The sequence below is a fragment of the Rhinoderma darwinii genome, unplaced genomic scaffold (assembly GCF_050947455.1).
Source record: "Rhinoderma darwinii isolate aRhiDar2 unplaced genomic scaffold, aRhiDar2.hap1 Scaffold_518, whole genome shotgun sequence".
NCBI lineage: Eukaryota > Metazoa > Chordata > Amphibia > Anura > Rhinodermatidae > Rhinoderma > Rhinoderma darwinii.
In genome coordinates, this window is record NW_027464066.1 from 130,922 (window position 1) to 258,802 (window position 127,881).

The following is a 127,881-nucleotide window of genomic DNA, read 5'->3' on the forward strand; positions in this document are numbered from 1 at the left end:
AGCTTCCTTGGAGTGACCTCTTAACAATCCCTGGAGGGGTTCTGCAATCTGGGCAAAGTGTGGGATGAACCGTCTATAATACCCTGCAAATCCCAAGAAACTTCTCACCTCCTTGACTGTGGTAGGGGCTGGCCAGCTCTTTACTGCTGCTACTTTGCCTGGGTCAGGAACCACTCCTTCTGCACTCACGACATGGCCTAAGTAATGGACTTCCGGCTTCAGGAGATGACACTTGGAGGGTTTCACTTTCAGGCCATATTTGATGAGGGTTTTGAGGACTTCTGCCAGGTGCTGTAGGTGTTCCTCATAAGTCTTTGAGTAGATGATTACGTCGTCCAGGTACAAGAGGACGGTCTCGAAGTTTTGGTGACCCAGGCAGCGTTCCATCAGCCTCTGGAAGGTTCCCGGGGCATTGCATAGCCCAAAGGGCATACAATTAAACTCGAACAACCCCATGGGAGTAGTGAAAGCAGTCTTTTCCCTATCTTCGGGAGCCATAGGTACCTGCCAATACCCGCTGGTCAAATCCAGAGTTGAGAAGTAGGCAGCAGACCCCAAAGCAGTCAGGGATTCTTCAATGCGTGGCAGGGGATACGCATCCTTGTGAGTGATATTATTGATTTTGCGGTAGTCCACGCAGAATCTAATGTTGCCATCCTTCTTTTTCACCAGGACTAGGGGTGCAGCCCATGGACTGTAGCTCTCCCGAATCACATCTGCGTCCTTCATCTCCCGAATCATTTTCTTCACTGGCTGGTACATGGCTGGTGGAAGGGGACGGTACCTTTCTTTGATGGGTGGATGGACGCCGGTAGGGATGGTGTGCTCAATGATAGTAGCCTTCCCAAAATCCATAGGATGTTTACTGAAGGCTTGTTGATTGTCTTTGGCCACCATCAGGGCTCCTTCGATCTCCTCTTCGGTAGTATTAGCATCGCCAACATGGATCTCGGTCCACCAGGGTTTTGTTGTCATCTCAGGGGTAACTTGATTCTGGGTAGCTTGCTGGAACACTGTAGTCTCAGGGCTCCAGACATCTTGGAAGAAGACCTGTGAGAGCTTAGCAACTGGACGGTATTTACTCAGTACCACAGCCGTATCACCAATGTTCAGGAGGCGAATAGGTACCCTCCCATTAGAAACAGTCACTAGACTTCTGGCTGCTAGCACGGTCGGATGATCTTCCAGAAGAAGAGGTTCCACAAGGGCCTGGTAATCTTGACCTTGCAAACCTGGACGAGCTCGACACCACAGAATGGTTTCCGTCTCTGGTTCCAGAGTCACTGGTTGTGAGTCCATGATGCGGGCACGGCAGATCTCACCCTTTTCATTCGTGAACCTCTGTTGGGCATTCAAGAGACGGATAGCATGCTGAATTGCATTTTGATTGGAGACAGGGACTGTAGAAAGTGCTCGGTGTAGGGCATCTAGCATCTCTTCATAGCAATTCCTAAGAACATTCATGCCCAGCACCACTGGTGGAAAGTCATCATCCCAGACGTTCACTACAATTACGCCTTGCTGGGGCAGTTCAGTTTCTCCCATCTGGATCGTGGGTTCCCAGTAGCCCCGATGGGGTATCGATTGTCCATTACTGGCTACAATGTTAAGCCACGTGTCTGGGGGTTGTATCAGCTGGTCGAGGTCCCAGTACTTCTCAAACCAACTTCTCTGCAGAGTGGTGACTTGAGAGCCAGTGTCCAGTAAGGCCGACAGTGGGATCCCATTTAGGTGGATCGTAATCACTGGACACTGCCCAATGTACCGGGGAATCCATTCTGGTGTTGTGGGACCTATTGGTCTTCCTCCCGAGGGGCGGTCCTCTGCCTCGGGGGATTGTCGTTTAACTGACGACATTCTCTTTCAATATGGCCAGCTCTTTGACACCTACGACAAATGGGTCTTCCGGTGGTATCAAATCTGTCAGAAGAGCGTCTACCCCAATTCCGGTAACTTTCCCCTTCTGATCGGTTACTGAACCTGTTACTGGAGTAGCGGCGGCTTTCTTTCTGGCGTTGCTCCATATCTTCCATTTTCTGGCACATTTTACTGAGGCTCTTGGTGAGGACAGCAATTTGGTCCCTCAGTTCACCAACTGGATCTTGAGCTTGCATGTGAGCACACTGAGCTAGTGCAACTTGACTTCCCGCTGCTGTAGGATGATCTACTTGCGACTCCGTAGGAGTCTCTATGGAATAGGGGAAAACTTTGGCTTGAACCCCTGCCGCTTCAGTCCCCAGGATTCTAATTGCGAGCTCTTTAAAGTCCAAGAAGATACAGCTTGGGTTCTGGGAGGCCAACATTCTGAGCTGACTTTTAAGAGCTTCAGATGCAGCTCCTTCAACAAACTGCTCCCTTAAGGCCTTGTCAGCCTCTGCAGCCTCTAAGGGTTCTACTTGCATAATTGCCCGCTGGGCCTCCTGCAGGGATAAAGCAAAGTCTCTCAATGACTCACCGGGCTGCTGCTTCTTTCCAAAGAATCTCATCTTGAGCTCTGCCACAGTCCTTACTTCAAATGTGGCACGCAATCGGTCCAGTATCTGTTCCACTGTTTTTTTCTCTGTTCTGGGCCAGGATTTCACTTCTCTTAATGCTGCGCCCTCTAGTTGTCCTATCAATATCTCAACCCTCTGGTCTGTTGAGACAGGATACAAACGGAACATGGACAGCATCTTCTCTTTGAATTCCCTCAGGGAATGAACTTCGCCTTTGTAGCGAGGAAGCCATGGTGCTCCAAAGTAATAGGGCATAGTGAGTGGCATCACTTGCGCTGTTGGAGGTGACCCACTGGGGCTTGGAGGGCCGTTATCTCCGTCGTCAGACATTTTCTGCAATAAGTCCTACAGTAACCCCTAGCAACGGGTGTTCAATTTCAGGCTATGCACTAAGCCTCTTTTCCGGATATCTTTTCCGGTGTCTCTACACTGTTAACTGCCACTTTTTACTTTAAATCTCATTTACTGGCCTATTCAGGCACTCACCAGCTTTCTCTTAGCTGCTCCGCTGTTTTCGCGGGTTCTCTTGCCCAGCTCCTTGCCACTTCCAATATGGCGGCGACTTGGCGGGAAACTTTTATTCCGGCTGTATCGAAATGTCTGTAACTCTGCTCCGGCTGCGATAATCTGGCTCCGGCTGTGGCGCATCAGCGCTGACTTAGTTCATAAGGCACAGAGGCCATAGATATCCTGTTCGTGACGCCAAAATGATATGTGGTGGCCCGTGGGTGGCGGGGAATGCAGGAACCCAAAATGGTGGATACTGGGCTCTCTGTCTTGTGTCACGGTGGTATTTTGCCTTGCAGGCCTTCCCACCTCCCAGGGACACACACACACAGTGATGAGGGGGTTGCACAAGAGGATGATGATGACTGTTGTTTCCCCCGGGGCACTCCCTTGGTGGCTGACTCCTGTCTGGTGTTATTTGGGGTGCCCTTGGTGTAGAGTGCAAATAGAAGACAGGAGACGGTGGTGGCAGTTAATCAGGAGAGCTTGCAGCACACTTTTACTTTTCAAGATGGAGATTGTACAATACAAATATGTCATCCAAATTCAGCTCAATCAGTGTAGCCCAATACTAAATGCAGGAGTGCTATTATCTCTCTACTCACAGTCTCTCTTTCTGGACTCTTCTGGCTCCTTGAGCTGTTATTCCAATAAATCTCTTTAGGCCTGTCTTTCTCTGTAATCCGCAAATGGCTGAACTCAGGAGCACCTTCCCTGTGCCTCCTGCTGCATCCCCTCCTAGCTCACCACACTCACCACTCCCTAATTAACTCCTCCCAGCTTCTGTTACATTATAGAAAAACACTCCGCATAGGCTGAAACACAATGTCATAACATTTCTGAACCTGTAGATGGCAGCATAACACAACACATGAAGACAAACATAGTTTTCATAGTAGTGCTCCTGTGGGACACTACATACACCCCCTCTTTAAATAAAGCCGTCCTCGGCATCCGACTCTCCAGGCGGCAGGTTAACCTAAAACAAAGGTTAATCACAATTGCAATAATAAACTAAGAGTCCATACAGTCTCTGAGGAATATGAGGATATAATGCTGAACAGGGAAAATGTCCAAGAGTCCTTGTCATATGAACTGGGGAAAATGAAGGGCTTGTTACCCAATTGGGATGTAAACAATACAATGTCTCTGGTGAAGGATAATCCAAAAATGAAGTCTCAGATTCAACAGTTCAATCTTGATATCGAGCTGGCATCTTACCTCGGGTAGCTCTATCAGATCTCCTCAGGGGCTCCTCTATAACAATTTCAGGGTCCCTGGATTCCTCTGGACCAGGCCGGAACTCGGATGACGAGGTCACTTGGTCTTCGCCGGGATCAAGAACAGTTCTTGGAACAAAAATAGACAGCCAAGGTTGGAACAGCCAATCAAGAGGGGACATACTAGTTGTTGGCGGTAGCGGTTCAGCTGCAGGAGATTTCTCAGTTGTCTGTGGTTCTGCTGGTACCTCTTCCTTTAGGCAGAGCTTGAGACGATTACGGTGGACGACTTGGGAATCTCGGCCTTCGCGCACAATCTCATAGACATCAGTCCCAGGGTGCGGGATGGACTTAATTGTGTATGGTTCTTTCTGCCACTTGCTGTCCAACTTACTTGAACGATGGTTGTTTTTCAGCCACACACGGTCTCCAATTTGGAAGGGTTCTGCTTCGGCCTTTTGATCAAAACCTGCTTGTTGCCTTTGACGAGCATCTTCCATCCGTCTTTCCACAATCTCGTTGGCTTCAGCCAGGCGACGCTGGTGATCACTCACCCACTCTGTGTTTGGCAGGGGGTTGATAGTATCTGGAACTTCGACATCCATGGCCAAGTCCGAAGGCAATTTGCCCTGACGGCCAAACAGGAGATAGTAAGGAGTGTACCCTGTGGAACAGTGCACAGTGTTGTTATACAGGTACACCAATTCTGGCAGGAGAGTCGGCCAATCAGCCCTCTTCTGGGACGGAACAGTTCTTAACATCCCAATAAGAGTCTGGTTCATCTTTTCACATAAGCCATTACCTTGTGGATGATAAGCGGTAGTTCTCAGCTTCTGACAGCCATAGAGGGAACACAACTCGTGGAACAGTTGAGACTCAAATGCGGAACCACGATCAGTCAGGATCTTGTCCGGACAGCCATAGGGGAGTACGAAATTCTTCCAAAAGATGGCAGCGGTGGTCTTGGCAGTCAGGTCTTTCACTGGCATAGCTACCACGAACTTCGTATAGTGGTCAATTATAGTTATAGCATAAGTATACCCAGTGCGGCTTGGTTCAAACTTGACATGGTCAATGGCTACCAGTTCCAGCGGTCTATGACTGATGATGGGGTGAAGTGGGGCTCTCTGGTCATGACGCTCTCCTCGGCTCTGAGCACAGGTGGGACATTCTCGGCACCACTTCTCTATGTCGTCTCTCATGCCAATCCAGTAAAATCGTCGGCGTATGGTATCTTCCGTTTTATGAACCCCAAAGTGTCCCGATCTGTCATGGTAGGCTTCCAAGATGGATTTGGAATCTCGCCGGGGTACCACAATTTGATGTAGACGCTCACCCGTTACGGGATCCAGGGCAGTCCTCTGTAGTAGACCTCTGGACACGAAAAGTCGATTCCTCAGTCTCCATAGACAAATTAATTCCTGATCAGCTTGACCTCTACGTATTCGGTCCGGAGTCCTCTTCTGAAGAAGGGAAGTCTGCAATTCCTGTAGGTTTCTACTCTCCCGTTGGAATCTAGCCCACTGTCTGGAATCTTGGGAGCAGTCAGGAACATTTGGTTGCGGATGTTCGTTTCGCTTCCTCTGAGCGATTACCGAATTCTGGGTTGCAAACTGAGCATAGAATGTAGGCATCTCTACCTCTTCACATTCATCATTACATCGGACCAGTTCTTCACCCACAGGCAAACGGGATAAGGCATCGGCATTCACGTTGGACGCACCAGTCCGGTACTTGATCACAAACTGATAATTCGCCAGTCTGGATGCCCATCGCTGTTCAAGAGCTCCCAGTCGCGCTGTATCCAAGTGGGCCAGCGGATTATTATCCGTGAAGACGATGAAGGGTGTTGCAGCCAGGTAATCTTTAAATTTTTCGGTCACTGCCCACACAAGGGCCAGGAATTCCAGCTTAAAGGAACTATAATTCTGGTCGTTCCGTTCAGCGCCTCGAAGACCTCTGCTGGCATAAGCGATGACTCTCTCTTTCTGGTCCTGTACCTGCGACAGGACGGCCCCCAATCCCTTCTGGCTGGCATCAGTATACAGCCTATAGGGTTGGTTGTAGTCAGGATATCCCAGGATAGGTGGTTCGGTTAACAGCTGCTTCAGCTTCTGGAAAGCGGCTTCATGGGCTTCAGCCCACTCAATCGGGATCCTTCTCTTCATAGCTTCCTTGGAGTGACCTCTTAACAATCCCTGGAGGGGTTCTGCAATCTGGGCAAAGTGTGGGATGAACCGTCTATAATACCCTGCAAATCCCAAGAAACTTCTCACCTCCTTGACTGTGGTAGGGGCTGGCCAGCTCTTTACTGCTGCTACTTTGCCTGGGTCAGGAACCACTCCTTCTGCACTCACGACATGGCCTAAGTAATGGACTTCCGGCTTCAGGAGATGACACTTGGAGGGTTTCACTTTCAGGCCATATTTGATGAGGGTTTTGAGGACTTCTGCCAGGTGCTGTAGGTGTTCCTCATAAGTCTTTGAGTAGATGATTACGTCGTCCAGGTACAAGAGGACGGTCTCGAAGTTTTGGTGACCCAGGCAGCGTTCCATCAGCCTCTGGAAGGTTCCCGGGGCATTGCATAGCCCAAAGGGCATACAATTAAACTCGAACAACCCCATGGGAGTAGTGAAAGCAGTCTTTTCCCTATCTTCGGGAGCCATAGGTACCTGCCAATACCCGCTGGTCAAATCCAGAGTTGAGAACTAGGCAGCAGACCCCAAAGCAGTCAGGGATTCTTCAATGCGTGGCAGGGGATACGCATCCTTGTGAGTGATATTATTGATTTTGCGGTAGTCCACGCAGAATCTAATGTTGCCATCCTTCTTTTTCACCAGGACTAGGGGTGCAGCCCATGGACTGCAGCTCTCCCGAATCACATCTGCGTCCTTCATCTCCCGAATCATTTTCTTCACTGGCTGGTACATGGCTGGTGGAAGGGGACGGTACCTTTCTTTGATGGGTGGATGGACGCCGGTAGGGATGGTGTGCTCAATGATAGTAGCCTTCCCAAAATCCATAGGATGTTTACTGAAGGCTTGTTGATTGTCTTTGGCCACCATCAGGGCTCCTTCGATCTCCTCTTCGGTAGTATTAGCATCGCCAACATGGATCTCGGTCCACCAGGGTTTTGTTGTCATCTCAGGGGTAACTTGATTCTGGGTAGCTTGCTGGAACACTGTAGTCTCAGGGCTCCAGACATCTTGGAAGAAGACCTGTGAGAGCTTAGCAACTGGACGGTATTTACTCAGTACCACAGCCGTATCACCAATGTTCAGGAGGCGAATAGGTACCCTCCCATTAGAAACAGTCACTAGACTTCTGGCTGCTAGCACGGTCGGATGATCTTCCAGAAGAAGAGGTTCCACAAGGGCCTGGTAATCTTGACCTTGCAAACCTGGACGAGCTCGACACCACAGAATGGTTTCCGTCTCTGGTTCCAGAGTCACTGGTTGTGAGTCCATGATGCGGGCACGGCAGATCTCACCCTTTTCATTCGTGAACCTCTGTTGGGCATTCAAGAGACGGATAGCATGCTGAATTGCATTTTGATTGGAGACAGGGACTGTAGAAAGTGCTCGGTGTAGGGCATCTAGCATCTCTTCATAGCAATTCCTAAGAACATTCATGCCCAGCACCACTGGTGGAAAGTCATCATCCCAGACGTTCACTACAATTACGCCTTGCTGGGGCAGTTCAGTTTCTCCCATCTGGATCGTGGGTTCCCAGTAGCCCCGATGGGGTATCGATTGTCCATTACTGGCTACAATGTTAAGCCACGTGTCTGGGGGTTGTATCAGCTGGTCGAGGTCCCAGTACTTCTCAAACCAACTTCTCTGCAGAGTGGTGACTTGAGAGCCAGTGTCCAGTAAGGCCGACAGTGGGATCCCATTTAGGTGGATCGTAATCACTGGACACTGCCCAATGTACCGGGGAATCCATTCTGGTGTTGTGGGACCTATTGGTCTTCCTCCCGAGGGGCGGTCCTCTGCCTCGGGGGATTGTCGTTTAACTGACGACATTCTCTTTCAATATGGCCAGCTCTTTGACACCTACGACAAATGGGTCTTCCGGTGGTATCAAATCTGTCAGAAGAGCGTCTACCCCAATTCCGGTAACTTTCCCCTTCTGATCGGTTACTGAACCTGTTACTGGAGTAGCGGCGGCTTTCTTTCTGGCGTTGCTCCATATCTTCCATTTTCTGGCACATTTTACTGAGGCTCTTGGTGAGGACAGCAATTTGGTCCCTCAGTTCACCAACTGGATCTTGAGCTTGCATGTGAGCACACTGAGCTAGTGCAACTTGACTTCCCGCTGCTGTAGGATGATCTACTTGCGACTCCGTAGGAGTCTCTATGGAATAGGGGAAAACTTTGGCTTGAACCGCTGCCGCTTCAGTCCCCAGGATTCTAATTGCGAGCTCTTTAAAGTCCAAGAAGATACAGCTTGGGTTCTGGGAGGCCAACATTCTGAGCTGACTTTTAAGAGCTTCAGATGCAGCTCCTTCAACAAACTGCTCCCTTAAGGCCTTGTCAGCCTCTGCAGCCTCTAAGGGTTCTACTTGCATAATTGCCCGCTGGGCCTCCTGCAGGGATAAAGCAAAGTCTCTCAATGACTCACCGGGCTGCTGCTTCTTTCCAAAGAATCTCATCTTGAGCTCTGCCACAGTCCTTACTTCAAATGTGGCACGCAATCGGTCCAGTATCTGTTCCACTGTTTTTTTCTCTGTTCTGGGCCAGGATTTCACTTCTCTTAATGCTGCGCCCTCTAGTTGTCCTATCAATATCTCAACCCTCTGGTCTGTTGAGACAGGATACAAACGGAACATGGACAGCATCTTCTCTTTGAATTCCCTCAGGGAATGAACTTCGCCTTTGTAGCGAGGAAGCCATGGTGCTCCAAAGTAATAGGGCATAGTGAGTGGCATCACTTGCGCTGTTGGAGGTGACCCACTGGGGCTTGGAGGGCCGTTATCTCCGTCGTCAGACATTTTCTGCAATAAGTCCTACAGTAACCCCTAGCAACGGGTGTTCAATTTCAGGCTATGCACTAAGCCTCTTTTCCGGATATCTTTTCCGGTGTCTCTACACTGTTAACTGCCACTTTTTACTTTAAATCTCATTTACTGGCCTATTCAGGCACTCACCAGCTTTCTCTTAGCTGCTCCGCTGTTTTCGCGGGTTCTCTTGCCCAGCTCCTTGCCACTTCCAATATGGCGGCGACTTGGCGGGAAACTTTTATTCCGGCTGTATCGAAATGTCTGTAACTCTGCTCCGGCTGCGATAATCTGGCTCCGGCTGTGGCGCATCAGCGCTGACTTAGTTCATAAGGCACAGAGGCCATAGATATCCTGTTCGTGACGCCAAAATGATATGTGGTGGCCCGTGGGTGGCGGGGAATGCAGGAACCCAAAATGGTGGATACTGGGCTCTCTGTCTTGTGTCACGGTGGTATTTTGCCTTGCAGGCCTTCCCACCTCCCAGGGACACACACACACAGTGATGAGGGGGTTGCACAAGAGGATGATGATGACTGTTGTTTCCCCCGGGGCACTCCCTTGGTGGCTGACTCCTGTCTGGTGTTATTTGGGGTGCCCTTGGTGTAGAGTGCAAATAGAAGACAGGAGACGGTGGTGGCAGTTAATCAGGAGAGCTTGCAGCACACTTTTACTTTTCAAGATGGAGATTGTACAATACAAATATGTCATCCAAATTCAGCTCAATCAGTGTAGCCCAATACTAAATGCAGGAGTGCTATTATCTCTCTACTCACAGTCTCTCTTTCTGGACTCTTCTGGCTCCTTGAGCTGTTATTCCAATAAATCTCTTTAGGCCTGTCTTTCTCTGTAATCCGCAAATGGCTGAACTCAGGAGCACCTTCCCTGTGCCTCCTGCTGCATCCCCTCCTAGCTCACCACACTCACCACTCCCTAATTAACTCCTCCCAGCTTCTGTTACATTATAGAAAAACACTCCGCATAGGCTGAAACACAATGTCATAACATTTCTGAACCTGTAGATGGCAGCATAACACAACACATGAAGACAAACATAGTTTTCATAGTAGTGCTCCTGTGGGACACTACATTTATATAAGACGGTGCGGCTCAGTCAGTCACTCAGTGTTGCCTGAGAGGGCAACACTGCAACAGCCGGCCCCCAGGCTGTCTTGTTTTTTGCACAGCTAGTTGCCTCCAGGAGGCCACAAGAGGGAGACAAGGGACTGCAAAATGGAAAATAGGCATCCACCAACTTTACAGACAACTTGTTCTCCTTGCTCCTACAACCTCCATCCTTGCACAGTTTGTTATTCTTCCAGGTAACATAGTAACAAATCCAAATTGCTGCTCTCTTTGTAGGCAAGCAAGGGTTTGTTGCAACTGCAATTCTTACTTCTTCTTGAAATGTAGGGACCACAGTACATTCCATCACATCCATCTAGTGTACACAGGTAGGTCCATTGTGACGGGCGGGCGGGCGGGCGGTCGGGCTGGCTGCTTTAATGGCTGTTTGCTGTTCCCCTACTCCACTCCACTATTTGACTATGGTGCTGCATCAATCAGTGGCTGGCTCAGGTGCAGCTCTTTAACCTACCTAGGAGGGAGGGCGGAGAGAAGACAAGGAAGGTGAATGAGCTGTTCCAATGTGAAATGCCGGAAACACAGAAACACAGACGACACAAAACAAGAGGTGGCAATGTATTAATTAATTGCATTTAATAAATTAGCTCATTATCACACATGACTGTACAAATGCATTGTCCAACAGGTGTTGAAATAATGGGATTAAAAGGGGAGATCCCATCCGAAAGACAAAAACAATGGCAAACACAAAAAGCACTTTTGGAATCTGATTTTAGTAAACACATAAGGAAAGGGTGCACCGGTCCTGGAAATACTGCAATACCAGGTCAATGCGTGGAGTGGACAGAGCAAGCTCTATTTCCATCTCCCTGTTCTAAAAATCCATTTAATATATGGTCCCCAGATAGGGGACGTATCAGATATTAAACTGATAAGAACAGATACTACACTTGATCTTAGCCAAAAGGCCGAGAAGCGATAACCCGAACGTGCCGCGCGTTTTGCTTCTTTTGCTTGCACCACAATGCAGTGCTGAAAGAGGAGGAATCGACATAAAAACGCCTTCCTGGCAACGCCCAAATGCCCTCCTGCCGTGCAAACATTGGCAGCAGCAGCAGCAGCAGTAAGTGCATGCCCACTGCCACCCCTTCTCCTTTCACACCTTGTATCAGCTTTAATCCAGTCCAGTGCTGCCTGCTGAGCAGCACTGACCAACACTGCCTGGGCCCAGGCTTTTATCTCTGAGGCCCCATTATGATGTCAGAAAGCTGGCTCTGGCTCCTGAGGTCTCCACTATGACACGTGCAAAGTTCCGTCTGAACTTTATATAAGACGGTGCGGCTCAGTCAGTCACTCAGTGTTGCCTGAGAGGGCAACACTGCAACAGCCGGCCCCCAGGCTGTCTTTTTTTTGCACAGCTAGTTGCCTCCAGGAGGCCACAAGAGGGAGACAAGGGACTGCAAAATGGAAAATAGGCATCCACGAACTTTACAGACAACTTGTTCTCCTTGCTCCTACAACCTCCATCCTTGCACAGTTTGTTATTCTTCCAGGTAACATAGTAACAAATCCAAATTGCTGCTCTCTTTGTAGGCAAGCAAGGGTTTGTTGCAACTGCAATTCTTACTTCTTCTTGAAATGTAGGGACCACAGTACATTCCATCACATCCATCTAGTGTACACAGGTAGGTCCATTGTGACGGGCGGGCGGGCGGGCTGGCTGGCTGCTTTAATGGCTGTTTGCTGTTCCCCTACTCCACTCCACTATTTGACTATGGTGCTGCATCAATCAGTGGCTGGCTCAGGTGCAGCTCTTTAACCTACCTAGGAGGGAGGGCGGAGAGAAGACAAGGAAGGTGAATGAGCTGTTCCAATGTGAAATGCCGGAAATACAGAAACACAGACGACACAAAACAAGAGGTGGCAATGTATTAATTAATTGCATTTAATAAATTAGCTCATTATCACACATGACTGTACAAATGCATTGTCCAACAGGTGTTGAAATAATGGGATTAAAAGGGGAGATCCCATCCGAAAGACAAAAACAATGGCAAACACAAAAAGCACTTTTGGAATCTGATTTTAGTAAACACATAAGGAAAGGGTGCACCGGTCCTGGAAATACTGCAATACCAGGTCAATGCGTGGAGTGGACAGAGCAAGCTCTATTTCCATCTCCCTGTTCTAAAAATCCATTTAATATATGGTCCCCAGATAGGGGACGTATCAGATATTAAACTGATAAGAACAGATACTACACTTGATCTTAGCCAAAAGGCCGAGAAGCGATAACCCGAACGTGCCGCGCGTTTTGCTTCTTTTGCTTGCACCACAATGCAGTGCTGAAAGAGGAGGAATCGACATAAAAACGCCTTCCTGGCAACGCCCAAATGCCCTCCTGCCGTGCAAACACTGGCAGCAGCAGCAGCAGCAGCAGCAGCAGTAAGTGCATGCCCACTGCCACCCCTTCTCCTTTCACACCTTGTATCAGCTTTAATCCAGTCCAGTGCTGCCTGCTGAGCAGCACTGACCAACACTGCCTGGGCCCAGGCTTTTATCTCTGAGGCCCCATTATGATGTCAGAAAGCTGGCTCTGGCTCCTGAGGTCTCCACTATGACACGTGCAAAGTTCCGTCTGAACTTTATATAAGACGGTGCGGCTCAGTCAGTTACTCAGTGTTGCCTGAGAGGGCAACACTGCAACAGCCGGCCCCCAGGCTGTCTTTTTTTTGCACAGCTAGTTGCCTCCAGGAGGCCACAAGAGGGAGACAAGGGACTGCAAAATGGAAAATAGGCATCCACCAACTTTACAGACAACTTGTTCTCCTTGCTCCTACAACCTCCATCCTTGCACAGTTTGTTATTCTTCCAGGTAACATAGTAACAAATCCAAATTGCTGCTCTCTTTGTAGGCAAGCAAGGGTTTGTTGCAACTGCAATTCTTACTTCTTCTTGAAATGTAGGGACCACAGTACATTCCATCACATCCATCTAGTGTACACAGGTAGGTCCATTGTGACGGGCGGGCGGGCGGGCGGCCTGGCTGGCTGCTTTAATGGCTGTTTGCTGTTCCCCTACTCCACTCCACTATTTGACTATGGTGCTGCATCAATCAGTGGCTGGCTCAGGTGCAGCTCTTTAACCTACCTAGGAGGGAGGGCGGAGAGAAGACAAGGAAGGTGAATGAGCTGTTCCAATGTGAAATGCCGGAAACACAGAAACACAGACGACACAAAACAAGAGGTGGCAATGTATAAATTAATTGCATTTAATAAATTAGCTCATTATCACACATGACTGTACAAATGCATTGTCCAACAGGTGTTGAAATAATGGGATTAAAAGGGGAGATCCCATCCGAAAGACAAAAACAATGGCAAACACAAAAAGCACTTTTGGAATCTGATTTTAGTAAACACATAAGGAAAGGGTGCACCGGTCCTGGAAATACTGCAATACCAGGTCAATGCGTGGAGTGGACAGAGCAAGCTCTATTTCCATCTCCCTGTTCTAAAAATCCATTTAATATATGGTCCCCAGATAGGGGACGTATCAGATATTAAACTGATAAGAACAGATACTACACTTGATCTTAGCCAAAAGGCCGAGAAGCGATAACCCGAACGTGCCGCGCGTTTTGCTTCTTTTGCTTGCACCACAATGCAGTGCTGAAAGAGGAGGAATCGACATAAAAACGCCTTCCTGGCAACGCCCAAATGCCCTCCTGCCGTGCAAACACTGGCAGCAGCAGCAGTAAGTGCATGCCCACTGTCACCCCTTCTCCTTTCACACCTTGTATCAGCTTTAATCCAGTCCAGTGCTGCCTGCTGAGCAGCACTGACCAACACTGCCTGGGCCCAGGCTTTTATCTCTGAGGCCCCATTATGATGTCAGAAAGCTGGCTCTGGCTCCTGAGGTCTCCACTATGACACGTGCAAAGTTCCGTCTGAACTTTATATAAGACGGTGCGGCTCAGTCAGTCACTCAGTGTTGCCTGAGAGGGCAACACTGCAACAGCCGGCCCCCAGGCTGTCTTTTTTTTGCACAGCTAGTTGCCTCCAGGAGGCCACAAGAGGGAGACAAGGGACTGCAAAATGGAAAATAGGCATCCACCAACTTTACAGACAACTTGTTCTCCTTGCTCCTACAACCTCCATCCTTGCACAGTTTGTTATTCTTCCAGGTAACATAGTAACAAATCCAAATTGCTGCTCTCTTTGTAGGCAAGCAAGGGTTTGTTGCAACTGCAATTCTTACTTCTTCTTGAAATGTAGGGACCACAGTACATTCCATCACATCCATCTAGTGTACACAGGTAGGTCCATTGTGACGGGCGGGCGGGCGGGCTGGCTGCTTTAATGGCTGTTTGCTGTTCCCCTACTCCACTCCACTATTTGACTATGGTGCTGCATCAATCAGTGGCTGGCTCAGGTGCAGCTCTTTAACCTACCTAGGAGGGAGGGCGGAGAGAAGACAAGGAAGGTGAATGAGCTGTTCCAATGTGAAATGCCGGAAACACAGAAACATAGACGACACAAAACAAGAGGTGGCAATGTATTAATTAATTGCATTTAATAAATTAGCTCATTATCACACATGACTGTACAAATGCATTGTCCAACAGGTGTTGAAATAATGGGATTAAAAGGGGAGATCCCATCCGAAAGACAAAAACAATGGCAAACACAAAAAGCACCTTTGGAATCTGATTTTAGTAAACACATAAGGAAAGGGTGCACCGGTCCTGGAAATACTGCAATACCAGGTCAATGCGTGGAGTGGACAGAGCAAGCTCTATTTCCATCTCCCTGTTCTAAAAATCCATTTAATATATGGTCCCCAGATAGGGGACGTATCAGATATTAAACTGATAAGAACAGATACTACACTTGATCTTAGCCAAAAGGCCGAGAAGCGATAACCCGAACGTGCCGCGCGTTTTGCTTCTTTTGCTTGCACCACAATGCAGTGCTGAAAGAGGAGGAATCGACATAAAAACGCCTTCCTGGCAACGCCCAAATGCCCTCCTGCCGTGCAAACACTGGCAGCAGCAGCAGCAGCAGCAGTAAGTGCATGCCCACTGCCACCCCTTCTCCTTTCACACCTTGTATCAGCTTTAATCCAGTCCAGTGCTGCCTGCTGAGCAGCACTGACCAACACTGCCTGGGCCCAGGCTTTTATCTCTGAGGCCCCATTATGATGTCAGAAAGCTGGCTCTGGCTCCAGAGGTCTCCACTATGACACGTGCAAAGTTCCGTCTGAACTTTATATAAGACGGTGCGGCTCAGTCAGTCACTCAGTGTTGCCTGAGAGGGCAACACTGCAACAGCCGGCCCCCAGGCTGTCTTTTTTTTGCACAGCTAGTTGCCTCCAGGAGGCCACAAGAGGGAGACAAGGGACTGCAAAATGGAAAATAGGCATCCACCAACTTTACAGACAACTTGTTCTCCTTGCTCCTACAACCTCCATTCTTGCACAGTTTGTTATTCTTCCAGGTAACATAGTAACAAATCCAAATTGCTGCTCTCTTTGTAGGCAAGCAAGGGTTTGTTGCAACTGCAATTCTTACTTCTTCTTGAAATGTAGGGACCACAGTACATTCCATCACATCCATCTAGTGTACACAGGTAGGTCCATTGTGACGGGCGGGCGGGCGGGCGGGCGGGCTGGCTGGCTGCTTTAATGGCTGTTTGCTGTTCCCCTACTCCACTCCACTATTTGACTATGGTGCTGCATCAATCAGTGGCTGGCTCAGGTGCAGCTCTTTAACCTACCTAGGAGGGAGGGCGGAGAGAAGACAAGGAAGGTGAATGAGCTGTTCCAATGTGAAATGCCGGAAACACAGAAACACAGACGACACAAAACAAGAGGTGGCAATGTATTAATTAATTGCATTTAATAAATTAGCTCATTATCACACATGACTGTACAAATGCATTGTCCAACAGGTGTTGAAATAATGGGATTAAAAGGGGAGATCCCATCCGAAAGACAAAAACAATGGCAAACACAAAAAGCACTTTTGGAATCTGATTTTAGTAAACACATAAGGAAAGGGTGCACCGGTCCTGGAAATACTGCAATACCAGGTCAATGCGTGGAGTGGACAGAGCAAGCTCTATTTCCATCTCCCTGTTCTAAAAATCCATTTAATATATGGTCCCCAGATAGGGGACGTATCAGATATTAAACTGATAAGAACAGATACTACACTTGATCTTAGCCAAAAGGCCGAGAAGCGATAACCCGAACGTGCCGCGCGTTTTGCTTCTTTTGCTTGCACCACAATGCAGTGCTGAAAGAGGAGGAATCGACATAAAAACGCCTTCCTGGCAACGCCCAAATGCCCTCCTGCCGTGCAAACACTGGCAGCAGCAGCAGCAGCAGTAAGTGCATGCCCACTGCCACCCCTTCTCCTTTCACACCTTGTATCAGCTTTAATCCAGTCCAGTGCTGCCTGCTGAGCAGCACTGACCAACACTGCCTGGGCCCAGGCTTTTATCTCTGAGGCCCCATTATGATGTCAGAAAGCTGGCTCTGGCTCCTGAGGTCTCCACTATGACACGTGCAAAGTTCCGTCTGAACTTTATATAAGACGGTGCGGCTCAGTCAGTCACTCAGTGTTGCCTGAGAGGGCAACACTGCAACAGCCGGCCCCCAGGCTGTCTTTTTTTTGCACAGCTAGTTGCCTCCAGGAGGCCACAAGAGGGAGACAAGGGACTGCAAAATGGAAAATAGGCATCCACCAACTTCACAGACAACTTGTTCTCCTTGCTCCTACAACCTCCATCCTTGCACAGTTTGTTATTCTTCCAGGTAACATAGTAACAAATCCAAATTGCTGCTCTCTTTGTAGGCAAGCAAGGGTTTGTTGCAACTGCAATTCTTACTTCTTCTTGAAATGTAGGGACCACAGTACATTCCATCACATCCATCTAGTGTACACAGGTAGGTCCATTGTGACGGGCGGGCGGGCGGGCGGGCTGGCTGCTTTAATGGCTGTTTGCTGTTCCCCTACTCCACTCCACTATTTGACTATGGTGCTGCATCAATCAGTGGCTGGCTCAGGTGCAGCTCTTTAACCTACCTAGGAGGGAGGGCGGAGAGAAGACAAGGAAGGTGAATGAGCTGTTCCAATGTGAAATGCCGGAAACACAGAAACACAGACGACACAAAACAAGAGGTGGCAATGTATTAATTAATTGCATTTAATAAATTAGCTCATTATCACACATGACTGTACAAATGCATTGTCCAACAGGTGTTGAAATAATGGGATTAAAAGGGGAGATCCCATCCGAAAGACAAAAACAATGGCAAACACAAAAAGCACTTTTGGAATCTGATTTTAGTAAACACATAAGGAAAGGGTGCACCGGTCCTGGAAATACTGCAATACCAGGTCAATGCGTGGAGTGGACAGAGCAAGCTCTATTTCCATCTCCCTGTTCTAAAAATCCATTTAATATATGGTCCCCAGATAGGGGACGTATCAGATATTAAACTGATAAGAACAGATACTACACTTGATCTTAGCCAAAAGGCCGAGAAGCGATAACCCGAACGTGCCGCGCGTTTTGCTTCTTTTGCTTGCACCACAATGCAGTACTGAAAGAAGAGGAATCGACATAAAAACGCCTTCCTGGCAACGCCCAAATGCCCTCCTGCCGTGCAAACACTGGCAGCAGCAGCAGCAGCAGCACCAGCGGCAGTAAGTGCATGCCCACTGCCACCCCTTCTCCTTTCACACCTTGTATCAGCTTTAATCCAGTCCAGTGCTGCCTGCTGAGCAGCACTGACCAACACTGCCTGGGCCCAGGCTTTTATCTCTGAGGCCCCATTATGATGTCAGAAAGCTGGCTCTGGCTCCTGAGGTCTCCACTATGACACGTGCAAAGTTCCGTCTGAACTTTATATAAGACGGTGCGGCTCAGTCAGTCACTCAGTGTTGCCTGAGAGGGCAACACTGCAACAGCCGGCCCCCAGGCTGTCTTTTTTTTGCACAGCTAGTTGCCTCCAGGAGGCCACAAGAGGGAGACAAGGGACTGCAAAATGGAAAATAGGCATCCACCAACTTTACAGACAACTTGTTCTCCTTGCTCCTACAACCTCCATCCTTGCACAGTTTGTTATTCTTCCAGGTAACATAGTAACAAATCCAAATTGCTGCTCTCTTTGTAGGCAAGCAAGGGTTTGTTGCAACTGCAATTCTTACTTCTTCTTGAAATGTAGGGACCACAGTACATTCCATCACATCCATCTAGTGTACACAGGTAGGTCCATTGTGACGGGCGGGCGGGCGGGCGGGCTGGCTGCTTTAATGGCTGTTTGCTGTTCCCCTACTCCACTCCACTATTTGACTATGGTGCTGCATCAATCAGTGGCTGGCTCAGGTGCAGCTCTTTAACCTACCTAGGAGGGAGGGCGGAGAGAAGACAAGGAAGGTGAATGAGCTGTTCCAATGTGAAATGCCGGAAACACAGAAACACAGACGACACAAAACAAGAGGTGGCAATGTATTAATTAATTGCATTTAATAAATTAGCGCATTATCACACATGACTGTACAAATGCATTGTCCAACAGGTGTTGAAATAATGGGATTAAAAGGGGAGATCCCATCCGAAAGACAAAAACAATGGCAAACACAAAAAGCACTTTTGGAATCTGATTTTAGTAAACACATAAGGAAAGGGTGCACCGGTCCTGGAAATACTGCAATACCAGGTCAATGCGTGGAGTGGACAGAGCAAGCTCTATTTCCATCTCCCTGTTCTAAAAATCCATTTAATATATGGTCCCCAGATAGGGGACGTATCAGATATTAAACTGATAAGAACAGATACTACACTTGATCTTAGCCAAAAGGCCGAGAAGCGATAACCCGAACGTGCCGCGCGTTTTGCTTCTTTTGCTTGCACCACAATGCAGTGCTGAAAGAGGAGGAATCGACATAAAAACGCCTTCCTGGCAACGCCCAAATGCCCTCCTGCCGTGCAAACACTGGCAGCAGCAGCAGCAGTAAGTGCATGCCCACTGCCACCCCTTCTCCTTTCACACCTTGTATCAGCTTTAATCCAGTCCAGTGCTGCCTGCTGAGCAGCACTGACCAACACTGCCTGGGCCCAGGCTTTTATCTCTGAGGCCCCATTATGATGTCAGAAAGCTGGCTCTGGCTCCTGAGGTCTCCACTATGACACGTGCAAAGTTCCGTCTGAACTTTATATAAGACGGTGCGGCTCAGTCAGTCACTCAGTGTTGCCTGAGAGGGCAACACTGCAACAGCCGGCCCCCAGGCTGTCTTTTTTTTGCACAGCTAGTTGCCTCCAGGAGGCCACAAGAGGGAGACAAGGGACTGCAAAATGGAAAATAGGCATCCACCAACTTTACAGACAACTTGTTCTCCTTGCTCCTACAACCTCCATCCTTGCACAGTTTGTTATTCTTCCAGGTAACATAGTAACAAATCCAAATTGCTGCTCTCTTTGTAGGCAAGCAAGGGTTTGTTGCAACTGCAATTCTTACTTCTTCTTGAAATGTAGGGACCTCAGTACATTCCATCACATCCATCTAGTGTACACAGGTAGGTCCATTGTGACGGGCGGGCGGGCGGGCGGGCGGGCTGGCTGGCTGCTTTAATGGCTGTTTGCTGTTCCCCTACTCCACTCCACTATTTGACTATGGTGCTGCATCAATCAGTGGCTGGCTCAGGTGCAGCTCTTTAACCTACCTAGGAGGGAGGGCGGAGAGAAGACAAGGAAGGTGAATGAGCTGTTCCAATGTGAAATGCCGGAAACACAGACACACAGACGACACAAAACAAGAGGTGGCAATGTATTAATTAATTGCATTTAATAAATTAGCTCATTATCACACATGACTGTACAAATGCATTGTCCAACAGGTGTTGAAATAATGGGATTAAAAGGGGAGATCCCATCCGAAAGACAAAAACAATGGCAAACACAAAAAGCACTTTTGGAATCTGATTTTAGTAAACACATAAGGAAAGGGTGCACCGGTCCTGGAAATACTGCAATACCAGGTCAATGCGTGGAGTGGACAGAGCAAGCTCTATTTCCATCTCCCTGTTCTAAAAATCCATTTAATATATGGTCCCCAGATAGGGGACGTATCAGATATTAAACTGATAAGAACAGATACTACACTTGATCTTAGCCAAAAGGCCGAGAAGCGATAACCCGAACGTGCCGCGCGTTTTGCTTCTTTTGCTTGCACCACAATGCAGTGCTGAAAGAGGAGGAATCGACATAAAAACGACTTCCTGGCAACGCCCAAATGCCCTCCTGCCGTGCAAACACTGGCAGCAGCAGCAGCAGTAGCAGCAGCAGTAAGTGCATGCCCACTGCCACCCCTTCTCCTTTCACACCTTGTATCAGCTTTAATCCAGTCCAGTGCTGCCTGCTGAGCAGCACTGACCAACACTGCCTGGGCCCAGGCTTTTATCTCTGAGGCCCCATTATGATGTCAGAAAGCTGGCTCTGGCTCCTGAGGTCTCCACTATGACACGTGCAAAGTTCCGTCTGAACTTTATATAAGACGGTGCGGCTCAGTCAGTCACTCAGTGTTGCCTGAGAGGGCAACACTGCAACAGCCGGCCCCCAGGCTGTCTTTTTTTTTGCACAGCTAGTTGCCTCCAGGAGGTCACAAGAGGGAGACAAGGGACTGCAAAATGGAAAATAGGCATCCACCAACTTTACAGACAACTTGTTCTCCTTGCTCCTACAACCTCCATCCTTGCACAGTTTGTTATTCTTCCAGGTAACATAGTAACAAATCCAAATTGCTGCTCTCTTTGTAGGCAAGCAAGGGTTTGTTGCAACTGCAATTCTTACTTCTTGAAATGTAGGGACCACAGTACATTCCATCACATCCATCTAGTGTACACAGGTAGGTCCATTGTGACGGGCGGGCGGGCGGGCTGGCTGCTTTAATGGCTGTTTGCTGTTCCCCTACTCCACTCCACTATTTGACTATGGTGCTGCATCAATCAGTGGCTGGCTCAGGTGCAGCTCTTTAACCTACCTAGGAGGGAGGGCGGAGAGAAGACAAGGAAGGTGAATGAGCTGTTCCAATGTGAAATGCCGGAAACACAGAAACACAGACGACACAAAACAAGAGGTGGCAATGTATTAATTAATTGCATTTAATAAATTAGCTCATTATCACACATGACTGTACAAATGCATTGTCCAACAGGTGTTGAAATAATGGGATTAAAAGGGGAGATCCCATCCGAAAGACAAAAACAATGGCAAACACAAAAAGCACTTTTGGAATCTGATTTTAGTAAACACATAAGGAAAGGGTGCACCGGTCCTGGAAATACTGCAATACCAGGTCAATGCGTGGAGTGGACAGAGCAAGCTCTATTTCCATCTCCCTGTTCTAAAAATCCATTTAATATATGGTCCCCAGATAGGGGACGTATCAGATATTAAACTGATAAGAACAGATACTACACTTGATCTTAGACAAAAGGCCGAGAAGCGATAACCCGAACGTGCCGTGCGTTTTGCTTCTTTTGCTTGCACCACAATGCAGTGCTGAAAGAGGAGGAATCGACATAAAAACGCCTTCCTGGCAATGCCCAAATGCCCTCCTGCCGTGCAAACACTGGCAGCAGCAGCAGCAGCAGTAAGTGCATGCCCACTGCCACCCCTTCTCCTTTCACACCTTGTATCAGCTTTAATCCAGTCCAGTGCTGCCTGCTGAGCAGCACTGACCAACACTGCCTGGGCCCAGGCTTTTATCTCTGAGGCCCCATTATGATGTCAGAAAGCTGGCTCTGGCTCCTGAGGTCTCCACTATGACACGTGCAAAGTTCCGTCTGAACTTTATATAAGACGGTGCGGCTCAGTCAGTCACTCAGTGTTGCCTGAGAGGGCAACACTGCAACAGCCGGCCCCCAGGCTGTCTTTTTTTTGCACAGCTAGTTGCCTCCAGGAGGCCACAAGAGGGAGACAAGGGACTGCAAAATGGAAAATAGGCATCCACCAACTTTACAGACAACTTGTTCTCCTTGCTCCTACAACCTCCATCCTTGCACAGTTTGTTATTCTTCCAGGTAACATAGTAACAAATCCAAATTGCTGCTCTCTTTGTAGGCAAGCAAGGGTTTGTTGCAACTGCAATTCTTACTTCTTCTTGAAATGTAGGGACCACAGTACATTCCATCACATCCATCTAGTGTACACAGGTAGGTCCATTGTGACGGGCGGGCGGGCGGGCGGTCGGGCTGGCTGCTTTAATGGCTGTTTGCTGTTCCCCTACTCCACTCCACTATTTGACTATGGTGCTGCATCAATCAGTGGCTGGCTCAGGTGCAGCTCTTTAACCTACCTAGGAGGGAGGGCGGAGAGAAGACAAGGAAGGTGAATGAGCTGTTCCAATGTGAAATGCCGGAAACACAGAAACACAGACGACACAAAACAAGAGGTGGCAATGTATTAATTAATTGCATTTAATAAATTAGCTCATTATCACACATGACTGTACAAATGCATTGTCCAACAGGTGTTGAAATAATGGGATTAAAAGGGTAGATCCCATCCGAAAGACAAAAACAATGGCAAACACAAAAAGCACTTTTGGAATCTGATTTTAGTAAACACATAAGGAAAGGGTGCACCGGTCCTGGAAATACTGCAATACCAGGTCAATGCGTGGAGTGGAAAGAGCAAGCTCTATTTCCATCTCCCTGTTCTAAAAATCCATTTAATATATGGTCCCCAGATAGGGGACGTATCAGATATTAAACTGATAAGAGCAGATACTACACTTGATCTTAGCCAAAAGGCCGAGAAGCGATAACCCGAACGTGCCGCGCGTTTTGCTTCTTTTGCTTGCACCACAATGCAGTGCTGAAAGAGGAGGAATCGACATAAAAACGCCTTCCTGGCAACGCCCAAATGCCCTCCTGCCGTGCAAACACTGGCAGCAGCAGCAGCAGTAAGTGCATGCCCACTGCCACCCCTTCTCCTTTCACACCTTGTATCAGCTTTAATCCAGTCCAGTGCTGCCTGCTGAGCAGCACTGACCAACACTGCCTGGGCCCAGGCTTTTATCTCTGAGGCCCCATTATGATGTCAGAAAGCTGGCTCTGGCTCCTGAGGTCTCCACTATGACACGTGCAAAGTTCCGTCTGAACTTTATATAAGACGGTGCGGCTCAGTCAGTCACTCAGTGTTGCCTGAGAGGGCAACACTGCAACAGCCGGCCCCCAGGCTGTCTTTTTTTTGCACAGCTAGTTGCCTCCAGGAGGCCACAAGAGGGAGACGAGGGACTGCAAAATGGAAAATAGGCATCCACCAACTTTACAGACAACTTGTTCTCCTTGCTCCTACAACCTCCATCCTTGCACAGTTTGTTATTCTTCCAGGTAACATAGTAACAAATCCAAATTGCTGCTCTCTTTGTAGGCAAGCAAGGGTTTGTTGCAACTGCAATTCTTACTTCTTCTTGAAATGTAGGGACCACAGTACATTCCATCACATCCATCTAGTGTACACAGGTAGGTCCATTGTGACGGGCGGGCGGGCGGGCGGGCTGGCTGCTCTAATGGCTGTTTGCTGTTCCCCTACTCCACTCCACTATTTGACTATGGTGCTGCATCAATCAGTGGCTGGCTCAGGTGCAGCTCTTTAACCTACCTAGGAGGGAGGGCGGAGAGAAGACAAGGAAGGTGAATGAGCTGTTCCAATGTGAAATGCCGGAAACACAGAAACACAGACGACACAAAACAAGAGGTGGCAATGTATTAATTAATTGCATTTAATAAATTAGCTCATTATCACACATGACTGTACAAATGCATTGTCCAACAGGTGTTGAAATAATGGGATTAAAAGGGGAGATCCCATCCGAAAGACAAAAACAATGGCAAACACAAAAAGCACTTTTGGAATCTGATTTTAGTAAACACATAAGGAAAGGGTGCACCGGTCCTGGAAATACTGCAATACCAGGTCAATGCGTGGAGTGGACAGAGCAAGCTCTATTTCCATCTCCCTGTTCTAAAAATCCATTTAATATATGGTCCCCAGATAGGGGACGTATCAGATATTAAACTGATAAGAACAGATACTACACTTGATCTTAGCCAAAAGGCCGAGAAGCGATAACCCGAACGTGCCGCGCGTTTTGCTTCTTTTGCTTGCACCACAATGCAGTGCTGAAAGAGGAGGAATCGACATAAAAACGCCTTCCTGGCAACGCCCAAATGCCCTCCTGCCGTGCAAACACTGGCAGCAGCAGCAGCAGCAGCAGTAAGTGCATGCCCACTGCCACCCCTTCTCCTTTCACACCTTGTATCAGCTTTAATCCAGTCCAGTGCTGCCTGCTGAGCAGCACTGACCAACACTGCCTGGGCCCAGGCTTTTATCTCTGAGGCCCCATTATGATGTCAGAAAGCTGGCTCTGGCTCCTGAGGTCTCCACTATGACACGTGCAAAGTTCCGTCTGAACTTTATATAAGACGGTGCGGCTCAGTCAGTCACTCAGTGTTGCCTGAGAGGGCAACACTGCAACAGCCGGCCCCCAGGCTGTCTTTTTTTTGCACAGCTAGTTGCCTCCAGGAGGCCACAAGAGGGAGACAAGGGACTGCAAAATGGAAAATAGGCATCCACCAACTTTACAGACAACTTGTTCTCCTTGCTCCTACAACCTCCATCCTTGCACAGTTTGTTATTCTTCCAGGTAACATAGTAACAAATCCAAATTGCTGCTCTCTTTGTAGGCAAGCAAGGGTTTGTTGCAACTGCAGTTCTTACTTCTTCTTGAAATGTAGGGACCACAGTACATTCCATCACATCCATCTAGTGTACACAGGTAGGTCCATTGTGACGGGCGGGCGGGCGGGCGGGCGGGCGGGCTGGCTGCTTTAATGGCTGTTTGCTGTTCCCCTACTCCACTCCACTATTTGACTATGGTGCTGCATCAATCAGTGGCTGGCTCAGGTGCAGCTCTTTAACCTACCTAGGAGGGAGGGCGGAGAGAAGACAAGGAAGGTGAATGAGCTGTTCCAATGTGAAATGCCGGAAACACAGAAACACAGACGACACAAAACAAGAGGTGGCAATGTATTAATTAATTGCATTTAATAAATTAGCTCATTATCACACATGACTGTACAAATGCATTGTCCAACAGGTGTTGAAATAATGGGATTAAAAGGGGAGATCCCATCCGAAAGACAAAAACAATGGCAAACACAAAAAGCACTTTTGGAATCTGATTTTAGTAAACACATAAGGAAAGGGTGCACCGGTCCTGGAAATACTGCAATACCAGGTCAATGCGTGGAGTGGACAGAGCAAGCTCTATTTCCATCTCCCTGTTCTAAAAATCCATTTAATATATGGTCCCCAGATAGGGGACGTATCAGATATTAAACTGATAAGAACAGATACTACACTTGATCTTAGCCAAAAGGCCGAGAAGCGATAACCCGAACGTGCCGCGCGTTTTGCTTCTTTTGCTTGCACCACAATGCAGTGCTGAAAGAGGAGGAATCGACATAAAGAAGAGGCTGGACGCAGCCTGCAGGGCTTAAGGGGAAGCCTCCATGACCTCACTGGTAGGGAAAGGGTTAATAGGTAAGGGAGAGTTGGAGGGAGAGTTAGGAGGAGGTGGAGGAGGGACAAGGAGGAGTCAGGGGGCCGTTGCTGAGCTTCCCGCTGTTTGCGGCATTGAGCCGGAAGCAGCGGGAGGAGTAACACAGGGAGAGACAAGCTCCCCGTTGCCCGCGCTTATAACAATGTCGGAGGCCGTATTATTAGAGCGGCTGCGTGCCGCTGATGTGCACCACGGTCCCGGATGGCTTGAGGAGACCGTGGCTGCATTAACTAGGATCCCGGACGCCGTTTCGCCACGCCAGGCCCGGCGTTCGGGGTCTGTTGCAGGGGACAGGCTCCCCTCCCCCGGCCCCCTTACTAGCATTACTATGGCGGCGGGGGGGGAGTCGGCAACAACCGCTCCTGCTCGGAGCAGGCTGAGAGCGTTGCCGGGGGTGACGGCGACTCAGGCCGGGTCGACCCGTCCCTCCCGGCGGTCCCGACCTCCAGAGCGCCTCAGTCCTGAGGCAGTCCCGCGGACACGGCGTCGCAGAGGGAGCCCGATCTCGGACGCTGCAGGCCAGGCAGCTGGGAGGACCGCCCCTTCCCAGGCCCTGCGTCCTGGCAGGAATCCCAAGCCGCGACGGGGTCCGGCGGTAAGCAGGGAGTCGCAGGCCGGGCTCCCTGTCACCCCTCCCCCATCGGATGGAAGATTCGGAGGACAAGGTACGGCCGCCCCGCCTGGTGATGTTCCGGCCAGGGGGCAGGCTTCTTCAGGATCAGCGAGACGGACGTCTAGATCTGCAGCGACGTCGAGGCAACAGGTCCGGTCGGAAGTCTGGGTCCCGGCGGTCGGGCGGCAGGTTGCCGGCCCATCGGTCAGCGCGTCCTCATCCCCGTTCCGAAGATGTCGTTTGGATGGACAGTCGTCGGCGAGAGAAGAGCTGGAGGAAGGTGAACTGGACGTGTATCGTCGAGGTCAGGATGGTCCGGCTGACGGGAACACAGCGCCTGTGCAGCCCGGTGAGTGTATAACTCCATCATTGTCATATCCAGCGATTTTTATGTCGGGTATCGGCGGGGGGGCTGCTAGCGTCGCATCGGTGGCCGGTAGTGGCGCGGGCGGGCGCGATGGCGCGGGTTTGGCAGACTTAGTGGGTTGCTTGAGAGAGCTGGTCGGGCGCCTAGATAGGGCGGTGGCGCCGGTAGTCACGGAAGTGTCCCCGGCGGTAGTTTGGGAGGGTCCCAGGGAAGGGGGATTGTTACAAGCGCGGCCCGTAACGGCGGTTAGAGAGGCGGTCGCGGTGTCGGTACAGACCGAGGCGCAAAAAGATGGCGATCGGGTGCGTATTGATGATCGCGCTCGTGGGGAGGTGTATGTGTGTTTCGAAGGTCCGTTGGGGGCGCATTTAAAGCAGGAGGTGCGTGAGCGGATCTGGAAGGACGAATATGTAGAGATTTTTTCTCTCTTGCCGCTCGCTAAATTTAATTTGGATAAGAGCAAGCGGGACGAGAGTAAAAAGGACGAGGAGGAACGGCGGCGGTATAGGCTTATCCCGCAGACGTTCGTTAATTGGTCGCAGGCGTTCGCCATATTAGCCAGTGTGATAGGGGAAAAGGCGCCGGAAAATTGTTCGGCGTTGTTTTGTTATTTTGATGCTATTGGGGAGGCTCATAGGGCGTATGGGGGCCAGGCGTGGCTGCGATACGACGAGCAATTCCGTCAGCGAAAAGCGGTTCGGCCGGCGATTCGGTGGGACCAGAAGGATATTGCTCTCTGGTTACGGGTTACGGCTCCGGTTAGGCAGTCCTTCCCCGGGAGCGCCGGCCAAGGAGGCCAGTCTAGTCAGGTTGGACAAGGCGGCGGGGGAAAGGCAGGGTTTTGCTGGCAATTTAATGAAGGCCAGTGCAAGTTCGGGGCCACGTGCAAGTTCAAGCACGTGTGTTCGGAGTGTAATGGTGCATCACACGGGGCGGCGAAATGTATGCGGAAAAGGAGGTCAGGGAACCAGTCCTCCGCGGCTGGTCAAGGGGGTGTCACCGGTGAGGGTGGAAAAGATGGCCCCTTATCTAAATGAGTATCCGGACAGGGCGGCGGCTAAGTTGCTTTACGAGGGTTTTCGTGTTGGTTTCGTTATTCCCCGCCTCCTTATGAGGTTCCGGTTACGCGGAGGAATTTAAAATCGGCTTACTCGCATGCCAAGGTCGTGTCGGACAAATTGTTAAAAGAAGTTTCGTTGGGTCGCATGTCAGGGCCTTTTGTTGAGTCGCCAGTAAAAGATTTAGTTGTGTCCCCGTTGGGTATTGTTCCTAAGCGTGAGCCCGAAAAATTTCGTTTAATTCAACACTTATCGTATCCCAAGGGTTCGTCGGTAAACGACGGGATAGATCACGAGTTGTGCTCCGTAGCCTATACCTCATTCGATGAGGCGGTGGGGTTAGTGCGGGCTGCGGGCCCGGGCGCGCTGCTAGCAAAAACCGAAATCGAGGCGGCGTTCAGGTTGTTGCCAGTTCATCCTGAAAGCCAACGGCTGTTGGGGCTGTCTTTGGAATGGGGCCTTTTATGTGGATCGGTGCCTTCCGATGGGGCGTTCCCTTTCTTGTGCGTACTTCGAGGCGTTTAGTAGCTTCGTGGAGTGGGTAGCGAGGGGAGTATCCGGGGTCGACTCGTTGATCCATTACTTAGATGATTTCTTGTGCGTTGGCCCGGGGGGTTCGCCGGTTTGCGGTAATTTGCTTTATGCACTACAGAAGGTTGCGAGGGATTTTGGGATCCCTTTGGCGCCAGAAAAAACGGAGGGCCCAGTAGCGACGATTTGTTTTTTGGGAATTGAAATAGATTCGGTGGCAATGGAGTGTCGTCTCCCTGCGGATAAGCTGGGTGCTTTGAGGCTGGAGGTACGGCGGGCTTGTAGACTGAAGAAAATGACGCTGCGGGAGCTTCAGTCGCTGCTGGGGAAGTTGAATTTCGCCTGCCGGATTATGCCAATGGGGAGGGTGTTTGGTAGACGGTTGGCAGCGGCAACGGCGGGAGTGCGAGTGATTTGAATAATTTTACGGATGCGGCTGGGGCGGGCGGTTTTGGAGCTTACGGGGGAGGTCCGTGGTGCGCAGGTCAATTGCCGGCTAGTTGGGTGTCCAGCGGACTCACGCGGAATCTGGCCCTGCTCGAGCTGTTCCCCATCGTGGTGGCGGCAACCATTTGGGGGGACAGGGTCAGGGATAAGAAGGTTCGTTTTTTTTTTTTTTTTTTTTTTTTTTTTTTTTTTTTTTTTTTTTACCGCGACAACATGGGGGTGGTGCTGGCCATTAATAACATCACGGCGTCCTCTCCTCCTGTAGTTCAATTGTTGCGACATTTAGTGTTGGTATGTTTGTCGTTGAACGCGTGGGTGGTGGCGGTGCATGTGCCGGGGGTACGGAATTGCATCGCTGATGCTCTTTCTCGCTCGCAGTGGGACCGGTTTCGGCAATTGGCACTGGGAGCGGAACGTCTCGGTTTGGCTTGTCCGGAACATCTTTGGGATCTGGTCTCGGTCCCGTAGAACAACTGATACAAAGGTCTTTGGCGCGCACGACGTGGAGTGCTTATTCTGCTTGTTGGAGGCAGTGGGAGGAGTGGGTAAGAGAGTTGGGTGACGTCAATACGGATAGAGACAGGTTGGTGGCACTTTTGTACTGGTTAGGGGACGCCTGGGAGGCGGGGTTTTCAGTGGCAAAGGTGAACCGGTTCATATCTGCGGTGGCGTTTGGTTTCAAGTTACGAGGCTTTCAAGATGTATCTAAGGAATTTTTGGTGCTACAGGCTTTGAAGGGGTTGGGCCGAGGTAGAGGGGAGGCGGATAGTAGAAGGCCTGTGTCGTTTGCTTTGCTTAGCCAAGTAGGGAAGGGTAAGCTGATAGTTTTGTTCGCCCTCCCGGGGTCGGTTATGTGCCCAGTAGAGTGCATGCGGGGTTTTTTAAGCCGCAAGCGGGGTCTCCAGATTTGCCTTTGTTACGCCATGTGGACGGGTCGTTTTGTCCAGGTTTCAGTTTGGAGATGTATTTAAGGAATGTCTGACGGCGGTTGGTGTCGCGGCGGGCTCATATTCATCTCATTCCTTCAGGATTGGCGCAGCAACTGCAGCGGGGCGCTGGGGGTTGGATGATGAAGGGGTGCGGCGCATTGGTCGTTGGGAGTCCAACTGAGTTAAGTCCTATGTCCGCTCCATTTGTTATGAGGTTGTGGTTAACGCTTAAAAAATGTTTTGTATGGCAGTGTCTAATTGTTTTCCATTTCAGATTCGCCTCCGTGTTTGGTGTGGTTGCTGGGTCATTCGTACGTGCACTGGGTCATTCGTACGTGCCCGGACGGTCGCCAGTTGCGCATTCCGCGACAGGATGCGGTTGTGCATTGGCTGGGATTTAGAGGTATGTCATGGAGCAGGGGGTTGGCAGAATTCCAGACATAGGCCCGGCTTGATAGGGTTCCGGAGGTCTTAGTGTTGCACGTGGGTGGGGATGACTTGGGAGTCTGCCCCTTGCGTGAGTTGGTGCGGGATATCAAACACGATATGTTGGGTTTGTGGGTTTCTTATCCCAAGTTGGTGATAGTGTGGTCGGACATAGTCCCGAGGAAACATTGGCGGTTGGCTAGGTCAGTGAAAGAGTCAATAAGGCTCGCATTAAAAGTTAATCGGGCGGTGTCCCGTTTCGTAGCAAAAATCGGGGGCATTTGTGTGCGGCACAGGGATTTGGAGTCAGGAGTGGGGAACTTCTGGAGGGGTGATGGGGTTCATCTGACCGAGGTTGGCATTGATCTTTGGAGCTTGGCGATAGCAGAAGGAATAGAAAGGGCGGTGGTGGTGTGGCGGAACTCACAGGCTTAAGGTGGTCAAGGCCTGTTTCGCTGTGGCGGGGGGAGTCCTTGAGGCCAGTCAGTACAAAATGGTGGGGGGGTCGCATCGGGGGTATGCGTCCCCCAAAAAAGGTACATGGTTGAAGACTTCATCGGGTGTTATCCCTTTGAAGTGGTCTTCTGGTAGAAGGTATATCACTTGAAGGCTTCATCGGGTGTTATCCCTTTGAAGTGGACTTCTAGTGGTCGGTATATCACTTGAGGGCTTCATCGGGTGTTATCCCCTTGAAGTGGACTTCTAGTGGTCGGTATATCACTTGAGGGCTTCATCGGGTGTTATCCCCTTGAAGTGGACTTCTAGTGGTTGGAGCCATCTGCAGAGGTGAACGGTGCTTCCGAGCTGGTTTACGGCTGGAGGTAATTGGTGGTTTGCAGATGGCTAATTCGGTGTGTTCTTAAAAAGGAACATCTGAAGGGGCTTCAAGGACTTCCTCTGCTCGGGTTAATGTTAACGTTAAATTGTTATGTACGATTCTGACCCATGTTGGGTCAAGTGAATTATTAGGAGGAATTCTCTGGTGGATTCCTAAATAGTTATCCGAATGTTTCGGATTTAAATTGTTTTGATAAAACTGTGAAATTAATAAACGGCTGCTGTGGCCATTTCACATCCAACCTCGGTGTCACGTGTCTTTCCTAAAGGTGGGGGTGGAGGGATAAGATGGGTAAGGGAAGGTTCATTAACACACGACTCTACTTAGGAAGGTCAAGAAGAGGCTGGACGCAGCCTGCAGGGCTTAAGGGGAAGCCTCCATGACCTCACTGGTAGGGAAAGGGTTAATAGGTAAGGGAGAGTTGGAGGGAGAGTTAGGAGGAGGTGGAGGAGGGACAAGGAGGAGTCAGGGGGCCGTTGCTGAGCTTCCCGCTGTTTGCGGCATTGAGCCGGAAGCAGCGGGAGGAGTAACACAGGGAGAGACAAGCTCCCACCCTCCCGCCCTTTGTTTGTTACCCCTGTGGGGCTTTATGTACGTCCGTTTATGAGTGTTGTCTTTGTTTTGTGTGCTTATTTAACATGTTTTTCCTTTTTTCCCGGAGTAGGTTCTGTTGTCATGGCAGCTGGCGGGGGGAGTCCTTGAGGCCAGTCAGTACAAAATGGTGGGGGGGTCGCATCGGGGGTATGCGTCCCCCAAAAAAGGTACATGGTTGAAGACTTCATCGGGTGTTATCCCTTTGAAGTGGTCTTCTGGTAGAAGGTATATCACTTGAAGGCTTCATCGGGTGTTATCCCTTTGAAGTGGACTTCTAGTGGTCGGTATATCACTTGAGGGCTTCATCGGGTGTTATCCCCTTGAAGTGGACTTCTAGTGGTCGGTATATCACTTGAGGGCTTCATCGGGTGTTATCCCCTTGAAGTGGACTTCTAGTGGTTGGAGCCATCTGCAGAGGTGAACGGTGCTTCCGAGCTGGTTTACGGCTGGAGGTAATTGGTGGTTTGCAGATGGCTAATTCGGTGTGTTCTTAAAAAGGAACATCTGAAGGGGCTTCAAGGACTTCCTCTGCTCGGGTTAATGTTAACGTTAAATTGTTATGTACGATTCTGACCCATGTTGGGTCAAGTGAATTATTAGGAGGAATTCTCTGGTGGATTCCTAAATAGTTATCCGAATGTTTCGGATTTAAATTGTTTTGATAAAACTGTGAAATTAATAAACGGCTGCTGTGGCCATTTCACATCCAACCTCGGTGTCACGTGTCTTTCCTAAAGGTGGGGGTGGAGGGATAAGATGGGTAAGGGAAGGTTCATTAACACACGACTCTACTTAGGAAGGTCAAAACGCCTTCCTGGCAACGCCCAAATGCCCTCCTGCCGTGCAAACACTGGCAGCAGCAGCAGCAGCAGCAGTAAGTGCATGCCCACTGCCACCCCTTCTCCTTTCACACCTTGTATCAGCTTTAATCCAGTCCAGTGCTGCCTGCTGAGCAGCACTGACCAACACTGCCTGGGCCCAGGCTTTTATCTCTGAGGCCCCATTATGATGTCAGAAAGCTGGCTCTGGCTCCTGAGGTCTCCACTATGACACGTGCAAAGTTCCGTCTGAACTTTATATAAGACGGTGCGGCTCAGTCAGTCACTCAGTGTTGCCTGAGAGGGCAACACTGCAACAGCCGGCCCCCAGGCTGTCTTTTTTTTGCACAGCTAGTTGCCTCCAGGAGGCCACAAGAGGGAGACAAGGGACTGCAAAATGGAAAATAGGCATCCACCAACTTTACAGACAACTTGTTCTCCTTGCTCCTACAACCTCCATCCTTGCACAGTTTGTTATTCTTCCAGGTAACATAGTAACAAATCCAAATTGCTGCTCTCTTTGTAGGCAAGCAAGGGTTTGTTGCAACTGCAGTTCTTACTTCTTCTTGAAATGTAGGGACCACAGTACATTCCATCACATCCATCTAGTGTACACAGGTAGGTCCATTGTGACGGGCGGGCGGGCGGGCGGGCGGGCTGGCTGCTTTAATGGCTGTTTGCTGTTCCCCTACTCCACTCCACTATTTGACTATGGTGCTGCATCAATCAGTGGCTGGCTCAGGTGCAGCTCTTTAACCTACCTAGGAGGGAGGGCGGAGAGAAGACAAGGAAGGTGAATGAGCTGTTCCAATGTGAAATGCCGGAAACACAGAAACACAGACGACACAAAACAAGAGGTGGCAATGTATTAATTAATTGCATTTAATAAATTAGCTCATTATCACACATGACTGTACAAATGCATTGTCCAACAGGTGTTGAAATAATGGGATTAAAAGGGGAGATCCCATCCGAAAGACAAAAACAATGGCAAACACAAAAAGCACTTTTGGAATCTGATTTTAGTAAACACATAAGGAAAGGGTGCACCGGTCCTGGAAATACTGCAATACCAGGTTAATGCGTGGAGTGGACAGAGCAAGCTCTATTTCCATCTCCCTGTTCTAAAAATCCATTTAATATATGGTCCCCAGATAGGGGACGTATCAGATATTAAACTGATAAGAACAGATACTACACTTGATCTTAGCCAAAAGGCCGAGAAGCGATAACCCGAACGTGCCGCGCGTTTTGCTTCTTTTGCTTGCACCACAATGCAGTGCTGAAAGAGGAGGAATCGACATAAAAACGCCTTCCTGGCAACGCCCAAATGCCCTCCTGCCGTGCAAACACTGGCAGCAGCAGCAGCAGCAGCAGCAGTAAGTGCATGCCCACTGCCACCCCTTCTCCTTTCACACCTTGTATCAGCTTTAATCCAGTCCAGTGCTGCCTGCTGAGCAGCACTGACCAACACTGCCTGGGCCCAGGCTTTTATCTCTGAGGCCCCATTATGATGTCAGAAAGCTGGCTCTGGCTCCTGAGGTCTCCACTATGACACGTGCAAAGTTCCGTCTGAACTTTATATAAGACGGTGCGGCTCAGTCAGTCACTCAGTGTTGCCTGAGAGGGCAACACTGCAACAGCCGGCCCCCAGGCTGTCTTTTTTTTTGCACAGCTAGTTGCCTCCAGGAGGCCACAAGAGGGAGACAAGGGACTGCAAAATGGAAAATAGGCATCCACCAACTTTACAGACAACTTGTTCTCCTTGCTCCTACAACCTCCATCCTTGCACAGTTTGTTATTCTTCCAGGTAACATAGTAACAAATCCAAATTGCTGCTCTCTTTGTAGGCAAGCAAGGGTTTGTTGCAACTGCAATTCTTACTTCTTCTTGAAATGTAGGGACCACAGTACATTCCATCACATCCATCTAGTGTACACAGGTAGGTCCATTGTGACGGGCGGGCTGGCTGCTTTAATGGCTGTTTGCTGTTCCCCTACTCCACTCCACTATTTGACTATGGTGCTGCATCAATCAGTGGCTGGCTCAGGTGCAGCTCTTTAACCTACCTAGGAGGGAGGGCGGAGAGAAGACAAGGAAGGTGAATGAGCTGTTCCAATGTGAAATGCCGGAAACACAGAAACACAGACGACACAAAACAAGAGGTGGCAATGTATTAATTAATTGCATTTAATAAATTAGCTCATTATCACACATGACTGTACAAATGCATTGTCCAACAGGTGTTGAAATAATGGGATTAAAAGGGGAGATCCCATCCGAAAGACAAAAACAATGGCAAACACAAAAAGCACTTTTGGAATCTGATTTTAGTAAACACATAAGGAAAGGGTGCACCGGTCCTGGAAATACTGCAATACCAGGTCAATGCGTGGAGTGGACAGAGCAAGCTCTATTTCCATCTCCCTGTTCTAAAAATCCATTTAATATATGGTCCCCAGATAGGGGACGTATCAGATATTAAACTGATAAGAACAGATTTTTGAGTTGACTACCCCAACAAAGGAGGTAACCGTTTATTTAAAATTTTGAACAGATTTACAAAAAATCAATACGTTTTTTACAAAAGAAAATTACATAAATTTACAATCATGGTTTAAATACAAATAAATACAAATTGTCATATAAAACAATTTATAAAAGGGCACTTGGTGGCATCATATTATGGAACTCCATTCACTTAAAAACCATTTTCTACATAAAACAGGAGAGAGTTTTTTATCTAAAAGAAAATATTTGTACATTTCATTAAGACAAATGGCTAAAACATCTTCCACAGCTAAAACTTCATGCTTAAATAATAAAATGTTTCTGGCCGCCCACAGAGCTGCTTTTACGCAGTTGGTGATCTTCCATGCCATCATTTTTCGAGTCTGTGTTGGGCATTCCAGGCATCCATATAAAACGCCATCACTTGTGTATCTCCGAAGTCCTGTAATCTTCTGTACCAAGGGGAGGATTCTTGTCCATATCAATCGCGCGTAAAAACATTCCCAGAATAGGTGGTAGACTGTCTCGTCATCTCTACATCCTCCCCTTGGACACGCAGCCGAGTTGGTCAGTCCCCTTCGATGCTGGAATGCCCGGCATGGAAGACACTCGTGGGCACAGCTCCAGGCCAGATCTTTCTGTGGGTTAAAAAGATATTTAGCGCTCACCATCTTCCATATTTCTTTGCATTTTTGTTCATTAAAATTACTGATGGGAGCTACTAAAACATTTTCTTTTATCTTTTTTAAAATTCCTTTACTATTTTTTACTTCGTTAATATTTTTGTCTTTTAAGTTAAAAAGGTTTACAATTTTTTCTAAAATCTTATACTGGCCAGAAAGGTTAAAAGCATACGGGGAGCTTAAAACCGTGGAGAACCAACCGTTCCTCCTCATAAAATAACCTGTGTTAAAACGTATAAAATATGACCAGTAATGTTCCTTAAAAACTGCATTAAGACATAAAGTAAAAAATTTTATTAAAAGGAATGCTTTTATATCGGGGAAATCTTTCCCCCCCATTGGTTTGGGTAATATTACCTTCTCTCTCCTGAGCTTTTCCATCCTGGAGTTCCATAAAAATGTGAAACATGCTTTAATAATTTTTTTCAATAAAATCTCAGGGGGAGGGAAAACCATACTTAGATACAATAAAATAGGTAAAATCACCATTTTTGTAATTAAAACCTTTCCCTCCATTGTTAACTGTCTCATGTTCCACATGCAAATTTTCTGATTGACTTTTTGTGCCACCAAGTCCCAACTGGTAAAACCATTATTTGACTCATTGAAGGAGACTCCTAAAATTTGTACAGACTCTGACACAGGGACTGGAATGTCCATTAAAACCATTTTGCCGATATTTAAGATGTTACTTTTATTAAAATTTACTAAAAAACCGGAGGAGCAACAGAATTGGTAAATCTGTTTAAAAGATTTCTGTAATGACAGGGTGTCCCTGCAAAGGACCGCGACATCGTCCATGTACCCCACCACTTTAGCCTCTAGTCCCCCCCCGCCCGGCAGGGGGACTCCTCTTATCTGCTTATCCTTTCTTAACCTGCAGAGTAGAGGCTCGATCGCACAAATAAAAAGTAGTGGGGACAAGGGACACCCCTGCTTCACTCCGGAATTTAAAAGGACATCCTGTGTCTTAAAACCCTTTACTAAAATTTTGCTAGTACAATTTTCATAAAAGGCCTTCAGAGACTGTAAAAAACCTTCCGGTATACCCATCTTTTCTAAAACCTTAAAAAGATAAAAATGTGACACTCTATCGAAGGCTTTCTCGAAGTCTATAGATAAAATTGCCATTTTACCTCCTCTCTCTTTCGTGTCACTGATCACATCTTTTAAAAGGTTTAAATTATCCCATATACTCCTCCCGGGTATCCCACAGACCTGATTGGAGTGTATGATCTGGCCTATCACTGCTTTTAATCTGTTCGCACATATCTTTGCCATTATTTTATAGTCACAGTTTAGTAAAGTGATAGGCCTCCAATTTCTAATGTCTGTTTTGTCCCCCTTTTTGTAAAGCAGGGACACCTCGCCTTTCTTCCAGGACCCCGGGAGGGCTTTTGTTCTAAAAACTTGGGTAAAAAGAGGGTGGAGATCCTCTTTTAAAATACCATAAAATATAACATAGAATTCTATAGGTATACCGTCAGGGCCAGGGACTTTACCTGTTTTAAAACTCTTTGTAGTTTCTAAAATCTCCTGTTCCGTAATATCCTGTAATAAAAACACTTGGGAAGCAGGATTTAAAACAGCATCCACCTCCTTCAATGAGTCGTTCATAAAATCAACATCAACATGTTTTGTATTAAAAAGATCCGCATAAAAACCATGCACCTTTTTTAAAATGTTTTGGGTATTTGTTTCCCCATCTATCTCATTTAACAGGGTATGCTTATCATTTATTTTCTTGAAGAAGTACCTGGAGCAGGTCTCATTTTCTTCAAGATGTTTCACCTTAGAGCGAAAGATTATCTCCTTTCCCCTCTGCTCCAGGCACTGGGAGATTTCTTTTTTAATTTCGGTGATCTCTTTCTCCACCTGCATACCCTGTTCTCTGAACTTATATTGGGTCTGCAGACGGGTATTTAAATTAGCATAAAATTCAGATTTTTCTTTTGCTTTCTTCATCCCAGCTTTAATAAAAAAATCTTTTATCTTTATTTTCATTTTTTCCCACCAGGAAACAATTAGCATATTGGGATGTCTTACCCGTCTGCAGCCCTTATAAAAGGTGATAAAATCGGATAAAATTTGCGGATCCTCTAAAAGGGATACGTTTAATTTCCAGGCTTTCTTCGGAGTTCTCCTTTGATCGTTCAAATTAACTTTAAAATATAAAAGTTTATGGTCAGAAAACACGTTAGAATTAAGATCACATTTAAAAGGCAGTATTTGATAAGAGCAAAAAATAAAATCAATCCTGGAGCTGCAGTTTACATTGCTCCAGGTGACGCCGTCCTCTTCCGGTAGATCCCTATTGCATTTTTTAAAAACATCAGTAAGTTTAAAATCCACTGTAATATCTTTTAAAATAGACGGGGTTTTATCATAGTTTCGACTTACTGAATTAGAGAACCGGCGTTCCCCCTTTAAAATACAATTAAAATCACCAGCTAAAATAAGTGGTTCTGAATCATTGATAAAAAGGGGTAAAATTCCTAGCATTTTTGCTCTTTCTTTTTTGTCTGTAGAACCATAAAAGTTTAAAAACTGCCATCTAACACCGTTTATAAAAGCTTTGACCATTAAAATTCTGCCTGGTAAAATTTCATAAAAACTTTCAATTAAAACGTTCCCTTTGAATAAAATGGCGACACCTGCGGCTTTTGATTCATTGGACCCGGACCACACTGAAGGTCCGAGTCTCCAGTCTTCCTCATATTTTTTATAATTCATGCGGTGAGGTATGCAGCATTCCTGTAGGAAAAACACTGAGGCGGTAAAAACAGAAAGGTAGTTGAAAAGGGCAGCTCTTCTTGTCTGTGAGTGCACGCTTCTTACATTAAGGGAAAGACCACATAACTCAGCCATAAGGAAAAGGGAGAGAGACAGTCTATCTTTATCTTACCCGAGGAGGCCTCAGCAGTCCTCCGCGTCGCCAGACACCCCACTCGAGCTCTCATCATCATATTTCCTCGAGTCAAATGTACGCATCGATGAGGTTTGAGAGGAAGACCCGTCACTCAGCTGACCCCCCATACCTAAGGCGCTTCTTGAAAATGGGTCCCAGACGGACTCAACGGGTAAGATTCGGCTATCTTTGGCAGCGTCCTCCCCTTCTATAGGGGCAGGAATCGCGCTTCTGGACGTCTCAGGGACCACGCTTACCTCGGAGGCAGCTGTCCCTATATCCCCCAACTGTCTGGAAGGGGGGGGACCTTCAACTGTCGCTTCCGGGGGCACGTCAACTGGTTTCCCTGCCTTCAACCTGGCAGGTACTCCCATCGGCACCCCCGCTGCCACCTCCGAGTACGCCCTACGTCTCTTAGTGAGCGCTACCGCTCCGCCCGGGACCTCTGCCTCAGGTACAGGCTGACCCAGCATCTCTTGCAGGCCAGTAGGATCAGCTTCATCCGAACTACCCTGTGCCCCAGTCTCCTGGGGGGGCTCTTTCGTCCGCTGATCACTGGCTCTGCGTTTTTGTCGCCTCTGCTCTTTAGGGTCACCTGTTTGGGGGGGTCTGCTGGAGGTATCCATATCATCTTGCTCGCCTCCTTGGGGTTCCTCTCCTTGTACAGGGGTGATCTGGCCTGCGGGCCGCTCGGGACGCCTTGGCCGGTCCTCGGGTTGTTCCAACTCTTTAGATCTGTGGGGACAAGTAGCATACAGGTGACCAACTCGGCTGCAAAAACGGCACCTTTTCCCCAGAGGGCAAGTTTTGGTCTCGTGCTCAGAGCTGCCGCAGTTCCTACAGGTGCTGTCACAAGACTCCTTGGTGTGACCGTACTTTTGGCACTTCCTACAGAATGGAGGCATCCCTGAAAAATAAAAGTCTCCGGCCATATCACCTATTTTAAAACGTGCTGGCGGCAACATTATCCCTCCTGTAAAATTGGCATCTTTATAACACGTTACATTGAATCTCCACTTTGAGGTCCATACACCAACCTCGTTCATTACTTTGCCAATACATTTCACAGTTTTAAAATAAGGGAATAAAAAGGACATCACTTCTTTTAAGTCGGCAAAAGGGCAGTACATCTTTATAACTATCATTTTAGTGATGTCCATAACGTGCTCATAAAAATCAACACCGTCCAGTCTCGGGTCATTTTTTACCGTATAAGCCGCCAGCAGATCTCGGAATACTCCATTCTGTATGAAAGTAACGTCGTATGTCCTCCTTCTTGGGTAATCCTGCACCGCCAAAATTTCTCGCTTCTGGATGTTGAAGATACCAACAAGTACGGTCTCCACCACGAATTTTAAGCCGCAGGTCGTCGCCTTCTCCTCCGATAGCACTACACGAATTGTGTTTTTAATCCGGGCATAAGCCGGTATCTCACATGGATCCTCGTCCATGGTGAGTAAGGTTTTTTTTGAATCGTTACGCTACTCCTTAGTAGGCGCAACTTTGGGCGCAACTCCCCTTTTCAGCCGAAGCCTACACGGGGGTATGTGGATCGCAACCCGTTGCTCAGGACTAAGCCTCTCTCCCAAATAGCAGCACGGGGGTGAAGTCCAGGCGAACCTGGACGATCCCCCGAGGCCGAGAGAGAGGGTACCTGAGCACCTCCTAACCAAGACCAGGCAGCACTGACTACAAGTAATCAGCACTACACTTGATCTCAGCCAGAAGGCCGAGAAGCGATAACCCGAACGTGCCGCACGTTGACCGAGCCTGCCCAATACTGCTGTTCACCCCTTGCAGCGATTCAGCCTACTCCTAGGCAATTCCATGGGGCCCTGCAGGCACACACACACTCACAGCTACGCGGGAGGTGAATAAAGGCCGGAGAGGAAGCAAGACAGGATTTGCTTCTTTTGCTTGCACCACAATGCAGTGCTGAAAGAGGAGGAATCGACATAAAAACGCCTTCCTGGCAACGCCCAAATGCCCTCCTGCCGTGCAAACACTGGCAGCAGCAGCAGCAGTAAGTGCATGCCCACTGCCACCCCTTCTCCTTTCACACCTTGTATCAGCTTTAATCCAGTCCAGTGCTGCCTGCTGAGCAGCACTGATCAACACTGCCTGGGCCCAGGCTTTTATCTCTGAGGCCCCATTATGATGTCAGAAAGCTGGCTCTGGCTCCTGAGGTCTCCACTATGACACGTGCAAAGTTCCGTCTGAACTTTATATAAGACGGTGCGGCTCAGTCAGTCACTCAGTGTTGCCTGAGAGGGCAACACTGCAACAGCCGGCCCCCAGGCTGTCTTTTTTTTGCACAGCTAGTTGCCTCCAGGAGGCCACAAGAGGGAGACAAGGGACTGCAAAATGGAATATAGGCATCCACCAACTTTACAGACAACTTGTTCTCCTTGCTCCTACAACCTCCATCCTTGCACAGTTTGTTATTCTTCCAGGTAACATAGTAACAAATCCAAATTGCTGCTCTCTTTGTAGGCAAGCAAGGGTTTGTCTTACTTCTTCTTGAAATGTAGGGACCACAGTACATTCCATCACATCCATCTAGTGTACACAGGTAGGTCCATTGTGACGGGCGGGCGGGCGGGCTGGCTGCTTTAATGGCTGTTTGCTGTTCCCCTACTCCACTCCACTATTTGACTATGGTGCTGCATCAATCAGTGGCTGGCTCAGGTGCAGCTCTTTAACCTACCTAGGAGGGAGGGCGGAGAGAAGACAAGGAAGGTGAATGAGCTGTTCCAATGTGAAATGCCGGAAACACAGAAACACAGACGACACAAAACAAGAGGTGGCAATGTATTAATTAATTGCATTTAATAAATTAGCTCATTATCACACATGACTGTACAAATGCATTGTCCAACAGGTGTTGAAATAATGGGATTAAAAGGGGAGATCCCATCCGAAAGACAAAAACAATGGCAAACACAAAAAGCACTTTTGGAATCTGATTTTAGTAAACACATAAGGAAAGGGTGCACCGGTCCTGGAAATACTGCAATACCAGGTCAATGCGTGGAGTGGACAGAGCAAGCTCTATTTCCATCTCCCTGTTCTAAAAATCCATTTAATATATGGTCCCCAGATAGGGGACGTATCAGATATTAAACTGATAAGAACAGATACTACACTTGATCTTAGCCAAAAGGCCGAGAAGCGATAACCCGAACGTGACGCGCGTTTTGCTTCTTTTGCTTGCACCACAATGCAGTGCTGAAAGAGGAGGAATCGACATAAAAACGCCTTCCTGGCAACGCCCAAATGCCCTCCTGTCGTGCAAACACTGGCAGCAGCAGCAGCAGCAGTAAGTGCATGCCCACTGCCACCCCTTCTCCTTTCACACCTTGTATCAGCTTTAATCCAGTCCAGTGCTGCCTGCTGAGCAGCACTGACCAACACTGCCTGGGCCCAGGCTTTTATCTCTGAGGCCCCATTATGATGTCAGAAAGCTGGCTCTGGCTCCTGAGGTCTCCACTATGACACGTGCAAAGTTCCGTCTGAACTTTATATAAGACGGTGCGGCTCAGTCAGTCACTCAGTGTTGCCTGAGAGGGCAACACTGCAACAGCCGGCCCCCAGGCTGTCTTTTTTTTGCACAGCTAGTTGCCTCCAGGAGGCCACAAGAGGGAGACAAGGGACTGCAAAATGGAAAATAGGCATCCACCAACTTTACAGACAACTTGTTCTCCTTGCTCCTACAACCTCCATCCTTGCACAGTTTGTTATTCTTCCAGGTAACATTGTAACAAATCCAAATTGCTGCTCTCTTTGTAGGCAAGCAAGGGTTTGTTGCAACTGCAATTCTTACTTCTTCTTGAAATGTAGGACTGCAAGGACCCATTATCCACTTTACCTGCCCAGGACCTTAACCATCCTTCTTTGAATTAACACACCAACACCTTCTTTATGCAAATGTGGAAGTGGCCACAGCTTTATTATTATTTACAACCATCGGCATGAAGACATATATATATATTTATTTATTTCCTCTCCTCCTGAAATGCCGATGCTCCCTGTCTCCATCAGGCATGTAGGGTGCTACCTCCGTCTTCATCTGCCGTACTTTCCGCCAGCTGTGACATCTACGAAAAAACCAGAAAAACGCCAGAACAAGAATATAACCGTAGAAAAATTTATTAAAAACAAAACCAAAACCACCAGGAGAGGGAGGGCGGGTGTTTCTTCCACTGCAGCTTGAAGGTAAGAGGGCTTCCTGCTCCAAACCTCTGCCTTATATCTTCTTAACCACGCCCCTCTTACCCCTTGTTGACCAATCCTGATCCTGGGCATTATTTTAAACCGTTCCATACTTTCTTAACCCCTTGCAGTCCCTGACACTCTCCCTAGGCGCTTCAGTGTCTACAAGACTGCAAGGACCCATTATCCACTTTACCTGCCCAGGACCTTAACCATCCTTCTTTGAATTAACACACCAACACCTTCTTTATGCAAATGTGGAAGTGGCCACAGCTTTATTATTATTTACAACCATCGGCATGAAGACATATATATATTTATTTATTTCCTCTCCTCCTGAAATGCCGATGCTCCCTGTCTCCATCAGGCATGTAGGGTGCTACCTCCGTCTTCATCTGCCGTACTTTCCGCCAAGAAGGGGGAACTGAGACACCTACTCAGTCCCCCGACCACCCCCACCAAGCAACGCCAGCCCTCTCTCGGCACCATCCAAGAGATCCAATAAAAAGATATCGAGCCCGATATCATTCAGATGCACTCCATCCGGTGCCAGCAGATCTGCATTATCCCCCTCCAGGGATTGGTGTCGCAACCCGATCCCCCCTATAGAGCGAATGAACCGCGACACCCGCACATTAATTAACCTGCGCACTCTCTCCAAAGCTGCCATATTCCTCGCTCCTCGCCACACCGTGCGCGCCACTATTTGGGACCAAACTATCACGCAACGGGCGAACAGATCCCGAAAACGCGCCAAATCAGTTCGTATAATTGACAATAACTCAGCCATTTTCACTTGGCCGATATCATTTCCACCCGCATGGATGATTAGGACAACAGGTCCGTACGTGTGCCTTGTAACTGCCACTACTTCTGGCAGTAACTGCACCCACCGTAATCCCCGGACACCTCTCCAATGGACGTCGGCCTGTGCGAGGCCCAAATTCGGACCTAATGGCCTTCGACCCGCTCGAACCGCTGCCCAATGCACATACGAATGCCCCAAGATCCACACTTGGGGGCGCCGCAACCCTAACAAAGAAATTAAGCTACATTCCGGTCAAATGAAAATTACAGGCAGGGTTAACATAACACTCCATATAACAGGAAGGAAAACAGGGGGGGGGGGGGAAGGGGAGGGGGGGGAAGGGGAGGGGGCGACCTTTCTTATGAAAACTTCCAGCTTACACCATCTTTAAAACCAGATCAGGTCGCACATATGACTTATAGCTATTAGAGCGCCATCTACCCAGACTCATGATAGCCGCTGAATCCAAACCCAAGGCATCCGCCTCAGTTGCCGCACCTATCCTAAATGAATGTGTACCAAACTCGCCCGGCGGCAAACCTAGATACTTCAAGCCGGCCTTAAAAATCGCCTCAAATTGAAAACGCGACATCGCGGATCCATCCTGATGGATCAAGAATTGCGTCCCGGGCACTCGGACCAACACGAATTCCTGGACCCATTTTACCGGGCAATACTGCCCCCCAATCCTCCCAATCGACAGCCAAGCCCCCTTTCCTACCACATCAGTCTTTGACCTCCGCACACAGACCCTGAGAGAATCTCCCAACGTTACTACATCCGATCCGAGAAGACCACCGCTCGCACTTACTCTGTGCGGAACCAGCTCACTAACTCGCAAAGCGGCAAAGAAAGCCAACGAAAACGCCGCGCCGAACAAGGACACTTCATATTCATCCCGACACACAAAACATAAAACGGCTAGAAGCCGACCCAAAAGTGAAAAAGATACTGGCCGCCTCGTGTCCCTTGAACACGCCTCTTTTTTCCACCCTTTTAAAGACTGCCGAACTACAAATTCTTTTGTAACATCTCTGCATCCCCACAATTTTAACATAAAGGCCACTCCTGCTAAAAACTTGCTCGCCGTGGCCGCACTACCCCCTTCCTGACGTATTTGTACCAAACTTGCTATCGTAACGTCCAGGTGACACCCCTCCTGTGATGGGAAGTCATTCCCCGCAATCTCCAACCACCGATCCCACGCTCTGCAATGACTCTTCCAAGTCGCCGGTACCACCGAACCCCTCAACAGTCTCATAAGTTGTCCTCGACCAGGGCCCATAAGTGAAGGGGGGGGGACACCCCTTCTGCCAAAGCTGCCGGGTGCAATTCCCGAAACCGGGACATCTGTGAACGAGACAAAGCATCAGCCATCACATTACTGACACCCGGAACATGTTTTGCACGAAACCACACATTCAAACGCAAACACTTCAAAACCAACCGTCTTAATAAAGCTAATACCGGCAACGAACTAGACGACAACCCGTTCACCGCATGCACCACCGCCATGTTGTCTGTCCAAAATACAATCCTCTTATTCACCATCACGCTACCCCATAACTCTATTGCAACTATAATAGGAAACAATTCCAATAGCGTTAAATTACGTAAGACTCCCAAATCACTCCAATGCAAGGGCCAAGGGGATCTACACCAACTTCGGCCCAAAATTGCTCCAAAACCATCACTTCCGGCTGCATCCGTAAATAATTCCAAGTCTACATTAGACAACTCAGCGTCCTGACACACCGACCTCCCGTTAAACTAACTCAAAAAAGAATGCCAGACAAACAAATCCTTCCTCATACAAGAGGTTACCCTGATAAAATGATTTGGCTTCGAGATACCTCTAGTGGCTAAAGACAAACGCCTAGAAAAAACACGACCCATTGGAATTATACGACAAGCAAACACCAGCAATCCCATTAACGACTGTAACTGTTTTAACGTCACTTTTTTCGACCCCATGACCTGGTCAACCTGCGTCACTAGCCTTGCCAATTTATCATCCGGCAACCGAAAAATCATCCGCTCGCTATCTATTTCGATACCCAAAAATGACAAAACCGTTACAGGACCTTCCGTCTTATCCTCGGAAATAGGTACCCCGAAACGCGACATCACCTGTCGAAACACTCTCAGCAACGTGCTGCACAACCCAGAGCCCCCCGGGCCCACAAAAAGAAAATCATCCAGATAATGAATGACCGAGTCACAACCAGACTCCAAACGAACTACCCACTCTAAAAATGACGCAAACATCTCAAAGTAACTGCATGATATTGAACAACCCATAGGAAGGCACATATCCACGTAAAACCCTTTGTCTAAACAACAACCCAGCAGGTGAAAACACTCCGGATGAACCGGCAGCAAACGAAAGGCCGCTTCAATATCAGATTTGGCTAACAACGCCCCTTGTCCAGCCGCCTGTACCAACCTTACTGCAACATCAAAAGACGTATACGAAACCGCCGCCTCCGCCCTAGAAATACCGTCATTAACAGAACCACCGCGAGGAAAAGAAAGGTGATGAATCAGCCTAAACTTTCCTCGTTCCTTCTTTGGAACTAAACCAAGGGGGGAAACTCGCAGATTCGTATACGGCGGCTCGCTGAATGGACCTGCCATTCTTCCTAATTCCACTTCTTTAGCTAATTTTAGCCGCGCAATGCCCACATTCTCATTGATCGACTTCAAATTGTCAGCCAATGACAATGTCGCAGAATATTCAAAAGGAATCTCAAAACCAAACGAAAACCCGTTAGTGAGCACCTCTGCTTCCCGCCTCCTGTGGTACCGCTCTAACCATGGGCCCATCTCGAGCACGTTCACCGGCGTTCTCCGCTGCGCCGGAAGGAGGTGCCTTGACCGGCTGCTTACCTCTCCGGAAACACCGGAGCGCCGAATGAGCGCCCCCACAGATGGAGCATTCATGTCGAAATTTGCACGTGGCAAAGAAACGACAGTGGCCCTCATTGTAGAGCCAACAGGCACCTGTGGGCCTAGCGGCCGCAACTCCAGGGGCGGGGCCCGGTGCTGCGGCCGCACTGGGAAAGGGGCGTTGTTGCCTACTCCCTTGCGCTAAAATAAGCTGCAACCACACGTCCGTTGCCTTCGTCGCCCAACTAATATCAGGCGACAAAGCCAAACGTCGCCGAAATTCTTCATCATATCGCCACCAGGCCGCACCACCGTGCAGCCTGTGGGCGCTGAAAATTGTGTCAAAATAGACAAACAACTCGGCCCCTTTCCCAGGATAGCGTTGGCAAATAACATGAGCCAGTGTAGCGTAACACTGTACCCAGTTGCCAAATGTTTTCGCTACTTTTGCTTTCCTATACGAACCTCTCTCAAAGCCCCGCTCCTTGTCGACAGTCACCTGCTCCACCGAGACCAAGGACCAAATATCCACAAATTCATTCCTCCAAATCTTGTCCTTGACCTCAGCTGACAAATGAGTCCCGAGAGGAGCGACTCCACAAAACAATGAATCTCTAAACGTCAAACTAGCTAAAGCATTCTCTTTCTCAGACGGGGGCATAGCTCCCTCTGGTGGCACAGAGGGACACGACGTTCCCTCATTCACTTTCAACCCAGCCACCACGGCTTTTAAAACAGAAATCAAATCCGCACCCGCTGCATTAGGTTTATTAAGCCATGCGTCACCGCAGGCCGACTCACCGCTCCCAGAGGTCCCACCGACTCCAGAGGGTCCTTCAGCCACTTGCCGCGGCACTGGAACCACGGCCTGCACCTCCTCCACCGGCCCGGCGGGAGGTACAACCTGGGACAGCTGCTCCTGATCCACCGACAAGCGCTGCACCTCCCGGCGTCGACTGCGTCTCTGCGGCCGTGAGGATCTCCTCGACGACCTCCTCCATGATCCGGATGATGCGGACGTCGTCGCAGACGAGGAGGAGAAACCATCGCTGGAAGACGAGGAATACCGTCGACCACGCCTCTTCCCGTCACCTGACCTGCGACGTCCATGATGGCCGTGCCGGCGATGTCCACCAGCCCGGCGTTTCCTCCCTCGCCTGGAACGCTCCCTTCTTGGACCTGCAGGAGAGAAAGATGACAAGGCAGGAGAAGGGCAAATAGCATCCAAAACACCCTCACTCCTATCTTTCCTAGCACACTCCCCCCCTGCCCCTGACCCGTGCTGACAGGGGCCCGGGGGGGACCGGGGTGGAGAAGCGACAGGCACCGCAGAAGCCCCCGCCCCCTGGCTGGGCTGCTTGCTCACCGTCCGCCTCCCCGCACCCGCCGCCATCTTCTTTTTTCGTGCGCCGCCATCTTGTGTCCTGGCTGCACTGCGCCTGCCAGGACGTCCCGCCCCTGTTCCCCCCGCCGCCAATTCTGGCTGCGTAGAGAACAGCACGGGGAAAGATGGCGCCGACCCCGGCTGCACACAGGCCCCAGAAGCAAGTCCCAGCTCCTGTGAACATGCCGCATGGTAAGCGACCATGTCGGACCAGTCGCCTGAGTCCGCCATATTCACCCCACTGTCACGATAGTCGGCCGCTGCCTCCGCGCCCGCATCAGCAGCTCGAGGCGGGTTGTACCGTGCCCGTGCCGGTTTAACAGCCGCCCTCTTACCGCCATGGGGAAGGACGCCAGCGCGACGAGTGGACGGGGGGGAGGGGGGCACTATGTCGACCGACGAAGCACCCGTCGACATAGGCCTAGGGGACCTGCTGGGACCACCGCATGACTGTGCAGCAGTCACAGCACCCCTCATAGCAACAGGGCTAGGGCTTAGTCTAACCGGAGGGCGTGTAACGCGCTGCGGCCTACCTCGGGTAGCCGCTCCCGACTGTTCCGTGCCCCGCTCCGCTCCTCGCCTCTCTCCTTCCTCCAACAGGGATTCCAGCCAGGCAGGCCCTTCTGCCGCTACCCGCTGTGCCACCTTCCGCAACAGTTCTTCTGCCATCTTCTTAACGACCACGCTCTGAAACTCCACAGCAGCAGCAAAGGTGTTTCTTCCACTGCAGCTTGAAGGTAAGAGGGCTTCCTGCTCCAAACCTCTGCCTTATATCTTCTTAACCACGCCCCTCTTACCCCTTGTTGACCAATCCTGATCCTGGGCATTATTTTAAACCGTTCCATCCTTTCTTAACCCCTTGCAGTCCCTGACACTCTCCCTAGGCGCTTCAGTGTCTACAAGGACCACAGTACATTCCATCACATCCATCTAGTGTACACAGGTAGGTCCATTGTGATGGGCGGGCGGGCGGGCTGGCTGCTTTAATGGCTGTTTGCTGTTCCCCTACTCCACTCCACTATTTGACTATGGTGCTGCATCAATCAGTGGCTGGCTCAGGTGCAGCTCTTTAACCTACCTAGGAGGGAGGGCGGAGAGAAGACAAGGAAGGTGAATGAGCTGTTCCAATGTGAAATGCCGGAAACACAGAAACACAGACGACACAAAACAAGAGGTGGCAATGTATTAATTAATTGCATTTAATAAATTAGCTCATTATCACACATGACTGTACAAATGCATTGTCCAACAGGTGTTGAAATAATGGGATTAAAAGGGGAGATCCCATCCGAAAGACAAAAACAATGGCAAACACAAAAAGCACTTTTGGAATCTGATTTTAGTAAACACATAAGGAAAGGGTGCACCGGTCCTGGAAATACTGCAATACCAGGTCAATGCGTGGAGTGGACAGAGCAAGCTCTATTTCCATCTCCCTGTTCTAAAAATCCATTTAATATATGGTCCCCAGATAGGGGACGTATCAGATATTAAACTGATAAGAACAGATTTTTTCAGTTGGCTACCCCCTCGCGGGGGTGTCAATGATTTATTTATAAAAATTCCAATTTTACAATAAAACACATTTTAGTTACACAGATACATACAAATAATTTTTACATTGTAACAATAGTAAAATCAAATTTTCATAAAATTTATGTAGAGGGACATGGGGCAAATCTTTATTTATTTGGAGTTCCAGTCAGTCACAAACCATTTATTTAGAAGGGTGGCATTCCTTTTTTTGTCTAATAAAAAATAAATATACATCTCACTAAAACAAAGACCTAAAACATCATCAACCGATAAAACGTCGTGCTTAAAAAGGAGGATGTTCCTGGCCTTCCATAGAGCTTCTTTGGCGCAGTTCATCGTCTTCCATGCAATTATCTTCTGACTCGCGGTTGGGCATCCAAAAAGTCCATATAAAATATCTTCATAGTTTAAGTCCTTTAGGTCTGCCATCTTCACCAAAAGAGGGAATATTTTTTTCCAAAATTGTTTTGCAAAGTCACATGTCCAAAAAATATGTCTTATAGTTTCCTCGGCCTGGCAGCCTTCCCTCGGGCAGACGGCAGACCTCGCGAATCCTCTTCTGTACTGGAATGCCCGGCATGGAAGACATTGATGAACGCAGCTCCAGGCCAGGTCCATCTGTGCATTAAAAAGATAAAACACATTAATCATTTTGAAAATAAAAGCACATCGTTGCGTATTAAAATTCTCTACATTGCTGACCGTCTCGCTCTCTCTCAGGTCTTTTATTAGTTTTTTGCTATTCTTAAGTTCATTCACGGTCTTCCCTTTTAAATTGAAGAGAGCCACTATTTTTTCTAAAATTACGTAGTTTGCTGGTAATTTAAAAGCGTATGGTGAGGATAAAATTATGTTAAACCAACCAAACCTCCGCATAAAAAACCCAGTATTAAAACGTAAAAAGTAAGACCAATAGTGCTCTTTAAAAAGGGAATTAAAACAGAAACTAAAGAACTTAATTAAAAGAAACCTATTAAAATCAGGAAAATCTTTGCCACCCTTTGGTTTGGACTTTATTACCGTTTCTCGTTTCAATTTCTCCATCCTGGAACTCCAAAAGAAAGTAAAACATGCTTTTGTTATTTTTCGTAATAAAACTGTTGGGGGAGGGAACACCATGCTTGTATATAAAAGAAGGGGTAAAATGACCATTTTTATGATTAAAATTTTTCCCTCCATGGTGAGTTTCCTCATATTCCACATACAAATTTTATTGTTTACCTTCTGCGCCACCATGTCCCAACTTATAAAACCATTGTCGTGCTCACTGAAGGAGATACCTAAAACTTTAATAGTATCTGACACAGGAACGGGTACGTCTCTAAAAACCATGCTTCCTATTCTTAAAATATTACTTTTGCTGAAATTTATTCTAAAACCGGAAGCACAGCAATAAAACTCAATTTGTTTTAGGGCTTTCTGAAGCGAGAGGGTGTCCCTACAAAGTATCGCCACATCATCCATGTACCCCACTGCTTTAGCCTCTATGCCGCCTCCCCCTGGCAGGGGGACTCCACGTATTTGTTTATCACGGCGTATTGCGCATAGCAGAGGCTCTAGTGCACATATGAAAAGCAGTGGGGACAAGGGACACCCCTGCTTCACCCCAGAGTTTAAAAGAACGTCCTGTGTCTTAAAACCATTTACTAAAATTTTGCTTGTGCAATCTTTATAAAAGGCTTTAATAGATAGTAAAAAACCTTCAGGTATACCCATCCGCTCTAAAACCTTAAAAAGATAAAAGTGCGATACTCGGTCGAAAGCTTTTTGAAAATCTATGGATAAAATGGCTAATTTTCCGTTTCTAGATTTTGTGTCTTCAATCGCATCTTTTATTAAATTAATATTATCCCAGATGCTGCGGCCTGGCACCCCACACACCTGGTTAGAGTGTATGATGTGGGGTACTATGGCTTTTAAACGGTTTGCACATAGTTTTGCCATTATTTTGTAGTCACTATTCAGAAGGGTTATTGGTCTCCAATTCTCTAAAACTGCGATGTCACCTTTTTTGTATAGCAAGGAGACCTCACCCTTCCGCCAGGACTTAGGCAGCATCTTGGAATGAGAGACTTCGGTAAAAAGGTTTAAGAGATCATCTTTTAAAATATCATAAAATTTGACATAAAACTCGCTGGGTATACCGTCCGGGCCAGGAACTTTACCTGCTTTAAAACTCTTCACTGTCTCTAAAATCTCCTGCTCCGACAGTTCCTGCAATAAAAAATTCTGGGAGACAGGGTCTAAAACAGTGGTAATCTCCTTCAGCGAGTCACGCATAAAATCACGATCCACAGTTTTCACATTAAAAAGGTCAGTATAAAACTCATGAACTTTACTTAAAAGACCCTGTACATCCGACACCCCATCAATATTTTTAAGAATAGCTTTTTTATTGTTCATTTTCTTAAAAAAGTACCTGGAGCAGGTCTCGTTCTCTTCCACGTGCTGTACTTTAGAACGAAATATAATTTCTTTACCTTTCTGCTCCAGGCACTGAGCTATCTCTTTTTTTAAGTTGGTGATGTCGTCTTGTACCTCTATCTCATGCTCTCTCATCTTGTACAGGGTCTGTAGGCGGGTGTTGAGAATTTTAAAAAAAGCTTGCTTCTCTCTAGCTTTCGCCACGCTTTTTTTAATAAAAAATTCTTTTATTTTCCTTTTCATTTTCTCCCACCATGCGGTGATGGGAGCCCGTGTGTCTCTCACCCGCCTACTCTCTTTGTAAAATTCAATAAAATCTGTAAAAACCTGTGGATCATCTAAAAGGGAAACATTTAACTTCCAGGACTTTTTACTAATAATGTTATTAAAATCACGCTTTACATAAAATGATAAAAGCTTGTGATCAGAAAAAACATTGGTTAAAACTTCACATTTAAAAGGCAGTAGATTCTCATTACAAAATATAAAATCTATCCTGGAGCTACAGGTGGCGTTGCTCCAGGTAACGCCGGCTTCCTCTGGACTGCTCCTGTTACACTCTTTATAAACGTCTTTTAATTTAAAATCACCCACCATATCTTTGAGCAGTCCAGAGGTCTTGTCATAGTTTCTGCTTGTAGCGCTGGTAAGCCGGCGTTCCCCCCTCAGGATACAATTAAAATCACCTGCGAGGATAAAAGGCTCAGTCGTGTTAATAAAAAGAGGTAAAATCGCTAACATTTCTGCTCTTTCATTTTTATCTGGTGAGCCGTAAAAATTTAAAAACTGCCATTTCACACCGTCAATAAAAGCCTTAACCAATAAAATACGTCCTGGAAGAATCTCTTGGATAAAATCGATTAAAACGTTTCCCTTAAAAAGAATGGCGACCCCTGCTGATCTGGACTCGTTAGATCCAGACCAGACTGATGGACCATACTTCCAATCCTCTTGGTATTTATGGTACTTCATCATATGGGGAATGCCGCACTCCTGCAGGAAAAAAACAGAGGCTGCCAGGCCAGCTAAAAAGCTGAAGAGAGCAACCCTTCTAACTTTGGACTTGGCGCCCCTCACGTTGAGGGAGATTCCCTTTACTTCTGACATTGTGGAGATTAAAATAGCGTCTTGATTTTAAAATAATAAATATTCGTGGAACTTAAAATCAGACATTTCCTCCACCAGCATTACCAGAACTCTCGTTTGCGCTCATATCCCCACCCTCGTCCGAATCGCCTGCAAAGAGGGACGAAAAGGGAGAGGAACTACCTTCACTGAGGGCCGTGCCAGCAACTCTTATCTCGTACAAGGGGAGCCCACTCTCGCTTAGCGTCACCTGGGTCTCCACTGGGTGACCACGTAGGTCCATTTCGGGTGGGTCCCCCAAGGGCCCCGCCTCTCCCCCCAGGCTCTGTTGACGCCGTCTTAGAGGGGGAGGTTGCGCACACGGCGGGGTGTCCGGTATCTGGGAGGGAACAGTGCCCACCCTCCTCACCAGGTCAGGCGAGGAGGTGGTCCTAGGAGGAGCCTCACTTTTCTTCACGTATGTGTCCATCTGCTCCTCCCCTGATTCCCTCCTACCAGCACGCTCCTGTTTTCCCTTTTTTCGGGGACCCACCGCTACCCAGTTCTCCTGCTCGGAGTCAGACTCCTGAGACCCAGGTACAGGAGCAGGCCCGGCACCCACTGGACAACCAGCCCTCTGGGATGCCACAGTATCATTGGTGGCCTGCTCCTTTTCCGCCTTTCGCTTAGCTTGCCTTTTGTCATTGGCGCTGGGCTCCTTCCTTTCCTCAGAGGTTGCTGGCTGCGAGGCACCTGCTTTGGCTCCATTACTCCGCACCACTGAAGCCCAGGTGCCTCGCTGCTCCTTCGCGGCCCCGGCATGCTCCTCTCCCCGGGGGTGGGACTGGTCTGCTGGTGGAGCACGTGGGGGCGCCTCGGGTTGCTCATTTTCTTCGCCTCGGTACCTATGGGGACAAGAATAGTACAAATGACCAGTTTTTTGGCAAAAATTACATTTTTTCTCTTGTGAGCACTCTCTCATATTGTGCTCTTTGCTTCCACAGTTTCTACAGGTGACATCGCAGTTAAAACTGGTATGTCCATAAGTACCGCAGGCCCTGCAGAAGTTTGGCATCCCTGAAAAATAGAGGTCGCCATTCACATTTCCAATTTTAAAACGAGCCGGTGGTAATCTCGTTTCCTGGGTGGAGGGGTCCTTTATCAATGTTACTAAAAACTTCCACTTGACGGTCCACACTCCACACTCGTTCATAACTCTCCCCAACAGTTTGACATTCTTGAAGTAGGCAGCTAAGAATGCTGCCACTTCCATATCCTTCACATATGGGGAATACATTTTAATCACCACGAGTTTCGTAATTTCGAAGGCATGTTCTACTACCTGGACTCCCGCTACCACGAGTTCACCTTTTCTCCTCTCAGCTCGGTCCATGGCATCACGGAGGATTCCTTCTCCCATAAAGGTGACGTCGAAAATTCCTCGTTTCGGGTAGTCCTGGATAGCCAAAATCTCATTCTTGTGGACCGCCAGTAGTTCTTCCAAGATCTTGTGGACCAAGAACTTTACGCCACGTGGACCGCCTCCACCCTCTGCCACGATAAATCGGGCAGAGTTCCTTAGCCGGGCATACACCGGCACCGCATCAGGCTCGCCTGCCATTTCCGTGGCCAGGCCGAACCGCACAGCAAAAAGCTGCGCCCTATGGGGTCCTGAGACTTACCAAAGGGCTGGGGGGGGATCGCAACTCGTTGCTCAGGACTAAGCCTCTCTCCCAAATAGCAGCACGGGGGTGAAGTCCAGGCGAACCTGGACGATCCCCCGAGGCCGAGAGAGAGGGTACCTGAGCACCTTCTGACCAAAAACCTCCTGTATAAATACACTTGGTCTTAGCCAAAAGGCCGAGAAGCGATAACCCGAACGGGCCGCGCGTTGACCGAGCCTGCCCAATACTGCTGTTCACCCCTTGCAGCGATTCAGCCTACTCCTAGGCAATTCCATGGGGCCCTGCAGGCTCACACACACTCACAGCTACTAAGCGGGAGGTGAATAAAGGCCGGAGAGGAAGCAAGACAGGATTTGCTTCTTTTGCTTGCACCACAATGCAGTGCTGAAAGAGGAGGAATCGACATAAAAACGCCTTCCTGGCAACGCCCAAATGCCCTCCTGCCGTGCAAACACTGGCAGCAGCAGCAGCAGCAGCAGTAAGTGCATGCCCACTGCCACCCCTTCTCCTTTCACACCTTGTATCAGCTTTAATCCAGTCCAGTGCTGCCTGCTGAGCAGCACTGACCAACACTGCCTGGGCCCAGGCTTTTATCTCTGAGGCCCCATTATGATGTCAGAAAGCTGGCTCTGGCTCCTGAGGTCTCCACTATGACACGTGCAAAGTTCCGTCTGAACTTTATATAAGACGGTGCGGCTCAGTCAGTCACTCAGTGTTGCCTGAGAGGGCAACACTGCAACAGCCGGCCCCCAGGCTGTCTTTTTTTTGCACAGCTAGTTGCCTCCAGGAGGCCACAAGAGGGAGTCAAGGGACTGCAAAATGGAAAATAGGCATCCACCAACTTTACAGACAACTTGTTCTCCTTGCTCCTACAACCTCCATCCTTGCACAGTTTGTTATTCTTCCAGGTAACATAGTAACAAATCCAAATTGCTGCTCTCTTTGTAGGCAAGCAAGGGTTTGTTGCAACTGCAATTCTTACTTCTTCTTGAAATGTAGGGACCACAGTACATTCCATCACATCCATCTAGTGTACACAGGTAGGTCCATTGTGACGGGCGGGCGGGCTGGCTGCTTTAATGGCTGTTTGCTGTTCCCCTACTCCACTCCACTATTTGACTATGGTGCTGCATCAATCAGTGGCTGGCTCAGGTGCAGCTCTTTAACCTACCTAGGAGGGAGGGCGGAGAGAAGACAAGGAAGGTGAATGAGCTGTTCCAATGTGAAATGCCGGAAACACAGAAACACAGACGACACAAAACAAGAGGTGGCAATGTATTAATTAATTGCATTTAATAAATTAGCTCATTATCACACATGACTGTACAAATGCATTGTCCAACAGGTGTTGAAATAATGGGATTAAAAGGGGAGATCCCATCCGAAAGACAAAAACAATGGAAAACACAAAAAGCACTTTTGGAATCTGATTTTAGTAAACACATAAGGAAAGGGTGCACCGGTCCAGGAAATACTGCAATACCAGGTCAATGCGTGGAGTGGACAGAGCAAGCTCTATTTCCATCTCCCTGTTCTAAAAATCCATTTAATATATGGTCCCCAGATAGGGGACGTATCAGATATTAAACTGATAAGAACAGATTTTTTTTTTTTTTTTTTTTTTTTTTTTTAAAACCCTCAGAGGTAAAAATATAAAACTCTTATACTTTTCGCACCTCAACATCTTTCACCACACTTGCACTCTGTATTGAGTGCGTTTTTTAAACTCATCATCGGGTCATTGGTTTTTCTTTTTTTTTTTAATCGTATTCATATCTTACAATTTAACAAATATCGTACAATCCCATCACACTAGTCTAAACCCTTCACACCACCCACCATTTATACTTTAACTACATGCCTCCACTTCAAGAATTTCCAAATACCCTCTGCATCTACTTCCCCAAACCTTTTCTTATCCAACACATATACAGCATACATTCTATCCAATATCATCCTCAAACACCCTTCTACCATCACTTCCTTTCTTCTAAAGACATACAAATTCCTTACATCCCACAAAACTTCTTTAATAATTGCTAACATAATACACCACACCCTTTGATTTTTCCTATCTACCATTCCCAAACCAAACATTATTACCTCAAATGTCAATTTTCTAACCCCAACCACCTCTTTACACAAAGGACTCACACCCTTCCACACTTCCTGTGCCACATCACAATTCCAAAATAAATGTAAAATACTTTCACACCCTCCACACCCCACTCTTGGACATGCTTCACTCCTCCCAATCCCACGATTTCTTTGAAACTCTCTCACAGGCAACGCTCCATGCATACTTTGCCATACAATCTCTTTCTGTCTATTTGTTATCCCATCCGTTTCCAAACTCTTCCATACCCTCCCTACATTCACCCTTCTCACCATATTTATAGGACACTGCACTTCTTTACCTTCAATACATCTCAACATCTCTTTTTTATTTCTCAACACATCTCCCTTCCCCAACAACTCATAGCGCTTCAAAAATGTTTCCACATACAGATACCACTTTGGACATACAAACGCATACGGCATTCTTAAATCTCTCCCTATCCATCCTAATCTACATAACACCCTCCCACTCAGATATCTTACCATACATGCAAATTTCCAATCACCTCCCATCATCCTTCTTACTGCAAACACACTATTTACTCCCAAATATACCTCAATATTAGGAAACCCCATTCCCCCATTCTTTACACTCTTCATCACAGTCTCTCTCTTCACTCTCTCCATCTTAGAACCCCAAAAAAACACCATCAGCACTCTATTCAATCTTCTCAACATCATATACCCTGGCGGAAAGACAAACGCAACATACAACAAAATTGGTAAAATCACACTTTTAATCACTAGAATCTTCCCAACAAAAGACAATTCTCTCAAACGCCAAAAATTCATTTTCTTAATAATCTTTTTACCGACATCCTCCCAACTTTCATTCCCATCCAATTTCTCATCAAACTTCACCCCCAAAATCTGAATCGCTCCCTCCACACTTTTTACTCCAAAATCTTCTCTCCTCCCAAAGTTCCCAAACCTCTTAAATTCACTCTTATCCCAATTAACTCTAAACGCAGATGCTCCACAAAACAAAGCCACTAACAATTTTGCACGCCTTACCGCAGCATCAGATTCACAAAGCACACACACATCATCCATATATGCTAATACTCTTACTTCTTTCCCATCACAACCCGGAATCTTCACACCTCTCATACATTTATCCTTCCGAAACATCTGTAATAAAGGCTCAATCGCACAAATAAAGGCAATCGGAGACAGGGGACACCCCTGCCTCACACCGGAACCCACACTTATCTCACCACCTACCCATCCATTAATGAGAATCTTACTATACACATTCTTATACAACACTCTTACAACATTCACAAAATCACTAGGAAAGCCCATTCTTACCAAAACTCTAAATAAAAAATCATGCGCCAAACGATCAAAAGCCTTTTCAAAATCAATTGACAGAACATTCAATACTTGTTTCCTCTCCATGCTATCCCATATCACATCTCTCAGCAAACACAAATTCTCACTAATCCTCCTCCCCGGCACTCCACACACTTGCTCCTCCCCAACCACCTGACCAATCACATCTCTCATCCTATTTGCAATCAGCTTAGCAAGCACCTTATAGTCCAAATTCAACAAAGTAATCGGCCTCCAATTTTTAACATCATTCACATCCCCTTTCTTATAAATCAAAACCACCACCCCACTTTTCATACTTTCAACCATCCTACCATTCTCCCATATAAATTTATAAACTTGCACCACATCATCCTTAATCACATCCCACATTTTTTTGTAAAATTCTATTGGTAGCCCATCATCCCCTGGAGTCTTGTTCATAGCCATACTATCCAACACTCTCTTTACTTCATCCTCCTCAATCTTTCTCATCAAATTTGCATATTCAATTACTTCCACCCTATTTTCAATCATACTCACCACTTCAGCCTCCAAGTCCCTATCAATCTCTTTCACTGCATACAACTCTTTATAAAAACTTTCAACCACAGGAAACACTGCTTTTCCTTTCACCACCCTTCCATTTTTATCATGCACTCTCACCAAATCATCCTTTTTCCCCACTACTTTTTTGAAAAAATACCTAGAACATTTTTCCCCCTTTTCCAATTTATCTAATTTTGACTGATACATAATCTTTTTACCTTTTTCTAACAACCATTCCCTCATCTCATTTTTCACACAATCAATCTCCTCATCCACACTCCAACCTCTCTTTTTAACCTTATGGAGAAAATTCAACCTTGTATTATAACATTCATACCTCTTCCTCCTTTCCACAGCTTTCCTATAACCAACCTTTCTAAAAAACACACACGTTCTTTCTTTAACCCAATCCCACCATGTTATTATATCCACAAAATCACCTTTTTTCTCACACCAAAACCTATATTTATCCACATATTTTTCACAAACACTCTCATCATCCAACAAACTCACATTCAATTTCCATAAACCCCTCCCACTCCCACAATCCTCATCCCAAACCAACTCACACTTAATGCACTCGTGATCAGAATATCCTACCTTCATTTGCATATATCCCTTACCCAACACCCTCTTAGAAACAAAAATCATATCAATTCTACTACTGTGTCTCCCACTATCCGCATAATAAGTGTCTACTATAGGGTTAACTCCACACAGGTGCACTACATCCCTCAACCCAAAATCAGTGAGTATAGACTTTAGCACATTCCCAGACATATCCAAATCCCCACCAGTATCACAGTTAAAATCCCCCACCCACACGATATGTTCCCTACCTGGCAAAAATAGTTTAATTCTCTCAAACAACTCCACCCTCTCTTCCTTTTTTGCAGACGCATACACATTAATTACACGCACTTTCACACCACATACCTTTATAACCACTAACAGACACCGCCCCTCCTCAATCACTGTGTAGCTACAAACCTCCACCCTGCTACTCCTAACCAACACCCCAACACCATCATTTCTATTGTGACTAGAACATGACCATATTGCTGCACCAAAACCCCACTCCTCCTGTTTAACCACATACTCTATGCCACACTCCTGCACACAAATTAAATCTGCACCACTAAAAGCCAGTTCCTGCAAAATGGCTGCTCTCCTAGCCCGGCTCTTAAACACCCGGACATTTGAAGATAAAATTACAAAAGACATTTTAGAACTGCCCTAGACAGAAAAAGAAGAACCATATAAACCCTTAAACCTTCCGGGTTAGAGGCCCGGGAGAATTTTCCTCACTAGTTTCATAATCCATTTGGGGTTCAAACAGTGACTGATAGGGGACCGCCTTCTCCATACTTTGCGGCTCCACCGCTTCAATCCTCTGTTTCTTATGAAAATTTCCCGGGGTTTCATGAAAGGGCCTCTCATTGTCCCCCTCCTCCACTGGGCTCAATGCCCCAGAGGAAGACCACTCCGAGATTTTCTGAGAGTCTTCTCCCACAGGGCTTGGCATCTCTTCAATCAAAGTTTCTTCAACTGCCTGCACCTGTGTACTATCTCTCTGAGTCTCAGCAAGAATAGCCTCTATGATGTCTTTCTGCCTCTGTTCCTCCTCCTCCTCCCTTTCTTTCCTTAACTTCTCATTTGCCTCCTTTTGTTTCAGGAGGTTCTTCTGTCTCAAGGCCTCTCTTTCTTTTTCCTCTTTCTCCTTCCTCTTCTTGCCCACTGGGCAGTCTCTATAGAGGTGCCCCACAAGACCGCATAAGTCGCACGTTCTGGGTTCAGAACACACACCTGCCTCGTGCCCAGCTCTCTTGCAATTCCTGCACACCTTCACCCCTGGGCAACACTCCTTGGTGTGCCCAAACTGGTGACAAAACCGGCAAAATTTTGGCATGTTCTGGTAGTATAAGTACCCTCTATAGCCAGCAATAGAAAAAGACAACGGTGGGCTCCTCACACCTCCGATACAATCAGGGTCCAATTTAAACTGGACAAAAAATTTGTAAGTTCCATTAAAAACTTTCAGTGAGCTGGTCATTTTTATCCCACCTTTTACACTGGTACAATACAGGCTGAGGAAGTTCTTAATTAAATCCAACTGGGTAAAAGGATTGAACACATGTACAAACAGTACTCTCTCCCCCATGGCATACAAAGGCAGAAATGAAACACCTTTCAACACTTCACAGTTTGCGTTTCTTTTTAAAGCTTCAAAGAAAATTAAGCAGTCATTTTCTTCTTGGAAAGATACGTCATATAATCCTTGCTTCCTATTTTCTTGCACACAAAAAAGTTTGTAAAGAGGAATACCTGCCATGTCGACCACCAGCTTCTTTCCAATAAAATCAACGGTATTCTTACCCAGGTCGTTCGTGTCTACCTTAATACGGATTGTCCTCTCCACCGGTGTTGTCCTTGCTGAATCCATTCTGGCTATATCTGTCGGTCCACGATCACAGAAAAAAACGATCACCACTCCGGTCCTTCCCAAAGGAATACCCGGACCTCCCAACCCAGACCAGAGCAATAAACTCTGATCTGAGCCAAAAGGCCGAGAAGCGATAACCCGAACGGGCCACGCGTTGACCGAGCCTGCCCAATACTGCTGTTCACCCCTTGCAGCGATTCAGCCTACTCCTAGGCAATTCCATGGGGCCCTGCAGGCTCACACACACTCACAGCTACTAAGCGGGAGGTGAATAAAGGCCGGAGAGGAAGCAAGACAGGATTTGCTTCTTTTGCTTGCACCACAATGCAGTGCTGAAAGAGGAGGAATCGACATAAAAACGCCTTCCTGGCAACGCCCAAATGCCCTCCTGCCATGCAAACACTGGCAGCAGCAGCAGCAGCAGTAAGTGCATGCCCACTGCCACCCCTTCTCCTTTCACACCTTGTATCAGCTTTAATCCAGTCCAGTGCTGCCTGCTGAGCAGCACTGACCAACACTGCCTGGGCCCAGGCTTTTATCTCTGAGGCCCCATTATGATGTCAGAAAGCTGGCTCTGGCTCCTGAGGTCTCCACTATGACACGTGCAAAGTTCCGTCTGAACTTTATATAAGACGGTGCGGCTCAGTCAGTCACTCAGTGTTGCCTGAGAGGGCAACACTGCAACAGCCGGCCCCCAGGCTGTCTTTTTTTTGCACAGCTAGTTGCCTCCAGGAGGCCACAAGAGGGAGACAAGGGATTGCAAAATGGAAAATAGGCATCCACCAACTTTACAGACAACTTGTTTTCCTTGCTCCTACAACCTCCATCCTTGCACAGTTTGTTATTCTTCCAGGTAACATAGTAACAAATCCAAATTGCTGCTCTCTTTGTAGGCAAGCAAGGGTTTGTTGCAACTGCAATTCTTACTTCTTCTTGAAATGTAGGGACCACAGTACATTCCATCACATCCATCTAGTGTACACAGGTAGGTCCATTGTGACGGGCGGGCGGGCGGGCTGGCTGCTTTAATGGCTGTTTGCTGTTCCCCTACTCCACTCCACTATTTGACTATGGTGCTGCATCAATCAGTGGCTGGCTCAGGTGCAGCTCTTTAACCTACCTAGGAGGGAGGGCGGAGAGAAGACAAGGAAGGTGAATGAGCTGTTCCAATGTGAAATGCCGGAAACACAGAAACACAGACGACACAAAACAAGAGGTGGCAATGTATTAATTAATTGCATTTAATAAATTAGCTCATTATCACACATGACTGTACAAATGCATTGTCCAACAGGTGTTGAAATAATGGGATTAAAAGGGGAGATCCCATCCGAAAGACAAAAACAATGGCAAACACAAAAAGCACTTTTGGAATCTGATTTTAGTAAACACATAAGGAAAGGGTGCACCGGTCCAGGAAATACTGCAATACCAGGTCAATGCGTGGAGTGGACAGAGCAAGCTCTATTTCCATCTCCCTGTTCTAAAAATCCATTTAATATATGGTCCCCAGATAGGGGACGTATCAGATATTAAACTGATAAGAACAGATTTTTTTAAGTTGGCTACCCCTTTTCAGGGGTGTCAATGATTTATTTCATAAAAAAATACAGTTTACAATAAAACCAACTTTTGTACAAATGAATAACAATAAAATCAATATTTCATTGCATTACATTACATAAAAGGGACATGGTGGCAAATCTTTATATGTTGGAGTTCCATTCTTTCACAAACCATTTATTTGGAAGGGTGGCATTTCTTTTTTTGTCTAATAAATAATAAATGTACATTTCGCTAAAACAAAGACCTAAAACATCATCAGTAGATAAAACATCGTGCTTAAAAATCAGGATGTTCCTGGCCTTCCATAGAGCTTCTTTGGCGCAATTCATCGTCTTCCACGCTATTATCTTTTGGCTCGCGGTTGGGCATCCAAATAGTCCATATAAAATATCTTCATAATTCAAGTCTTTCAGGTCTGCCATCTTTGCCAAAAGAGGGAATATTTTTTTCCAAAATTCCTTCGCAAAATCACACGTCCAAAAAATGTGTCGAACCGTTTCCTCGGCCTGGCAGCCTTCCCTCGGGCAGATGGCAGACCTCGCGAACCTCCTTCTGTATTGGAATGCCCGGCATGGAAGACATTGATGAATGCAGCTCCAGGCCAGGTCCATCTGTGTATTAAAAAGATAAAACACATTAATAATTTTGAAGATAAAAGCACTTCGTTCCTCATTAAAATTCTCAATCCTGCTGACCGTCTCACTTTCTCTTAGGTCTTTAATTAACTTTTTACTATTTTTCAGCTCATTTACATTTTTTCCCTTCAGGTTGAATAAGGTCACTATCTTTTCTAAAATCACATAGTTTATTGAGAGTTTAAAAGCGTAAGGTGAGGATAAAACAATGTTGAACCACCCAAACCTTCGCATTAAAAACCCTGTATTAAAACGTAAAAAATAGGACCAATAATGTTCTTTAAAAAGGGAATTAAAACAGAAACTGAAGAACTTGATTAAAAGAAACCTGTTAAGATTCGGAAAATCTTTGCCACCCTTCGGTTTGGATTTCATCACAATCTCTCTTTTTAGTTTCTCCATTCTGGAACTCCAAAAGAAGGTAAAACATGCTTTAGTAATTTTTTGCAATAAAACCGTGGGGGGAGGGAAAACCATACTTAGATATAAAAGCAGGGGTAAAATGACCATTTTAATAATTAAAACTTTTCCCTCCATGGTAAGTTTTCTCATGTTCCACATACATATTTTTTGATTTACCTTCTGCGCCACCATGTCCCAACTGATAAAACCATTATCGCACTCACTGAAGGAGACACCTAAAATTGTAATATTATCTGACACAGGGACGGGTATGTCTCTAAAAGCCATGCTTCCTATATTTAAAATATTACTTTTGTCGAAGTTCACCTTAAAACCGGAAGCACAGCAATAAAACTCAATTTGTCTGAGGGTTCTCTGAAGCGACAGGGTGTCCCTGCAAAAAACCGCTACATCGTCCATGTACCCCACTGCTTTAGCCTCTACGCCGCCACCCCCGGGCAGGGGGACTCCACGTATTAACTTATCGCGGCGAATTGTACACAGTAGAGGCTCTAATGCGCAAATAAAAAGCAGTGGGGACAAGGGACACCCCTGCTTCACCCCTGAGTTTAAAATCACATCCTGTGTCTTAAAACCATTCACTAAAATTTTGCTTGTGCAATCTTTATAAAAGGCTTTAAGTGATAATAAAAATCCTTCAGGTATACCCATACGCTCTAAAACCTTAAAAAGATAAAAATGAGAGACACGGTCGAACGCCTTCTCGAAGTCTATAGATAAAATGGCTAATTTACCTCTTCTAGACCTCGTGTCCTCAATTACGTCTTTTATCAGGTTAAGATTATCCCAGATGCTGCGGCCCGGCACCCCACACACCTGGTTAGAGTGTACAATGTGGGGTATTATGGCTTTTAATCTATTTGCGCACACTTTTGCCATTATTTTATAGTCGCTATTCAGAAGGGTTATTGGTCTCCAGTTCTTCAAAACTGCGATGTCACCTTTCTTATGTAGCAGGGAGACCTCACCCTTCCGCCAGGACTTAGGCAGCATCTTGGAATTAAAAACTTCATAAAAAAGGCTAAAAAGATCCTCTTTTAAAATGTCATAAAATTTGACATAAAACTCACTGGGTATACCGTCCGGTCCGGGAACTTTTCCGGCTTTAAAACTCTTTACCGTTTCTAAAACCTCCTGCTCCGTCAGCTCCTGTAATAAAAAATTCTGGGAGACAGGGTCTAAAACAGTAGTAATCTCCTTCAGTGAGTCACGCATAAAATTATGATCCACAGTTTTAACACTAAAAAGGTCAGCATAAAACTCATGAACTTTACTTAAAATACCCTGTACATCTGACACACCTTCAATATTTTTAATAATAGCCTTTTTATTGTTAATTTTTTTAAAAAAGTACCTGGAGCAGGTCTCATTCTCCTCCACATGCTGAATTTTGGAACGGAAAATTATTTCTTTGCCTTTCTGCTCCAGGCACTGAGCTATTTCTTTTTTTAAATTAGTGATGTCAGTTTTAACGTCAATTTCATTATCTCTCATCTTGTACAGGGTCTGCAGACGGGTACTGAGAATTTTAAAAAAAGCATGTTTTTCTCTGGCTTTCGCCACGCTCTTTTTAATAAAAAATTCCTTTATTCTTTTTTTCATTTTCTCCCACCATGCACTGATGGGAGTACGCATGTCTCTCCCCCGCCTGCATTTTTGGTAAAATTCAATAAAATCAGTAAAAACCTGTGGATCATCTAAAAGGGAAACATTTAACTTCCAGGACTTCTTACACACCGGTTTATTAAAATCACGCTTTACATAAAATGATAAAAGCTTGTGATCTGAAAAAACATTAGTTAAAACTTCACAATTAAAAGGCAGTACATTCTCATTACAAAAAATAAAATCTATCCTGGAGCTACAGGTGGCGTTGCTCCAGGTAACGCCGGCTTCCTCTGGGCTGCTCCTATTACATTCTTTGTACACATCAGTTAATTTAAAATCATTTACAATATCTTTGAGCAGTCCAGAGGTCTTATCGTAATTCCTACTCGTAGTACTGGTAAGCCGGCGTTCCCCCCTCAGGATACAGTTAAAATCACCTGCGAGGATAAAAGGCTCAGTTGTATTAATAAAAAGAGGTAACATTTCTAGCATCTCTGCTCTCTCATTTTTGTCAGGTGAGCCGTAAAAATTTAAAAACTGCCATTTTACGCCGTCAATAAAAGCTTTAACCAATAAAATACGTCCTGGAAGAATCTCTTGGATAAAATCAATAAAAACGTTTCCCTTAAAAAGAATGGCGACCCCTGCTGATCTGGACTCGTTAGATCCAGACCAGACTGATGGACCATACTTCCAATCCTCTTTGTATTTATGGTACTTCATTGCATGGGGAATGCCGCACTCCTGCAGGAAAAAAACAGAGGCTGCCAGGCCAGATAAAAAACTGAAGAGAGCAACCCTTCTGACTTTGGACTTGGCGCCCCTCACGTTGAGGGAGATCCCCTTTATTTCAGACATCGTGGAGATTTGATTGTGTTAGTCTTGATTTAAAAAAAATAAATAATCGTGTTACTTAAAATCAGACTTGGCCTCCACCAGCAATACCAGAAATCTCGCTTGAACTCATCTCCCCGCCCTCGTCTGACTCTAGCGAGAAAGGGGATGATTCAGGAGAGGAACTACCTTCCGTGAGCGTCGAGCCAACAGCCCTCATCTTGTATACAGGGAGCCCAGATTCACACAGCCTTACCTGGGTCTCTAACGGCTGACCATATAGGTCTGTATCGGGTGGGTCCCCCAAGGGCCCCGCCGCTCCCCCCTGAGGCCGTGCAGGCCGTGCAGGCCGTTCTAGAGGGGGAGGTTGCGCACATGGCGGGGTGTCGGTTGGCTCGGGGGGAACAGCGCCCACCCTCCTCACCAGTAACGACGAGGGGGTGGTCCTAGGAGGAGCCTCACTTTGCTTTACGGACGTATCCATTTGCTCCTCCCCTGTCACCCCCCTACCGGCACGCTCCTGTTTACCCTTTTTACGGGGACCCACTTTCAGCCAACCTTCCTCTTCAGACTCCGTATCTAGAGACCCAGGATTGGGAGCAGGCCCGGCATCCACAGAGCAACCAGCACTCTGGGATGCCTCAGTTATCTCACTGGCCTGCCCCTTCTCAGCCTTACGTTTGGCTTGGCGTTTTTCTTTCGCACTGGACTCCCTTCTCTCCTCTGAGGCTGTTGGCTGTGAGGTACCTGCTTTGGCTCCAACAGACCGTACTCTTGAAGCCCAGGTACCCCGCTGCTCCTTTGCAGCACTGGCTTGTTCCTCTCCCTGAGGGCGGGGCTGGTCCACTGGTGGAGCACGTGGGGGCGCCCCGGGTTGCTCTTCTTCTCCGCTTCGGTACCTATGAGGACAAGAAAAATACAAGTGACCAGTTTTTTGACAAAAGTTGCATTTTTTTTCTTCTGTGCACTCCCTTATATTGTGCTCTTTGCTTCCACAGTTTCTGCAGGTGACATCGCAGTTAAAACTGGTATGTCCATAGGTACCGCAAGCCCTGCAGAAGTTTGGCATCCCTGAGAAGTAGAGGTCGCCATTCACATTTCCAATTTTAAAACGAGCCGGTGGTAATCTCGTTTCTTGGGTGGAGGGGTCCTTAATCAGCGTAACTAAAAACTTCCATTTGGCGGTCCACACTCCACACTCGTTCATCACTTTCCCCAGGAGTTTGACATTTTTGAAGTAGGCAGCTAGAAATGCTGCCACTTCCATATCTCTCACATATGGGGAATACATTTTAATCACCACGAGTTTGGTTATTTCAAATTCATGCTCTACTACCTTGACTCCCGCTGCTACGAGTTCACCTTGTTTCCTCTCAGCTCGGTCCATAGCATCACGGAGTATTCCTTCTCCCATGAAGGTGACATCGTAGATTCCTCGCTTCGGGTAGTCCTGGATAGCCAAGAGCTCGTTCTTGTGGACCGCCAGCAGATCTTCCAAAATGGCGTGGACTAAAAATTTAATACCACGGGGACCGCCTCCACCCTCTGCCACGATAAATCGTGCAGAATTCTTAAGCCGGGCATACACCGGCACCGCATCGGGTTCGCCTGCCATTAGCGTGGCCAGGTCGAACCGCACAGCTTTCGCTGCGCCCCTTGTCTTACGGAGACCAAGGGGCTGGGGGGGATCGCAACTCGTTGCTCAGGACTAAGCCTCTCTCCCAAATAGCAGCACGGGGGTGAAGTCCAGGCGAACCTGGACGATCCCCCGAGGCCGAGAGAGAGGGTACCTGAGCACCTTCTGACTAAAAACCTCCTGTATAAATACACTTGGTCTTAGCCAAAAGGCCGAGAAGCGATAACCCGAACGGGCCGCGCGTTGACCGAGCCTGCCCAATACTGCTGTTCACCCCTTGCAGCGATTCAGCCTACTCCTAGGCAATTCCATGGGGCCCTGCAGGCTCACACACACTCACAGCTACTAAGCGGGAGGTGAATAAAGGCCGGAGAGGAAGCAAGACAGGATTTGCTTCTTTTGCTTGCACCACAATGCAGTGCTGAAAGAGGAGGAATCGACATAAAAACGCCTTCCTGGCAACGCCCAAATGCCCTCCTGCCGTGCAAACACTGGCAGCAGCAGCAGCAGCAGCAGCAGTAAGTGCATGCCCACTGCCACCCCTTCTCCTTTCACACCTTGTATCAGCTTTAATCCAGTCCAGTGCTGCCTGCTGAGCAGCACTGACCAACACTGCCTGGGCCCAGGCTTTTATCTCTGAGGCCCCATTATGATGTCAGAAAGCTGGCTCTGGCTCCTGAGGTCTCCACTATGACACGTGCAAAGTTCCGTCTGAACTTTATATAAGACGGTGCGGCTCAGTCAGTCACTCAGTGTTGCCTGAGAGGGCAACACTGCAACAGCCGGCCCCCAGGCTGTCTTTTTTTTGCACAGCTAGTTGCCTCCAGGAGGCCACAAGAGGGAGTCAAGGGACTGCAAAATGGAAAATAGGCATCCACCAACTTTACAGACAACTTGTTCTCCTTGCTCCTACAACCTCCATCCTTGCACAGTTTGTTATTCTTCCAGGTAACATAGTAACAAATCCAAATTGCTGCTCTCTTTGTAGGCAAGCAAGGGTTTGTTGCAACTGCAATTCTTACTTCTTCTTGAAATGTAGGGACCACAGTACATTCCATCACATCCATCTAGTGTACACAGGTAGGTCCATTGTGACGGGCGGGCGGGCTGGCTGCTTTAATGGCTGTTTGCTGTTCCCCTACTCCACTCCACTATTTGACTATGGTGCTGCATCAATCAGTGGCTGGCTCAGGTGCAGCTCTTTAACCTACCTAGGAGGGAGGGCGGAGAGAAGACAAGGAAGGTGAATGAGCTGTTCCAATGTGAAATGCCGGAAACACAGAAACACAGACGACAGAAAACAAGAGGTGGCAATGTATTAATTAATTGCATTTAATAAATTAGCTCATTATCACACATGACTGTACAAATGCATTGTCCAACAGGTGTTGAAATAATGGGATTAAAAGGGGAGATCCCATCCGAAAGACAAAAACAATGGAAAACACAAAAAGCACTTTTGGAATCTGATTTTAGTAAACACATAAGGAAAGGGTGCACCGATCCAGGAAATACTGCAATACCAGGTCAATGCGTGGAGTGGACAGAGCAAGCTCTATTTCCATCTCCCTGTTCTAAAAATCCATTTAATATATGGTCCCCAGATAGGGGACGTATCAGATATTAAACTGATAAGAACAGATTTTTTTTTTTTTTTTTTTTTTTTTTTTTTTATTAAACCATTCAGGTTTTTTTGAATAAAACCGAGAACTGTAGTTGTTCAAACCACCTCTCTATTTTTCAAAAAATCTCATCACTCTGGTTCATTATTTTATTTTTCCATCAAATACAAGATAAATCAAACAAAATTCCTCAAACTAAATACCTCCATTTTAACATTCGCCATATCCCTTCCGCATCCATACCTCTTTCTAGATCCCATTTATAATAAAAATACAATTTAGCCAATACCATACTAACCACATCCTCCATCTCAAATACTTCTCTTTTATACACATTCAAATTCCTCGTATTCCACAATACCTCTTTCACACAAGTCAAAAAAATCCACAACACTCTATCCTTTTCACTACCCAAACTACACAAACCAAACAAGACAATTTCATACGTCAACCTCTTCAAACCAGTCAATTCTTCGCACAACCCACTCAACTTTTTCCAAACATCCTTTGCATGCTTACACGACCAAAACACATGACTCACATCCTCATCATCCCCACAACCTTCTCTCGGACACCTTTCAGATGCAACCAAACCTCTTCTTTTCTGAACACTCCTTACAGGCAACACTCCATGTACCGACATCCATAATAAATCTTTCTGCTTATTTGACACATCATACGTAACAATCTTCTTCCACACAGACTTAGACTCCATCGAATTCAAACCATTTACAGAACACATCACATTATTCATACACATACTTCTCACAACATTCTTTTCTCTCAAAAATCTCTCCATTCTTACATCCTCTAGCTGGAACTTTTTGATAAATTTTTCTACATACAAATACCACCCCGTGCACTGGAAAGCAATTGGTTTACATAAATTTCGTTTTTCCCAACTTAGACGCTGAATCACCGTTCCAGCTAGATATTTAGACATTCTGGAAGCCTTGGATTCCTTAAATAAAAGCTCTACAAAAAAACGTACACAATTAATTCCAATGAAAATCTCCAAATTTGGGAAATCAAGGCCTCCATTACGTCTGCTTTTCATTAGAATTTCTCTCCTTGCCTTCTCAATCCCGCTCCCCCATAGAAAAAGGAACAAAACTCTATTAACTTTTTTTAACATAGCAACAGCAGGAGGAAAAACCAGAGCAACATATAAAATCATAGGTAGAATAATACTTTTGACAATTAAAACCTTCCCCGAAAAAGAAAGATCCCTCATTCTCCACATTTCCAACTTTCGCACAATCCTACCACCTAACTCATCCCAACTTTCTTTCCCTTTCAGCTCATCATCAAACACAATACCCAAAATTTTCACACCATTCACCTGTTCCATATCAGAATCACACACTCGCTTATTACTGAAAAAAATTTTAAATTTGCTCTTACCCCAATTTATTTTAAAAGCAGACGCAATACAAAACATATTTACAATCAACTTCACTCTGGACATATCATACACTGAATCACACAATACACAAATATCATCCATATATCCCAAAGCTTTCACACGCTTTCCATCACACCCGGGCACCACCAAACCTTTCACAACCTTATCATTTCTAATCATTTGCAACAATGGTTCAATCGCACAAATAAAAAGGATGGGAGACAACGGACAACCCTGTCGCACACCAGACCTAATACTAAATGATTCTGAAAAAAACCCATTCACCTGCACACAACTCTTTGCATTCGCGTATAATTTCTTCAACAAACTCACAAACTGAACCGGAAAACCCATTCTCTCTAACACTTTGAACAAAAACACATGCGCCACACGATCAAACGCTTTCTCAAAATCTAACGCACACACAATCACCTTCTTATTCCGACCCTTACAATCCTCAAGCATGTCCCGCACCAACGCCACGTTCTCATGCAATTTCCTTTTCGGTACCGCACATACCTGATCCTCATCAATTACACACCCAATCACATCTCTCATACGATTCGCAATCAGCTTGGCAAAAATTTTATAATCCGTATTCAGCAAAGTAATTGGTCGCCAATTTTCTAACCGTCTCTTATCTCCTTTTTTATGCAACAGAACTACCATACCCTTCTTCATCACATCACACATATTCGTCCCAGAAAACAACACTCTCATAACATCAATAACATCCTTCCCAATTATATCCCAATATTTCCCATAGAAATCAGCTGGTATTCCATCGATCCCTGGAGACTTATTTTTGGCCATACTTCCCACCACATCCTTTACTTCACCATCCATAATCTCACCAAGCAAAAGCTCACATTCACTTTCAGGAACAAAATTACACACAATATCCAAAAACTCATCATCGTCACCCAGATCACACTTCGTCACATCATACAGTTGTTTATAAAAATCAGACACCACATCAATCACATCCTTACCAAACACCTCTTTATCATCCTTATCCAATAACACATTCATACCACTTTTCCCACCACACATTTTTTTAAAGAAAAATCTAGTGCACTTCTCGTGATTATCTCTAACCTCCACCTTAGACCTAAATATTATTTCTTTCCCTTTCTCTCGGAACCACTCCTTAATATCTTTTTTTGTTTTTTCCAAATCGTGTCTTACATCCATACCCAAATTTTTACATTGTTGAAGGAACGTCATCCGCATATTAAAGCGTGAATATTGCAATCTTTTCCTTCTCGCTCTTCTATACCCTATCTGTCTAAAAAACCCACCAATCTTTTTTTTCACCCATACCCACCATTCACACACATTAGAGAAAGAACTTTTCTTCCTAACCCAAAACCCATATTTTTTCCCAAACCTAGTTTTTACCCTTTCATCACTCAGAAAACTAACATTCATCTTCCATACCCCTCTACCATAAAAGAAATTATTTATAACAAAAACCCCCAACAAACACTCGTGATCTGAAAACCACACTCTCTCCTGCGCATAATCTACACATTTCATTGCTGAAATAGAAAAAAAGAAAAAGTCCAGACGAGAATCCGTTCTTCCGTCATCGGCATGGTACGTAAATGGACCTGGTTTCCTGGTGACAGCGTCCTGCAAAGCAAAGTCCTGCAAAATTTGATTCCACAAACTTCCGGTAGCGTCCACATTAGACTCTGTGGATCCAGCTCGGGCCTGCTTCTCCAGGATACAGTTAATATCACCGACAATAATAACAGGAACTTTACCATGTAGAAAAAATTTTAAACTATCAAAAAGTGCCAACCTATCAGATTTCACAGCATGGCCATAGATATTGATAAGCCTAAACTGCCATCCCTTATAGGATAGTAACACACAGACACATCTTCCTTCCTGAATGATCTGAGTCTGTTTGATGACAAACTCATTATTTTTGAAGAGAATACCAATTCCATCATTCCTATTTGTGGAAGAAAAGGACCAAATTGCTTCCCCAAACTTCCATTCTTCTTTCCTAGGCATTTTTGATAAACCACATTCTTGTACGCAAACAATGTCACTGCCCTTAGAGGCCAAAAAGTCCAGGACTGCAGCACGCTTGTGAGCAGAGGAGAACACCCGTACATTTTGTGAGACAATCTTTAATCTCAAAGACATGCGGGCATAGTATGGTTAGTGGAAAAGCAAGCCATGAAATAGCCAGAACATATCACGTCCCAGGGAAATACATTGCTCTTTCCAGATTTGCCACATTGACTTCACTGAGGAAACCTTCCCCAGGAGAGCTGGGTACTTCTGAGGCCACCTCAGATGACTTAGGGCTACAACTAGAGTCACTGTCCAGCAATGAGAAAGGATTTGCATGAGCAGAATCTTCCAACAAACCAATCTTCAGTCTCTTCACCGCCTTTCCAGATTTCCCCCTTTTTGAGACAACTTTGTGGAAAATTTCCGCACTAGTGGCACTAGGCATCCTGGCCTCCTTCTCGTCCTCCTCCGATATTGACCACTCCACTTTAGCTGAGTCTTCCGTTTTTGACTCTGGGCTAGAGAAAGACAAAATTTGCATACTTGCATCATTATCAGGGTATGCACACCCACTAGGTGGCGCTGTGTCTTCACCTTCCATAGGTATAACCACAGGTGTCTCATCAACAGTTGGCTCTGCAGGAGGGACCACACCCAACTCCATGCTGTCAGTATGTGAGGTTAGAACCTCTCCTAATCCAGCTTTCCCAGGGTCCTGAGAAGCAGCCACAGAAACACTGCCAGCAGGCTCTGAAATTACATCAGAAGAGGCAGCAAGGGAACTTGTTGTTCTCACCTGTCTGCCCCATGTCCTTCTCTCTTGCCCTAAGAAGGGAAACACCTTTGGGCATTTTCTACAGGTATGACCAGGCAAACCACAAATATCACACCTGGATGGGGAAATGCATGCACTAACCTCATGTCCTGTTTCCTTGCAATTTCTGCAAACCTTGCCTTTACATGCATCTTTAGTATGCCCGTAGGAAAAACATGATCTGCAAAATGATGGCATATCTTGGTAGTAAAGATATCCCTTGTTCCCACCAATGGAAAAATTAGCAGGAGGATTCATCACTCCTCCAATACAGCTGGAGTCAGGTTTCAGCCTGACCCAGTACTTGATATCACCATTGAAAACTCCCCATAGGTTCTTCTGCTCCACACCTCCTCTAACATGGGTACAGTAGTGAGCTAAAAAGGCCCTGACCAGCCTTCTATCCAGAAATGGGTTATACATGTGGATGGTAATACATTTCTCCACTGCTGAGAAAAGAGGTAGCACTTCAATAGATTTTAAAGCCTCATGCATATGTTTCTCCTTGAGCAACTGAAAAACATTTAGACAGTAGGCGGCCTCAAAAAAGGATACGTCATACGTAGCAATATTGCTGAAAGCTTGGATACAGAATACCTCTACCAATGTGACTCCAGCCAGGTCCAGAAGGATGTTCTCAATGATGTGCCCAGTATCCACTTCTTCTCTCCTCTGCTCATTCACCACAAAACGAATTGTATTCCGCACAGCTGCCATCTTGATGAGGAATGCCCAACGGCACGATGATCGCTCCCAAAAACGTCGGAGAGGACTCCACGAAAGACCGAACCCCCGGCCCAGACCAGGCAATAAACCTGATCTGAGCCAAAAGGCCGAGAAGCGATAACCCGAACGGGCCACGCGTTGACCGAGCCTGCCCAATACTGCTGTTCACCCCTTGCAGCGATTCAGCCTACTCCTAGGCAATTCCATGGGGCCCTGCAGGCTCACACACACTCACAGCTACTAAGCGGGAGGTGAATAAAGGCCGGAGAGGAAGCAAGACAGGATTTGCTTCTTTTGCTTGCACCACAATGCAGTGCTGAAAGAGGAGGAATCGACATAAAAACGCCTTCCTGGCAACGCCCAAATGCCCTCCTGCCGTGCAAACACTGGCAGCAGCAGCAGCAGCAGTAAGTGCATGCCCACTGCCACCCCTTCTCCTTTCACACCTTGTATCAGCTTTAATCCAGTCCAGTGCTGCCTGCTGAGCAGCACTGACCAACACTGCCTGGGCCCAGGCTTTTATCTCTGAGGCCCCATTATGATGTCAGAAAGCTGGCTCTGGCTCCTGAGGTCTCCACTATGACACGTGCAAAGTTCCGTCTGAACTTTATATAAGACGGTGCGGCTCAGTCAGTCACTCAGTGTTGCCTGAGAGGGCAACACTGCAACAGCCGGCCCCCAGGCTGTCTTTTTTTTGCACAGCTAGTTGCCTCCAGGAGGCCACAAGAGGGAGACAAGGGACTGCAAAATGGAAAATAGGCATCCACCAACTTTACAGACAACTTGTTCTCCTTGCTCCTACAACCTCCATCCTTGCACAGTTTGTTATTCTTCCAGGTAACATAGTAACAAATCCAAATTGCTGCTCTCTTTGTAGGCAAGCAAGGGTTTGTTGCAACTGCAGTTCTTACTTCTTCTTGAAATGTAGGGACCACAGTACATTCCATCACATCCATCTAGTGTACACAGGTAGGTCCATTGTGACGGGCGGGCGGGCGGGCGGGCGGGCTGGCTGCTTTAATGGCTGTTTGCTGTTCCCCTACTCCACTCCACTATTTGACTATGGTGCTGCATCAATCAGTGGCTGGCTCAGGTGCAGCTCTTTAACCTACCTAGGAGGGAGGGCGGAGAGAAGACAAGGAAGGTGAATGAGCTGTTCCAATGTGAAATGCCGGAAACACAGAAACACAGACGACACAAAACAAGAGGTGGCAATGTATTAATTAATTGCATTTAATAAATTAGCTCATTATCACACATGACTGTACAAATGCATTGTCCAACAGGTGTTGAAATAATGGGATTAAAAGGGGAGATCCCATCCGAAAGACAAAAACAATGGCAAACACAAAAAGCACTTTTGGAATCTGATTTTAGTAAACACATAAGGAAAGGGTGCACCGGTCCAGGAAATACTGCAATACCAGGTCAATGCGTGGAGTGGACAGAGCAAGCTCTATTTCCATCTCCCTGTTCTAAAAATCCATTTAATATATGGTCCCCAGATAGGGGACGTATCAGATATTAAACTGATAAGAACAGATAAGGTTTCAACAAAATTTTATTGACAAATATTCACATACATAGAATGCAATTTTTACAAAATAAAATTCAGTAATAAAATGCTGTTAAATAAAATTCCGTAATAATAAATTTGTTTATACATTCAATTGTCCAATAAGATTAGTAATAAAACGTTTTTAATACATTTCATTAAAAAACCTTTTTATAGCATAAAATTCGGTACTAAAAATGTTTATTTTTAATACATTTCATTAAAACGATAAAGGCAATATATTTTCAACGAGAAGAAGGTTTCTTTAAAAGTATGACAATGGCAGGATAAAACATCATAAAACAAGCAATAAAATCACAATTATAAATACATGGATAATTTACATAATAATTGTGTTCCATAGAGACAGACACCACATGGATGCCGCCTCTTTTGCTCCGAGATGTTTTTTGTCTCTTAGATAATATACATATAATTCACTCAACGCGATTTTAACACAATCTTTAATATCAATAAAATCACGTTTAAAAAGAAGAATGTTCCTAACCTTCCAGATGGCATTTTTAAAACAATTAATAATCATCCAGCAGATCATCTGCTGTCTGAATGATGGGCAGGTAAAAAGGCCATAAAAAACGTACTCGTATTTAAAATCGTTAAGACCGCAAATCCATTTTAATAAAAGGCCAGCCTTCCTCCAAATCTCCTGTGCATAGTGGCAGTTCCAGAATAAGTGCATTACCGTCTCATCATTTCTGCACATATCTCTCGGGCACTTGGCTCTCGCCACCAGTCCTCGCCTGTGTTGGAACTCACGTGTAGGGAGGCACTGGTGCACGATCGCCCAGGCAAGGTCCTTATGCACATTTGCAAGGTATTTCCCAAAAACATTCCGCCACACTTGCTTGGACCTTGCCTGTGAGAGATTGGAAACTGCCACCATTTCTTGTCTGTGTCTACACGCCACTGACACCTTCCTCTGGTCCCCCAATATATCAGGCTCCAACTCATGGAGGCTCAGGAGCCTGACAGTCTTCTCCAGCACCACGTAGTGTTCTGGGGGACACAGGAGCACAGGAGAATTTAGGGAGATACGAGACCAACGCTTAAAAACCATGCCCGCTGCATATTTTAAAAAGCAGCTAAAAATGCCATCGGATTTAAACATTTTAAAACAGAAGCAGAAATATTTGATATAAAAAAATGTAAAAAGGTTAGGAACATCTCTCCCGCCATTGTCCTTACATTTATACATAACATCACGTTTTAATTTTTCCATCTTGGAGCCCCACAGAAACATAAAACAAATGCGTGTTAGCTTTTTAATATATAAAATGGACGGAGGGAAAACCATGGCAACATAAAGCATTATTGGGATTAAAACCATTTTTATAATTAAAATTTTCCCCTCCATCGTGAGGCTCCTAAGATTCCACATTAAAACCTTCTTCTCTATTTTTGCTATCACTGAGTCCCAGTTAGAGGTCCCATTGTTCGCCTGATTAAAAACAATGCCTAAAATTTTAATCTGGTCCTTCTGCATTCTGACTCCTGGGGTCAGGGAGGAATCCCAGCCTCCTATATTAAAACAATCACATTTATCAATGTTTAGTTTAAAACCAGAAGCCTCGCAGAAAAAGGTGGTGTTCCTCAGCGCCCTCCTCATGGATGTTGAATCAGGGCATAAAATTGTTACGTCATCCATGTAGCCCAATACCTTTATTTGGTTACCCCTCCCACCAGGTATCGGGGCGCCTCTGACTACTTTGTCACTTCTGAGCATAGCTAACAGGGGCTCCATTGCGCATATAAATAGTAGGGGAGACAATGGGCACCCTTGCTTAACTCCAGATAAAAGAGGAACACCTTTAGTTAAAAATCCATTTACAGAAATTTCACTAAAACAGGACCGATATAAAAGCATAACACGACTTATCATAAAATCAGGCACCGCCATCTTTTTAAGAACCATAAAAAGGAACTCATGGGACACTCTATCAAAGGCCTTTTCAAAGTCTAGTGATAAAATAGCAAGATTTTGGCCTCGATCTTTAAAATACCAAATAACATCTCTTAAAATATTAAGGGACTCAGTGATAGATCTACCAGGTACCCCACAGACCTGGTTTGGGTGGATTAGCTTACTGATAAAAGGTTTAAAACGGACCGCTATCAATTTGGCTAAAATCTTGTAGTCTACATTTAAAAGTGTAATGGGACGCCAATTTTTCAGTTGGTCCTTTTCACCTTTTTTAAAAATTAAAGATACGATCCCCCTTCTCCAGGAAGGGGGCAGCTCTTCAGTGATAAAAACCTCTTTGTACAGTAAAATCATATCCTCTTTTAAAACATCCCAAAAAGTTAGATAAAATTCAATAGGCAACCCATCCTCCCCAGGGGCCTTTCCCGCTGAAAAACTTTTAAAAACAGATAAAAGTTCCTCTAAATTAAGATCTCGGGATAAAACCTCCTGGTCTAAAATATCTAACTTAAAATCAAGGGAGTTAAGAGCATGATTTAAAAAGGATTTATCAATAGCTTTTTTACTAAAAAGGAGTTGGTAAAAGTTAAAAGCTGCATTCAACATTCCTCCCATAGAAGTCTCCCCTTCTAGGTTTAAAATAGCATCTCGCCTACCATTTACCTTTTTAAAAAAGAATCGGGAGCACTTCTCATCTTCTTCAAGGTGTTTTACATGGGAGTTAAAAATTATTTGTTTGCCTTTATCATCTAAACATTTTTTTATTTCAGCTTTTAAATTTAAAATATCCGAATCCACCTCAAACCCAACATCCTTTAGTTTAAAAAGCACATGCAAACGCTTATTAAGAACATAAAACCACTGTTTCTTTTCTCTAGCTTTCTTCCTACCTGCTCGGATAAAAAATAATTTAATTCTGGGTTTAATGCCCTCCCACCAGTGCAGCATGGTCTCGTGGGGCTTTTTCTGTGATTGCCAGCACTGGTAGGTCCGCACAAACTCACTTTTGTTTTCAGGGTCCTCTAGGAGCGTGGTGTTTAACCTCCAGAGGCCCTTACTCACTTTTTGCTCTCCCTCCAGCTCCAGGGACACACTAAGGAGCTTATGGTCTGAAAATATATTTGTTAAAATCATACATTTTTGAGAGATAAAATCATGGGAAGCAAAAATAAAATCGATTCTGGAGCTCACTCTTCCATTAGACCATGTGGCACCTGCGTCTCCTGGCAAGAGTTCCCTCCAGCAATCGCGCAATTTAAAATCTTCAATAAAATTTTTGAGCAGGTAGGTAGTGCGGTCTTTTCTATTTGCATCCCCACCCTGCCGGCCTTCTCCTTCTCTTGTGCAGTTAAAATCACCTCCTACCAGCAGGGGGGTAGACCCAACACAAAACAGTGGTAAAATATTAAAAAGCTCTGCCCGCTCCTGTTTATCAGGAGGGGCATAGACATTTAAAATACGTATTAAAAGTCCATTAATGTGCAGGTGGGTTAAAATAGCTCTGCCAGGCATAATCTCAGTGACGGTTTGTATCGAAATAGAATGGCCACGGCAGAGCAATCCCACACCTGAAGAACGACAGTCATTAGCACCCGACCACACCGAAGGGCCCAGCTTCCAGTCTTTTTTCAAGTCCATATAGTCCATGCTGTTAGGGATTCCACACTCCTGCAGTAGGCAAAAATCAAAGTCCATAGTCTGTAGAAAAGAGAATAAAGCAGCCCTGCGAACAGGGCTCTTTAGGGACCTCACATTTAGCGAGGCAACTTTCAGAGGAATACAAGGCATAGTTATTGTTAGGCGTCAGTGTCCACCTCCGAGGAATCCGACTCAGATATAAATTGGGAGCCAGACTCCCCTGTATCAGGGGATGCAAACTCCAGGATTTTCCCAGGGTCAGAGCCAGATATATGAATCGACCCGACTCTTCCCCTGAACTCACTCTCATCCGAGCTGCGGCATATTGTCTTCCTCTTTATGGTGGGCACATCTTCTTCTCTTAGCCTTTTCCCCGTACTCGTCAGGTCCATCCTTGATTCCTCCTCCCCGTCACTGGATGTCACCTCCGACTCCTGGCTGTTGTCATCACCATCGCGAACTCCGGCCGCTGCTACCTCCGGTACGGCTGCAGGTATCTCCGGGTCACTCATCTGCTCAGGGCGCTCAGGAGCCTGTGAGGTCCCCTCCTTCTCTCTCGTCATCTTGCCTACTGCACCTGAAGCCGTCAATGCCCGACCCCCTGTTGGCGTAATAAGAGGGTCAGACTCGGGCTTCTCAGTCGGTCGGAGGCAGCTGGTGGCAGGGAGGTCCAGCGTGGAGCCCCTCCTTCTAGATCCCTTAATTGGATCATCACCAGCCACCACCTATGCCCAGTCCTCCTTTGACGGCACCGAGGACCGGCGAGATTTCCTACCAACCGACTCAGGTATGGAGCTCGGGGCCTTCATCGCAGAACCAGAACAGCCCTGCTCCGGCCCTTTGGAATCCCCAGGACCACCCTCCACTCGTGACTTGGAGGGTCTTGGTCCTGGCCCTTCGGCGGGTGCCGTTTCCAGGGCATTACCAGCAGAGTCCGCACCTGTTGTGGACTGCTGCCCTGGCCCTGGACGGGATGGACCAGGCCTAGGCCCACCCCTCAATGACTGCGTTCTTTTAGGACAGTCTTTATACATGTGACCTGCCTCCCCGCACAGGTTACATGTTGCTCTGGAACTGCACTTGGCGGCCACGTGCCCCAGGCCTCCACATTTGTTACAGCGAACAACACGGTTTTCACTGCATGACTCTTTTGTGTGCCCATATTTTTGGCAGTTCCAGCAAAACCGGGGCATCTGGGGGTAAAACAGGTATCCCCGGTTCTTCCCAATGGCAAAATTCGCTGGAGGGTGCACAAAGCCACGTATGCCATTGGGGTCTTGAAAGAACTTGACAAAGTACTTTCTCTTTCCGTTCCAAAATCCCTCAGTATTTTTAACTTCATGCGAGAAGTGAATTTCCTTGCAATAGCGCCCTAGGAATGTGTCAATGTCCTTGGCGGGGACAAAGGGGCTATGCATTACCACGACCAGTGGAATAGACTCTTCTCCGTAGAGGAGAGAAAAATGAAGCCCATCTAGGCGCTCATCTGTCTGGTCGGAACCAGACAGGGCTGCACAGATCGTATCGCAGCAGGCCGCGGTGCAGAAGGAGATGGTATACCGACCGCGGCCTTCCTGGTCATTCAGACACAGGATATTTTCCCGTCTGAGGCCGAAGGAGCCAAGCAGGATTTCCCCTACTATGAATTTCAGGTTCTTCCGCTGGCGATGTTCCTCTCCGACCTCGATCCGGATGGTTTGGCGTAACTGGGTCTCCCCAGTCACAAACCCATAGGTGAACGGCATTCCTGCTTGTCCCAACAAGTTTTTCCGCCCTTCTAGGCCGTCCAGCGCAAGCTGTCCGCCTAGCGATCCCTTCCCGTTGCCTGAGGACTAGTCCGACTACCCAATAGCTGCAGGGGGGTGAAGTCAAGGCGATAAACCAGTGACGATCCCCCCAGGCCAAGTAGCCGGGTACCCCAGGCACCTTCTGACTGAAACCTCCTGTACGAATACACTTGGTCGCAGCCAAAAGGCCGAGAAGCGATAACCCGAACGGGCCGCGCGTTGACCGAGCCTGCCCAATACTGCTGTTCACCCCTTGCAGCGATTCAGCCTACTCCTAGGCAATTCCATGGGGCCCTGCAGGCTCACACACACTCACAGCTACTAAGCGGGAGGTGAATAAAGGCCGGAGAGGAAGCAAGACAGGATTTGCTTCTTTTGCTTGCACCACAATGCAGTGCTGAAAGAGGAGGAATCGACATAAAAACGCCTTCCTGGCAATGCCCAAATGCCCTCCTGCCGTGCAAACACTGGCAGCAGCAGCAGCAGTAGCAGTAAGTGCATGCCCACTGCCACCCCTTCTCTTTTCACACCTTGTATCAGCTTTAATCCAGTCCAGTGCTGCCTGCTGAGCAGCACTGACCAACACTGCCTGGGCCCAGGCTTTTATCTCTGAGGCCCCATTATGATGTCAGAAAGCTGGCTCTGGCTCCTGAGGTCTCCACTATGACACGTGCAAAGTTCCGTCTGAACTTTATATAAGACGGTGCGGCTCAGTCAGTCACTCAGTGTTGCCTGAGAGGGCAACACTGCAACAGCCGGCCCCCAGGCTGTCTTTTTTTTGCACAGCTAGTTGCCTCCAGGAGGCCACAAGAGGGAGACAAGGGACTGCAAAATGGAAAATAGGCATCCACCAACTTTACAGACAACTTGTTCTCCTTGCTCCTACAACCTCCATCCTTGCACAGTTTGTTATTCTTCCAGGTAGCATAGTAACAAATCAAAATTGCTGCTCTCTTTGTAGGCAAGCAAGGGTTTGTTGCAACTGCAATTCTTACTTCTTCTTGAAATGTAGGGACCACAGTACATTCCATCACATCCATCTAGTGTACACAGGTAGGTCCATTGTGACGGGCGGGCGGGCGGGCTGGCTGCTTTAATGGCTGTTTGCTGTTCCCCTACTCCACTCCACTATTTGACTATGGTGCTGCATCAATCAGTGGCTGGCTCAGGTGCAGCTCTTTAACCTACCTAGGAGGGAGGGCGGAGAGAAGACAAGGAAGGTGAATGAGCTGTTCCAATGTGAAATGCCGGAAACACAGAAACACAGACGACACAAAACAAGAGGTGGCAATGTATTAATTAATTGCATTTAATAAATTAGCTCATTATCACACATGACTGTACAAATGCATTGTCCAACAGGTGTTGAAATAATGGGATTAAAAGGGGAGATCCCATCCGAAAGACAAAAACAATGGCAAACACAAAAAGCACTTTTGGAATCTGATTTTAGTAAACACATAAGGAAAGGGTGCACCGGTCCTGGAAATACTGCAATACCAGGTCAATGCGTGGAGTGGACAGAGCAAGCTCTATTTCCATCTCCCTGTTCTAAAAATCCATTTAATATATGGTCCCCAGATAGGGGACGTATCAGATATTAAACTGATAAGAACAGATTTTTTTTTTTTTTTTTTTTTTTTTTAAAACCATTTCAGTTAGTTATAAGCAACTTATAATGTTTCTCAAAACTTGAAAATCAAATCCACGTTGCTTCAAACTTATCATCATTCTGGTTTGTTCTTTATTTTTTCTTCAATTTACATAAACAATCACAAAAAAAACAGAACAATATTACCTACATCGTATCAGGAATTTCCATTTTTTGAACTTCCATATCCCCTCTGAATCTAGGCCACCACCACGCTGTCTATCCTACAAATACATGACGTAAAGTCTAGACAAAATCATCCTAATACACTCATTTACAGGCACTAATTTCCTTTTAAACACTAACAAGTTTCTCACATCCCACAAACTTTCCATCACACATGCCATAATTAACCACATAATTCTATCTTTCATACGACTACTTGCACCCATTCCAAACATTGCTACTTTCCAATTAACAAATTTTACCCCCGCTAGTTCTTTACACAAACCACCCACCCCTTTCCATACTTCATACGAATAGTCACAATCCCACAACATATGTCTCACACTCTCACTTGCTCCACATCCATTCCTCGGGCAAACCTCAGACCTAATAAGATCCCTTCTTTTCTGCACTTGCCTAACAGGTAGGATATTATGCAGCGACATCCATACAATATCACGCTGTCTGTTTGACATACCACTCACCTTCAATTTACTCCATACACTCTGCACTTCATTAGGCCTCAAACCTGCAATTTCACATGGAATTTCATTCGCACGTATTCTCTTCATCACCGCATTCTTATTTTTAAACTCACTCATTGGCACAGCAAGCAAGTCATTTTTCCTCACAAAAACCTCAATCCTCATATACCACACTGGACACTTGAAAGCCACAGGCACACTTGCATCTCTCTTTACCCAATTCAGACCATACAACATCCAACCAGCCAAGTATCTAATCATGAAACCAGTCTTATTATTCCTCTGCACTAACACAGACACCACTTTGATATAATTCAAAGCCAAAAATACCTCAACATTTGGAAAATCCAAACCACCATTCACACACATCTTATACACATACTCTCTCTTCAATTTTTCCATTCTACTCCCCCAAAAAAATGTAAAAATCATCTTTTCCGTCTTCTTAATTTTGTGAGTAGCAAAAGGGAAAACAACTGCACAAAAAAGTAAAATTGGTAACACAACAGATTTAACTATCAAAATTTTTCCCGTCAGTGTCAAACTTTTCAGTCTCCAAAAGTTCAGTTTTCGTTCTATTCTCATACCACATTCATCCCAACTTTCATTCCCTCTCAAATCCTCATTAAATTGCACACCCAATATTTTAATAGCACCCATCTCACAATTAACCCCATCCATTCTCACACACCTGTCACCAAAACACTTAAAGCTACATTTACCCCAATTCACTTTAAACGCAGACGCACTACAAAACAACCTCAACAACAATCTCGCTCTATTTATCTCCGCCTCTCTTTCACTAACAATCACCACATCGTCCATATAACCCAATACTTTCAGAAACTTACCATTACTCCCAGGAATTAATAACCCCCTCATAAATTTTTCCCTTCTAACCATACACAACAACACTTCAATCACACTAATGAACAGGACAGGGGACATAGGACAACCCTGCCTGACACCTGACCTTATCCCCACTTTTCCACTCAGAAACCCATTTACGAGAAACTCACTTGTTACGTTCCCATACAAACCTTTCACTGCATACACAAACTTTCTCGGAAAACCCATTTTACACAGCACACTAAACATAAACTCATGCGACACCCTATCAAATGCCTTTTCAAAATCCACAGATAGGACCATACATTTCTGCTTTCTATCCATACAGTCCCCAATCATATCCCTTAGTAACAACAAATTATCAGTCATACTTCTACCAGGCACTGCACACACTTGATCTTCATTCACCACTTCAGCAACAACCTCACGCATCCTATTGGCCAATACTTTACTAAAACACTTATAGTCAGAATCCAACAAAGTAATTGGCCTCCAATTTGCCAAATTTTTCTTCTCACCTTTTTTATATATCAGCACAACCACACCTTCTTTCATAGATTTGCTCAACACACCATGCTTCCACATATACTGACATACCTCAAGCAAATCCCCACCCATTATATCCCACATCCTCACATATAATTCAATTGGGATCCCATCCTTCCCAGGTGTTTTATTTTTACTTGCACTCATCACCACATTTCTCACTTCATCCATGGTAATATCACCACACAGAGACTCACGATCTTCCTCTCCAAGTTTATTTTCCAACCCATTCAAAACCTCATTCATCAAATCCTTATCATACCACTTCTCTCCATACAACTGGGTATAAAAACCTTCAACTTCACTCATCACATCCTTTCCAGAAACACACTCACCCCTATCATTCAATAATTCATCCATATCATCCTTTTTACCACATATTTTTTTGAAAAAAAATCTTGTACATTTTTCATCTTTGTCTAAGTTCTCAACTTTTGATCTATATATAATTTTTTTCCCTTTTTCCTCTAATAAAAGCCTACTTTCATTCCTTGCGTCCCTCATCAAATCACTCACATCCACACCAAGCTCGCCAAGTTTTCTCAACCATTCTATTCTAACATTCAACTCATTATATTGGTTTCTTAGCATAGCTGCTTTTTTATAGCCCCATTTTTTAAAGAATCTTTTACATTCATTCTTCATCCAATCCCACCACTCCAGCACATTCCCAAAAGATTCCTGCCGCGATTTCCATCCTTTATACGCATATATAAAAGCCTTCACAATTCTTTCATCCTCTAATAAACTTACATTTAACTTCCATACCCCTGCACCACGCACTAAACGAACATCCCCTTCAAAAGTTGCACACATACACACATGGTCAGAAAAGGTCACATCGCGCTGCCGCAAACTCATGCACCCCACATTTTTTGAGAAAAGCACCCGATCTATCCTTGATGTTACCCCTCCTCTATCAGACCTATAAGTGTCGGGTGGTGGCTTTCCCAAATGAACCTCAGCAGCATCTATAAAAGAAAAATCTTTGATTAATTGGTACAACTTTTTACCAGATACATCCATTTTTTCCCCTTCCGTCACACAGTTAAAGTCCCCAACCCAAATCGTAGGAATTCTCCCTGGCAAAAAAAAGGACAACTTCTCTAGGAGCTCTAACCTCTCTTCTTTTTTTGTTGCTCCATATATATTAATTACCCTTACCCTCCACCCTCTGACATTTATCTCTGCCAAAATACACCTCCCCACTTCCACCACAATATAACTTTCTAATTTTAAATTCCTATTCCCTAGCAATATTCCTACCCCATCATTTTTATTTATAGAAGAACCAGACCATATACATTGGCCATATGGCCATTCCTGTTCTGGCACAGGTTCCCTAATACCGCATTCTTGCAAACAATATACATCAGCTCCTAAATTTTTAAAAAAATCCAGAACTGCAGCCCTCCTGGGCTTAGATTGAATCAGTCGTACATTTAAGGATACGACATCAAATGTAGGTTTGGATGCCATATTTTAATTTTCATAGCCAGATAACCGCAGGTTGTCCATTTGCACTTCAGCCTTTGCCTTCTGGAGGCTGGCAACCTAATGTGAAGAAACTGGTCCCTTGATCTTCTAGAAAAGGCTCATCAAACGAAATCACTGATGAGGGGTATTCCTCCTCCCTTCCAGGGGTTACAGGGGGTGACGCGGCCAGCCTGGCTCTCTTAGCCCCCATATCCAGAATTTCGTCTGCAGGTCGGGTGCCTACAGTGGTAAAATCCCCTTGACCTCCAACTCCTTCCAGAAACACTTCATCCAGACTCCAAGAAACAGGAGGAGTCACGGGGACGTCGCCCTCAATTTCTCCCTCACCCTGTAGCCCAGTCTGGGCATCGGATGGGTGAGGAAGATCCTCCTCGACCGGGGCTACCTCCATGCCTGCCCCTTCCTCCACACGTACTTCTACTGGAGATGTGCTTAAAGAAGCCAGATAGTCAGCGGGTACCTCCTCGCCCAACCGTCCAGTTCTCGCTATCATCTCAGCCACTTGGCTCCTGGCTGCCTCTGCATATGACTTCTTCCGCAGAGGGCAGTCTTTGAATGTATGCCCTTCCACCTCGCAGAGATTACAAACAATGCGGTTGACACATTCTTTTGCTTTGTGACCCTCCTGGTTACATCTGGAACACTTCCCTGAATTTTGACATCCTTCCCTTGTGTGGCCAAAAACTTTACAATTCCTGCAGAAGGGAGGACACCTGGGAAAAAACAGATATCCCCTGTCTCTTCCAATGGAGAAGTTCGATGGAGGGAAATGGAAGCCTCCTGGTTCCTCAATATCTTGCCGAAACCGGACCCGAAATTTGTATTTCCCATTCCAGATCATTTCAGTGTTCAAGATTTTATTCTCAAACTTAACATATGCACAATGTCTAGACAGGAATGCCGTGATATCTTGCAAAGGTACATGTGCATTGTAGAGAAAAACAACCAGGAAGACTTCTCCTTCATCATACAGCAGGATAAAAGTAAGTCCTCCAAGCTCAGGATTGTTCACATTTTGCATCAAATTGTAATGGAAAGTATGGCAGGCAGGTAAATCCGTCAATATCAAGGTAAAATGACCAACCTTATGCTCCTGAAGACAAAGGATTTTCTTCCGCTCCACTTTCAAAATTCCAAACAAGATGTTGTTCACCAGGTGTCGTAGGTCCAGGGTCTTCTCTGATCCAACATCAACTTCGATCCGAATGCCGTACTTGACCCGGGTTTCCCCGGCCTTAGCGTGACGTACAATAACGCCCATGTCGATCGCCTTCCTGCCACTGGCTGTCTCCCTATAGCAACAAGCAGCTTAAGCCCCAAAGGGCGATGCTGCAGGGCCGAGAGTTCAGCACTGGACGCCTCTGGTTAGCCACTTGAGCTTAGCCAAAAGGCCGAGAAGCGATAACCCGAACGGGCCGCGCGTTGACCGAGCCTGCCCAATACTGCTGTTCACCCTTGCAGCGATTCAGCCTACTCCTAGGCAATTCCATGGGGCCCTGCAGTATCACACACACTCACAGCTACTAAGCGGGAGGTGAATAAAGGCCGGAGAGGAAGCAAGACAGGATTTGCTTCTTTTGCTTGCACCACAATGCAGTGCTGAAAGAGGAGGAATCGACATAAAAACGCCTTCCTGGCAACGCCCAAATGCCCTCCTGCCGTGCAAACACTGGCAGCAGCAGCAGCAGCAGTAAGTGCATGCCCACTGCCACCCCTTCTCCTTTCACACCTTGTATCAGCTTTAATCCAGTCCAGTGCTGCCTGCTGAGCAGCATTAGCACTTGAGTATTGTGACTTGTTCCAGTCTCCTGCTCCTGAGAACTGTCTTTGCCAGACTGTTCCTACTTCCTTGCTGCTACTACTACTACTCGTGTTCCACCCTCCAAGCACTGTTCCTGGGGACATCTCACCGGGTTCTGCACTGTGCTCCGCTTGCTACTTCTGACCATAGGATTCCAGCAGTGTTCGCCAGTATCGTAACAGGATACTCAAGCCATTTCCATGGAATCCGCCAGAGAAGCAAGTTTGGAGGTTCGTGTGAACAATATGAACTGTTTGCTTACTAACATCTTTGCTGACATGCAAACTTTAAAGACTAAATATTTGGCGTTTGAAAATCAAACAACCCATGATGTTCAAGTTTATGGACAAGCTACACAGGGTTTACAAGGCATGGTGGCTCAGCAAGCAGAGCTGATCCGGGAACTTCAGACTCGAGTTGTGACCCCAGCCTCTTCATCTACCCTGCCGCTTCCACCATTCAGGTTTGGTGGGGATCGTGACAAATACCGTGGATTTATAAACCAATGCAAGTTATATTTTGGTGCACATCCTGCTCACTTCCCTACTGATAATTCAAAGGTGCTGTGTATTATTATGCTTCTGACACATAAGGCTGTAGCCTGGGCAAGCCCTCTTATTGAAACCAACGATGCTCGGCTTGATGACTTGGACGCCTTCCTAGCAGCCATGAGCCAAGTATTTGATGATCCTAACCGGTGTACTACAGCAGAAGCAGCGTTGATGGCTCTACGTCAGGGCAGACGCTCTGTTGCCGAATATGCCACAGATTTCAGACAGTGGGTGATGGATACTGAGTGGAATAATGCTGCAAAATTAACATTCTTTAAAAAAGGACTATCTAGTGCTCTTAAGGACGAGTTAGCACGGGCTGAAGCTCCCACAGAGTTTGATGATTTTGTACACCATTGTATCCGAATAGACACTCGGCTGTCAGAGCGTCGACAAGAAAAATGGGGTTCTACCTGGTCCCGTAATAATAACTATTACTCGTCTGCTTCAGCTCCCACTCCTAGAGAGACTCTGAAACAAAGAATTACCAAGAACACCAAGCTGAACCTATGCAAATTGACAGTATACAAAAGCGTGAAAGTGCCGACAGAAGATAACGAAGGTTTAGAGAAAATCAATGCTTCTATTGTGGTAAAACTGATCACTTCCTTATCAATTGTCCATGTCGTCAACGCAAGATGGTGGCGGTAGTAGCAGATCATGAATTCTCTGGTGTAGAATCTGTTTCTTCTGAACAAGTGCCACCAGTGCATGCACTCATTCATTCAGTCTCCTGCACAGCACCCAATATTAAAAAAGAACACAAAGGCACTCATTGCTTTATTCCCATCAAGTTTAGAATTGATTCTCAATGGATATCCGCCTCTGCCATGGTGGACTCTGGAGAAAATGGGAACTTTATAGACATTTCTTTTGCTAATAAACATGGTGTAAAATTTCAAGAGAGACTGTCACCCATTCTTATGGAAACTGTAGATGGATCCCCTCTGAACTCAGGTCCAGTTGATCAAGAGACTGAACCATTGGAGATAATTATGAGACCTAATCACCATGAGGTTCTATCTTTCCTATTAATTTCATCCCCACATTTTCCAATTATTTTTGGACTACCATGGCTGCAGGCTCAGAACCCTACAATTGACTGGGAAACCAAAGAAGTGTCTTTTCCATCAGAGGTCCCCTCCTCAGAGTCTTTACCAGAACAATCTCACGAAAAGATTGAAGGGGAGCTTGAAGTATCTCCTAAATTACCTCCTCTATATGACGAATTTACCGATATATGTGACAAAGAGAATGCTAATAAACTTCCTCCACATCGACCTTACGATTGTCCGATTGAACTGTTGCCTGGAGCAGCTATTAGACCTTTTGGATGCATCTACCCATTAGCAGAGCCGGAACTGAAGGCTCTTAAAGAATACATAGATGAAAATTTAGCTAAAGGTTTTATTCGTCCATCTTCATCGCCAGCAGGTGCACCTATTTTTTTTGTTAAAAAGAAAGACGGCTCTTTGAGACCTTGCGTGGACTATAGAGAATTAAACAAAGTCACAATTAAAAACCGTTACCCTCTGCCATTGATTCCGGAGTTGCTGGATAGAGTTCGTCAAGCTAAAATATTCACCAAATTGGATCTTCGAGGTGCATATAATTTGGTTCGCATTAGACCAGGTGATGAATGGAAGACAGCGTTTAGATCACGTTATGGACATTATGAATACCTAGTCATGTCTTTTGGACTTTGCAATGCTCCTGCAACCTTTCAGCATTTTATTAACGATATCTTCAAGGACTTGTTAGATCAGTTCGTAGTCATCTATCTGGATGACATATTAATCTTTTCTAATTCTACAGAAGAACATCAGAATCATGTGAGAATGGTGTTGGAACGTCTGAAAGCATATCAACTCTATATCAAGTTGGAGAAATGTGAATTCCATCAAACGGAAATACAGTTCTTGGGTTATATCATTTCTCCCCTAGGGTTACACATGGATTCTAGCAAGATTCAAGCAATTAGAGACTGGCCAACTCCAAAAAATGTGAAAGAGGTCCAACGATTTGTAGGATTTGCTCATTTCTATAGACGTTTTATCAAGAATTTTTCGGGCATTATTACACCAATTACCCAATTAACAAAGAAAAGGATACCTTTTGTGTGGTCTCCTCAGACACAAGATGCTTTTTTCAATTTGAAAACAAAATTCACAACAGCCCCTATACTGGTTCATCCTAACCCTGAAAAAGCGTTTATTGTTGAAGTGGATGCTTCAGACTGTGCAATAGGGGCTATTCTATCACAGAGAACTGGAGAGAAAGATTTGCTGCACCCTTGTGCTTACTTTTCTCGAAGTTTGACTTCTGCTGAAAAGAATTATGACGTGGGGAACAAGGAACTCCTAGCCATCATTGCTGCTTTCAAAGAATGGAGACATCATTTAGAAGGCACAGCTCAACAAATAGTGGTTCTAACTGATCATCGTAACCTTGAATTTGTTAGATCTGCCAAATGTTTGTCTCCCCGCCAAGCCCGGTGGAGTCTGTTTCTAAATCGTTTCAACTTTGTGATCTCTTACAGGCCTGGTTCCCGAAATGGTATGTGGAAGAGGTACATAGATGACATCTTTTGCCTATGGGAAGGACCAATTGATAGCCTTCTCAATTTCACTACTTATTTGAACAACATCTGGCCAGAACTTCAGTTTACTCTGAGCCATGATGTGTCCAAAATCAACTTCCTTGATACTACCATTATTAAAGATCCATTTGGCAATCTTAGCAGTGACCTCTTTACAAAAGAAACGGATAAGAATGGTTTACTACACTACTCCAGCTGCCATCCATTAACTACCAGAAATTCGTTACCTAAATCCCAGTACACACGGGTAAATCGGATTGTAGATAATCCACTACTTCTGAGAGAGAGAACTGACAATATGACCAAAAAGTTTCTAGAAAGGGGTTATCCTAGTGGAGTCTTAAAATCAGCTCAAATAACCACTGTTCCCCAAACCCTGGACAAACCTAAACGTATTCCCTTCGTACATGTCTATCACCCTTGTACCTATAAGATCCATCACGTCATCAGGAAACACTGGCCCCTATTACAAGAAGCCTACCCACAAATTACTGAGTTCAAATCCCCCTTCTTACCCTGTTTAAAGAGAACAAAAAATCTTAAAGATAAGATTGTTAGGGCTGACATCGGATCGTCCCGTAAAATTTCTAGGCAGACTTTCTTGAACACACCCAAGAGGGGCACCTTCCCCTGCAGAAGCTGCCTCCAATGTTCCCACATCATTAGGGGTGATAAAATACACCATCCATCGTCGGGACAAAGTATTCCAATCAAAGAATACTTTGATTGCAACACAAACTTCGTGGTCTATTTGATCAAGTGTCCCTGTGGATTAGCCTATGTAGGAGAGACCACACAGCGAATCAAAGATAGAATCAGCCAGCATAAGTCCAACATCAGATGCGGCAAAATATTACTTCCTATCCCTGCGCATTTTGCCCGCCATAAACATAATATTTCCCAACTTATGTTTCAAGTTATTGAACACGTCCCAGCTCATAGAAGAGGGGGTGACAGGATTAATTCTCTTAAACGGAGAGAAGCCTACTGGATTCACAAACTCCAGACATTAGAACCAAAGGGCCTGAATAGAGAGTACGAGATTAGTAGCTTTTTATAACAGTATTCGATGCCGAGACGTCTCGGGTAACCATATCTTAAGTGTGATTCCGTTTATCTATTCTAAGGCGTCACCTCTCTGTACTGTAGGAAAATGAGGTTTTACGTATTGTAAATGTACCACACTGTTATGCTATTGTCATTAATACTATTTGCATCTGTTTCATCACAGACACGATGATTTTCCCTGAGCCTGCCTATACTACAAGAGATCCCGCCTATACACCATCCAAATTGACACGGTATCCTTTTAACTAGGGCATACTAGAGTTATCCTGTTCTATTCCTCCTCTTTTTCCCTGCATCTGTACTTATTTCCATCTCATGCTGCACCTCCACACTCAGACACAAGATGGCGCTAGAGCACAATCCAGCCTCCCTAATATTACTCAAATCAATAGCGCTCCAGTATTTTTTCCCGTAGCCATCTACCCATAGACTATCTAGCCTGTAATATTGTTATTATATCCAACCAAGCGCACTATCTACAGTTATAGTGATATTCCTCTGCCCAACACAACCATTCCCTCTGAGCATGCGCATGCGTTTCACCGACACGTCAGTGGAACGCACGGCCATCTTGGCCGATGCGTTCCACACGTCTAGACACACCCACCATCTTACACACACATATAAACCAGGAAGTGACCAGGGTATACCAGCGCCAACACAGAGCGGTAAGCCGCCGATTACGGACCACAGCAGCGCTATATACGCATCATATTTTGTACCGGTCCAGTCCCCAGCACGGCTCAGGTAAGATACATATCATCTGAAGATGTTTAGGGTACTACACCCCCGCTATTTCACCTGTATCATCTATTTGTCTCCACCTTCTGGTCGTTTCTATATGACATGTCTATGTCCATGCTTTCTTCAGTGATGCATTCTGTGTTCATTTCTGCATTGTATATACCTGAGTTGTACCTCCATATTGTCCGTAAAAAATTACGTCCGTATCTGTATTTATGCCTTAAATCAGTACCGTAGATCATCATGTGATTCTACCGCGCCTTGTGCTCGCACAACGATTCGTATCGTCCAAATTATGAGTTTCCTAGACACAAGATTTCTCTCCATAGCCATATGGGACATTCCCTGATGTGTTGCATGTTCCTGGGATCTATGTCTCTGTTTCCTCCTTTTTTGTTTTCGTTTTTGCTTTTAATTTTCACGTTGATTTCATAGTCCTATGTGTTAGGTATACTATGTTTGAATTGACCCAGTTACACGCTCTGTTTTTTCACCTATATGACATATTTTACGATGTTATCATGTATATCGTAAGTGATAGTTCTCCTATACCCATGCCATGATCTAATCAATTGTACATTTCTCTAGTGCCCGACGAAGGTCTGTCTGACCGAAACGTCGACGTCGCACATGCAGCCTCTGGCATCCATAATAAAAATATATATTTTTGTAACACAGCAAGGTGTGCCGAGTACAAATTCTTAACCTACACCCGGGTTGGGACCCTACCTCGAGCACCCAAAGAAACCAGTGCCATCTGCCATCTGAATATATGCATCTCCTTTTCAGACGAGCACGGTGAATATGTCCAATCCAACCTTTTCCTACAACAAGGAGGAAACAGATAGTATCCTATCTACAGTCACCACACCTAGGGATTTTCTACAGATCCCACCAACAGAAATCCGGAACAGGGATCACGAAAGGAATAAGAGGAAACTCATCAACCAGGAGCTACACAGTGCCACATTGGCCGAATATATTAAAGTCCAACGTATTCCTCGAGGATTACGCGTACAAATCAAGCCTACCATCTTCAAAGAAGACCCTGATTACTGTACGCAGTTCGAACACATCCTCAATAAATGTTCATTTGATCTGATGACACTCACTGTATCATACCTACAGAAGAATATCACAGAACTTCAGGAGAAAATCGCAGCCTCCGAACAACAATTGAAAGCAACCCTCTCTAGTTCAGAGTTCTCTGAGTTCGACAGCAAATTGAGAACAAATCTCAACACCCACCGAAGCGAGGTTGAGGCTTTCAAGAGAAGCAAGTTCCAAAGAGATCAAGAGGATTACCTAAGGAATAGAGTATATAGATGGCACGAAGGATTCACATCCATGCGACCACAACGCAGAACACCATACCAGTCATCGGACTCATCGCAATCCGGATCGGGTGGAGAAGGATCGGACTACCACTATCCTGGCTACTCAAACCAAGGCAGATTCCGTTTTTTAGACCAACGCAGGGGCAGGCGCCCAAGAAGAGGACGAGGAGAGGCGGCAGTAGAAGACACAAATCGACTGATGACGACGAGGTCGCAGGTATGACGAGCACCCCACAACCATTGGTAGTCAATATCTCTTCGAAGCTACTGGGTCCAGCCGAACTCCTCTTACTACAGAAGGGCCTTTCCTTCTGCCCCACTTACCGGTACGATCTATTCCAGCTGGATATGGATCTTAACCGCTTCTACAGAACCTTGCGTCTACGGGTCTTTTTTTCCAATAAGGGGGATACACGAGGACCGGAAGGTCCCGCTACGTCGAGTGTGACCTCTACGATCACCTCGAAGGAACTGGGTCTGAGGAACAAGAGTTTGTTTGCTCCCCCAAAGACTTCGCCCCCATTGGAAACGTTTATTGGACTGGTCCAGAGAGACGTGGAGAACTTTCGCCACGACTTCGACCAAGGTCTTTTCAAAAGCCAGACCAACATGAGTAATGTTGAGAGGCAAGCCCTACTCTCCCTAACAAACGATAGGGATCTGATCATCAAACCCGCTGACAAAGGCGGTGCTATAGTTGTTATGGATAGGGACACATATATAGAGGAAGTTCTTAGACAGCTGAATGACACGTCAGTATATAGACGTATTGATCATGACCCAACTAGTAGAATCATGACCAGAGCGACTAAGATTCTAGATAAATACGTAACCAATGGCACCATAGATCAAGAGACAGCATCATTCCTGACAAATAGGTATCCAATTACACCGGTGTTCTATGTCCTCCCGAAAATTCATAAAAGACTCGATAAACCCCCCGGCAGACCTATAGTTGCATCTACTGACTCTATTCTCTCACCCGTCTCAAAATTTTTGGAAAAAATACTTACACCATTAGTTAGGAAAACAAAATCCTACCTATTAGACACTACAGATTTTCTCTCACATATCAGAGATTTAAAGACAGTATCCACGGAGACCATTCTAGTCACACTAGATGTCTGTAGCTTATATACGTCCATCCAACATCCAAAGGGCACACAAGCAGTACATGAGATTTTAACTGACACTAGCACAAATCCAGATGTCATAAACCTCTGTGACGAATTACTCCATCTTGTACTCACTGACAATTTCTTCCTCTTTGAGGACCAGTACTATATACAGCTACAAGGTACGGCAATGGGCTCCAATGTTGCCCCCCCCATATGCGAATTGCTACATGGCCCATCTAGAAGAACATCACATCTATCCCAATAACCTCTTCATAAAACACGCACGTATGTGGAAAAGGTACATAGATGACATCTTTTGCCTATGGGAAGGACCAATTGATAGCCTTCTCAATTTCACTACTTATTTGAACAACATCTGGCCAGAACTTCAGTTTACTCTGAGCCATGATGTGTCCAAAATCAACTTCCTTGATACTACCATTATTAAAGATCCATTTGGCAATCTTAGCAGTGACCTCTTTACAAAAGAAACGGATAAGAATGGTTTACTACACTACTCCAGCTGCCATCCATTAACTACCAGAAATTCGTTACCTAAATCCCAGTACACACGGGTAAATCGGATTGTAGATAATCCACTACTTCTGAGAGAGAGAACTGACAATATGACCAAAAAGTTTCTAGAAAGGGGTTATCCTAGTGGAGTCTTAAAATCAGCTCAAATAACCACTGTTCCCCAAACCCTGGACAAACCTAAACGTATTCCCTTCGTACATGTCTATCACCCTTGTACCTATAAGATCCATCACGTCATCAGGAAACACTGGCCCCTATTACAAGAAGCCTACCCACAAATTACTGAGTTCAAATCCCCCTTCTTACCCTGTTTAAAGAGAACAAAAAATCTTAAAGATAAGATTGTTAGGGCTGACATCGGATCGTCCCGTAAAATTTCTAGGCAGACTTTCTTGAACACACCCAAGAGGGGCACCTTCCCCTGCAGAAGCTGCCTCCAATGTTCCCACATCATTAGGGGCGATAAAATACACCATCCATCGTCGGGACAAAGTATTCCAATCAAAGAATACTTTGATTGCAACACAAACTTCGTGGTCTATTTGATCAAGTGTCCCTGTGGATTAGCCTATGTAGGAGAGACCACACAGCGAATCAAAGATAGAATCAGCCAGCATAAGTCCAACATCAGATGCGGCAAAATATTACTTCCTATCCCTGCGCATTTTGCCCGCCATAAACATAATATTTCCCAACTTATGTTTCAAGTTATTGAACACGTCCCAGCTCATAGAAGAGGGGGTGACAGGATTAATTCTCTTAAACGGAGAGAAGCCTACTGGATTCACAAACTCCAGACATTAGAACCAAAGGGCCTGAATAGAGAGTACGAGATTAGTAGCTTTTTATAACAGTATTCGATGCCGAGACGTCTCGGGTAACCATATCTTAAGTGTGATTCCGTTTATCTATTCTAAGGCGTCACCTCTCTGTACTGTAGGAAAATGAGGTTTTACGTATTGTAAATGTACCACACTGTTATGCTATTGTCATTAATACTATTTGCATCTGTTTCATCACAGACACGATGATTTTCCCTGAGCCTGCCTATACTACAAGAGATCCCGCCTATACACCATCCAAATTGACACGGTATCCTTTTAACTAGGGCATACTAGAGTTATCCTGTTCTATTCCCCCTCTTTTTCCCTGCATCTGTACTTATTTCCATCTTATGCTGCACCTCCACACTCAGACACAAGATGGCGCTAGAGCACAATCCAGCCTCCCTAATATTACTCAAATCAATAGCGCTCCAGTATTTTTTCCCGTAGCCATCTACCCATAGACTATCTAGTCTGTAATATTGTTATTATATCCAACCAAGCGCACTATCTACAGTTATAGTGATATTCCTCTGCCCAACACAACCATTCCCTCTGAGCATGCGCATGCGTTTCACCGACACGTCAGTGGAACGCACGGCCATCTTGGCCGATGCGTTCCACACGTCTAGACACACCCACCATCTTACACACACATATAAACCAGGAAGTGACCAGGGTATACCAGCGCCAACACAGAGCGGTAAGCCGCCGATTACTGACCACAGCAGCGCTATATACGCATCATATTTTGTACCGGTCCAGTCCCCAGCACGGCTCAGGTAAGATACATATCATCTGAAGATGTTTAGGGTACTACACCCACGCTATTTCACCTGTATCATCTATTTGTCTCCACCTTCTGGTCGTTTCTATATGACATGTCTATGTCCATGCTTTCTTCAGTGATGCATTCTGTGTTCATTTCTGCATTGTATATACCTGAGTTGTACCTCCATATTGTCCGTAAAAAATGACGTCCGTATCTGTATTTATGCCTTAAATCAGTACCGTAGATCATCATGTGATTCTACCGCGCCTTGTGCTCGCACAACGATTCGTATCGTCCAAATTATGAGTTTCCTAGACACAAGATTTCTCTCCATAGCCATATGGGACATTCCCTGATGTGTTGCATGTTCCTGGGATCTATGTCTCTGTTTCCTCCTTTTTTGTTTTCGTTTTTGCTTTTAATTTTCACGTTGATTTCATAGTCCTATGTGTTAGGTATACTATGTTTGAATTGACCCAGTTACACGCTCTGTTTTTTCACCTATATGACATATTTTACGATGTTATCATGTATATCGTAAGTGATAGTTCTCCTATACCCATGCCATAATCTAATCAATTGTACATTTCTCTAGTGCCCGACGAAGGTCTGTCTGACCGAAACGTCGACGTCGCACATGCAGCCTCTGGCATCCATAATAAAAATATATATTTTTGTAACACAGCAAGGTGTGCCGAGTAGAAATTCTTAGCCTTATCTAGGTTGTTCTCCAATGACTCCTCCTCGACAGTACCACCAACAACTATTCTTTCCGAGTCCAATTTCCTGGGGGTGATCCATAGCAAGGACTTGCTTGATGAGATAAAGGAAGCCTATGAGACCGACCCAATTCTTTTGCACCCACCAGAGGAAGTGTCCCTAACTTTCAAAAATCAAGTATGGACTAACAAGCACTGCATTTACGTTCCAGAAACTGTAAGATTAAACGTGCTAAAATTAATGCATGACTCTAAACTAGCAGGTCACAAGGGGATTCAGAAAACACAAGAATTTCTTTCCCGCTTCTTTTGGTGGCCCAATTATCAAAAAGATGTGAAGAAATATGTTTCTTCTTGCAACACCTGTGCCATGTACAAAACTCCTCGTACCTCACCCATGGGATTATTGCAGCCTCTGTCAATTCCATCTCGCCCTTGGGGATCTATCTCTATGGACTTTATTGTCGATTTACCAGTCTCCAAAGGGAAGAATTCCATCTTAGTAGTGGTTGATTGGCTCACTAAAGCAGCCCATTTTATTCCTTGCCCTGGACTACCTTCTGCTAAAGAGACTGCTGATCTTATAATTCAGAATGTGTTTCGTCTTCATGGAATACCAGATGAAGTGGTTTCGGATCGCGGAGTACAATTCACATCAAGATTCTGGCAGAGTTTTTGCACAGCACTCGACATAAATGTCAGTTTGTCTTCTGCTTTTCATCCCCAGTCTAATGGTCAGACTGAGCGCACAAATCAAACGTTAGAACAGTATCTCCGATGCTACATCTGCCATTTACAGGATGACTGGGTCGATTTGCTTCCAATGGCGGAGTTCTCCTACAATAATTCTCAGAATGCCTCCACTAAACAAACACCGTTTTTTGCAAATTTGGGTTACCATCCCAGTATTCTTCCCAATCTTCCCAGAGAAACTTTTATTCCTGCAGTGACTGACAGAATACAATCACTTCAACAGAATCTGGAAATGCTAAAAATTACATTATCAATTGCCCAGGAGAAATATAAAGAAACAGCAGATAAATCTCGTAGACCTTCTCCAACCTTCAAAGTGGGAGATGAAGTATGGCTTTCCACCAAGAATCTGAAACTTCACTTACCTTCAGCAAAATTGGGCCAAAAATTTATTGGTCCTTTCAAGATTATTGGACAAGTAAACTCAGTGGCTTTTCGTCTCAAACTTCCCAGACCAATGAGAATACATCCAGTGTTCCATGTATCCCTATTGAAACCTGTTGTTTCAAATCCATTTCCAGGACGCCACCTGCCTCCCCCTGATCCTATCGAAGTTGATGGACAAGAACATTATACTGTTGAAAACATCCTGGACTCCAGGATATTCAGAAATCGGTTGCAATATCTAATAAGATGGCAAGGATATGGCCCTGAGGATAATTCGTGGGAGCCCGTAGGCAATCTCAATGCTCCTCGACTGGTTAGGGAATTTCACCAAAGATATCCAGATAAACCAAGTCAAACATCGTCCTGAGGCCGCTGTCGAAAGGAGGGAGTAATGTCAGGATGCTGTTGTTGTACTGCAAAATTAGCACTAGTGGCCGCTGTTTTACACTTTGAAGAATTGTGCTGCACCTTTACTCCTTACCACTGGAGGCTGCTGTTTTGCCCTTAAACTTGCCCTTAACCAAGATGGCAAATGTTGCATCGTGTGAACCATCTTGTTTCCTGTTTGGGCCTACTTCAGACCACATGGAATACCAAACAGTGCTTGAGTATTGTGACTTGTTCCAGTCTCCTGCTCCTGAGAACTGTCTTTGCCAGACTGTTCCTACTTCCTTGCTGCTACTACTACTACTCGTGTTCCACCCTCCAAGCACTGTTCCTGGGGACGTCTCACCGGGTTCTGCACTGTGCTCCGCTCGCTACTTCTGACCATAGGATTCCAGCAGTGTTCGCCAGTATCGTAACACTTGAATTTCCATCATATTGGCAGTGCATCTCCATGTTTACACAGGAAGTTGTGCTGCTGACAACGATAATATTTTGTGCTGCAGAAACGATTCAATTAGCCGATGTATTTGTCATGGTTTTTGCTTCATTATTTTTTTGCATGTGTTTTTTGGGCAAAAATACTAAACATATTTTCCTGTAATTTTAATCAAAGAACACCAAAACTACCTTAAACAGTAACTAAACTTTTAGACTTGTCAGAAGTTTTGATCGGTGGGGGTCTGAGCACTATGACTCTCACAGATTGCTAAAACGAAGTGGCAGAAACACTCGGGTAAGTGCTGTGCCAATTCGTCTCTGATTGTCTTTTCTCAGCTTTCCTCGGAGTGGTGTACAGGCTCAATTGAAAGTCTATGAGTTTGAGGAAAGCCGATTAAAAACAAAGCGGCAGAGCACCCACCTGAGTGCTTCTGTCACTTAGTTTTAGCGATCGTGGGGGTCTTAGCGTTTGGACACCCACCGATCAAAACTTCTATGGTATTTTTGGCGTTCTTTGATTAAAATTACAAGAAAATATGTTTATAATTTTTCCCCCAAAAAAACACATGTTAATGCAAAATAAAGCAAAAACCTAGACAAAAACATCACTGACATTATTGTTATCTAGTATACTCGGTTGATGAAGGAAGTTGAGGCATAAGGGTATGTTCATACGCTGCAGATTTGATGTGTATCCGCCCAGCGGCGTAGCTAAAGGCTCATGGGCCCTGGTGCAAGAATTCAGTGTCACGGCTCTGGGTGTGGGACCCATAATGCAATGTCTATAGTTCAGAAAGGGTACCTGAGGCAATGTAGACAGTAGCGGTGGAGTCAGGCTAAGATGAAGTTCCGACAGTAGACACACACCCGGCGGGGTGCGACACAAGAGAGACTCCAACTCTTGAAGGCACCATAGCACGGACACAGGGTACAGGCAGCAGGAACGGGTAACACTGGGAACTGGAAAACACTAGGAGACCATTTTCAAGGACAAACTTAACCCCTTCCCTCCGCAGCCATTTTTCGGATTTTCACTTTTGTTTTTTCCTCCCGACCTTCCAAAAGCCATAACTGTTTTATTTTTTCATCAATATTGCCGTATAAGGGCTTGTTTTTTGCAGGACGAGTTGTAGATTTTCACAGCATCATTTTTGTTACCATATAATGTAGTGGGAAATGAGAAAAAAAATATTTGTGGGGTGGAATAGGAAAAATATAGCGGTTCCTCAACCATTTGGGTGGTTTTATTTTTACGGCGTTTACCGTACGGAAAAAATGGCATGTTAACTTTATTCTGCGGGTCAATACAATTACAGTGATACCAAATATATATAGTTTTCTTTATGTTTTACTACTTTTACAAGGGAAAAACTGATTGTTAAAAATAAAATTTTAGTTTTCTCGCCACATTCTGAGAGCCATAAAGTTTTTTATTTTTCTGTCGATTTACCCGTGTGAGGGCTTATTTTTTGCGGGGCAAGCTGCAGTTTAGGTACGTGAGAATTTTGAATCACTTTTTATGTAATTTTTTGTGGGAGAAGAAGTGACCAAAAAACAGCATATATGATGTTTTTAATTTTTATTTTTTTTACGCAGTTCACCGTGCGGACTAAATAATGATATATTGTAATAGTTCAGACTTTTACAGACGCGTCGATACCAGTTATGTTAACTTTTTATTTTTTTTACATTTTGCTTCAAGGGAAAATTGGAAAAGGGTTTTTTTTTGAGCTTTTAATTTATTTCTTTTTTTGTATTTGTTAAAAAAAACGTTATTTGACTGTTTCTTACTTTTTTTACTTGTCCCCCTAGGGGACTTTAACCAGCGATCGTTAGATTGCTTGCACGATATACTATGTCGTTTAGATTTTGTTTCACAATCGCTTAAAAAGGACTATGGATTAAAGCATTTAATGTCAATGGCCATTCTAAGCTGAATGTGCCTGCTCTCGTCAGATCGCAGAAGTTACACAGCTTAAGGCCTCGCTAGTACCAGTGTGGGAGACTGTCTGGGAAACCGTGGTGCGGTTGCCTTTTTATTATGTCGTTTAGATTTTGTTTCACAATAGATTAAATAGGACTATGGATTAAAGCATTTAACGTCAATGGCCATTCTAAGCTGAATGTGCCTGCTCTCGTCAGAATGCAGAAGTTACACAGCTTAAGGCCTCGCTAGTACCAGTGTGGGAGACTGTCTGGGAATCCGTGGTGCGGTTGAATTTTTATTATGTCGTTTAGATTTTGTTTCACAATCGATTAAAAAGGACTATGGATTAAAGCATTTAATGTCAATGGCCATTCTTAGCTGAATGTCTCTGCTCTCATCAGATCGCAGAAGTTACACAGCTTAAGCCCTCGCTAGTACCAGTGTGGCAGACTGTCTGGGAATCCGTGGTGCGGTTGACTTTTTATTATGTCGTTTAGATTTTGTTTCACAATAGATTAAATAGGACTATGGATTAAAGCATTTAATGTCAATGGCCATTCTAAGCTGAATGTGCCTGCTCTCGTCAGAACGCAGAAGTTACACAGCTTAAGGCCTCGCTAGTACCAGTGTGGGAGACTGTCTGGGAATCCATGGTGCGGTTGACTTTTTATTATGTCGTTTAGATTTTGTTTCACAATCGATTAAAAAGGACTATGGATTAAAGCATTTAATGTCAATGGCCATTCTAAGCTGAATGTGCCTGCTCTCGTTAGATTGCAGAAGTTACACAGCTTAACGCCTCGCTAGTACCAGTGTGGGAGACTGTCTGGGAATCCGTGGTGCGGTTGACTTTTTATTATGTCGTTTAGATTTTGTTTCACAATAGATTAAATAGGACTATGGATTAAAGCATTTAACGTCAATGGCCATTCTAAGCTGAATGTGCCAGCTCTCGTCAGATCGCAGAAGTTACACAGCTTAAGGCCTCACTAGTACCAGTGTGGGAGACTGTCTGGGAATCCGTGGTGCGGTTGAATTTTTATTATGTCGTTTAGATTTTGTTTCACAATCGATTAAAAAGGACTATGGATTAAAGCATTTAATGTCAATGGCCATTCTAAGCTGAATGTGCCTGCTCTCGTCAGATCGCAGAAGTTACACAGCTTAAGGCCTCGCTAGTACCAGTGTGGGAGACTGTCTGGGAATCCGTGGTGCGGTTGAATTTTTATTATGTCGTTTAGATTTTGTTTCACAATCGATTAAAAAGGACTATGGATTAAAGCATTTAATGTCAATGGCCATTCTAAGCTGAATGTGCCTGCTCTCGTCAGATCGCAGAAGTTACACAGCTTAAGGCCTTGCTAGGACCAGTGTGGGAGACTGTCTGGGAATCCGTGGTGCGGTTGCCTTTTTATTATGTCGTTTAGATTTTGTTTCACAATCGATTAAATAGGACTATGGATTAAAGCATTTAACGTCAATGGCCATTCTGAGCTGAATGTGCCTGCTCTCGTCAGAACGCAGAAGTTACACCCCTTAAGGCCTCGCTAGTACCAGTGTGGGAGACTGTCTGGGAATCCGTGGTGCGGTTGAATTTTTATTATGTCGTTTAGATTTTGTTTCACAATCGATTAAAAAGGACTATGGATTAAAGCATTTAATGTCAATGGCCATTCTAAGCTGAATGTCCCTGCTCTCGTCAGATCGCAGAAGTTACACAGCTTAAGTCCTCGCTAGTACCAGTGTGGGAGACTGTCTGGGAATCCGTGGTGCGGTTGACTTTTTATTATGTTGTTTAGATTTTGTTTCACAATAGATTAAATAGGACTATGGATTAAGGCTTTTAATGTCAATGGCCATTCTAAGCTGAATGTGCCTGCTCTCGTCAGATCGCCGAAGTTACACAGTTTAAGCCCTCGCTAGTACCAGTGTGGGAGACTGTCTGGGAATCCATGGTGCGGTTGACTTTTTATTACGTCGTTTAGATTTTGTTTCACAATCGATTAAAAAGGACTATGGATTAAAGCATTTAATGTCAATGGCCATTCTAAGCTGAATGTGCCTTCTCTCGTTAGATTGCAGAAGTTACACAGCTTAACGCCTCGCTAGTACCAGTGTGGGAGACTGTCTGGGAATCCGTGGTGCGGTTGACTTTTTATTATGTCGTTTAGATTTTGTTTCACAATAGATTAAAAAAGACTATGGATTAAAGCATTTAACGTCAATGGCCATTCTAAGCTGAATGTGCCTGCTCTCGTCAGAAGGCAGAAGTTACACAGCTTAAGGCCTCGCTAGTACCAGTGTGGGAGACTGTCTGGGAATCCGTGGTGCGGTTGACTTTTTATTATGTCGTTTAGATTTTGTTTCACAATCGATTAAAAAGGACTATGGATTAAAGCATTTAATGTCAATGGCCATTCTAAGCTGAATGTGCCTGCTCTCGTCAGATCGCAGAAGTTACACAGCTTAAGGCCTCGCTAGTACCAGTGTGGGAGACTGTCTGGGAATCCGTGGTGCGGTTGACTTTTTATTATGTCGTTTAGATTTTGTTTCACAATAGATTAAATAGGACTATGGATTAAAGCATTTAACGTCAATGGCCATTCTAAGCTGAATGTGCCTGCTCTCGTTAGATCGCAGAAGTTACACAGCTTAACGCCTCGCTAGTACCAGTGTGGGAGACTGTCTGGGAATCCGTGGTGCGGTTGACTTTTTATTATGTCGTTTAGATTTTGTTTCACAATCGATTAAATAGGACTATGGATTAAAGCATTTAATGTCAATGGCCATTCTAAGCTGAATGTGCCTGCTCTCGTCAGAACGCAGAAGTTACACCCCTTAAGGCCTCGCTAGTACCAGTGTGGGAGACTGTCTGGGAATCCGTGGTGCGGTTGAATTTTTATTATGTCGTTTAGATTTTGTTTCACAATCGATTAAAAAGGACTATGGATTAAAGCATTTAATGTCAATGGCCATTCTAAGCTGAATGTCCCTGCTCTCGTCAGATCGCAGAAGTTACACAGCTTAAGGCCTCGCTAGTACCAGTGTGGGAGACTGTCTGGGAATCCGTGGTGCGGTTGACTTTTTATTATGTCGTTTAGATTTTGTTTCACAATAGATTAAATAGGACTATGGATTAAAGCATTTAACGTCAATGGCCATTCTAAGCTGAATGTGCCTGCTCTCGTCAGAACGCAGAAGTTACGCAGCTTAAGGCCTCGCTAGTACCAGTGTGGGAGACTGTCTGGGAATCCGTGGTGCGGTTGACTTATTATTATGTCGTTTAGATTTTGTTTCACAATAGATTAAATAGGACTATGGATTAAAGCAGTTAACGTCAATGGCCATTCTAAGCTGAATGTGCCTGCTCTCGTTAGATCGCAGAAGTTACACAGCTTAACGCCTCGCTAGTACCAGTGTGGGAGACTGTCTGGGAATCCGTGGTGCGGTTGACTTTTTATTATGTCGTTTAGATTTTGTTTCACAATAGATTAAATAGGACTATGGATTAAAGCAGTTAACGTCAATGGCCATTCTAAGCTGAATGTGCTGCTCTCGTCAGATCGCAGAAGTTACACAGCTTAAGGCCTCGCTAGTACCAGTGTGGGAGACTGTCTGGGAATCCGTGGTGCGGTTGCCTTTTTATTATGTCGTTTAGATTTTGTTTCACAATCGATTAAATAGGACTATGGATTAAAGCATTTAACGTCAATGGCCATTCTAAGCTGAATGTGCCTGCTCTCGTCAGAACGCAGAAGTTACACCCCTTAAGGCCTCACTAGTACCAGTGTGGGAGACTGTCTGGGAATCCATGGTGCGGTTGACTTTTTATTATGTCGTTTAGATTTTGTTTCACAATCGATTAAAAAGGACTATGGATTAAAGCATTTAATGTCAATGGCCATTCTAAGCTGAATGTGCCTGCTCTCGTTAGATTGCAGAAGTTACACAGCTTAACGCCTCGCTAGTACCAGTGTGGGAGACTGTCTGGGAATCCGTGGTGCGGTTGACTTTTTATTATGTCGTTTAGATTTTGTTTCACAATAGATTAAATAGGACTATGGATTAAAGCATTTAACGTCAATGGCCATTCTAAGCTGAATGTGCCTGCTCTCGTTAGATCGCAGAAGTTACACAGCTTAACGCCTCGCTAGTACCAGTGTGGGAGACTGTCTGGGAATCCGTGGTGCGGTTGACTTTTTATTATGTCGTTTAGATTTTGTTTCACAATAGATTAAATAGGACTATGGATTAAAGCAGTTAACGTCGATGGCCATTCTAAGCTGAATGTGCTGCTCTCGTCAGATCGCAGAAGTTACACAGCTTAAGGCCTCGCTAGTACCAGTGTGGGAGACTGTCTGGGAATCCGTGGTGCGGTTGCCTTTTTATTATGTCGTTTAGATTTTGTTTCACAATCGATTAAATAGGACTATGGATTAAAGCATTTAACGTCAATGGCCATTCTAAGCTGAATGTGCCTGCTCTCGTCAAAACGCAGAAGTTACACCCCTTAAGGCCTCGCTAGTACCAGTGTGGGAGACTGTCTGGGAATCCGTGGTGCGGTTGAATTTTTATTATGTCGTTTAGATTTTGTTTCACAATCGATTAAAAAGGACTATGGATTAAAGCATTTAATGTCAATGGCCATTCTAAGCTGAATGTCCCTGCTCTCGTCAGATCGCAGAAGTTACACAGCTTAAGGCCTCGCTAGTACCAGTGTGGGAGACTGTCTGGGAATCCGTGGTGCGGTTGCCTTTTTATTATGTCGTTTAGATTTTGTTTCACAATCGATTAAATAGGACTATGGATTAAAGCATTTAACGTCAATGACCATTCTAAGCTGAATGTGCCTGCTCTCGTCAGAACGCAGAAGTTACACCCCTTAAGGCCTCGCTAGTACCAGTGTGGGAGACTGTCTGGGAATCCATGGTGCGGTTGACTTTTTATTATGTCGTTTAGATTTTGTTTCACAATCGATTAAAAAGGACTATGGATTAAAGCATTTAGTGTCCATGGCCATTCTAAGCTGAATGTGCCTGCTCTCGTCAGATCGCAGAAGTTACACAGCTTAAGGCCTCGCTAGTACCAGTGTGGGAGACTGTCTGGGAATCCGTGGTGCGGTTGAATTTTTATTATGTCGTTTAGATTTTGTTTCACAATCGATTAAAAAGGACTATGGATTAAAGCATTTAATGTCAATGGCCATTCTAAGCTGAATGTGCCTGCTCTCGTCAGATCGCAGAAGTTACACAGCTTAAGGCCTTGCTAGGACCAGTGTGGGAGACTGTCTGGGAATCCGTGGTGCGGTTGCCTTTTTATTATGTCGTTTAGATTTTGTTTCACAATCGATTAAATAGGACTATGGATTAAAGCATTTAATGTCTATGGCCATTCTAAGCTGAATGTCCCTGCTCTCGTCAGATCGCAGAAGTTACACAGCTTAAGGCCTCGCTAGTACCAGTGTGGGAGACTGTCTGGGAATCCGTGGTGCGGTTGACTTTTTATTATGTCGTTTAGATTTTGTTTCACAATAGATTAAATAGGACTATGGATTAAAGCATTTAACGTCAATGGCCATTCTAAGCTGAATGTGCCTGCTCTCGTCAGAACGCAGAAGTTACACAGCTTAAGGCCTCGCTAGTACCAGTGTGGGAGACTGTCTGGGAATCCGTGGTGCGGTTGACTTATTATTATGTCGTTTAGATTTTGTTTCACAATAGATTAAATAGGACTATGGATTAAAGCAGTTAACGTCAATGGCCATTCTAAGCTGAATGTGCCTGCTCTCGTTAGATCGCAGAAGTTACACAGCTTAACGCCTCGCTAGTACCAGTGTGGGAGACTGTCTGGGAATCCGTGGTGCGGTTGACTTTTTATTATGTCGTTTAGATTTTGTTTCACAATAGATTAAATAGGACTATGGATTAAAGCAGTTAACGTCAATGGCCATTCTAAGCTGAATGTGCTGCTCTCGTCAGATCGCAGAAGTTACACAGCTTAAGGCCTCGCTAGTACCAGTGTGGGAGACTGTCTGGGAATCCGTGGTGCGGTTGCCTTTTTATTATGTCGTTTAGATTTTGTTTCACAATCGATTAAATAGGACTATGGATTAAAGCATTTAACGTCAATGGCCATTCTAAGCTGAATGTGCCTGCTCTCGTCAGAACGCAGAAGTTACACCCCTTAAGGCCTCGCTAGTACCAGTGTGGGAGACTGTCTGGGAATCCATGGTGCGGTTGACTTTTTATTATGTCGTTTAGATTTTGTTTCACAATCGATTAAAAAGGACTATGGATTAAAGCATTTAATGTCAATGGCCATTCTAAGCTGAATGTGCCTGCTCTCGTTAGATTGCAGAAGTTACACAGCTTAATGCCTCGCTAGTACCAGTGTGGGAGACTGTCTGGGAATCCGTGGTGCGGTTGACTTTTTATTATGTCGTTTAGATTTTGTTTCACAATAGATTAAATAGGACTATGGATTAAAGCAGTTAACGTCGATGGCCATTCTAAGCTGAATGTGCTGCTCTCGTCAGATCGCAGAAGTTACACAGCTTAAGGCCTCGCTAGTACCAGTGTGGGAGACTGTCTGGGAATCCGTGGTGCGGTTGCCTTTTTATTATGTCGTTTAGATTTTGTTTCACAATCGATTAAATAGGACTATGGATTAAAGCATTTAACGTCAATGGCCATTCTAAGCTGAATGTGCCTGCTCTCGTCAAAACGCAGAAGTTACACCCCTTAAGGCCTCGCTAGTACCAGTGTGGGAGACTGTCTGGGAATCCGTGGTGCGGTTGAATTTTTATTATGTCGTTTAGATTTTGTTTCACAATCGATTAAAAAGGACTATGGATTAAAGCATTTAACGTCAATGGCCATTCTAAGCTGAATGTCCCTGCTCTCGTCAGATCGCAGAAGTTACACAGCTTAAGGCCTCGCTAGTACCAGTGTGGGAGACTGTCTGGGAATCCGTGGTGCGGTTGCCTTTTTATTATGTCGTTTAGATTTTGTTTCACAATCGATTAAATAGGACTATGGATTAAAGCATTTAACGTCAATGACCATTCTAAGCTGAATGTGCCTGCTCTCGTCAGAACGCAGAAGTTACACCCCTTAAGGCCTCGCTAGTACCAGTGTGGGAGACTGTCTGGGAATCCATGGTGCGGTTGACTTTTTATTATGTCGTTTAGATTTTGTTTCACAATCGATTAAAAAGGACTATGGATTAAAGCATTTAGTGTCCATGGCCATTCTAAGCTGAATGTGCCTGCTCTCGTCAGATCGCAGAAGTTACACAGCTTAAGGCCTCGCTAGTACCAGTGTGGGAGACTGTCTGGGAATCCGTGGTGCGGTTGAATTTTTATTATGTCGTTTAGATTTTGTTTCACAATCGATTAAAAAGGACTATGGATTAAAGCATTTAATGTCAATGGCCATTCTAAGCTGAATGTGCCTGCTCTCGTCAGATCGCAGAAGTTACACAGCTTAAGGCCTTGCTAGGACCAGTGTGGGAGACTGTCTGGGAATACGTGGTGCGGTTGCCTTTTTATTATGTCGTTTAGATTTTGTTTCACAATCGATTAAATAGGACTATGGATTAAAGCATTTAACGTCAATGGCCATTCTAAACTGAATGTGCCTGCTCTCGTCAGAACGCAGAAGTTACACCCCTTAAGGCCTCGCTAGTACCAGTGTGGGAGACTGTCTGGGAATCCGTGGTGCGGTTGAATTTTTATTATGTCGTTTAGATTTTGTTTCACAATCGATTAAAAAGGACTATGGATTAAAGCATTTAATGTCAATGGCCATTCTAAGCTGAATGTCCCTGCTCTCGTCAGATCGCAGAAGTTACACAGCTTAAGTCCTCGCTAGTACCAGTGTGGGAGACTGTCTGGGAATCCGTGGTGCGGTTGACTTTTTATTATGTTGTTTAGATTTTGTTTCACAATAGATTAAATAGGACTATGGATTAAGGCTTTTAATGTCAATGGCCATTCTAAGCTGAATGTGCCTGCTCTCGTCAGATCGCCGAAGTTACACAGCTTAAGCCCTCGCTAGTACCAGTGTGGGAGACTGTCTGGGAATCCATGGTGCAGTTGACTTTTTATTATGTCGTTTAGATTTTGTTTCACAATCGATTAAAAAGGACTATGGATTAAAGCATTTAATGTCAATGGCCATTCTAAGCTGAATGTGCCTGCTCTCGTTAGATTGCAGAAGTTACACAGCTTAACGCCTCGCTAGTACCAGTGTGGGAGACTGTCTGGGAATCCGTGGTGCGGTTGACTTTTTATTATGTCGTTTAGATTTTGTTTCACAATAGATTACAAAAGACTATGGATTAAAGCATTTAACGTCAATGGCCATTCTAAGCTGAATGTGCCTGCTCTCGTCAGATCGCAGAAGTAACACAGCTTAAGGCCTCGCTAGTACCAGTGTGGCGGACTGTCTGGGAATCCGTGGTGCGGTTGACTTTTTATTATGTCGTTTAGATTTTGTTTCACAATCGATTAAAAAGGACTATGGATTAAAGCATTTAATGTCAATGGCCATTCTAAGCTGAATGTGCCTGCTCTTGTCAGAGCGCAGAAGTTACACAGCTTAAGGCCTCGCTAGTACCAGTGTGGGAGACTGTCTGGGAATCCGTGGTGCGGTTGACTTTTTATTATGTCGTTTAGATTTTGTTTCACAATAGATTAAATAGGACTATGGATTAAAGCATTTAACGTCAATGGCCATTCTAAGCTGAATGTGCCTGCTCTCGTCAGAACGCAGAAGTTACACAGCTTAAGGCCTCGCTAGTACCAGTGTGGGAGACTGTCTGGGAATCCGTGGTGCGGTTGACTTTTTATTATGTCGTTTAGATTTTGTTTCACAATAGATTAAATAGGACTATGGATTAAAGCATTTAACGTCAATGGCCATTCTAAGCTGAATGTGCCTGCTCTCGTCAGAAGTTACACAGCTTAACGCCTCGCTAGTACCAGTGTGGGAGACTGTCTGGGAATCCGTGGTGCGGTTGACTTTTTATTATGTCGTTTAGATTTTGTTTCACAATAGATTAAATAGGACTATGGATTAAATCAGTTAACGTCGATGGCCATTCTAAGCAGAATGTGCTGTTCTCGTCAGATCGCAGAAGTTACACAGCTTAAGGCCTCGCTAGTACCAGTGTGGGAGACTGTCTGGGAATCCGTGGTGCGGTTGCATTTTTATTATGTCGTTTAGATTTTGTTTCACAATCGATTAAATAGGACTATGGATTAAAGCATTTAACGTCAATGGCCATTCTAAGCTGAATGTGCCTGCTCTCGTCAGAACGCAGAAGTTACACCCCTTAAGGCCTCGCTAGTACCAGTGTGGGAGACTGTCTGGGAATCCGTGGTGCGGTTGAATTTTTATTATGTCGTTTAGATTTTGTTTCACAATCGATTAAAAAGGACTATGGATTAAAGCATTTAATGTCAATGGCCATTCTAAGCTGAATGTCCCTGCTCTCGTCAGATTGCAGAAGTTACACAGCTTAAGGCCTCGCTAGTACCAGTGTGGGAGACTGTCGGGGAATCCGTGGTGCGGTTGACTTTTTATTATGTCGTTTAGATTTTGTTTCACAATAGATTAAATAGGACTATGGATTAAAGCATTTAACGTCAATGGCCATTCTAAGCTGAATGTGCCTGCTCTCGTCAGAACGCAGAAGTTACACAGCTTAAGGCCTCGCTAGTACCAGTGTGGGAGACTGTCTGGGAATCCGTGGTGCGGTTGACTTTTTATTATGTCGTTTAGATTTTGTTTCACAATAGATTAAATAGGACTATGGATTAAAGCATTTAACGTCAATGGCCATTCTAAGCTGAATGTGCCTGCTCTCGTTAGATCGCAGAAGTTACACCCCTTAACGCCTCGCTAGTACCAGTGTGGGAGACTGTCTGGGAATCCGTGGTGCGGTTGACTTTTTATTATGTCGTTTAGATTTTGTTTCACAATCGATTAAAAAGGACTATGGATTAAAGCATTTAACGTCAATGGCCATTCTAAGCTGAATGTGCCTGCTCTCGTCAGATCGCAGAAGTTACACAGCTTAAGGCCTCGCTAGTACCAGTGTGGGAGACTGTCTGGGAATCCGTGGTGCGGTTGAATTTTTATTATGTCGTTTAGATTTTGTTTCACAATCGATTAAAAAGGACTATGGATTAAAGCTTTTAATGTCAATGGCCATTCTAAGCTGAATGTGCCTGCTCTCGTTAGATCGCAGAAGTTACACAGCTTAACGCCTCGCTAGTACCAGTGTGGGAGACTGTCTGGGAATCCGTGGTGCGGTTGACTTTTTATTATGTCATTTAGATTTTGTTTCACAATCGATTAAAAAGGACTATGGATTAAAGCATTTAACGTCAATGGCCATTCTAAGCCGAATGTGCCTGCTCTCGTCAGATCGCAGAAGTTACACAGCTTAAGGCCTCGCTAGTACCAGTGCGGGAGACTGTCTGGGAATCCGTGGTGCGGTTGACTTTTTATTATGTCGTTTAGATTTTGTTTCACAATCGATTAAAAAGGACTATGGATTAAAGCATTTAATGTCAATGGCCATTCTAAGCTGAATGTGCCTGCTCTCGTCAGATCGCAGAAGTTACACAGCTTAAGGCCTCGCTAGTACCAGTGTGGGAGACTGTCTGGGAATCCGTGGTGCGGTTGACTTTTTATTATGTCGTTTAGATTTTGTTTCACAATAGATTAAATAGGACTATGGATTAAAGCATTTAACGTCAATGGCCATTCTAAGCTGAATGTGCCTGCTCTCGTCAGAACGCAGAAGTTACACAGCTTAAGGCCTCGCTAGTACCAGTGTGGGAGACTGTCTGGGAATCTGTGGTGCGGTTGAATTTTTATTATGTCGTTTAGATTTTGTTTCACAATCGATTAAAAAGGACTATGGATTAAAGCATTTAATGTCAATGGCCATTCTAAGCTGAATGTGCCTGCTCTCGTTAGATCGCAGAAGTTACACAGCTTAACGCCTCGCTAGTACCAGTGTGGGAGACTGTCTGGGAATCCGTGGTGCGGTTGACTTTTTATTATGTCGTTTAGATTTTGTTTCACAATAGATTAAATAGGACTATGGATTAAAGCATTTAACGTCAATGGCTATTCTAAGCTGAATGTGCCTGCTCTCGTCAGATCGCAGAAGTTACACAGCATAAGGCCTCGCTAGTACCAGTGTGGGAGACTGTCTGGGAATCCGTGGTGCGGTTGAATTTTTATTATGTCGTTTAGATTTTGTTTCACAATCGATTAAAAAGGACTATGGATTAAAGCATTTAAGGTCAATGGCCATTCTAAGCTGAATGTCCCTACTCTCGTCAGATCGCAGAAGTTACACAGCTTAAGGCCTCGCTAGTACCAGTGTGGGAGACTGTCTGGGAATCCGTGGTGCGGTTGACTTTTTATTATGTTGTTTAGATTTTGTTTCACAATAGATTAAATAGGACTATGGATTAAGGCTTTTAATGTCAATGGCCATTCTAAGCTGGATGTGCCTGCTCTCGTCAGATCGCAGAAGTTACACAGCTTAAGGCCTCGCTAGTACCAGTGTGGGAGACTGTCTGGGAATCCGTGGTGCGGTTGACTTTTTATTATGTCGTTTAGATTTTGTTTCACAATCGATAAAATAGGACTATGGATTAAAGCATTTAACGTCAATGGCCATTCTAAGCTGAATGTGCCTGCTCTCGTCAGAACGCAGAAGTTATACAGCTTAAGGCCTCGCTAGTACCAGTGTGGGAGACTGTCTGGGAATCCGTGGTGCGGTTGTCTTTTTATTATGTCGTTTAGATGTTGTTTCACAATCGATTAAAAAGGACTATGGATTAAAGCATTTAATGTCAATGGCCATTCTAAGCTGAATGTGCCTGCTCTCGTTAGATCGCAGAAGTTACACGGCTTAAGGCCTTGCTAGTACCAGTGTGGGAGACTGTCTGGGAATCCGTGGTGCGGTTGACTTTTTATTATGTCGTTTAGATTTTGTTTCACAATCGTTTAAAAAGGACTATGGATTAAAGCATTTAATGTCAATGGCCATTCTAAGCTGAATGTGCCTGCTCTCGTCGGATCGCAGAAGTTACACAGCTTAAGGCCTCGCTAGTACCAGTGTGCGAGACTGTCTGGGAATCCGTGGTGCGGTTGACTTTTTATTATGTCGTTTAGATTTTGTTTCACAATCGATTAAAAAGGACTATGGATTAAAGCATTTAACGTCAATGGCCATTCTAAGCTGAATGTGCCTGCTCTCGTCAGAACGCAGAAGTTACACAGCTTAAGGCCTCGCTAGTACCAGTGTGGGAGACTGCCTGGGAATCCGTGGTGCGGTTGAAATTTTATTATGTCGTTTAGATTTTGTTTCACAATCGATTAAAAAGGACTATGGATTAGAGCATTTAATGTCAATGGCCATTCTAAGCTGAATGTTCCTGCTTTCGTCAGATCGCAGAAGTTATACAGCTTAAGGCCTCGCTAGTACCAGTGTGGGAGACTGTCTGGGAATCCGTGGTGCGGTTGTCTTTTTATTATGTCGTTTAGATGTTGTTTCACAATCGATTAAAAAGGACTATGGATTAAAGCATTTAATGTCAATGGCCATTCTAAGCTGAATGTGCCTGCTCTCGTTAGATCGCAGAAGTTACACGGCTTAAGGCCTTGCTAGTACCAGTGTGGGAGACTGTCTGGGAATCCGTGGTGCGGTTGACTTTTTATTATGTCGTTTAGATTTTGTTTCACAATCGTTTAAAAAGGACTATGGATTAAAGCATTTAATGTCAATGGCCATTCTAAGCTGAATGTGCCTGCTCTCGTCGGATCGCAGAAGTTACACAGCTTAAGGCCTCGCTAGTACCAGTGTGCGAGACTGTCTGGGAATCCGTGGTGCGGTTGACTTTTTATTATGTCGTTTAGATTTTGTTTCACAATCGATTAAAAAGGACTATGGATTAAAGCATTTAACGTCAATGGCCATTCTAAGCTGAATGTGCCTGCTCTCGTCAGAACGCAGAAGTTACACAGCTTAAGGCCTCGCTAGTACCAGTGTGGGAGACTGCCTGGGAATCCGTGGTGCGGTTGAAATTTTATTATGTCGTTTAGATTTTGTTTCACAATCGATTAAAAAGGACTATGGATTAGAGCATTTAATGTCAATGGCCATTCTAAGCTGAATGTTCCTGCTTTCGTCAGATCGCAGAAGTTACACAGCTTAAGGCCTCAGTAGTACCAGTGTGGGAGACTGTCTGGGAATCCGTGGTGCGGTTGACTTTTTATTATGTTGTTTAGATTTTGTTTCACAATAGATTAAATAGGACTATGGACTAAGGCTTTTAATGTCAATGGCCATTCTAAGCTGAATGTACCTGCTCTCGTCAGATCGCAGAAGTTACACAGCTTAAGGCCTCGCTAGTACCAGTGTGGGAGACTGTCTGGGAATCCGTGGTGCGGTTGACTTTTTATTATGTCGTTTAGATTTTGTTTCACAATCGATTAAAAAGGACTATGGATTAAAGCATTTAATGTCAATGGCCATTCTAAGCTGAATTTGCCTGCTCTCCTCAGATCGCAGAAGTTACACAGCTTAAGGCCTCGCTAGTACCAGTGTGGGAGACTGTCTGGGAATCCGTGGTGCGGTTGACTTTTTATTATGTCGTTTAGATTTTGTTTCACAATAGATTAAATAGGACTATGGATTAAAGCATTTAACGTCAAAGGCCATTCTAAGCTGAATGTGCCTGCTCTCGTCAGAACGCAGAAGTTACACAGCTTAAGGCCTCGCTAGTACCAGTGTGGGAGACTGTATGGGAATCCGTGGTGCGGTTGAATTTTTATTATGTCGTTTAGATTTTGTTTCACAATCGATTAAAAAGGACTATGGATTAAAGCATTTAACGTCAATGGCCATTCTAAGCTGAATGTGCCTGCTCTCGTCAGAACGCAGAAGTTACACAGCTTAAGGCCTCGCTAGTACCAGTGTGGGAGACTGCCTGGGAATCCGTGGTGCGGTTGAAATTTTATTATGTCGTTTAGATTTTGTTTCACAATCGATTAAAAAGGACTATGGATTAAAGCATTTAATGTCAATGGCCATTCTAAGCTGAATGTTCCTGCTTTCGTCAGATCGCAGAAGTTACACAGCTTAAGGCCTCGCTAGTACCAGTGTGGGAGACTGTCTGGGAATCCGTGGTGCGGTTGAATTTTTATTATGTCGTTTAGATTTTGTTTCACAATCGATTAAAAAGGACTATGGATTAAAGCATTTAATGTCAATGGCCATTCTAAGCTGAATGTGCCTGCTCTCGTCAGAACGCAGAAGTTACACAGCTTAAGGCCTTGCTAGGACCAGTGTGGGAGACTGTCTGGGAATCCGTGGTGCTGTTGACTTATTATTATGTCGTTTAGATTTTGTTTCACAATAGATTAAATAGGACTATGGATTAAAGCAGTTAACGTCAATGGCCATTCTAAGCTGAATGTGCCTGCTCTCGTTAGATCGCAGAAGTTACACAGCTTAACGCCTCGCTAGTACCAGTGTGGGAGACTGTCTGGGAATCCGTGGTGCGGTTGACTTTTTATTATGTCGTTTAGATTTTGTTTCACAATAGATTAAATAGGACTATGGATTAAAGCAGTTAACGTCAATGGCCATTCTAAGCTGAATGTGCTGCTCTCGTCAGATCGCAGAAGTTACACAGCTTAAGGCCTCGCTAGTACCAGTGTGGGAGACTGTCTGGGAATCCGTGGTGCGGTTGCCTTTTTATTATGTCGTTTAGATTTTGTTTCACAATCGATTAAATAGGACTATGGATTAAAGCATTTAACGTCAATGGCCATTCTAAGCTGAATGTGCCTGCTCTCGTCAGAACGCAGAAGTTACACCCCTTAAGGCCTCGCTAGTACCAGTGTGGGAGACTGTCTGGGAATCCATGGTGCGGTTGACTTTTTATTATGTCGTTTAGATTTTGTTTCACAATCGATTAAAAAGGACTATGGATTAAAGCATTTAATGTCAATGGCCATTCTAAGCTGAATGTGCCTGCTCTCGTTAGATTGCAGAAGTTACACAGCTTAATGCCTCGCTAGTACCAGTGTGGGAGACTGTCTGGGAATCCGTGGTGCGGTTGACTTTTTATTATGTCGTTTAGATTTTGTTTCACAATAGATTAAATAGGACTATGGATTAAAGCATTTAACGTCAATGGCCATTCTAAGCTGAATGTGCCTGCTCTCGTTAGATCGCAGAAGTTACACAGCTTAACGCCTCGCTAGTACCAGTGTGGGAGACTGTCTGGGAATCCGTGGTGCGGTTGACTTTTTATTATGTCGTTTAGATTTTGTTTCACAATAGATTAAATAGGACTATGGATTAAAGCAGTTAACGTCGATGGCCATTCTAAGCTGAATGTGCTGCTCTCGTCAGATCGCAGAAGTTACACAGCTTAAGGCCTCGCTAGTACCAGTGTGGGAGACTGTCTGGGAATCCGTGGTGCGGTTGCCTTTTTATTATGTCGTTTAGATTTTGTTTCACAATCGATTAAATAGGACTATGGATTAAAGCATTTAACGTCAATGGCCATTCTAAGCTGAATGTGCCTGCTCTCGTCAAAACGCAGAAGTTACACCCCTTAAGGCCTCGCTAGTACCAGTGTGGGAGACTGTCTGGGAATCCGTGGTGCGGTTGAATTTTTATTATGTCGTTTAGATTTTGTTTCACAATCGATTAAAAAGGACTATGGATTAAAGCATTTAACGTCAATGGCCATTCTAAGCTGAATGTCCCTGCTCTCGTCAGATCGCAGAAGTTACACAGCTTAAGGCCTCGCTAGTACCAGTGTGGGAGACTGTCTGGGAATCCGTGGTGCGGTTGCCTTTTTATTATGTCGTTTAGATTTTGTTTCACAATCGATTAAATAGGACTATGGATTAAAGCATTTAACGTCAATGACCATTCTAAGCTGAATGTGCCTGCTCTCGTCAGAACGCAGAAGTTACACCCCTTAAGGCCTCGCTAGTACCAGTGTGGGAGACTGTCTGGGAATCCATGGTGCGGTTGACTTTTTATTATGTCGTTTAGATTTTGTTTCACAATCGATTAAAAAGGACTATGGATTAAAGCATTTAGTGTCCATGGCCATTCTAAGCTGAATGTGCCTGCTCTCGTCAGATCGCAGAAGTTACACAGCTTAAGGCCTCGCTAGTACCAGTGTGGGAGACTGTCTGGGAATCCGTGGTGCGGTTGAATTTTTATTATGTCGTTTAGATTTTGTTTCACAATCGATTAAAAAGGACTATGGATTAAAGCATTTAATGTCAATGGCCATTCTAAGCTGAATGTGCCTGCTCTCGTCAGATCGCAGAAGTTACACAGCTTAAGGCCTTGCTAGGACCAGTGTGGGAGACTGTCTGGGAATACGTGGTGCGGTTGCCTTTTTATTATGTCGTTTAGATTTTGTTTCACAATCGATTAAATAGGACTATGGATTAAAGCATTTAACGTCAATGGCCATTCTAAACTGAATGTGCCTGCTCTCGTCAGAACGCAGAAGTTACACCCCTTAAGGCCTCGCTAGTACCAGTGTGGGAGACTGTCTGGGAATCCGTGGTGCGGTTGAATTTTTATTATGTCGTTTAGATTTTGTTTCACAATCGATTAAAAAGGACTATGGATTAAAGCATTTAATGTCAATGGCCATTCTAAGCTGAATGTCCCTGCTCTCGTCAGATCGCAGAAGTTACACAGCTTAAGTCCTCGCTAGTACCAGTGTGGGAGACTGTCTGGGAATCCGTGGTGCGGTTGACTTTTTATTATGTTGTTTAGATTTTGTTTCACAATAGATTAAATAGGACTATGGATTAAGGCTTTTAATGTCAATGGCCATTCTAAGCTGAATGTGCCTGCTCTCGTCAGATCGCCGAAGTTACACAGCTTAAGCCCTCGCTAGTACCAGTGTGGGAGACTGTCTGGGAATCCATGGTGCAGTTGACTTTTTATTATGTCGTTTAGATTTTGTTTCACAATCGATTAAAAAGGACTATGGATTAAAGCATTTAATGTCAATGGCCATTCTAAGCTGAATGTGCCTGCTCTCGTTAGATTGCAGAAGTTACACAGCTTAACGCCTCGCTAGTACCAGTGTGGGAGACTGTCTGGGAATCCGTGGTGCGGTTGACTTTTTATTATGTCGTTTAGATTTTGTTTCACAATAGATTACAAAAGACTATGGATTAAAGCATTTAACGTCAATGGCCATTCTAAGCTGAATGTGCCTGCTCTCGTCAGATCGCAGAAGTAACACAGCTTAAGGCCTCGCTAGTACCAGTGTGGCGGACTGTCTGGGAATCCGTGGTGCGGTTGACTTTTTATTATGTCGTTTAGATTTTGTTTCACAATCGATTAAAAAGGACTATGGATTAAAGCATTTAATGTCAATGGCCATTCTAAGCTGAATGTGCCTGCTCTTGTCAGAGCGCAGAAGTTACACAGCTTAAGGCCTCGCTAGTACCAGTGTGGGAGACTGTCTGGGAATCCGTGGTGCGGTTGACTTTTTATTATGTCGTTTAGATTTTGTTTCACAATAGATTAAATAGGACTATGGATTAAAGCATTTAACGTCAATGGCCATTCTAAGCTGAATGTGCCTGCTCTCGTCAGAACGCAGAAGTTACACAGCTTAAGGCCTCGCTAGTACCAGTGTGGGAGACTGTCTGGGAATCCGTGGTGCGGTTGACTTTTTATTATGTCGTTTAGATTTTGTTTCACAATAGATTAAATAGGACTATGGATTAAAGCATTTAACGTCAATGGCCATTCTAAGCTGAATGTGCCTGCTCTCGTCAGAAGTTACACAGCTTAACGCCTCGCTAGTACCAGTGTGGGAGACTGTCTGGGAATCCGTGGTGCGGTTGACTTTTTATTATGTCGTTTAGATTTTGTTTCACAATAGATTAAATAGGACTATGGATTAAATCAGTTAACGTCGATGGCCATTCTAAGCAGAATGTGCTGTTCTCGTCAGATCGCAGAAGTTACACAGCTTAAGGCCTCGCTAGTACCAGTGTGGGAGACTGTCTGGGAATCCGTGGTGCGGTTGCATTTTTATTATGTCGTTTAGATTTTGTTTCACAATCGATTAAATAGGACTATGGATTAAAGCATTTAACGTCAATGGCCATTCTAAGCTGAATGTGCCTGCTCTCGTCAGAACGCAGAAGTTACACCCCTTAAGGCCTCGCTAGTACCAGTGTGGGAGACTGTCTGGGAATCCGTGGTGCGGTTGAATTTTTATTATGTCGTTTAGATTTTGTTTCACAATCGATTAAAAAGGACTATGGATTAAAGCATTTAATGTCAATGGCCATTCTAAGCTGAATGTCCCTGCTCTCGTCAGATTGCAGAAGTTACACAGCTTAAGGCCTCGCTAGTACCAGTGTGGGAGACTGTCGGGGAATCCGTGGTGCGGTTGACTTTTTATTATGTCGTTTAGATTTTGTTTCACAATAGATTAAATAGGACTATGGATTAAAGCATTTAACGTCAATGGCCATTCTAAGCTGAATGTGCCTGCTCTCGTCAGAACGCAGAAGTTACACAGCTTAAGGCCTCGCTAGTACTAGTGTGGGAGACTGTCTGGGAATCCGTGGTGCGGTTGACTTTTTATTATGTCGTTTAGATTTTGTTTCACAATAGATTAAATAGGACTATGGATTAAAGCATTTAACGTCAATGGCCATTCTAAGCTGAATGTGCCTGCTCTCGTTAGATCGCAGAAGTTACACCCCTTAACGCCTCGCTAGTACCAGTGTGGGAGACTGTCTGGGAATCCGTGGTGCGGTTGACTTTTTATTATGTCGTTTAGATTTTGTTTCACAATCGATTAAAAAGGACTATGGATTAAAGCATTTAACGTCAATGGCCATTCTAAGCTGAATGTGCCTGCTCTCGTCAGATCGCAGAAGTTACACAGCTTAAGGCCTCGCTAGTACCAGTGTGGGAGACTGTCTGGGAATCCGTGGTGCGGTTGAATTTTTATTATGTCGTTTAGATTTTGTTTCACAATCGATTAAAAAGGACTATGGATTAAAGCTTTTAATGTCAATGGCCATTCTAAGCTGAATGTGCCTGCTCTCGTTAGATCGCAGAAGTTACACAGCTTAACGCCTCGCTAGTACCAGTGTGGGAGACTGTCTGGGAATCCGTGGTGCGGTTGACTTTTTATTATGTCATTTAGATTTTGTTTCACAATCGATTAAAAAGGACTATGGATTAAAGCATTTAACGTCAATGGCCATTCTAAGCCGAATGTGCCTGCTCTCGTCAGATCGCAGAAGTTACACAGCTTAAGGCCTCGCTAGTACCAGTGCGGGAGACTGTCTGGGAATCCGTGGTGCGGTTGACTTTTTATTATGTCGTTTAGATTTTGTTTCACAATCGATTAAAAAGGACTATGGATTAAAGCATTTAATGTCAATGGCCATTCTAAGCTGAATGTGCCTGCTCTCGTCAGATCGCAGAAGTTACACAGCTTAAGGCCTCGCTAGTACCAGTGTGGGAGACTGTCTGGGAATCCGTGGTGCGGTTGACTTTTTATTATGTCGTTTAGATTTTGTTTCACAATAGATTAAATAGGACTATGGATTAAAGCATTTAACGTCAATGGCCATTCTAAGCTGAATGTGCCTGCTCTCGTCAGAACGCAGAAGTTACACAGCTTAAGGCCTCGCTAGTACCAGTGTGGGAGACTGTCTGGGAATCTGTGGTGCGGTTGAATTTTTATTATGTCGTTTAGATTTTGTTTCACAATCGATTAAAAAGGACTATGGATTAAAGCATTTAATGTCAATGGCCATTCTAAGCTGAATGTGCCTGCTCTCGTTAGATCGCAGAAGTTACACAGCTTAACGCCTCGCTAGTACCAGTGTGGGAGACTGTCTGGGAATCCGTGGTGCGGTTGACTTTTTATTATGTCGTTTAGATTTTGTTTCACAATAGATTAAATAGGACTATGGATTAAAGCATTTAACGTCAATGGCTATTCTAAGCTGAATGTGCCTGCTCTCGTCAGATCGCAGAAGTTACACAGCATAAGGCCTCGCTAGTACCAGTGTGGGAGACTGTCTGGGAATCCGTGGTGCGGTTGAATTTTTATTATGTCGTTTAGATTTTGTTTCACAATCGATTAAAAAGGACTATGGATTAAAGCATTTAAGGTCAATGGCCATTCTAAGCTGAATGTCCCTACTCTCGTCAGATCGCAGAAGTTACACAGCTTAAGGCCTCGCTAGTACCAGTGTGGGAGACTGTCTGGGAATCCGTGGTGCGGTTGACTTTTTATTATGTTGTTTAGATTTTGTTTCACAATAGATTAAATAGGACTATGGATTAAGGCTTTTAATGTCAATGGCCATTCTAAGCTGGATGTGCCTGCTCTCGTCAGATCGCAGAAGTTACACAGCTTAAGGCCTCGCTAGTACCAGTGTGGGAGACTGTCTGGGAATCCGTGGTGCGGTTGACTTTTTATTATGTCGTTTAGATTTTGTTTCACAATCGATAAAATAGGACTATGGATTAAAGCATTTAACGTCAATGGTCATTCTAAGCTGAATGTGCATGCTCTCGTCAGATCGCAGAAGTTACACAGCTTAAGGCCTCGCTAGTACCAGTGTGGGAGACTGTCTGGGAATCCGTGGTGTGGTTGAATTTTTATTATGTCGTTTAGATTTTGTTTCACAATCGATTAAAAAGGACTATGGATTAAAGCATTTAATGTCAATGGCCATTCTAAGCTGAATGTGCCTGCTCTCGTCAGATCGCAGAAGTTACACAGCTTAAGGCCTCGCTAGTACCAGTGTGGGAGACTGTCTGGGAGTCCGTGGTGCGGTTGACTTTTTATTATGTCGTTTAGATTTTGTTTCACAGTAGATTAAATAGGACTATGGATTAAAGCATTTAACGTCAATGGCCATTCTAAGCTGAATGTGCCTGCTCTCGTCAGAACGCAGAAGTTATACAGCTTAAGGCCTCGCTAGTACCAGTGTGGGAGACTGTCTGGGAATCCGTGGTGCGGTTGTCTTTTTATTATGTCGTTTAGATGTTGTTTCACAATCGATTAAAAAGGACTATGGATTAAAGCATTTAATGTCAATGGCCATTCTAAGCTGAATGTGCCTGCTCTCGTTAGATCGCAGAAGTTACACGGCTTAAGGCCTTGCTAGTACCAGTGTGGGAGACTGTCTGGGAATCCGTGGTGCGGTTGACTTTTTATTATGTCGTTTAGATTTTGTTTCACAATCGTTTAAAAAGGACTATGGATTAAAGCATTTAATGTCAATGGCCATTCTAAGCTGAATGTGCCTGCTCTCGTCGGATCGCAGAAGTTACACAGCTTAAGGCCTCGCTAGTACCAGTGTGCGAGACTGTCTGGGAATCCGTGGTGCGGTTGACTTTTTATTATGTCGTTTAGATTTTGTTTCACAATCGATTAAAAAGGACTATGGATTAAAGCATTTAACGTCAATGGCCATTCTAAGCTGAATGTGCCTGCTCTCGTCAGAACGCAGAAGTTACACAGCTTAAGGCCTCGCTAGTACCAGTGTGGGAGACTGCCTGGGAATCCGTGGTGCGGTTGAAATTTTATTATGTCGTTTAGATTTTGTTTCACAATCGATTAAAAAGGACTATGGATTAGAGCATTTAATGTCAATGGCCATTCTAAGCTGAATGTTCCTGCTTTCGTCAGATCGCAGAAGTTACACAGCTTAAGGCCTCAGTAGTACCAGTGTGGGAGACTGTCTGGGAATCCGTGGTGCGGTTGACTTTTTATTATGTTGTTTAGATTTTGTTTCACAATAGATTAAATAGGACTATGGACTAAGGCTTTTAATGTCAATGGCCATTCTAAGCTGAATGTACCTGCTCTCGTCAGATCGCAGAAGTTACACAGCTTAAGGCCTCGCTAGTACCAGTGTGGGAGACTGTCTGGGAATCCGTGGTGCGGTTGACTTTTTATTATGTCGTTTAGATTTTGTTTCACAATCGATTAAAAAGGACTATGGATTAAAGCATTTAATGTCAATGGCCATTCTAAGCTGAATTTGCCTGCTCTCCTCAGATCGCAGAAGTTACACAGCTTAAGGCCTCGCTAGTACCAGTGTGGGAGACTGTCTGGGAATCCGTGGTGCGGTTGACTTTTTATTATGTCGTTTAGATTTTGTTTCACAATAGATTAAATAGGACTATGGATTAAAGCATTTAACGTCAAAGGCCATTCTAAGCTGAATGTGCCTGCTCTCGTCAGAACGCAGAAGTTACACAGCTTAAGGCCTCGCTAGTACCAGTGTGGGAGACTGTATGGGAATCCGTGGTGCGGTTGAATTTTTATTATGTCGTTTAGATTTTGTTTCACAATCGATTAAAAAGGACTATGGATTAAAGCATTTAACGTCAATGGCCATTCTAAGCTGAATGTGCCTGCTCTCGTCAGAACGCAGAAGTTACACAGCTTAAGGCCTCGCTAGTACCAGTGTGGGAGACTGCCTGGGAATCCGTGGTGCGGTTGAAATTTTATTATGTCGTTTAGATTTTGTTTCACAATCGATTAAAAAGGACTATGGATTAAAGCATTTAATGTCAATGGCCATTCTAAGCTGAATGTTCCTGCTTTCGTCAGATCGCAGAAGTTACACAGCTTAAGGCCTCGCTAGTACCAGTGTGGGAGACTGTCTGGGAATCCGTGGTGCGGTTGAATTTTTATTATGTCGTTTAGATTTTGTTTCACAATCGATTAAAAAGGACTATGGATTAAAGCATTTAATGTCAATGGCCATTCTAAGCTGAATGTGCCTGCTCTCGTCAGATCGCAGAAGTTACACAGCTTAAGGCCTTGCTAGGACCAGTGTGGGAGACTGTCTGGGAATCCGTGGTGCGGTTGCCTTTTTATTATGTCGTTTAGATTTTGTTTCACAATCGATTAAATAGGACTATGGATTAAAGCATTTAATGTCTATGGCCATTCTAAGCTGAATGTCCCTGCTCTCGTCAGATCGCAGAAGTTACACAGCTTAAGGCCTCGCTAGTACCAGTGTGGGAGACTGTCTGGGAATCCGTGGTGCGGTTGACTTTTTATTATGTCGTTTAGATTTTGTTTCACAATAGATTAAATAGGACTATGGATTAAAGCATTTAACGTCAATGGCCATTCTAAGCTGAATGTGCCTGCTCTCGTCAGAACGCAGAAGTTACACAGCTTAAGGCCTCGCTAGTACCAGTGTGGGAGACTGTCTGGGAATCCGTGGTGCGGTTGACTTATTATTATGTCGTTTAGATTTTGTTTCACAATAGATTAAATAGGACTATGGATTAAAGCAGTTAACGTCAATGGCCATTCTAAGCTGAATGTGCCTGCTCTCGTTAGATCGCAGAAGTTACACAGCTTAACGCCTCGCTAGTACCAGTGTGGGAGACTGTCTGGGAATCCGTGGTGCGGTTGACTTTTTATTATGTCGTTTAGATTTTGTTTCACAATAGATTAAATAGGACTATGGATTAAAGCAGTTAACGTCAATGGCCATTCTAAGCTGAATGTGCTGCTCTCGTCAGATCGCAGAAGTTACACAGCTTAAGGCCTCGCTAGTACCAGTGTGGGAGACTGTCTGGGAATCCGTGGTGCGGTTGCCTTTTTATTATGTCGTTTAGATTTTGTTTCACAATCGATTAAATAGGACTATGGATTAAAGCATTTAACGTCAATGGCCATTCTAAGCTGAATGTGCCTGCTCTCGTCAGAACGCAGAAGTTACACCCCTTAAGGCCTCGCTAGTACCAGTGTGGGAGACTGTCTGGGAATCCATGGTGCGGTTGACTTTTTATTATGTCGTTTAGATTTTGTTTCACAATCGATTAAAAAGGACTATGGATTAAAGCATTTAATGTCAATGGCCATTCTAAGCTGAATGTGCCTGCTCTCGTTAGATTGCAGAAGTTACACAGCTTAATGCCTCGCTAGTACCAGTGTGGGAGACTGTCTGGGAATCCGTGGTGCGGTTGACTTTTTATTATGTCGTTTAGATTTTGTTTCACAATAGATTAAATAGGACTATGGATTAAAGCATTTAACGTCAATGGCCATTCTAAGCTGAATGTGCCTGCTCTCGTTAGATCGCAGAAGTTACACAGCTAAACGCCTCGCTAGTACCAGTGTGGGAGACTGTCTGGGAATCCGTGGTGCGGTTGACTTTTTATTATGTCGTTTAGATTTTGTTTCACAATAGATTAAATAGGACTATGGATTAAAGCAGTTAACGTCGATGGCCATTCTAAGCTGAATGTGCTGCTCTCGTCAGATCGCAGAAGTTACACAGCTTAAGGCCTCGCTAGTACCAGTGTGGGAGACTGTCTGGGAATCCGTGGTGCGGTTGCCTTTTTATTATGTCGTTTAGATTTTGTTTCACAATCTATTAAATAGGACTATGGATTAAAGCATTTAACGTCAATGGCCATTCTAAGCTGAATGTGCCTGCTCTCGTCAAAACGCAGAAGTTACACCCCTTAAGGCCTCGCTAGTACCAGTGTGGGAGACTGTCTGGGAATCCGTGGTGCGGTTGAATTTTTATTATGTCGTTTAGATTTTGTTTCACAATCGATTAAAAAGGACTATGGATTAAAGCATTTAATGTCAATGGCCATTCTAAGCTGAATGTCCCTGCTCTCGTCAGATCGCAGAAGTTACACAGCTTAAGGCCTCGCTAGTACCAGTGTGGGAGACTGTCTGGGAATCCGTGGTGCGGTTGCCTTTTTATTATGTCGTTTAGATTTTGTTTCACAATCGATTAAATAGGACTATGGATTAAAGCATTTAACGTCAATGACCATTCTAAGCTGAATGTGCCTGCTCTCGTCAGAACGCAGAAGTTACACCCCTTAAGGCCTCGCTAGTACCAGTGTGGGAGACTGTCTGGGAATCCATGGTGCGGTTGACTTTTTATTATGTCGTTTAGATTTTGTTTCACAATCGATTAAAAAGGACTATGGATTAAAGCATTTAGTGTCCATGGCCATTCTAAGCTGAATGTGCCTGCTCTCGTCAGATCGCAGAAGTTACACAGCTTAAGGCCTCGCTAGTACCAGTGTGGGAGACTGTCTGGGAATCCGTGGTGCGGTTGAATTTTTATTATGTCGTTTAGATTTTGTTTCACAATCGATTAAAAAGGACTATGGATTAAAGCATTTAATGTCAATGGCCATTCTAAGCTGAATGTGCCTGCTCTCGTCAGATCGCAGAAGTTACACAGCTTAAGGCCTTGCTAGGACCAGTGTGGGAGACTGTCTGGGAATCCGTGGTGCGGTTGCCTTTTTATTATGTCGTTTAGATTTTGTTTCA

General features: G+C 45.2%; 1 long non-coding RNA gene, 19 other non-coding genes and 114 pseudogenes across 20 annotated transcripts; 113 read left to right on the forward strand and 21 right to left on the reverse strand.

Annotated features, from left to right (window-relative positions):
• Positions 1–11,096: 11,096 nt before the first annotated feature.
• On the reverse strand, positions 11,097–11,287 carry LOC142721751 (U2 spliceosomal RNA). Its single transcript, XR_012874158.1, has one exon. It is a non-coding gene; the product is annotated as a U2 spliceosomal RNA (small nuclear RNA).
• Positions 11,288–12,409: 1,122 nt separating this feature from the next.
• Positions 12,410–12,600, reverse strand: LOC142721752 (U2 spliceosomal RNA). Its single transcript, XR_012874159.1, has one exon. It is a non-coding gene; the product is annotated as a U2 spliceosomal RNA (small nuclear RNA).
• Positions 12,601–13,735: 1,135 nt separating this feature from the next.
• Positions 13,736–13,926, reverse strand: LOC142721754 (U2 spliceosomal RNA). The gene has a single exon (XR_012874160.1). It is a non-coding gene; the product is annotated as a U2 spliceosomal RNA (small nuclear RNA).
• Positions 13,927–15,038: 1,112 nt separating this feature from the next.
• LOC142721756 (U2 spliceosomal RNA) lies at positions 15,039–15,229 on the reverse strand. Its single transcript, XR_012874161.1, has one exon. It is a non-coding gene; the product is annotated as a U2 spliceosomal RNA (small nuclear RNA).
• A 1,133-nt stretch (positions 15,230–16,362) lies between these two features.
• LOC142721757 (U2 spliceosomal RNA) lies at positions 16,363–16,553 on the reverse strand. Its single transcript, XR_012874162.1, has one exon. It is a non-coding gene; the product is annotated as a U2 spliceosomal RNA (small nuclear RNA).
• Positions 16,554–17,675: 1,122 nt separating this feature from the next.
• On the reverse strand, positions 17,676–17,866 carry LOC142721758 (U2 spliceosomal RNA). Its single transcript, XR_012874163.1, has one exon. It is a non-coding gene; the product is annotated as a U2 spliceosomal RNA (small nuclear RNA).
• Positions 17,867–19,000: 1,134 nt separating this feature from the next.
• On the reverse strand, positions 19,001–19,191 carry LOC142721759 (U2 spliceosomal RNA). Its single transcript, XR_012874165.1, has one exon. It is a non-coding gene; the product is annotated as a U2 spliceosomal RNA (small nuclear RNA).
• A 1,127-nt stretch (positions 19,192–20,318) lies between these two features.
• On the reverse strand, positions 20,319–20,509 carry LOC142721760 (U2 spliceosomal RNA). The gene has a single exon (XR_012874166.1). It is a non-coding gene; the product is annotated as a U2 spliceosomal RNA (small nuclear RNA).
• Positions 20,510–21,634: 1,125 nt separating this feature from the next.
• Positions 21,635–21,825, reverse strand: LOC142721782 (U2 spliceosomal RNA). Its single transcript, XR_012874184.1, has one exon. It is a non-coding gene; the product is annotated as a U2 spliceosomal RNA (small nuclear RNA).
• A 1,126-nt stretch (positions 21,826–22,951) lies between these two features.
• Positions 22,952–23,142, reverse strand: LOC142721773 (U2 spliceosomal RNA). Its single transcript, XR_012874177.1, has one exon. It is a non-coding gene; the product is annotated as a U2 spliceosomal RNA (small nuclear RNA).
• Positions 23,143–24,261: 1,119 nt separating this feature from the next.
• LOC142721762 (U2 spliceosomal RNA) lies at positions 24,262–24,452 on the reverse strand. Its single transcript, XR_012874167.1, has one exon. It is a non-coding gene; the product is annotated as a U2 spliceosomal RNA (small nuclear RNA).
• Positions 24,453–25,585: 1,133 nt separating this feature from the next.
• Positions 25,586–25,776, reverse strand: LOC142721763 (U2 spliceosomal RNA). The gene has a single exon (XR_012874168.1). It is a non-coding gene; the product is annotated as a U2 spliceosomal RNA (small nuclear RNA).
• A 7,830-nt stretch (positions 25,777–33,606) lies between these two features.
• On the reverse strand, positions 33,607–33,797 carry LOC142721776 (U2 spliceosomal RNA). The gene has a single exon (XR_012874179.1). It is a non-coding gene; the product is annotated as a U2 spliceosomal RNA (small nuclear RNA).
• A 1,117-nt stretch (positions 33,798–34,914) lies between these two features.
• On the reverse strand, positions 34,915–35,100 carry LOC142721787 (U2 spliceosomal RNA). Its single transcript, XR_012874186.1, has one exon. It is a non-coding gene; the product is annotated as a U2 spliceosomal RNA (small nuclear RNA).
• A 6,554-nt stretch (positions 35,101–41,654) lies between these two features.
• On the reverse strand, positions 41,655–41,845 carry LOC142721765 (U2 spliceosomal RNA). Its single transcript, XR_012874169.1, has one exon. It is a non-coding gene; the product is annotated as a U2 spliceosomal RNA (small nuclear RNA).
• Positions 41,846–49,318: 7,473 nt separating this feature from the next.
• LOC142721793 (U2 spliceosomal RNA) lies at positions 49,319–49,511 on the reverse strand. The gene has a single exon (XR_012874191.1). It is a non-coding gene; the product is annotated as a U2 spliceosomal RNA (small nuclear RNA).
• Positions 49,512–56,121: 6,610 nt separating this feature from the next.
• LOC142721794 (U2 spliceosomal RNA) lies at positions 56,122–56,326 on the reverse strand (annotated as a pseudogene).
• Positions 56,327–62,494: 6,168 nt separating this feature from the next.
• LOC142721799 (U2 spliceosomal RNA) lies at positions 62,495–62,705 on the reverse strand (annotated as a pseudogene).
• A 6,582-nt stretch (positions 62,706–69,287) lies between these two features.
• Positions 69,288–69,481, reverse strand: LOC142721800 (U2 spliceosomal RNA). Its single transcript, XR_012874193.1, has one exon. It is a non-coding gene; the product is annotated as a U2 spliceosomal RNA (small nuclear RNA).
• Positions 69,482–75,786: 6,305 nt separating this feature from the next.
• LOC142721789 (U2 spliceosomal RNA) lies at positions 75,787–75,971 on the reverse strand. Its single transcript, XR_012874188.1, has one exon. It is a non-coding gene; the product is annotated as a U2 spliceosomal RNA (small nuclear RNA).
• Positions 75,972–82,784: 6,813 nt separating this feature from the next.
• LOC142721791 (U2 spliceosomal RNA) lies at positions 82,785–82,971 on the reverse strand. The gene has a single exon (XR_012874189.1). It is a non-coding gene; the product is annotated as a U2 spliceosomal RNA (small nuclear RNA).
• Positions 82,972–94,642: 11,671 nt separating this feature from the next.
• On the forward strand, positions 94,643–98,417 carry LOC142721335 (uncharacterized). Its single transcript, XR_012874085.1, has 3 exons — positions 94,643–94,828; positions 97,289–97,358; positions 98,107–98,417. It is a non-coding gene; the product is annotated as an uncharacterized LOC142721335 (long non-coding RNA).
• Positions 98,418–102,461: 4,044 nt separating this feature from the next.
• On the forward strand, positions 102,462–102,580 carry LOC142721401 (5S ribosomal RNA; annotated as a pseudogene).
• Positions 102,581–102,647: 67 nt separating this feature from the next.
• Positions 102,648–102,766, forward strand: LOC142721524 (5S ribosomal RNA; annotated as a pseudogene).
• A 253-nt stretch (positions 102,767–103,019) lies between these two features.
• On the forward strand, positions 103,020–103,138 carry LOC142721404 (5S ribosomal RNA; annotated as a pseudogene).
• A 67-nt stretch (positions 103,139–103,205) lies between these two features.
• On the forward strand, positions 103,206–103,324 carry LOC142721686 (5S ribosomal RNA; annotated as a pseudogene).
• Positions 103,325–103,391: 67 nt separating this feature from the next.
• Positions 103,392–103,510, forward strand: LOC142721621 (5S ribosomal RNA; annotated as a pseudogene).
• A 67-nt stretch (positions 103,511–103,577) lies between these two features.
• Positions 103,578–103,696, forward strand: LOC142721424 (5S ribosomal RNA; annotated as a pseudogene).
• A 253-nt stretch (positions 103,697–103,949) lies between these two features.
• On the forward strand, positions 103,950–104,068 carry LOC142721669 (5S ribosomal RNA; annotated as a pseudogene).
• Positions 104,069–104,135: 67 nt separating this feature from the next.
• On the forward strand, positions 104,136–104,254 carry LOC142721500 (5S ribosomal RNA; annotated as a pseudogene).
• Positions 104,255–104,693: 439 nt separating this feature from the next.
• On the forward strand, positions 104,694–104,812 carry LOC142721462 (5S ribosomal RNA; annotated as a pseudogene).
• A 67-nt stretch (positions 104,813–104,879) lies between these two features.
• Positions 104,880–104,998, forward strand: LOC142721501 (5S ribosomal RNA; annotated as a pseudogene).
• A 67-nt stretch (positions 104,999–105,065) lies between these two features.
• LOC142721574 (5S ribosomal RNA) lies at positions 105,066–105,184 on the forward strand (annotated as a pseudogene).
• Positions 105,185–105,251: 67 nt separating this feature from the next.
• Positions 105,252–105,370, forward strand: LOC142721652 (5S ribosomal RNA; annotated as a pseudogene).
• A 67-nt stretch (positions 105,371–105,437) lies between these two features.
• Positions 105,438–105,556, forward strand: LOC142721351 (5S ribosomal RNA; annotated as a pseudogene).
• Positions 105,557–105,623: 67 nt separating this feature from the next.
• LOC142721336 (5S ribosomal RNA) lies at positions 105,624–105,742 on the forward strand (annotated as a pseudogene).
• A 67-nt stretch (positions 105,743–105,809) lies between these two features.
• On the forward strand, positions 105,810–105,928 carry LOC142721576 (5S ribosomal RNA; annotated as a pseudogene).
• A 67-nt stretch (positions 105,929–105,995) lies between these two features.
• Positions 105,996–106,113, forward strand: LOC142721658 (5S ribosomal RNA; annotated as a pseudogene).
• A 67-nt stretch (positions 106,114–106,180) lies between these two features.
• LOC142721699 (5S ribosomal RNA) lies at positions 106,181–106,299 on the forward strand (annotated as a pseudogene).
• Positions 106,300–106,366: 67 nt separating this feature from the next.
• Positions 106,367–106,485, forward strand: LOC142721688 (5S ribosomal RNA; annotated as a pseudogene).
• A 67-nt stretch (positions 106,486–106,552) lies between these two features.
• Positions 106,553–106,671, forward strand: LOC142721577 (5S ribosomal RNA; annotated as a pseudogene).
• A 67-nt stretch (positions 106,672–106,738) lies between these two features.
• LOC142721693 (5S ribosomal RNA) lies at positions 106,739–106,856 on the forward strand (annotated as a pseudogene).
• Positions 106,857–107,109: 253 nt separating this feature from the next.
• On the forward strand, positions 107,110–107,228 carry LOC142721433 (5S ribosomal RNA; annotated as a pseudogene).
• A 253-nt stretch (positions 107,229–107,481) lies between these two features.
• On the forward strand, positions 107,482–107,600 carry LOC142721557 (5S ribosomal RNA; annotated as a pseudogene).
• Positions 107,601–107,853: 253 nt separating this feature from the next.
• Positions 107,854–107,972, forward strand: LOC142721417 (5S ribosomal RNA; annotated as a pseudogene).
• A 67-nt stretch (positions 107,973–108,039) lies between these two features.
• On the forward strand, positions 108,040–108,158 carry LOC142721391 (5S ribosomal RNA; annotated as a pseudogene).
• Positions 108,159–108,225: 67 nt separating this feature from the next.
• On the forward strand, positions 108,226–108,344 carry LOC142721578 (5S ribosomal RNA; annotated as a pseudogene).
• Positions 108,345–108,411: 67 nt separating this feature from the next.
• On the forward strand, positions 108,412–108,529 carry LOC142721659 (5S ribosomal RNA; annotated as a pseudogene).
• Positions 108,530–108,596: 67 nt separating this feature from the next.
• LOC142721678 (5S ribosomal RNA) lies at positions 108,597–108,715 on the forward strand (annotated as a pseudogene).
• Positions 108,716–108,782: 67 nt separating this feature from the next.
• Positions 108,783–108,901, forward strand: LOC142721666 (5S ribosomal RNA; annotated as a pseudogene).
• A 67-nt stretch (positions 108,902–108,968) lies between these two features.
• Positions 108,969–109,086, forward strand: LOC142721694 (5S ribosomal RNA; annotated as a pseudogene).
• Positions 109,087–109,339: 253 nt separating this feature from the next.
• On the forward strand, positions 109,340–109,458 carry LOC142721434 (5S ribosomal RNA; annotated as a pseudogene).
• A 253-nt stretch (positions 109,459–109,711) lies between these two features.
• LOC142721558 (5S ribosomal RNA) lies at positions 109,712–109,830 on the forward strand (annotated as a pseudogene).
• A 67-nt stretch (positions 109,831–109,897) lies between these two features.
• Positions 109,898–110,016, forward strand: LOC142721681 (5S ribosomal RNA; annotated as a pseudogene).
• A 253-nt stretch (positions 110,017–110,269) lies between these two features.
• Positions 110,270–110,388, forward strand: LOC142721502 (5S ribosomal RNA; annotated as a pseudogene).
• Positions 110,389–110,641: 253 nt separating this feature from the next.
• Positions 110,642–110,760, forward strand: LOC142721689 (5S ribosomal RNA; annotated as a pseudogene).
• A 67-nt stretch (positions 110,761–110,827) lies between these two features.
• On the forward strand, positions 110,828–110,946 carry LOC142721562 (5S ribosomal RNA; annotated as a pseudogene).
• Positions 110,947–111,013: 67 nt separating this feature from the next.
• LOC142721518 (5S ribosomal RNA) lies at positions 111,014–111,132 on the forward strand (annotated as a pseudogene).
• Positions 111,133–111,199: 67 nt separating this feature from the next.
• On the forward strand, positions 111,200–111,318 carry LOC142721403 (5S ribosomal RNA; annotated as a pseudogene).
• A 431-nt stretch (positions 111,319–111,749) lies between these two features.
• LOC142721653 (5S ribosomal RNA) lies at positions 111,750–111,868 on the forward strand (annotated as a pseudogene).
• Positions 111,869–111,935: 67 nt separating this feature from the next.
• LOC142721605 (5S ribosomal RNA) lies at positions 111,936–112,054 on the forward strand (annotated as a pseudogene).
• Positions 112,055–112,121: 67 nt separating this feature from the next.
• LOC142721415 (5S ribosomal RNA) lies at positions 112,122–112,240 on the forward strand (annotated as a pseudogene).
• A 253-nt stretch (positions 112,241–112,493) lies between these two features.
• Positions 112,494–112,612, forward strand: LOC142721425 (5S ribosomal RNA; annotated as a pseudogene).
• A 67-nt stretch (positions 112,613–112,679) lies between these two features.
• Positions 112,680–112,798, forward strand: LOC142721579 (5S ribosomal RNA; annotated as a pseudogene).
• Positions 112,799–112,865: 67 nt separating this feature from the next.
• On the forward strand, positions 112,866–112,984 carry LOC142721532 (5S ribosomal RNA; annotated as a pseudogene).
• Positions 112,985–113,051: 67 nt separating this feature from the next.
• Positions 113,052–113,170, forward strand: LOC142721513 (5S ribosomal RNA; annotated as a pseudogene).
• Positions 113,171–113,237: 67 nt separating this feature from the next.
• On the forward strand, positions 113,238–113,356 carry LOC142721452 (5S ribosomal RNA; annotated as a pseudogene).
• A 67-nt stretch (positions 113,357–113,423) lies between these two features.
• LOC142721581 (5S ribosomal RNA) lies at positions 113,424–113,542 on the forward strand (annotated as a pseudogene).
• Positions 113,543–113,609: 67 nt separating this feature from the next.
• Positions 113,610–113,728, forward strand: LOC142721647 (5S ribosomal RNA; annotated as a pseudogene).
• Positions 113,729–113,795: 67 nt separating this feature from the next.
• LOC142721547 (5S ribosomal RNA) lies at positions 113,796–113,914 on the forward strand (annotated as a pseudogene).
• Positions 113,915–113,981: 67 nt separating this feature from the next.
• LOC142721780 (5S ribosomal RNA) lies at positions 113,982–114,100 on the forward strand (annotated as a pseudogene).
• Positions 114,101–114,167: 67 nt separating this feature from the next.
• Positions 114,168–114,286, forward strand: LOC142721346 (5S ribosomal RNA; annotated as a pseudogene).
• A 67-nt stretch (positions 114,287–114,353) lies between these two features.
• LOC142721467 (5S ribosomal RNA) lies at positions 114,354–114,472 on the forward strand (annotated as a pseudogene).
• Positions 114,473–114,539: 67 nt separating this feature from the next.
• On the forward strand, positions 114,540–114,658 carry LOC142721622 (5S ribosomal RNA; annotated as a pseudogene).
• Positions 114,659–114,725: 67 nt separating this feature from the next.
• On the forward strand, positions 114,726–114,844 carry LOC142721381 (5S ribosomal RNA; annotated as a pseudogene).
• A 67-nt stretch (positions 114,845–114,911) lies between these two features.
• On the forward strand, positions 114,912–115,030 carry LOC142721505 (5S ribosomal RNA; annotated as a pseudogene).
• Positions 115,031–115,097: 67 nt separating this feature from the next.
• LOC142721468 (5S ribosomal RNA) lies at positions 115,098–115,216 on the forward strand (annotated as a pseudogene).
• Positions 115,217–115,283: 67 nt separating this feature from the next.
• LOC142721624 (5S ribosomal RNA) lies at positions 115,284–115,402 on the forward strand (annotated as a pseudogene).
• Positions 115,403–115,469: 67 nt separating this feature from the next.
• On the forward strand, positions 115,470–115,588 carry LOC142721382 (5S ribosomal RNA; annotated as a pseudogene).
• Positions 115,589–115,655: 67 nt separating this feature from the next.
• LOC142721392 (5S ribosomal RNA) lies at positions 115,656–115,774 on the forward strand (annotated as a pseudogene).
• A 67-nt stretch (positions 115,775–115,841) lies between these two features.
• On the forward strand, positions 115,842–115,960 carry LOC142721580 (5S ribosomal RNA; annotated as a pseudogene).
• A 67-nt stretch (positions 115,961–116,027) lies between these two features.
• Positions 116,028–116,146, forward strand: LOC142721479 (5S ribosomal RNA; annotated as a pseudogene).
• Positions 116,147–116,213: 67 nt separating this feature from the next.
• Positions 116,214–116,332, forward strand: LOC142721566 (5S ribosomal RNA; annotated as a pseudogene).
• A 67-nt stretch (positions 116,333–116,399) lies between these two features.
• Positions 116,400–116,518, forward strand: LOC142721383 (5S ribosomal RNA; annotated as a pseudogene).
• A 67-nt stretch (positions 116,519–116,585) lies between these two features.
• Positions 116,586–116,704, forward strand: LOC142721551 (5S ribosomal RNA; annotated as a pseudogene).
• A 67-nt stretch (positions 116,705–116,771) lies between these two features.
• On the forward strand, positions 116,772–116,890 carry LOC142721431 (5S ribosomal RNA; annotated as a pseudogene).
• Positions 116,891–116,957: 67 nt separating this feature from the next.
• Positions 116,958–117,076, forward strand: LOC142721582 (5S ribosomal RNA; annotated as a pseudogene).
• Positions 117,077–117,143: 67 nt separating this feature from the next.
• On the forward strand, positions 117,144–117,261 carry LOC142721660 (5S ribosomal RNA; annotated as a pseudogene).
• A 67-nt stretch (positions 117,262–117,328) lies between these two features.
• On the forward strand, positions 117,329–117,447 carry LOC142721679 (5S ribosomal RNA; annotated as a pseudogene).
• Positions 117,448–117,514: 67 nt separating this feature from the next.
• On the forward strand, positions 117,515–117,633 carry LOC142721667 (5S ribosomal RNA; annotated as a pseudogene).
• A 67-nt stretch (positions 117,634–117,700) lies between these two features.
• On the forward strand, positions 117,701–117,819 carry LOC142721583 (5S ribosomal RNA; annotated as a pseudogene).
• A 67-nt stretch (positions 117,820–117,886) lies between these two features.
• Positions 117,887–118,004, forward strand: LOC142721695 (5S ribosomal RNA; annotated as a pseudogene).
• A 253-nt stretch (positions 118,005–118,257) lies between these two features.
• Positions 118,258–118,376, forward strand: LOC142721435 (5S ribosomal RNA; annotated as a pseudogene).
• Positions 118,377–118,629: 253 nt separating this feature from the next.
• On the forward strand, positions 118,630–118,748 carry LOC142721559 (5S ribosomal RNA; annotated as a pseudogene).
• Positions 118,749–118,815: 67 nt separating this feature from the next.
• Positions 118,816–118,934, forward strand: LOC142721682 (5S ribosomal RNA; annotated as a pseudogene).
• A 253-nt stretch (positions 118,935–119,187) lies between these two features.
• On the forward strand, positions 119,188–119,306 carry LOC142721503 (5S ribosomal RNA; annotated as a pseudogene).
• Positions 119,307–119,559: 253 nt separating this feature from the next.
• On the forward strand, positions 119,560–119,678 carry LOC142721690 (5S ribosomal RNA; annotated as a pseudogene).
• A 67-nt stretch (positions 119,679–119,745) lies between these two features.
• On the forward strand, positions 119,746–119,864 carry LOC142721563 (5S ribosomal RNA; annotated as a pseudogene).
• Positions 119,865–119,931: 67 nt separating this feature from the next.
• Positions 119,932–120,050, forward strand: LOC142721519 (5S ribosomal RNA; annotated as a pseudogene).
• A 67-nt stretch (positions 120,051–120,117) lies between these two features.
• Positions 120,118–120,236, forward strand: LOC142721427 (5S ribosomal RNA; annotated as a pseudogene).
• A 431-nt stretch (positions 120,237–120,667) lies between these two features.
• LOC142721655 (5S ribosomal RNA) lies at positions 120,668–120,786 on the forward strand (annotated as a pseudogene).
• A 67-nt stretch (positions 120,787–120,853) lies between these two features.
• LOC142721606 (5S ribosomal RNA) lies at positions 120,854–120,972 on the forward strand (annotated as a pseudogene).
• A 67-nt stretch (positions 120,973–121,039) lies between these two features.
• Positions 121,040–121,158, forward strand: LOC142721458 (5S ribosomal RNA; annotated as a pseudogene).
• A 253-nt stretch (positions 121,159–121,411) lies between these two features.
• On the forward strand, positions 121,412–121,530 carry LOC142721426 (5S ribosomal RNA; annotated as a pseudogene).
• A 67-nt stretch (positions 121,531–121,597) lies between these two features.
• LOC142721584 (5S ribosomal RNA) lies at positions 121,598–121,716 on the forward strand (annotated as a pseudogene).
• A 67-nt stretch (positions 121,717–121,783) lies between these two features.
• Positions 121,784–121,902, forward strand: LOC142721533 (5S ribosomal RNA; annotated as a pseudogene).
• Positions 121,903–121,969: 67 nt separating this feature from the next.
• LOC142721525 (5S ribosomal RNA) lies at positions 121,970–122,088 on the forward strand (annotated as a pseudogene).
• Positions 122,089–122,155: 67 nt separating this feature from the next.
• Positions 122,156–122,274, forward strand: LOC142721453 (5S ribosomal RNA; annotated as a pseudogene).
• A 67-nt stretch (positions 122,275–122,341) lies between these two features.
• Positions 122,342–122,460, forward strand: LOC142721585 (5S ribosomal RNA; annotated as a pseudogene).
• Positions 122,461–122,527: 67 nt separating this feature from the next.
• Positions 122,528–122,646, forward strand: LOC142721648 (5S ribosomal RNA; annotated as a pseudogene).
• Positions 122,647–122,713: 67 nt separating this feature from the next.
• On the forward strand, positions 122,714–122,832 carry LOC142721548 (5S ribosomal RNA; annotated as a pseudogene).
• A 67-nt stretch (positions 122,833–122,899) lies between these two features.
• On the forward strand, positions 122,900–123,018 carry LOC142721792 (5S ribosomal RNA; annotated as a pseudogene).
• Positions 123,019–123,085: 67 nt separating this feature from the next.
• On the forward strand, positions 123,086–123,204 carry LOC142721692 (5S ribosomal RNA; annotated as a pseudogene).
• Positions 123,205–123,271: 67 nt separating this feature from the next.
• Positions 123,272–123,390, forward strand: LOC142721372 (5S ribosomal RNA; annotated as a pseudogene).
• A 67-nt stretch (positions 123,391–123,457) lies between these two features.
• LOC142721347 (5S ribosomal RNA) lies at positions 123,458–123,576 on the forward strand (annotated as a pseudogene).
• Positions 123,577–123,643: 67 nt separating this feature from the next.
• On the forward strand, positions 123,644–123,762 carry LOC142721469 (5S ribosomal RNA; annotated as a pseudogene).
• Positions 123,763–123,829: 67 nt separating this feature from the next.
• Positions 123,830–123,948, forward strand: LOC142721625 (5S ribosomal RNA; annotated as a pseudogene).
• Positions 123,949–124,015: 67 nt separating this feature from the next.
• LOC142721384 (5S ribosomal RNA) lies at positions 124,016–124,134 on the forward strand (annotated as a pseudogene).
• Positions 124,135–124,201: 67 nt separating this feature from the next.
• Positions 124,202–124,320, forward strand: LOC142721393 (5S ribosomal RNA; annotated as a pseudogene).
• Positions 124,321–124,387: 67 nt separating this feature from the next.
• LOC142721700 (5S ribosomal RNA) lies at positions 124,388–124,506 on the forward strand (annotated as a pseudogene).
• Positions 124,507–124,573: 67 nt separating this feature from the next.
• LOC142721480 (5S ribosomal RNA) lies at positions 124,574–124,692 on the forward strand (annotated as a pseudogene).
• Positions 124,693–124,759: 67 nt separating this feature from the next.
• LOC142721567 (5S ribosomal RNA) lies at positions 124,760–124,878 on the forward strand (annotated as a pseudogene).
• Positions 124,879–124,945: 67 nt separating this feature from the next.
• Positions 124,946–125,064, forward strand: LOC142721385 (5S ribosomal RNA; annotated as a pseudogene).
• Positions 125,065–125,131: 67 nt separating this feature from the next.
• On the forward strand, positions 125,132–125,250 carry LOC142721552 (5S ribosomal RNA; annotated as a pseudogene).
• A 253-nt stretch (positions 125,251–125,503) lies between these two features.
• On the forward strand, positions 125,504–125,622 carry LOC142721418 (5S ribosomal RNA; annotated as a pseudogene).
• Positions 125,623–125,689: 67 nt separating this feature from the next.
• LOC142721439 (5S ribosomal RNA) lies at positions 125,690–125,808 on the forward strand (annotated as a pseudogene).
• Positions 125,809–125,875: 67 nt separating this feature from the next.
• LOC142721588 (5S ribosomal RNA) lies at positions 125,876–125,994 on the forward strand (annotated as a pseudogene).
• A 67-nt stretch (positions 125,995–126,061) lies between these two features.
• Positions 126,062–126,179, forward strand: LOC142721662 (5S ribosomal RNA; annotated as a pseudogene).
• Positions 126,180–126,246: 67 nt separating this feature from the next.
• LOC142721680 (5S ribosomal RNA) lies at positions 126,247–126,365 on the forward strand (annotated as a pseudogene).
• Positions 126,366–126,432: 67 nt separating this feature from the next.
• On the forward strand, positions 126,433–126,551 carry LOC142721668 (5S ribosomal RNA; annotated as a pseudogene).
• Positions 126,552–126,618: 67 nt separating this feature from the next.
• Positions 126,619–126,737, forward strand: LOC142721636 (5S ribosomal RNA; annotated as a pseudogene).
• Positions 126,738–126,804: 67 nt separating this feature from the next.
• LOC142721696 (5S ribosomal RNA) lies at positions 126,805–126,922 on the forward strand (annotated as a pseudogene).
• A 253-nt stretch (positions 126,923–127,175) lies between these two features.
• On the forward strand, positions 127,176–127,294 carry LOC142721436 (5S ribosomal RNA; annotated as a pseudogene).
• Positions 127,295–127,547: 253 nt separating this feature from the next.
• Positions 127,548–127,666, forward strand: LOC142721560 (5S ribosomal RNA; annotated as a pseudogene).
• The last annotated feature ends 215 nt before the right edge of the window (positions 127,667–127,881 follow it).